This window comes from Lynx rufus, unplaced genomic scaffold, assembly GCF_022079265.1.
Source record: "Lynx rufus isolate CCGP_SWC_20201006 ecotype Redwood Valley unplaced genomic scaffold, mLynRuf1.p SCAF_8, whole genome shotgun sequence".
Taxonomy (NCBI): Eukaryota; Metazoa; Chordata; class Mammalia; order Carnivora; family Felidae; genus Lynx; species Lynx rufus.
The window spans coordinates 16,821,028-16,963,949 of NW_025814896.1; the positions used below are offsets into that span (position 1 = coordinate 16,821,028).

General features: G+C 46.1%; 4 protein-coding genes and 1 long non-coding RNA gene across 5 annotated transcripts; all 5 read right to left on the bottom strand.

Annotated features, from left to right (window-relative positions):
* Positions 1–498: 498 nt before the first annotated feature.
* Positions 499–34,528, bottom strand: IFT52 (intraflagellar transport 52). The gene is made up of 14 exons (XM_047069494.1): positions 34,439–34,528; positions 32,552–32,676; positions 31,609–31,696; positions 27,807–27,936; positions 27,447–27,522; positions 26,044–26,115; positions 20,182–20,308; positions 17,126–17,212; positions 14,721–14,789; positions 10,583–10,737; positions 5,915–6,002; positions 4,945–5,053; positions 2,350–2,495; positions 499–778 (listed from the first exon to the last, which is right to left on the bottom strand). The coding sequence occupies exons 1-14, from the start codon at positions 34,457–34,459 to the stop codon at positions 731–733; spliced, it is 1,341 nt and encodes a 446-aa protein (XP_046925450.1). The 5' UTR covers positions 34,460–34,528; the 3' UTR covers positions 499–730.
* Positions 34,529–37,992: 3,464 nt separating this feature from the next.
* Positions 37,993–52,816, bottom strand: SGK2 (serum/glucocorticoid regulated kinase 2). The gene is made up of 12 exons (XM_047069291.1): positions 52,766–52,816; positions 52,207–52,256; positions 51,621–51,678; positions 51,335–51,418; positions 50,294–50,425; positions 49,128–49,240; positions 48,792–48,828; positions 47,713–47,799; positions 44,955–45,050; positions 43,900–44,055; positions 41,811–41,900; positions 37,993–38,157 (listed from the first exon to the last, which is right to left on the bottom strand). The coding sequence occupies exons 1-12, from the start codon at positions 52,799–52,801 to the stop codon at positions 37,993–37,995; spliced, it is 1,104 nt and encodes a 367-aa protein (XP_046925247.1). The 5' UTR covers positions 52,802–52,816.
* Positions 52,817–66,951: 14,135 nt separating this feature from the next.
* Positions 66,952–97,307, bottom strand: L3MBTL1 (L3MBTL histone methyl-lysine binding protein 1). Its single transcript, XM_047068246.1, has 22 exons — positions 94,653–97,307; positions 94,274–94,500; positions 93,812–93,953; positions 93,434–93,584; positions 93,145–93,274; positions 92,423–92,507; positions 84,627–84,715; positions 84,002–84,106; positions 82,967–83,102; positions 82,524–82,633; positions 81,201–81,352; positions 80,689–80,765; positions 80,032–80,117; positions 79,722–79,832; positions 79,141–79,255; positions 78,203–78,302; positions 77,822–78,019; positions 77,682–77,731; positions 73,384–73,541; positions 72,891–72,953; positions 69,583–69,677; positions 66,952–68,057 (listed from the first exon to the last, which is right to left on the bottom strand). The coding sequence occupies exons 1-22, from the start codon at positions 94,786–94,788 to the stop codon at positions 67,847–67,849; spliced, it is 2,727 nt and encodes a 908-aa protein (XP_046924202.1). The 5' UTR covers positions 94,789–97,307; the 3' UTR covers positions 66,952–67,846.
* A 4,304-nt stretch (positions 97,308–101,611) lies between these two features.
* On the bottom strand, positions 101,612–105,189 carry LOC124502970 (uncharacterized). The gene is made up of 2 exons (XR_006960092.1): positions 103,525–105,189; positions 101,612–102,521 (listed from the first exon to the last, which is right to left on the bottom strand). It is a non-coding gene; the product is annotated as an uncharacterized LOC124502970 (long non-coding RNA).
* A 6,565-nt stretch (positions 105,190–111,754) lies between these two features.
* SRSF6 (serine and arginine rich splicing factor 6) lies at positions 111,755–115,808 on the bottom strand. Its single transcript, XM_047067659.1, has 6 exons — positions 115,576–115,808; positions 115,204–115,352; positions 113,730–113,854; positions 113,161–113,369; positions 112,810–112,893; positions 111,755–112,713 (listed from the first exon to the last, which is right to left on the bottom strand). The coding sequence occupies exons 1-6, from the start codon at positions 115,680–115,682 to the stop codon at positions 112,353–112,355; spliced, it is 1,035 nt and encodes a 344-aa protein (XP_046923615.1). The 5' UTR covers positions 115,683–115,808; the 3' UTR covers positions 111,755–112,352.
* Positions 115,809–142,922: the final 27,114 nt, after the last annotated feature.

The following is a 142,922-nucleotide window of genomic DNA, read 5'->3' on the forward strand; positions in this document are numbered from 1 at the left end:
AAACTGTTCCCATTGCAACACATTCCTTACACACTGGTAGTGGCTCTGCAATCTTCTATCTGGCTTTGAGGGTCCACCAATGCAGGTCCCCAGTGTATCCAGTACCCAGCTGTCCCATTCAAGCACATACAGTCTTTCCCATTGTCCTTGGGACAGATGATCACATCATCATAACCGAAAATGACAATTCAGTGCTTCAGGAGCTCAGAGGAGGGTGGTAAAGTGTGAATGGAGACAACAGCCTCCAAATGGTTGTGTCCTGGGGCAGCTGAGAAAGGAAGGGGTGAGTGATCTATGTAAGGAAGGTATCTATCTACTATTTCATCTTTTTCATTAAGCACATTTGGCGAACAGGTCATGTGGGTTAAGTTTGTTTTATATCCTTGAGGTAGTCCAAAAGCTGAATAATATTCATAATATTGACATTTATGCCTTTGATAAAGGAGACTCAAATTCAGAACTACAGTTGGAAGAAAAGACTTCAATGAAAGACTTTCATAAATTATAAAAGTACAGATTCAGTAGGTTTAATCTTAAAAATGGAATGTATCTTACATAAGGATCTTGTTAGAAACGCTATACCTATCTGGGCACTACAGAAGACGCACAGACCTTCCACAACTCATGGAAGAAAGAGTGTATAGACAATGTTGATAAGGAATTGAGAAACAATTAAAAAATAGTTTACAAAGGAATCAGGAGGCAGAAGATGCTTCAAGAGGCATGGTCCTCAGAAATTGTTCTGGAAGGCTGGTTCACTTGTATCAATGTCATGTTCCTGAATGAAGAAATAAGACACAGAATTTTAGTATTTCAGTACAAAGCATGAAATGGGAAGTCTGGTGTTTTATACTTTGATTAAGATTCTGAACCATCATTAATTGGGACATATAGTAATCTCTGGCTTTAAGGCTGAATCCAGCTGGAGGATCAAGTTTTCACTATCAGGACAGGGCTTCTGACTACTGCCCACCACCCACCGCAATGAGGGGGAGCAAATACAGTTGAAGGCACCAAGGCAAATACCACACCAGACTTCTTATCTTGGCCTTAGGGGCCTGTCTCTGCCTTGTCAGCAGGGTGAGTACTGCTGAGAACCTACCTGAGCAAAATTCCACATTTCAGTGCTCCGCAGTTGTATCAACTCACTTCTGTGCTCCTCACGGCATTACATCAGAGCGCTGTTAATTGCCCCTATATATTCCAGTCTCCCCCAGTGCATGTGGCTCAGGAAGAGATAGCAAAGGCCACTTTCATCTTGTTTATTACCACAGCCCCAACATCTAGCATCATGAGTACCCAGGAGAGTCAGTCCCTGCCAGTAGATTCCAACCATTCCACTCAGCACATACAATCCTAAGTATGTATATATTTATAGCCCTTCCCCCCAACCCCATTTACCATATCCTGAATGTCTTCCCAAGTCCTTAAACATTCTTCTAAACATTTTTAATCTTAGGGATGCACCCTTGGTACTTAATTAGCTCCATACTGATGAAGATTTTTCTTCTGTTAAAACAGTGCTACACGGAGCATCCTGGTTGGCAAATCTACACACATTCAGGATTATATTACTAAGACAAATTCTGAGGATTAGAATTGCTGTGTCAAAGGTACATACATTTTGAGGACTTTTAAGCAATATAAAAAAGCTCTCCAGAAAAGTGGGACAAATTTATTCTCCCATCGGTAGAATAGGTAGTATATAAATGCCCATTTCCAACAGTGGTTGAACATTTAATTTTAGAAATCTCATCAAGGGATAGACAAAATGAAGGCCAGGCATACTTTTAAAGCCCTTGATCCTCAGTCCAGAGAAAGATGATTTCCGTCATGAGATGCTGACCTCATGGCCTGCTTCTGTATCCTGTGCTCAGGTCTCTCTAGCAACATTGACATCACTGCTATGCCTCAAAAAAGCCAGGCCAAGCCCAGCCTTCAGGACTTTGTACAGGTCTCCCTCTGCCAGGGACACTCATCTCCCAGCTGTCTGCATGGCAAAATCCTCAACACTTTCAGGCCTTTGCTCCAATATCACCTTTGTAGTGAGACCTACCCTAACCAGCCTATTTAATACTGCCACATTCAGCACGCTTGATCCCTGCTCTACTTTTTCTATGCCATCACCTTCTAGCATACCACGTGATTTACTTATCTATTATGTTTATTGTCTTCTGTCAAGCTTCAGCTAGAACATAAGTGCAGGGATCATTGTCTGTTTTGTTTACCTAGTAGATACTGAATAAATACTTGCAGAATGAATGAATGGCATAAAATACGAGAAGTCCAGTTTATGGAAGATACCACCACTCAAAGAGCTTCCACTTCAGTGGGCTTTCTAGGCTCTACCTGATTCAACTTCTTGAACTCCACTACTTGGAAGAAGATGTGCTCAAGGATATGTTTGGCATCTTGTTGGTCCTTTGGTAGTTTACTGGTTACTCCAAGAATATCACCACACTTCCTGACGTAGAATTCCAGGTCTTCTTCAGTACCTAAGCACAGTTGGAACAGTCAGATTAACCCTTATTTCCTGTCCTTTCCAAAGTACAGACTTACTGTGGTATAGGTGTCCCCTTGTCAGGTTCCTATACCTCTCAAGATCACTCACTTTTCCTAGGGTAATGTGACCACAGGACCTACACAGTAACAAACTAAAGAGATCTCTGATGTGCTGCTTTTATAAATCAGGACAAAAGTGTGACACTCCTAATTAGAATAAAGCTGGGGGCGCCTGGGTGGCTCAGTCAGTTAAGCATCATCCGACTCTTGATTTCAGCTCAGGTCATGGTCTTGCAGTTAGTGAGTTCGAGCATCGGGCTCCATGCTGACAATGTGGAGCCTGCTTGGTATTCTCTCTCCCTCTCCCTCTCTCTTTCTCTCAAAATTAAATAAATACACTTTAGAATAAAACTGGAATGGCTCTGGCTCTCCTATTCCCAGATCCAGCATTCCTATATTACAAAGAATAGGAGGAACTAGAAGGAAATCAAATTACCATTCTCTGAATGTAGCAAGGACCATTATGAGAAGGGCATATGGGTATTTTAAATAGCATTTATTATAGCAATATTATAGAAAAGGAAATGAAAGAAGAAAAAAATCACTCATAATTCCACCAATAACATATCTCTGTGCAGCCATCCCCAGCAGCCCTATATCAAGGATGGACAGCCATTACAGCCCTTCTTACACTATACTGTAATTCCTTTCTGTTTTCCCCTTCTGATGTGCATTTTTTAAAGCTATGATAGAAATGTAAGTTTTTTATTAAAATATTCAAACCATAGGGGCGCCTCGGTGGCTCAGTCAGTTAAGCATCTGACTCTTGATTTCAGCCCAGGTCATGATCTCATGGTCAGTCGTGAGATCAAGCCCCACGTCAGGCTCCACACTGGGCATGGAGTCTGCTTGAGATTCTCTCTCTCCCTTTCCCTCTGCCCCTCCCCTACTCGTGCATGCACACACACTCTCTCTCTCTCTCAAAAAAAAAAAAAAAAAAAATCAAACCATACAGCTGCAAAAATCTCTTGCCCCAACTCTATCTCCACTGATACCACCTAAGGTAATTATTGCCATGTATGCCTACATATTTACATATGAGTAAAAAATAGGATCAAACTATAATAGTTCTGTAAGTTGCTTTCATTATTTAACGATGTCTCATGGACATCTTATGTCAAAGCTTATGCTCTGTATCTTTCCTTTAACAGATGTATAATATTTCGTTATTTTTTAAACTGAACCCTCTACTGATGGGCCATTAGACTGTTGTCAATTTTTTAATGCTACAATTAGTATCTCTACAGCTATAATTTTTTGTTTCACATTTCTACAAGAATTTCTTTGGATAAACTGGATAAATTAGAAACAGAAATGCTGGGTCAAACCATCTGACCCTTCACAGGTGTGTTATTCCTACTGCACCAATCACTACATCTTGCTAATTTTTGATTGTTCAGCACTTACCACAAGGCTTGACAAAGAAGAGAGATGAAGTTAAGGTGTTCTACCCTGAACTGTTTTTATTTTTGCAGTCTCCTTCCTGGTCCTTGGGTACATATAGATGTTGTTCATAGTTAGGATCCTAGTGAACATGGACTTTTATATCCTGCCCTTCCTCATTTAGGATTCTCACTTAAGTTCTATCAGTGTCACTCCCTGGCCCCTGGAAACCTCTTTTATAATGACATGTCATCCCATCAAATAAATGTGACACAATTTACTACCATTCCCCTGCTAGTGTACCCTAAGCCTATTCCCAATGGGTAAATAATTTTTATTCCTAATTTAAAAAATAAATAACATAGTAATCATCTATATGCCTTCACATATCTCCTTAGATTAGATTCTCAGGAGGGGGGTCACTGCCTCAAAATTGATGGTTAACTTTATGCCTCTGAGCACCTGTGTGCAGGCCCATTTGCTATGCATGTCAGGGGAGCACTGGGCCAAGAGTCAGGAGAACCACTCACCTCGTAGGCATGAGGCTTGGGGCCTCACCTCCTCATCCACATGTCAAGGTGGGTACACATAACTCTCCCAGGATCCCTTCCGATCTGAAGTCTCTATGATTCTTCTGGCCTTGACTGAATTTTCTTATTTAATGGCTCGTATGACCAATGACCTAGACTTGCTAAGTGGCAGCCAGGGTCAGAATGCATCCTATGGTTACTCAATAAGTCAGAACTAAAGACCTATAGGGGTTAAAGCTGAGACCTTGGCTTCTGCTTTGCATCATGTTCTAACTCACTGAGCAAACTGGCCTGAGAGAAACAACCAACATCATTTACATGAAATAAACAGAAACTCTCATTTTACACTGCCATTCATATTTTGTTCTCCCTGAACAAACTCTAGCTTTCTCTCATGGCAAATCTCAGAAGTTCACAACTACATAAAACTTACAAAAGAAAACAAAAAAAAAAACCTGGCCAAACTTACACTTGTTGGTAATCTGAGCGAGGCGGGCCTTCTCCGAAGAGAATGTCTCATCCAAGTCAAACAGCTCCAGTGGGGGAGGTGGTAACTCCCTGAAGCTGGGAGGGAAAACCTGAAAGGAAATCAGGTCTTTCATGAAAGAAGGCATGCAAAGCCACAACTGACAGTGATAAGGATGGAAGGAAATGAGAAGCCAATTCAGCCCTTCCCTGGGATGAACCACCCAAATGCCTGTCACCTCCTCCTGCCCTAACCCGTTAGACCATATCAAGCAAGAGGACTAGTGCACTGTAAGCAATCAAACAGAACCAGCTCTAAAACAGCACTAAACTGATCAAACTGACACACCAGTGCCCACTAACTTGTGCAAGGACAAAAGCTTGGGGATAATTATGCTTATTTGTGTTGAACATCTGATTGGACAACTTGTTTCTCATTTAACTATGAGTTCATTAGGGGCAGAAATTGGGGAAGCAGATGTAGATCCATGTAGAAAGTGTATTCCAGAATGTGGTGGGATAAGAGAGTTTTGAAGGTAAGTTGACTTAATGCTGCACTGGAATGTTGAAAGTGACCTGTGCACACGTGACTACCCCCTGGGCTACAGACTGTGCTATGAATCTGAGGGCCTGTTGCCTAGAAAGCTGCAGTACAAAGCATTTCCTCCTTTCCACCCAGGATTTCTCCTATATGCCCTCCAAGTACACAAGATGGGAAATGCTTAACGACCAGAAAAGTCCACGCCCTTGATTTCTCAGTTGGGAGCTACACCCAGTGGAAGTCCCTAAGGAGTACTAATAGGTTTGGTCTCTGCATGTTTAGAGCCAGAGAAACACAACTTCCTGAGAAGTACCACATGCATTGGGTGTACAACTACACATGGTTGGGAGAAGGACCCATGTGATGGCCCAGCTGGAAAGTAAGGACAAACAGTGGGGTTCTGTAGCAGGATCCCCCATGCACACCTACTCACCGCTGGCTGAAGGGCTGGCAGTGGGGTCTCAAACTGAGGTTGGATGAGCTGGAGAGGTTCATGTTTCACATTTAGCTGTTCATGGGCCCTGTGTTAGCAAGAAGACAAAAAAAGCAGGAATCAGGATGAGACACTGTGGCAAAGCACATCTAACTGACCACACTGTGCTGTTCTCCATCAAATCACGTGGTTCAACACTTTCACAGAAAAGCACAGAAAATGTGTTGGTATATGTAATGTAACGATCTTTCACGAATATTCCCTACTGTATCACACGGCACAACTATACTGTGAACTGAAGGGGAAAGTTTTTTCAAGTTTCATATCAGGCTTCTCCTAGACAGGCTTTTTATTTTTACCCAGTGGACACTATAAATGTGGTAACTCACTCTGTTTCCTTATTTTTTTTCACCACCAAGAGACAGGAGTCAAATCTGAAGTCTGCTTCTTGCAACTGAACAGATCTGTACAATATATACTTCTGTGTGCTCACTCAGCAAGTATTTACTGAATATGTACTCTGCACCAGGCGGTTTTATACACCAGGAGAACAGCAACGGTGAAGACAAGAGACCAAGGCAGCCCTCGTGAACTTACATTCTACTAGAGGAGAGACACACAATAAACAAGACCCTAGATGACAGGTACCAATACGTAGTAAGAAGAAAAGCAAACCAGGACAGAGGGATAAAGACACGGAAGAGGCAGGGGGTACAGCCCTGAGTGAAGAAGTGAGAGAAGTGAGAGAAGCCCTGAGTGAAGTGAGGGAGGAAGTCATGCACTTACTTTCAAAAGTATCCCAGGCAGAGGCAAGAGCAAGGAGAACAGGAATAAGGGTGCTAGATATTTTCACAGAACCTCAGGGCAGCCAGAGTGGCTACAGCAGAGGGAGAACGCCAGTGATGAGTTTACAGAGTCAAGTGCTGACCTGACCCCTGTGTTTCTTTTTGATTATGGCTTCCCCTCTGCCTCCATTCTCTCAAACATTCCTTTCATCCTTCTGCACCGTAATAATTTTGTAAGCTGGCTGAACTCCTCTGGAAAGGAGGCAAATTAAAATATACTCACCTAATTTAAACTATGAACACATTTGTGACCTTTTAAAATTAAGCTAAACAAGCAAATGTCAATGGGTGTGAACAAAGTTCAAGCCTGCTTCTATGGACAAGTGATTTTAGAAAGGAAAGAGGTCTGTGACTTCAGAAAGGCACTTAGCTGAGCTGACTGCTATCACTGCCTCCACTATTCCCAGGTACCTGGGGAGAAGAAGCTTTCCTGGCAATGCAGAAGATCCCTCGGGAGGGAACAGGAATAACTTTCACTGAGTACCGACTGCAAAACAACCCTGGTCAGGGGCGCCTGGGTGGCGCAGTCGGTTAAGCGTCCGACTTCAGCCAGGTCATGATCTCGCGGTCCGGGAGTTCGAGCCCCGCGTCAGGCTCTGGGCTGACAGCTCAGAGCCTGGAGTCTGTTTCGGATTCTGTGTCTCCCTCTCTCTCTGCCCCTCCCCCGTTCATGCTCTGTCTCTCTCTGTCCCAAAAATAAATAAAAACGTTGAAAAAAAAAATTAAAAAAAAAAAAACAACCCTGGTCAGTGGGTATAATCTCTTATAGAAAAAAAAGCAGAAGTATAGAGATAAAGAAGCTTCCCAAGGTCACATGGGTAAGGAGTGACAAAGGCAAGATCAGAACTCAGAGCTGGCCAATCCCTGCCAACCCAAAGCCCCATGACTCGGTCTATACTGAAGGCAGAATGTCATTAGGGGCAATGTTTAAGCTAAAGGTCCCACCACTGGCACACGAAGAACCCTGCTGCCATGATTTTCTGGCCTTGGCCATCCCAGCCATGATTTTTTGCTCTCTGTCTGCAAATAGAGCTGGCTACACTGAAGCCCTGTGTGAATAATAAAACAAATGCCAGTGCATCTTCTCTTTCTTGCTCAGCTCGCAACTCGCCCAAATCTTCCTCCACCTACGAGTCACCGTGCGCTTGATGGGAGTGGGGGATGCATGGAGAAACTAATCGTAAAACCAAGAAAACCTAATTCAGAAAGCTGACTGTGGGGTGGGGGTGCTGGGCAGGGGGGATAAGGGGAGAAACAAATGCCAATGCTAAATAGAAACCTATGAAATGGGCTGAGTTATCTATTTCCAGAACACCCTGGCCTGACCTCTGGCACTGTGTTTTCACCACTCTATGTCTCAGTCCCCAACCCATCAGTCCATGAACTCATAAGGCAGGGACTCCAAGCTCTTTGTCTCTACCTCACCCCCACAGGCATCAGTAAATACCAGATGGACAAATGAAGTTACTTCAGAGCAACATCATTCAGATGTTTAAATATTTAAAGGCTAATCAAATTTTTACTTAGAAAAGAGGAATTGTATTCAAAAGATGTTACTAGCAAATATAAATTCCTAAGAGCACCATATAGAAACTGGCCCGTAACTACTGTCCTTTGCTTTGGTATAAAAGACAAATTCAATTAAAAGAGCTATCTAAGCTCCAAAATATCTACTACTTGACTCTGATGGCACTAAAATAATGGTTCCAATCAATCCCACATTCAGCACAGTCACAACACCCTGATGTAAACCACATCAGAAGATGACAGAAAGCAAAGGCAGAAACTGGGTGGACTGTAACTCACAAGTGGGGCAGCCTGCTGTGCCTTTAGTTATTCTGAGAAAAGTTCCAACCACAGAGGAGGAGGAGCCCTGGGCCCATCTCCAGGCCATCTGGTTTCCCAGTTTCCCAGTTCTTTCCTACTCCCTGCCCCACACCCTTCCAGGGACTCTCCTGCTGCCCGCACTCCCCTGCCCCTCCAGCTCCTTCTCCCCAGCTTGCCAAAGGCCCTCCTCTTCTCCTCCTCAAAAGCAAGGGTAGCTGTGAGGCCCTGTCTCCAGCCCAATTCCCACTCCAGTGCTGTCCTTGAGAGTACCTAGCCCTTCCCCCACTTTTCTAATCACCTTCTCTAGGCCTCTTCAACATCTACACTGGTGGTTCCACCTGCATTCTTCACAGGGCAACCTCTCAGCCACATCAGATGGAGGCACCTGGAGCAGAACTCCTCTCTCTCTCCTCTCCCCGCATCCTGAGAGCCAGTCCACAGCACTGCCAGGTGCCCAGATCCCTGAGGGAGAAACCACTATCTCTGACCTTGCCATCACAGCCTTCCATGGCCTGTGGCTTAGGATTCTTTCTTCCCAAACATCTCTTGAAACCACAGCTACTGCTCCCACCAGTGTTGCCCCTCAACCCTCCAATCTACTGTCAACAGTCGCCTAGCTGGTTTCTTCTACTTTTTTTTCCCCTGATTAATTGTATAAACTGCCGCAAGGCATTGTTTTATCTGGTTTTAGAAAACAGATTCAATCCTGTCCCTCCTCTAGAGGTCTTTACTAGCATCCCATTCACAAATTAGGCCCTTGCCCTGAGCCTCAGGCTGTCTGCCTTGGCTTCTTATTTCTGTGATGCTCAGGCAGGTCTCCTCAAGTGCCCGTGCTGGAGAACACAGAACAGATTGTTGCAGGGGACTTCAGAGGACCAAGCTTTCAACTATTACTAAGTTGGCCTCATTTGAAGTCAAGGCTAAATGCAGTTCAAAGAGCAGTTAGAAATAAACTTCCTTGCCTGGACACACCTACACACGTGAACATGTGGGCTTTGCACAGAAGCTACATCATTGCCCACCTCTCTCTCTGAACATACCTGCCATCTCCTGAAGCCTCTTCACCCCTTACGGGGGAGCACCCAGTACAGTGCCAAGCAGACACAAGGCCCCCTAAATTGTTTGTTGAAAGAATCAATGCCTGGCTAAGAGGGCCCCTCTTTCATAAAGGCTTCCCGGCTCACCCACTTAAGAGTCAAATTCTCACTCTTCATTATGCCCATGTTTAGCATTAATACAATGACCTTGCACCACAGCCTCTGTCTGTCTCCTCCATTAAACCATGAACTGTGGACACAGTGCCTGGCACAGGAGGTGGTCAGTAAGTATCTGGGGAACGGAACATAAATACAGCAGAAGGAAGTTAGACACTCATTGGTAGTTTACACCCTCAGCCTTTGGTTTATCCAGATGTAAACCCCATGCCTGGCCAAAGAGGCTGAAAAATGTTGCCCTCAGTCCCTGTCCCTGTCATTAGGAATGGACAATAACAACAAGCAGGCAACAGAGCAGGCAATGAAACAAGGGAAAGCCCCAGTCTGAAAGCCATTCAGGCTCCCACCTTGGGAGAAGACCTTACCCTCCCTAAACCTGTTTCCTCAGCTGGAAATGCAGCAGGTAATTCAGAGGCAATTCAAAGTATGAAGTGAAGTAATAACATGCAGTGCCTGCAGGGCACCTTGCCTAACCAACTCACTTTACTTGGGGTTCCTGGGGGCATGAGACCCTCTTTGCGGAAACCAAGAAAGTCCCAAGCAAACCAGGACAAGCTGGTTGCCCCAAATGCCTGATACAGAGCCTGGGACACAACAGGAGACTAATAACTGCAACCCCCACCCCAATTTTCTCAGCTATCTTTTTCGATCTCATCAGAGATGTGAGAACATGTTTTGCATACCACATATGCCATGACCCTATCTCCCGTCCCCAGGCTCATGTTTTCAAACCAAACACTCAAGAATGAAGTGCAGTGCAGCTGAGAGCTACAGGTACTGACTTGATGACCTTGGGGAGGGAGGTGGTATCCAGCTGGTAAATGGACAGATCGAAGAGGGTGGTAAAGTCTCTTGGGTTCTCATCACCCTCCTGGAGACACACTCGAAGCCGCTCTGACAGGGTGGCTGTGTCGGGCAGCATCATGTAGTCAGAAATCTGAAAGCCACAAGAGGGTTCATCACACAGCACGGCAGGAGTAAGAATTTCATCTGTCTAACTCTGCAATAGTTCTGCTCTTGCCAAGAGATTTCACTGTCTCTGGTCACTAACAACTAAACCTTAAATAAGCCATTTCATGTGGAAAGAGGAATAAAAGTCACTTGGCTAAACCCCAACGCTGGTTAAATCCAACTCTGTAATTCCTCATGCAGTACTGAACACAGCTGGATAAACAACCATGCCGACTGGCCTCCTTTTGATTTCATGACCACTGACCTCAAGTGCTCAGCAATCAGCTGTATTTGCCTAGTTCATTCACTTCCCATTGTCCTAGGCAATACCTTCCTTTTGTCACTTCATCCATCTCAAACAATTTTACCTTTCTTAATTTTAGCTGAAGACCTTATTTTCTATTTCAGTTGAGAAAACAGAAGCAATCATAAAAGACAGTCCACAAGCTCCCACTACAGCTATCCACCCACCAGCATCTAGGCCTTATACTCGGCTTCCTCTCCTGTTATATGTATGAACCGCCTGTGACCCTGGCACAGATGACCCTCCCACTTGGACACTAGATCCCAGCCCTTCTCACCTAACCAAGGACATGCCTCCAGCACTGCTGAGAGCCCTAAATGATGACACATGCTGTGTGCTGGTAACTGTAAAAGACCAGGAAAACCTAAATGTCCATCAATAGGAGACTGGTTAAACATACTACAGTACAAACATTAGAAAATAGTCTTAAAGAAACAAAATGAACAAAAATAGAAAGAAAGCTCTTTATATGTAAATAAGGAAACATCTCTAAGACATATTGCCAATTTTAAAAACTAAGGTGGTGAATACACACAGTGTATATAGTACCATTTGTGTAAAACAAAAAGGAAGGCGATACACACACATACTTGTTTGCTTATAGATATATAAAACATCTCTGGAAGAATATACAAGAAACAGTTGAGATTGTTGTCACTGGGGAGGGGGACAAAGTGGTTCAGCAAAAACAGGAGGGAAACTGTTCATTGCGTATACTTTTGAATTCCCAACTGTGAATGCATTACCTACCTAAAAAGTACATTTAACTTTAAATAAAGGCATGCTGACAAGAAGTTGACTCCTAATTGCCCTCTGAAGTCCGCTGCAACAATGTGTTCCACATTTTCCAGTGCCAGAACTTGAGGAAACACACTTAGGCATTACAGAAATAAGCCTATACAAACAGGCTCGTTTTTCTCTATATCCCAAGAGATGTATGTCCCAAGAGATATGTCTGTGTTAGAGGTTTCAACCCGGTAACAGAATGGGGGTTGAAGGTGAGAGCAATAACAAAGGCCCTGACTGTGTCAGGACACGCACAGCAGGAACATCAGTAAGGGCCAAGCATCCCAAAGGTCCTGAGGATGGTTCGCATCTTTGCACAGAGACTTGCTACCAAATCCTAGCTCAGAAAACCATCAAGACCTTAGATGTCCAGACAGAAACATAAGAGTGTTCCCAAGACCACTGGTTTTCATGACTTCCTAGCAGATTTAGAGATTAAAACTTGTCATGTAAATCCTCTTAGCTCTTTACTCAGCTACCATTTCATTAAGTAACATTTGAAACTGAGCTGGGTTTGCAACCTATTCCAACATAAGATTTTATCTGAAATCATATGAAGTTTGGATTTTCAGAATTTCTTACTTTGCAGCATTACTGGGCCCAGCATTTTACTTGCCAAAGCCTTACAATGCAAAGGACATTTGCACCAGGTCTCATATGCAGAACATACAGGAGACTGCATGATTTTAGAGAAAGGCCTCAACGACCCCATCTTCCTCTGGCTCCCTATTGACACTTCCCTTCTGAACCAGTCCAGTGTCGCGTGCGGTAGACAGTCAACAACAGAGCAGCAGAAAAGCACAGGCTCCAGAATCAGCCTGACATGCACATTAGTTATGGCTGGCCAGGTATCAATCTCAGCAGGGACCTTGAAGAATGTACTTACTTCCATTTCCTCAGCCAGAAAACAGGAATGGCAGAAACTTAGTAAGAGCAGGTGGCCACAAAGACCAGGAGCAGACACAGCATCTCGTAGTGCTGCTTCCCTCGGCCCCCAATGCCCTAACTAGGACATGCAGCTGCCAAAGATGCCATCCACTCAAGAGCTGGGTCCTGTGAGATCTGAAAAGTGAGTTCCTGACTGTACCCCAATTGTTTTATTTGGGAGGCTTATATCACTTTTCGGGAGGAATTTAAGCAAAACATCCATATACTTCATGTTTCCGTATGAGGGAATGTTTTAGACACGGCGCTCTTCTGTTTCCTAACCCAAGTCGGTTTTGGGGAGGCCACACCCTCAGCTGAGGGAGGAAGCAGGCAGCAGTCCACCATTTCTGACCATATTCTTACCCACTCCCTGCTATCCGCAGCCAGGAAATCACTTTCCTGACACTTCAGAGTTGAAGAAACAGAGACACAATTGTAGAGCAAGTAGACTTTGGGTTTTTGTTTTTTGTTTTAATTTTTTTATTTTTTAAAATAAACATTTTTGGGGTTTTTATTTATTTTGAGAGAGAAAGAAAACACACACTCACGCACGCGTGGGAGTGAGGGGCAGAGAGAGGGAGAAAGAGAATCCCAAGCAGGCTCCACACTGTCAGCACAGAGCCCAACACAGGGCTCGATCTCACAAACTATGAGATCATGACCTAAACCAAAATCTAGAGTCGGATGCTTAACCGACTAAGTCATCCAGGCGCTCCAGAACAAGCAGACTTTGAATCGAGACCTGGGTTTCGGTTCTGGCTCTGCAAGTGTTTGCTCTTGGGGCATACTGCAATCTTGCATAATTTCCATTTCCTCATCTCTAAGATGAGAATAAGACCATCTCCTTCCCAGGGCTATTGTAAGGATTATATAAGATGATTTATGTGGAAGTATATGATACACAGTGCTTGTATATAATAAATACAAGGGTTTAAGAAAGTCTGACAGCTGTATAGCACTTCCTACACCTTTTAATTTAATAAGTAAGTACACATCTATTAATTGAGGTCTCACAATTATCCTGTGAGACAGAGAGTACAGATATTGGTGTGTCTGTGAGAGATGAGAAAACCAGGACAAGAAAGGGTTAGAAATAGCCTGCTTAATGGGGCGCCTGGGTGGCTCAGTCAGTTGAGCGTCCAACTTTGGCTCAGGTCATGGTCTCGCAGTCTGTGAGTTTCAGCCCTGCGTCGGGCTCTGTGCTGACAGCCTGGAGCCTGGAGCCTGCTTCGGATTCTGTGTCTCTCCATCTCTCGGCCCCTCCCCTACTCATGCTCTGTGTCTCTCTGTCTCTTAATAATAAATAAATGTTAAAAAAATAAATAAAATAAATAAAAAAAGAAAGAAATAGCCTGCTTAAGGTCTGATGGCCAGAATGGAGCAGGACAGAAAAGCAGGTTTCTGGCCCCTATTTCCATGCTGGTCTCACTCTCCATCATCTGATAAATAGTATCCTAAGGGCTTTAGGACTGTTTTTCCTAAAGGCACCAAAATTACAGTTTAAAATTTAAATTCAGATGATGTTTATTCATAAAAAGTTATTTTTATATCCTTTGTATTTCTGAAAGAAGTATTTCTCTACAAATAATGATCTTGAAAGCTTGGCATATACATATAAAGAGGTTCCCATCTCAATTAATTCTATAATTCACTGATCATTTTTTTATAATGTGGTTTTCATCACCCCAGAAAGCATCACTTCTTTCCATCTGTCTTACAGATAAAGTAAGAGATACATAATCCTTTGGGGCTGGTGCTGGCAGGCTGGACCCATTTGTTCACTTAGAAGGGTTTTTTTTTTTGTTTTTGTTTTTGTTTTTTCTTTAAGTAAGTTCCACGCCAAATGTGAGGCTCGGACTCATGACCTGGAGATCAATAGTCGGATGCTCTTCTGACCGAGCCAGTCAGGTGCCACTCACTTTGAAGTTTTTTAATGATTCACAGACCCCTACCTCTGGGTCCTCAGCATCAATCTGGTTTAAGTGGATGTCTCCTGTCGTGAGCCACTGGAAAACAACATCCTGGATTTAAAAAACAAACACAGAGTTACACTTGGTTATTTGAGAAAACCAAAGTGGGACTAGATAACTACATCAATTAAGAAAAAATGATAAAGGGAAATAGACTATACAGCAGTGATTCAAAAAAAAAAGAGTAACCACCATTCCCTTGGTGAAATCATATGAATTCAAAGTTTTCCTCAACCTAATGTCACTTTTACTACTGGGAAGTGATTATTTGTGTTAGGGCATTTTCACCTCTAACCACAGGCCAAAATTTATTAAAACTTGCTCATGATCAATCCCAAAACAACTCCTGTTTAAATATGCCCATGACAGGGGCACCTGGCCGGCTCAGTCAGAAGAGCATGCAACTCTAGATCTTGGGGTCATGAGTTCGAGTCCCACGTTGGGTATAAAGATTACTTAAAAAAATAAATTAAAAAACTGGGACGCCCAATCAATTGAGCATCCAACTTCAGCTCAGGTCATGATCTCACAGTTTGTGGGTTCGAACCCCATGTTGGGCTCTCTGCTATCAGTGCAGAACCTGTTTTGGATCCTCTGTTCCTCTCTCTCTCTGCCCTTCCCACAATCATACACTCTCTCTCAAAAATAAATAAACATTTAAAAACAAATAAATAAGGGGCACCTGGGTGGTTCAGTCGGTTGAGCGTCTGACTTTGGCTCAGGTCATGATCTCACGGTTTGTGAGTTTGAGCCCCATATCGGGCTCACTGCTGTCAGCCTGTCAGCACAGAGCCCTCTTTGGATCCTCTGTCCCCTTCTCTCTGCCCCTCCCTCGCTTGTGCTCTCCCCCCCACCAAATTATTTAAATAAATAAATAAATAAATCACTTTAGAAAATAATTTTAAAATTATTTAAAAAAATAAATGTGCTATAAAGTAGACTGTATCGGGGTGCCTGGGTGGCTCAGTGCACTGGGCATCTGACTCTTGATTTCAGCTCAAGTCATGGTCTCACAGGGGATCTCATGGGGTCTCAGCTGGGATTGCGCTCCACGTTGGGCTCCATGCTGATGGTGCAGAGCCTGCTTGGCATTCTCTCTCTCCGCCCCTTTCCCACTCATTTTCTCTCTCTCTCACTCTCTCAAAATAAACAAACTTAAAAAAAAAAAAAAGAAAGTGGACTATATCTAGATACCCCTGAAATGTGTCTAGAGACACTAGAATTTCATGTAGATTCCACAGAAACAAGATCTTAATCTCTCAATCCAGTAACAGTCCTTAAGGCTGAAGGAATTTGTTCCATTAATGAAAAAGTTCCGGGGACCTCCTTCCTCTAGCAAGTGAGTCACCAGAATCACACCAATGTCCAGCTCTGGCACCCACCGTCTGTCATTCTTCACAGGACATGTTTCCACCACACAAAGCTGACAAACAACTGCAATGCCTTTACCTCATTCCCCACATCAACCAGTGACCAGTCCTGTCATAACCCCTCCTGACACCGCTCCTGCCAGCCGGCCCTTCCCCTCATTCTCGCCTTCCCTACCTTCACTCATGTCAGCGTCCCTTGCTGCCTGGCTGACTCTACCAACCTCATAACTGACTCCACCTCCTCTCTCTCACCTGCCACATGCCTGACAGAAGAGTTTTTCTGAAACACAGATCTGACCGTGCTCAAGGCTGCTGGACACTCTACATGGGCTCCCCACAGCTTTCTGCAGAAAGTTCAAGTTCCTGGGCCTTACGTGTGAGGCCCTGGTTGAGCTTACTCCTCACCTCCAGGGTTGACTCTCACCCCAATTTGGCATGCTTGAAAACATTCACCATATCCTTCCCTTCTCTTTTCTTTTTTTAAAGAGGGAGACAGAGAACACCTGTGAGGGAGGGAGAAGGGCGAGAGAGAAAGAATCCTAAGCCCCATGCTCAGAGGGGAGCCCAATGTGGGGCTTGATCCCATGACCCTGGGATCATGACCCAAGCCGAAATCACTCAACTGACTGAGCTACCCAGATGCTCTTTACCTCTTCCTTCTAAACATGTCTCTGTCTCTCATGCTCTCTCTCAATGTACTATAAACTTTTTCAAAGCAGTGACTATGCCTGACTCAACTTTGTATCCTTAGTGTGAGGAACTGAGCTGAAGAGCTGTTCTCTATTTTGTTACTTTTTTTTTTTTAAGTTTATTTATTTCTTTTTAGTAATCTCTGCACCCAGCGTGGGGCTCGAACTCATGACCCCAAGATCAGGAGTTCCATGTTCTTCTGACGGAACCAGCCAGGCACCCCTGAAGAGCTGGTTTTAAATGAATAGATGAACTTAGCAGTATTTTTTTTAATGACATGAAAATCATACACATTATACATTAATGTGATGAGAGAGAAGAGCTTACCATGATTTTGCTGTTTTCTTCTTTATCCAAATATTGGTCACTGAACATGTGACAGGAGCCAAGAACTGCCAGCTTCCCCCCCTGGTTCTGTTGATGACAAAGTAGTGTCACATAGATCGTGAAATGCACCCCAAGCATCCTGGTCTCCAACAACTCATCATCAGAATCATGTGAGCAACTGTCTTATATACTAAGTACCAATTCATATCAGGATTTTAATGGTCTAAAAATATCAACTATGACCACAACTACATTCCCACATGCTTCTCATTTTAGACACTTCCATATCCTTCTATTTGACTTTAACAAAAAAGCAATGTGAACTGGTTCTACAGTATTTTCCCAGTTAACTTGTAAACGAAGATTAGAATTTTAAAGGAAAAAAATATCCAAAAGCAACCTGTAAAGATTTAAAGATATTTTAGAGTACCAAAAGACAGTGTTTAAGATCCAAACAGAACACTAATCCACGAGCAAGAAATATTCATAAAAGAAAGAATCGGTTAATAAGAAAACACTTTAATTAGTGATTTAAAAAAAATCAAAACATTTTTGCCGATCAGATTAATAAATATGAAAAAGAGGGCTATCAACAGCGTTGGTCAAGTCTCAGTGAAATAAGTTCTTTCACACATTACTGCTGAAACTGTCAACATATGCAACACAGCAGGTAAGACTCTCTGGACAATTTTACAGTCATAATCACAAAAAGTGAGAAATCCAAATGTTCACCACAGAAGAAGTGGTTAAGAATAACAGAACTCCTCCAGTGGTGAAGTTATAGTGACACAGGGTTTTCAGTGACATGGAAGAATGCTTTTGTCATAACATTAGGTTAAAAAAAAACAGTATACCAGACGCTGTACAGTCACCCTAGCGTAAAGCCCATGAAGCAAACCAGCAAACATAAGCCAAAGCAAAATGATCAAGACATCAGTTTTGCAGTGAGAGGCATTCTTTTTTTTTCTATCATGACTGTATTTTCAATTTGTCTACAATGAGCATAAATTACTTTTGTAATGGGAAAAACAGCGCAATGTTCAAACTGCAAAACGAATGCGGTTTTTCTAGCAGCATCAGGGAATTGGCACAGCTGTAAGGTACTATGAAAGAAGGACTCTCAAGAGATACAAATAGACAAATTCTATAAATAAAACAAAATTTGCAAAACGAACTGTGACTTGCACCACATTAAAAGCAAATGTCTCATAGGAAAAATAACACTATTGCTATAATACAACCATTGAAAACACATCAGTTACTGAGAACAGGAAGTGAATCTGGTGGAAACGCACAGAAAGAATGCGGGAGCGCCGAGTGAACTCTGCTGCGATTTGAACTGACATATGTAACTAAATACAGGAAAAGGAAAGGACTTTCCTTCTTACTACTACCCACAGTTAGGCCTAGAATTTTTCTTTAATATTATTTTTTTCCCTACCTCATTTATTTCAAATAGATTACACATCTTCCTTTAATCCTTTTATTCTGTCCGATGGAGATCCTATGGAGATCCTACCGTTGTCTTCAGCTTCCTTTTCCAGCTTTTGTCTATAATTTGTTCCAATTAAATAAGAGTATATCTACTCAAGGACTGATTTGCTCTTTCGATATTATTGAGTCTATCCTAGTAAAACACCTAGAAAAGATCATGACAAGCTCAAGAAGGCAATGGCCCTGGGCAAGGAGACAGCACTGCTCCCCCCCTTCCACTGGTTTATCTCACAAACTTAAAAGTGACAGGCAACATCCTCTCTGAAAGATTGTATTTATAAGGCAGGACTAAACACCTGTTAGGAAAACAGGCTTTAAATAGTTAGGCAATGGGCAGATGATAATCTCATGAGTTCAAGAAGAATCACCACAGTTAGCATAGAACTCTGTATCTAATAGATGCTTCATAAAAATCCACTAATTAAGCCAGGTAGAATCTCTGTGTTAAAAAATAAAAAAATAATTATAGTTCTGGTATTACACTACCAGAGGCCCCTTAAGACAGTGTCTCATTACTTTTGTGCCTACTAAGTGACAGTTTATGTAGACCAATTATTTCCACATCTTAAATCATTTAATACTTTAATTTTAAAGAAATATTTCTAGTTTTTTGGGAGAGAATAACAACCATAATAACTATTTTGAATTTTGTCTAAATATCACTTTCAAACACAGCATAGATATTTATTTACTTTCTAATAAAATGAGGTCAGAGCTTTTAAATATGGAAGGGAAAAATACCTAAATCCCACAAAGAAAAATAGGATATGAGGAACTAAAGAAAAACTGGGAGGTCAGCTGGTGATTGGTAGACAAATAAAGGTGAATTCAGCAAAACATGAATTAAAAGGCAGTGATGGGGCAGCTGGGTGGCTCGGTTGAATGTCTGACTTCGGCTCAGGTCATGATCTCATGGCTTGTGGGTTCAAGCCCCCCATCGGGCTCTGTGCTGACAGCTCGGAGCCTGGAGCCTGCTTCAGATTCTGTGTCTCCATCTCTCTCTGCCCCTCCCCCACTCATGTTCTGTCTCTCTGTTTCTCAAAAATAAATATTTAAAAAAATTTTTTTAAGGCAGTGGATAAGTGGGGTCGCAATGAGAGGGGCTATGTCCTCTGGGACTACATGCTCCCACATTTTGTGGGGTCTCCAGGATGACAACTGAGCAACTAGTCTTCTGACATGTTGCTCTGGGACAAACTAAAATAAAGGCAGCACAATTCTGTGTGTTTTGGTATAGTTTGTTAACTCAACCTTTCCCTGAATGGGTCCTCTTACACTCAGAATGACAGCCTGTAGTTACAGACGGTTATAATATAGACAGCCTCATGCTACAGTGGAATAGCTGTGGATTTAGAATGATAAGAGCTGGGTTTAAGTCTTGACTCCATCGATTATTGGACGATCTGCTACTTCCCCATAAGTAAAGTATAGTTAATTGAAGTACTACCTCACAGGGCTGTTGTAAAGACCAATGAGAAAATACATGAAACCCCTCTGGAAATAGTTTTTATTATTTCAATAATAAAAATAACATATCCACCCATATCTAAGAAAGGCTGTACCTTCGAGTGATAGAAAGCCAGAATGGGTCTGTTCAGCGGGAAACAGACAGAGCCTGTGGACAGAACAGCCACTGCTGGTTTCATGACACTCAACGTGGCACCAAAAGGATAGACAAAGGTGAGAGCCCTGTAAGAAATGAAAGAAATCATCAAAATTTTTTAAAAAATGAATAAAAATTTTTTGAAGATAATCTCAGTGCTTCTTGAACAATTCAAAATCAAACACAAAATTAAAAAAAAACACGCAAAAAAAATTTTCTCTAAGCTTTAGTTTGTTAACTCAAAAACTGGTATAACTCTAGCTACTGGTTTAATAAAGCATTTAAAAATATATCAATGTAAATTAACAACTTCTAATTGTATGTGTAAATGACTGTAACTAGAAGAACTAAAGAAATCCCTATGGAGGAGGAGGAGGAAGAGGAGTCTCATCTAAGAGCTGAACTAGACCTATAAATGAGCTTGCTCTGTGTGACAATGTCTTCCAGGTAAACATTTTCCTCTTCCTTAGAGATCTGACTGGTGTTATCTCCAGGAATGAGTGGCTGTCATTAGAAGGCTGTGTTACCAGTGAGTACTTATGTGAATAAAGACCTGCTACACAGACCTGCCTTGGAGTCGTTCCCCTACTGTGTCCTAACAAGACTTAAGAGTATCTAGAGTGAATCAGTCCGACTTGAGGCAATGTACTCCTGGAAAGTGTATAGGATGCTGGAGGAGCGGGGGAGGGGTGGGTAAGGGTGGGATGCAGACCCTGCAGTATGGACAACCCCTGCAGGAGGGGTTAAGGTTTTACTGAAAGTAAGATGGAGCTCTGCAAATGTAGTTATTTGAAGGAAGTGCTCTCAGAATGGAGAGCAGCAGGAATCTTATAACAAAGCATAAAGTTAGAAATCGGCAGGGGGTGGGGGGGAAGCACCCATGAAGAGCTCCCTATAAAGATAATGTTAATTTTCCTTTCTCTTAGACCAAGCTAAAAGAATTTTCTTTTTAGCTTAAGTTCACAATGATTTCCTGCTAGTGTTAAGTCTTCCCCTCCCTTCAGTCAAGTCTCACCTATCCCTCTGACTTCTGTGTCATATTGTGGGTGAGAAGTGGCACCTGCCCCACATTCTCCATTCTCCCCTTTTCATCCCTACCCAAGCAGTAGCCCAGGGAAGGGGACCATAGGCCATGAATCCTAGGCCAGAAGCAGAAATAAATGAACAGTTTCCGGGGCACCTGGGTGGCTCAGTCGGTTAAGCGTCCGACTTCAGCTCAGGTCACGATCTCGTAGTCTGTGAGTTCGAGCCCCGCGTCGGGCTCTGGGCTGACGGCTCAGAGCCTGGAGCCTGCTTCCGATTCTGTGTCTCCCTCTCTCTCTGTCCCTCCTCCACTCAAGCTCTGTCTCTCTATGTCTCAAAAATAAATAAACGTTAAAAAATTTTTTTTAAAAAAATGAATAGTTGCCATGCAGGAAGAAAAGGGATGTGGGGAAAATGGTTACATGGATGTCGGTGCATATCCTTGCCCCACACTTTCCCCAAACGCACTCTAAGGAGATGATTCTCAAGGAGGAAGGGAGAACGGACACTTGAGTCATATGATGAAAACTGTCAGCTATTATTTATACTCCTCTATTTCTTTTATTATTACTAAGAAATCAATCAGACTGACATTTTGATAAGACTTTGAGCATAAGGCTATACACCCATGCAAAAAACAAAAACAGGACTTTTCCAAACCACGCACGAATGAGTAAGATTAGCAGACTGAATAACTGGGAAAGTGTATTCCCAACTTTAAATGTAAGGCCTTAGGGCCTTATATGTAGAGGTCCTAAGGTGGGAATGAACGTAGTGTATTTAAGGAACTGAAACAAAACCGGTGAGGCTACGGCTGAGAGAAGGGAAAAGGGACATGATAGAATATGGGCAAAATGAGAACCTGAGACTCCAATAGGTCAAGATATCTCCAAATATAAAGCACAACTAGTTCTCCACATTTCAAAGCCTGCCCAGAAAGTGCTGCTTCCAGGATGACCCAGAAAATAACCAACCAGCCCTCTGCCCCTCACAACTACTGAAGACATAATAATGCAACAGCAGGTAAGATACTATGTCATGTGCCTTACCAAGCACTTCTACAAGTATGGCCTCACTGGATTTTCCCAACAACTTTGTAAGATTCATGTTGTCTCCATTACACAGACATGGGAACAGAAGCTAAGAGTAACTTGCCTGGGTCACCTTGCAAGTAAGACACAAAAATAAAAATTTCTACCTCCAAGTCCAAGTGCTTTTACCCACACCAACTGGATAAGCTGACACAAAGCTTAAGAATTAGATTATGATAGGGACACCTGGGTGGCTCAGTCAGTTGAGCATCTGACTTTGGCTTAGGTCATGATCTCACAGTTTGTGAGTTTGAGCCCCGCATCGGGGCTAGCTGTTGTCAGTCTGTCAATGCAGAGCCCACTTCAGATCTTCTGTCTCCCCCTCTCTCTCTACCCCTCCCCTGCACAGTGAAGGAAACAATCAGCAAAACTAAAAGCCAATGGAATGGGAGAAGATATTTGCAAACGACATGTCAGATAAAAGGTTACTATCCAAAATCTATAAACTCAACACCCAAAAAACAAATAATCCAGTAGAGAAATGGGCAAAAGACATGAATAGACACTTTTCCAATGAAGACATCCAGATGGCTAACAGACACATGAAAAGATGCTCAACATCGCTCATCATCAGGGAAATACAAATCAAAACCACAATGAGAGACCACCTCACACCCGTCAGAATGGCTAACATTAACAAGTCAGGCAACAACAGATGTTGGCGAGGATGTGGAGAAAGAGGATCTCTTTTGCATTGTTGGTGGGAATGCAAACTGGTGCAGCCACTCTGGAAAACAGTATGCAGGTTCCTCAAAAAATTAAAAATAGAACTACCCTAAAACCCAGCAATTGCACTACTAGGTATTTATCCAAAGTATACAGGCGTGCTGTTTCGAAGGGACACATGCACCACAATGTTTATAGTAGCACTACTGACAATAGCCAAAGTACAGAAAGAGCCCAAATGTCTGTTGGCTGATGAATGCATAAAGATATGGTAAGTATATACAATGGAATATTACTCGACAATATAAAAGAATGAGATCTTGCCATTTGCAACAACATGGATGGAACCAGAGTGTATTACGCTAAGTGAAATTGGTCAGAGAAAGACAAATATCATATGACTTAACTCATATGTGGAATTTAAGACACAAAACAGATGAACATAGGGGCGCCTGGGTGGCTCAGTCGGTTAAGTGTCTGACTTCAGCTCAGGTCATGATCTCACGGTTCGTGAGTTTGAGCCCCGTGTTGGGCTCTGTGCTGACAGCTCAGAGCCTGGAGCCTGCTTCAGATTCTGTATCTCCCTCTCTGTCTGCCCCTCTCCCACTCATGCTCTGTCTCTCTCACTCTCAAAAATAAATAAACATTTAAAAAAAAATTAAAAAAAGAAAAAAAACACATGAGCATAAAGGAAGGGAAGCAAAAATAATATAAAAACAGGGAGGGGGACAAAACATAAGAGACTCTTAAATACAGAGAACAAACTGAGGGTTGCTAGAGGGATTTTGGGTGGGGGGACAGGCTAAATGGGCAAGGGGCATTAAGGAGGATACTTGTTAGGATGAGCACTGGGTGTTATATGTAGGTGATGAATTACTGGATTCTACTCCTGAATTTATTGTACTATATGTTAACTAACTTGGACATAAATTAAAAAAAATTAGGGGCGCCTGGGTGGCGCAGTCGGTTAAGCGTCCGACTTCAGCCAGGTCACGATCTCGCGGTCCGTGAGTTCGAGCCCCGCGTCGGGCTCTGGGCTGATGGCTCAGAGCCTGGAGCCTGTTTCTGATACTGTGTCTCCCTCTCTCTCTGCCCCTCCCCTGTTCATGCTCTGTCTCTCTCTGTCCCAAAAATAAATACACGTTGAAAAAAAAAAAATTAAAAAAAAAATTAGATTATGGTTCTCGAATATCAATAATATTAACTCTATGATATATATTTCCATACGTTTTTCCCCTTTACGACTTTACCTTGGTTTTATCCTAAGAAAGATCTTCCCTACTCTAAGATTATAAAATATTCGCCCATACTTTTTTTTTAGTACTTTTATGGTTTTATATTTTTAACATTTAAAATTTTAATCCATCTGAAATATATGAGTGTGTTGTGAAAATGGAAATATTTTGTCAAATGGTTACCCACAATTGTGCTATCCATTCTCCAATAGTTTGTAACATCACTTTTACTATAAACTAATAATTCCCACCTCTCATATATATTGAGTCTGATTCTAATTTATTTATTTTTCACTATTTCTGTGTTAGTACCACATTATTTTAATCACTAGAGTTTTATAATATGCTTTAACTCCATAAAATGTTCAAGTCCTATGGGGTGAAATACCTCAAAATAGAAAGGTAAACTGGAAAAAATATCTGCAACACAGGGAAGTCTTATAAATGCATAAGAAAAGACAAACCATCACAATAAAAATGGGCATAAAGTAGTGAAGAGGAACTTCACAGAAGAAATGCAATCAGCCAAAAGATTTTAAAGGTCATCCTACTCAGTAATAATCAAAGAAATGCAAATTAAAAGAAAGAGATATCGCCTTCACTAGAATACTGCAATCTGGCAAGAGAGGAAAAAGCAGCACGTTCATTGGGACAATAAGTGCTATAAACTACCTGGAGGGCAATTTACCGAAGTATCACATTTGGCAATGCATCAATTGGAAAACCCTTGACCCAGAGATTCTAATGCTATGAATCTAGCCTTACTAAAATATCTGTATAAGTGCACAAAAATTGTACATACAAAGACATTCACCAAGTGCTTCATTTATAGTAACAAGTATAAAATTCTGTTTGTAATATCAACATGGAGCAGAAGTTCAGAGTACAGGCCATGGAGCAGAAGTTTAAAACTAAGTTCTGACACTTATTAGTCAAGTGAGCTTGGGCAATTAACCTCTCTGGTATCTCGTCTATAATCTTAGTGTGTTGTTGTGATGATTAGAAAGAGGTAAAAATTCCTGTCACAGAGTAAGTGTTCAATAAACGTTAGGTTTAACTATTAAAACAAAATATCACCAGGGCTCCTGACTGGCTCAGTCAAAAGAAGATGCAACTCTTGATCTTAGGGTCATGAGTTCAAGCCCCACGTTGGGGGTAGAGATTAAGTAAAAACTTTAAAATAAATAAATGAATACATAAATACATAAAGCAAAATGTCATAAATGACCTAAATGTTCAATAATAGGAGATTGGTTAGATAACTTAGATAACTTAGAATAACTCAAATTTAATCTAGTCATTAAAAGGATATGGTACCTATCTGTATTTTTATATATGAAAAAAATCTAGAAATCTAAATACCATAGTATTAAGAATAATTGTCTTGGGGCGCCTGGGTGGCTCAGTCGGTTGAGCGTCCGACTTCAGCTCAGGTCACGATCTCGCAGTTTGTTGAGTTCGAGCCCCGCATCGGGCTCTGTGCTGACAGCTCGGAGCCTGGTGCCTGCTTCGGATTCTGTGTCTCCCTCTCTCTCTGCCCCTCCCCCACCCACACTCTGTCTCTCTCTCCTTCAAAAATAAATAAACATTAAAAAAAAATTTTAAAAAAAGAATAATTATCTTTGGGGAAAGGAGCATACACTTACAGTGGAGGGCTTCTATTTTCTTCCTTTGAACTATTCACATTGTTTTTTTTTTGTAAGAATGACTTTTGTAATCAGAAATGAAAACTCTTCACTTTGAAAAAGAAAACTCTTTAAAATGATAAATACATCCTCTTTAGGTAGCCTCAGAAAACACACTCACTGGGCATTGTTTCCACTGCTCTCCTCATCAATGATTCCAGGCACAGCCTTCCCTGCAGCTCGGCTGATTTCCCTTGAAGAAAAAAAAATCTAGTAAACAAAAAATTTTTAGAATTTCACACCCCATTCATTAATAGTAAGTATGAATGAACTGCAAGCATTTTTCAGACTTGTTCAAAATGTAATTCTTGAAACTTAAATAAAGGTACATTTATACACCTACACCACTTTGTGTAGTTTGCAAAAGTTAACATTAAAATATGAGGATCAGGGGCGCCTGGGTGGCGCAGTCGGTTAAGCGTCCGACTTCAGCCAGGTCACGATCTCGCGGTCCGTGAGTTCGAGCCCCGCGTCAGGCTCTGGGCTGATGGCTCAGAGCCTGGAGCCTGTTTCTGATTCTGTGTCTCCCTCTCTCTCTGCCCCTCCCCCGTTCATGCTCTGTCTCTCTCTGTCCCAAAAATAAATAAACGTTGAAAAAAAAAAAAATTAAAAAAAAAAATAAAATATGAGGATCAGTTCTTTCTTGACTCCTGAGGGAAGGATCAATATACTAGACCACATTCTAGACTAGACCCACATTCTAGTCCTATATTCTAGACTCCATATCATCAGACTCAGCAGAGTGCCTGGCATGTAGCGAATTCAAGCGTGGAATGAAAATTTTTGAATATAGGGAAAAGCTCACAGAGGCCACCTGATGGTGTTCCTCTCATGCATTCATTTCCCACTTCGCCAAAGCCCCTAATTTATCCTCTAAGATCCAGTAAATCAGAAAAAAAATTAACTTCATCCCAAGCTCCAGGGGTAGAGAATATGACCTCGCCATACCATCAGGGTATTCTATGTCTCCTGACACAGTGACCAGTTCAGGATGGGCATGTGGCCTAGGCCAGCTCCACCAGAGCAAATTGCAGGACTACTCTTGCTGGGAACGCTGTGACCAAGACAGGCTCTCATGATGTGGCGTGCGGATATAAATTTGGTAACTGCTAAAACTATTGAGCCCACACACAAAGGAGAGCAACGCCAAGAGAACTGGAGAACAATGGAACTGGAGCCCGACATCATGAATTTTCAATCCACACCCTAACCCTGCCCTATTTCTGGGCTTTTCAATGCCATGAATCAGTAAAGTCTCTTTATTGTTTAATCCCATTTGAATAGGGTTTTCTGTGCTTATAGCTGAATGCATTCTAACTGACAAAAAGGTGAATGTGGAATAAGGTTTCAAAAGATGGGAGGAATATAACTTGAGGAATGAGAAGTAATATAATAAAATAAATTACAATATAGTGAAATAAAACAAAAAGGCAAGAAAGAAGGGCCAGCGAAAAGAATGTGTGAGAAGAGAGGAGAGAAGATAGGAATTATTTGTAAAAACATTTCTACTTTCAACATGCTTACCTATTCAAGACTCCATTGGAAACCAGAGCTTCTTTAGGATGGAAATACTTATAATATACATTTCTAACCACAGCATCTTTAAAGGGCAAAGAGAGGAAGTTGCACCTTAATTAGAAATAGGTTTGATATTAGATGAATACAAACTTGACTTGTAAGAAACCCTGGAACTCTGTTGCAATTCCTTCCACTTTATAAATGGAAAAAGCCTAGCCCCAGAAGGCTCAGACCGCCACTGAGATCAGAATGCCGGACCATGCACCCTCAGCCCAGGGCTCTTCCCATTGTACTATTAGGTCCAGAGGACTACAGTATGTATAATAAATAGGAAACGGCTACCTCTACTAAAATGATAATAATTACCATTATTAATCATGATTCCATATTCTTCCAGGAGAAAGTTAATATTGGTGTCGTATCTGGATTCCCCACCCTCTCCTAGCATCACAAGGATATCACCACCACCATCAAGGTATTTCTTCAGGACTTCAAACTACATAAAAGAAAAAAAAAATCTATGAATATACCCCAAAGACTTCTGTCCAAAGTACTATGAAGAAAAATAAATAAATCTATGAGGCACTTAAATACAAACATCTGTAAGATATATAAAATTTACTCTCTATGTAGGATTTCAAGCTTGTTTTTAAGTACAAAGTCCCAAAATACTCAAACTGAATTGACATTTTCCACACTGACTATCTGGAAAGCAAACTCAAAGTGGAAAGTATTAGCTAAAAGAAGCTCACAGGTCATTGATCAGCATCCCCGGTCTCAATCTACCAGATGCCAATTGCACCTACCCTCTCCTGCCAACAACCAACCATGTCTTCAGACATGGCCAAATGTCCCCTGGGGCCAGGGGAGAGTGTGTAGAAAAAAATCACCCCTGGTTGAACACTATCGCTCCAGAACATACCTTCCCCTGCCAGCCAAGGACTCAGGATGAGAGTATTGTACACCACCCCCAGGGAGCAATTCTGGTCAAGTCACTGACTGATCAAGCCCTAGTGAGAAATGCATGGCATCTGCTTATCTTCTAGGAAGCTCTCTCTTGTTTTCACAAAGCTAGAGAAGGGAGAAAAATCTAGGGCTGACCTTGCTGACCCAGCCTGAGAAAACCTGGGGTGAGTGGTCTAGACCAATAGTCCCTCAACTTTCCTCAAGCACCCCAACAGCAAATAATGTGAAAGTAAAGTATGTATATTTATATAATTATAGAACATACTCCCAAAAAGGAAAAATGTGAAGGATAATAAAGATATGACAAATATCATTTCCCCCTGGCACCTCAGTGATTGATCACACACATCCCACTTTGGAAACCACTGGCCCAGCCCAGCTTTGCTACAGACAAACCTTTGTGCTCTTGCACACTCCCTGGATTTCCTTCTCTCTCCCAGCCCCCCAAATATAGAAGACATAGCGCAACAGTTAACATCACCAAGGGGGCTTGCTCCCAAATGAGACATAATTTCACAGATCCTGAACTCTGCACAAGACTGTGCCCTTCATGGGGATCCTACATACCTATTTAGCCTTTGTTTCAAAATGTGGAATATCAAGAGGTGCTCTAGTGTATGTATGCTCAAGCAGTAACAAACTGATATTCTTCTAGTGTTTATACACACCAAAACATTGACAATTTGAAGTACACATGTTCTTTTATAACTCATTTTTTTTTTAACTACATTACAGTGGAGACACTTTTTTCAATGGTGGTGGGTTATATTACCTGGGCTTTTCAATTCAGAATAATAAAGGTGTATGTAAGTGATGAATCACTGAATTCTACTCCCGAAACCAATGTTGCATTGCATGTTAACTAAAATTTAAATTAAAAATAAAATAAAATAAAAAAGTTAAAAGTGCTTCTGCCTTTCCTTCCTACCTCGCTCCACCTCTAAAGTGAAGGCAAGGTGCCAGGAACTGGTCTGGTGTGAGAACATTTTATTAGGCTAAATATGCTTCTCAAGGGATTCTATCATTTGGAAGCCAGCCTTCCATCTCTAAGAGCTCGAAGTAAGGTTTGACCTAGTGCCTGTTCCCTCTTGGGGAAAGGACCAGGCACCTATCTCTGACCCTCTTTCCAGATGCCCTGGCTTTCCTGACACTGCCTGCTCCTCAGCAAAACCTCCTCACGTCTCTTTGTCTTCACTAGTTGGAGAAGGGAAGTTGGGGCGGGGGGAGGGGAGTAGAGGAGGAGGAGAAGGGAAGTAGCGTGTAGCGTGAGGCCACTCCAAATCAACAGGGAATATGGAATATAGTATTCCTTTGCAGGCCACTGCACACTGTGTGTACATTTCCCTCAGGCTCTCACTGGGTGGGGGCAGCTGGCCACCTCCATGTTCCTAACAGGAATTCCTGTTCCTTCTCTCAATGAACCTGATCAGTTATGTCTCTTCTCAGGTGACAAGGTGGCCTTGCAGTTGGGTCAACAAACAAAAGAACAGAAATGCTTCCCTGTAGACCTCCTCCCTATGTCCCCATCCAAAGTCAGAGCAGAAGACTGGACCACACCGGTGCCACCCTGCCACCACCTCCCTACTCCCCACAACCTTCCCTGAGCACCAAAGCATTTTCACATCTCTGTGAGAAAGGCTCTTGCTGTGTTCTGGGGTTTCTGTTTAGTTGTGGTAAAATACACATAACATAAAATTTACCATCTTAATTATTAAGTAGTGTTAAGTAGTGTTAAGCACATTCACATTATTTGCAACCATCACCACAATCCATCCCTAAAACTCTTCATCTTGCAAAACCAAAGCTCAATACCCGTTAAACAACTCCCCATTTCCCCCTCCTCGAACACTGGCTACCTCGATTTTTTTTTCTTTTAGTTTATTTATTTAAATTCAAGTTAGTTAACATACACTGTAGTACTGGTTTCAGAAGTAGAACCCAGTGATTCATCATTTACATATAACACCCAGTGCTCATCCCAGCAAGTGGCCTCCTTAAAGCCCATCACCCATTTAGCTCACCTCCCCACCCACCTCCCTCCAACAACCCTCACAGTTTGTTCTCTATCCTTAAGAGTCTCTTATGGTTTGTTTCTCTCTCTGTTTTTATCTTATTTTTCCTTCCCTTCCCCTATGTTCATCTGTTTTGTTTCTTAAATTCCACATTATGGAAACCAATTTGTCAATAAATTTCATATATATATATAAAAAAAAAAATTCCACATTATGAGTGAAATCATAGGATATTTGTCTTTCTCTGACTTATTTCCCTTAGCATAATACACTCTAGTTCTATGGAGACTGAAGATGACAGAAAGAAATGGAAAAAACTTTCCATGTACATGGATTGGAAGAACAAATACTGTTAAGATGTCTATACTACCCAAAGCAATGTACACATTCAGTGCAATCTCTATCAAAATACCACGATTCTAACTTTATATGAATTTGACTACTCTAGGTATGTCGTATAAATGGCATCATACAGTACTGGTCTTTTTGTAACTGGCTTATTTCATTTAGCCTAACATCCTCAATATTCACCCATGGTGTAGCATGTATCAGAATTTCCTCTCTTTTTAAGGCTGAATAGTAATTTATCACATGTATGCCACATTTTGTTTATCCATTCATCTGTTGATAGACTTAGGTTGCTTCTGCCTGTTGGCTATTGTGAACAATGCTGCTTTAGACATGAATGTACAAATAGCTCTTTGAGATTCTGCTTTCAATTTTTTTGGATATATATCTAGAAGTAGGATTGCTGGATCATATGATAATTCTATTTTTAATTGTTGAGGCACTGCCATGCTGTTTTCCATAATGGCTGTGCCATTTTACCTTTTATCAACAGTGCACATGGGTTCCAATTTCTCTACATTTTTACCAATACTTGTGTTCTGGGTTTTACGTTTGTCTACTCTATGAAATAGAATTAAAAACAGCTTAAATTTAAAAGGAATTTTCCTATTTTCAAATGTGGCAAACAAGTATGGCTAGTATTTAATTAGCCTCAACTATGTGTCTGGCACTTTATATGCATTATCTCAGTTAATGATCACAACAACTCCACGATGAAAAAAGAGATGAAAGTGATTACCTTAAGGTGATACAGTGTATGGTGAAGTGGGATTCATATCCGGAATTTCAGAGCTCATCTGCCAACCATCTCATTGTATTTCTTCTTTTTGGATATTACTTACCTCAGCTGCAGTAAATTTTTCCCTTGGCCCAGCTGTAATCCACAGTTTCACCCCAATTAGCTTCTCAGATGTGATTTCATCTTTTAAACTAGAAATAGAATTTTTAAAGTATTAGATCCATAATTTAAAGCAATTTATGAATTACTCTAGCCTCTAGACTGTATGGAACCAGAGGCCACAGAGGCCCAGAGATGAAGGGATTTAGAGGTATCAGGTACAGCCTCTCTCCCAAAGTGAGAATCCCCTCTACAGGCTTGTCTGAGATCAGCCTCTGCTCAAATACTTCCCCTAGGCCAAGATACCCAAATTAAACATACAAGAGTATAAAGAGTCCTCCAACTACTAATTCAATCAACTCTACATTAGTTTGTATAATTACATAGCCTTACCCATTAAGAAAAACCATTTACACACACAACAAAGGCAGAGAGGAATTCTCATCTTTCCTTTCCCTAAACTGAAGTATTGCCCGAAGTTAAAATATGGAGAAAACCTCTAACCTCTTAAAAAGTTGTGTATGTATAATTAGAATAATTATTTGATTTGTGATTTGGGGGACAACTCAATATACTAATTGCCAACTTTAAAAAAATATGTTTTTATAATAATTTATTTACTTTTTTTTTTGAGAGGCAGCGAGCAAGCAGAGGAGAGGGGCAGAGGGAGAGAGAGAATCTCAAGTAGATTCCACGCTCAGTGAGGGGTCCAACGTAGGGCTCAATCCCATGACCCTGGGGTCATGACTGGAGTCGAAATCAGGAGTCGGATGCTCAACCAACTGAGCCACCCAGGCGCCTCTATAATCAATTTATTTACTTCTGAATGTTCTTCCTATTGAATTTCTCCTGCCTAAACAACCTCTTACATAAGAAAGTAAAGACTTTCCAATATTACCAGCAGGCTATTGTCATCACTTAGAAAGGAAAACAATATATATGGTCACCTCTGAATCTTCCAATTACTCCGAAGCCTTTTCTGCATGGATTTATAGCCATTGTTGGTGGTAAATACTTCTTTTTTGTACGCATTGAAAAGAATGGTGCTCCGAAGCTCTTTCTCCATGGTTACCTTATGGAAAAAAGAAGAGATCAGAAAAAATGAAACAATAAACAATATTCCAAAAGACCATAAATGGAAAAAATAGTCTTCTTCTAATTTATCAAGAGAGGAAATACAGCTGCAACCTAGTTATCAAATCCCTACAATTCTCAAAGATTGAGAGTGAAATGCATACTCACAGCCGCAGAAACCTGAGGCTATCTCTGGCTTTTGCTTCCTGTCTCTGGCTCTGGCCTTCCCACCAGCCTATTCTCAGGACCCTGCCCTGCCATCACCCTACCTTTATGCCCTGAGACCATGATGCCCACCTGATTTCTGACTGCTAACTACTGCTAAGTGTGGGGTATAGCCCTTCAGATTCTTTATTTTTTTAATGTTTATTTATTTATTTTGAGAGAAAAAGAGAGCATGAGGGAGGGAGGGGCAGAGAGAAAGGGAGAGAGAATCCCAAACAGGCTTCAAACTGCAGGGCCCCATGTGGGGCTTGAATTCACTAACCATGAGATCATGATCTGTGCCGAAATCAAGAGCTGGACGCTTAACTGACTGAGCCACCCACGTGCCCCTGGTTTAATATTTTTCTAACTGACATTAATTACTTTCATAGATTTACCTGTCTTTAGACTTAGCTTCTAGTAGCTTTTTTGGTTTGGCTTGGCGGAATTTTGGAAGCCAAACAGAGGTTTTAAATTTTTTGGAGTCAATAGCATTTATCTTTTCCTTTCTTGCTTTTGGATTACATGACATATTTAGAAAAAAAATTTTTTTTTTTTTTTTTTTGCTGTGCTAAGTTTACAAATACAATGCTTTCTTCCAGTACTTTGTTATGTGGTTAAGTTAAATTTGGTCTGTTTGGAATTTATTTGGGTGATCAAAATAAGCTTCATTACTGTTTTTTTTTTTTTAATTACAATAAAGCTGCCTGACATCAAACCATCTTCTTAATGCTGATTTGAAATACCCCTTGACTACATAATAAATCTCTAGAAGTATTTGTATTTGGATCTATTCTGAATTCCATTATTTTCTATCTGCATGTAAGTTCCTGCTCATTTCTATACTATTTTAATTATTATAACTTTATAATATGTTATAATATCTGGTGGTGCTGGAGAACTAATCCTCACTAACTTTTTAGAATTTTCCTGGCTAGTCTCATATTTTTTCTTCCAATTGAACTTTAAAATCATTTTGTAAGCTCAACAAAAACAAACCTCATGATTACAGCACCACTATCTTTTCATGTTCCAACCATCCTTGTACACTATTGTTTTCCCAATGTGTACATACAATACCCTATCCAGCCTTTCTCAGTTAACTAAAAGTCTCCATGGTTAGGATAGTGGCTGCATGATCTAGTGCATGATTATGCCCTAATGAACTCCACCACTGCTTTCATGAACATCTTTTCAATTATTTCGCCTTCACAAACCCTATTGGAATTTATACACGTCTGTCTTTGCCGTTATTTTTGCTGTAGGACAAATTCCCAACAATTTCCTAGGATTCCTAGGAAAACGGGATGAGACAATGCTCTCTGATACTCAGCAAGAGAACTAAACAGCGCAGCCACAGGCAACGGAGATTCGAATGCAGTCCGAAGTTCGGGATCCGGGCCTACATCTGCGGCCTCAGTTTACTTTATCTCATAAGACCTCGATTTTCCACAAGACTGGTCCAGAGGCCCAAGGAACAGGCCGGCGAGGCCCCCGCCAGCTCCCAGGACGCTACAACGGCCATGCCGGCCCATCACAGTCGGAGCCCTTCTTACCTGAGGCCCAGTGACCACCATCTTCACCTGACACCGCCCAGCATCCTGCGGCCAGGTATCCAAGGCCGCTTAGCAACGGCGTAGGCGAGGCAGCGCGCTGGGGAGGCGTGCACTGCGGCGTGGACCTACCTCCGAAGCAACGTAATGACGACAGAACGGAAGACGCCATTTCTCCTTGAGCGTCCGGGGCTGGAGGTCAGGGGGCGGAGCTAATGTCGGACTGTACCATTACATTGGTTGAGGGGTAAACCCAAACAGAACGTGAATTAACTTTAGGCCAAAAATAAACCCATCTCGTTTCGTACTTTAACATAAAGTATTATTGGAGACTGATATAAGTAGTAGGACCCTGGGGCCCAAACTTCGCTCCACCCTGAGGGAGGAAAGTGAAGGCTTCCGGCGGTGGCGGGTGGGAAATGCCCCATCCTCAACTCCCAAGAGCGCAGGCGCACAGCTCCGGGGCGAATCCGGGCGGAGAGTGGAGGACAGAGTCTAGCTATCGGAAACGCAAGATGAGAGGTTCTTATACGTGCTGTGGAAGGGTTTCGGCGACTTGGCACCTCGGGAAGCCTTTGCCGCGAAAGATGGACAAGTTTAGTGGTGCGAATGGTCACTCGAGATAGTTCTTCCTCTTTAGTTAGCCCCGCATCTCTGAGCGCCAAAGTGCTAGGCCCAGGATATGACGGTGAACTCGCCCTCTAGGCCTTCCCAGACGGGGAGTTGGACCTTGGCCAGATCCTACCAAACAGTGAAAATATAAACTGCACTAAGGGAGCTGTGAGGGACCAGAGCTGATCTGAAAGGCGCTCCGGATGAGCGGAGTAATATTGATAAGGCATGGGCTGGAGAAGGAACTGCTACACCAAAGAGCCATCGCCATCAAAATGAAAAACCAGGCTCTAGTAACCACCAACAGGCCACAATTTGTTCCAGGGGAGCCCTTGCCTGCCCTGAGAGTGCGTGGACTGTGTGCAGTGCCACCGCCTCACCGGCGCAAATGAGCAGAGACACACCACGGTTTTGGTTCACATTTACGTTTGTTACAATCTTCAGTTAAGTATAGAGCAGTAGGAGTCTTAGGAGCTTGAAACACACAACTCTTGTTGCCTTTACACAACTACTGCCACTGCAAAGTTAAGTGAAGAGGATGGTTGAGAATTCTCTTCGTGGAGATGCTGTATTTTGGTGCGAAATTAATACAAATGGAAGTGAGGGGAGCCTGGGTGGCTCAGTTGGTTAAGCATCTGACTCTTGATTTTGTCTCAGATCATTATCTCATGCATGGTTCCTAAGTTCAAGCCCCACGTGGAGCTCTGTGCTGGCAGCCTGGAGCCTGCTTGGGATTCTCTCTCACCCTATCTCTCTGCCCCTCCCCTGCTTGTGCGTGCATGCTCTCTCTCAAATAAGTACACATTAAAAAAAAGAAGAAGTGATATATTCTACTAGAAAGGGTACATAGGGCGTGTCACTCGACAGTTTGGACAGGTCTGGAGTTCTTCTGCCTGATGTGCAGTCAGTGTTTCCTATAAAACCAAAGGAGTACCTGCTCAGAGCATTTCTCCCACTGATGGAGGCTGTAGAAGAGCATGGGTTTTAACGTTTATTTATTTTTGAGACAGAGAGAGACAGAGCATGAACGGGGGAGGGGCAGAGAGAGAGGGAGACACAGAATCAGAAGCAGGCTCCAGGCTCTGAGCCATCAGCCCAGAGCCCGACACGGGACTTGAACTCACGGACCGCGAGATCGTGACCTGAGCCGAAGTCGGACACTTAACCGACTGAGCCACCCAGGCGCCCCGAAGAGCATGGGTTTTAAAAGCAGCAGCCACCAAGTTCAGTTCCTGGCTGTACCTTGTACCAGCTGGGTGACCTTGGGCAAGTTGCTTAATCTCTCAGAGTGAATATTTATCTGAAAAGTGAGGTTAATAATTTCTAAATGCTGGTTTCTTGTGAGGATTGTAGATAATGCATGTAAAGATCAGAATGTGCTCAAAAAACATAGGAAAAGGATGATCAATATCATAGTTTTTTACATTTTTATTTTCTGTCTTGGTGAAAATTTTGTGATTTTACAGTCTTAGAACACATGGAACCATTATGTGTTTCACAACCCATAGTGGGTTGTATACTTGTGACAGTACTATCATGTTTCCAACAATTACACTCTGTTGCTTTTTGCTTTGGGAAGTTGGGGAAATTTTGGCCACTCCCACATCTTGTTCCACACACTTGTCAAATAACAGACACTGCTATGATGGAAATCAAATCAGAGTGTTTCAAAGTTCTCAGCACATGCCAAAGGGTAATGGTAACTCTTCCTGACCCAGCTTAGATCTCCAGTAGGTCTGTGTTAGTGTTGTAGGTGTGTTTTCCATGATCTTCCAGCTTCATCCCCCCATTATTCCTGGGGCAGGGAGCTGGGCAAACACAAATGGAAGAGCAAGAGTGAGATTAACAGGAAAAGACAATAAAACTGCCAGCACACACTGATGTTAAAGTTGTCTCCTTGTCCACAAGCCAAAAGCCTAGTAAGCCTACCCTGAAACAGCCGATGAAACACAGGTTTGGGAGCGGGGGCAGGGAAGACTACTTTGCCACTGAAATAAGGCAGCATGATCCATCCTACTCAGTTTTGTGAGTACTGTTGCCGTAGCTACCACATAAAAGCTTCTAGTCCCTCCCTTGAGTCAAACTCTGGCACAGGTGCATCCCTGGGCCACATGCCTGGCCCCAGCAGCAGAGGAGGCTGGGACAGTCAGTATCTAGCATTTTCAGCTACTGTAAGTAGAGGTAATTATCGCCCCTTCATAAAGGCTTATTAGCTAGGACATTCCCTGAATATAGGAAAGGGGTCAGATGCCAGGCAGACAAACCTAATAATAAATGTCCAATACCATCCACAACAAAGAAAGATACCATCAAAAGAGAAAAATAAGAGCATGTTGGGTGATCGCCTATAGGCTTATTACATTTCTGTCACTTTACACATTGAGTTAAAGATCCAAACACCAAGAGGTCCTGTGGTAGAGAGATCCTGGTTGCCTACTGAACATTTCTCCCTTCTCCCTTAGTATCAGAGCCCTATGTTCTTAGGGGTAGTAATGTACCCAGCTAATAAACCACATATCCCAGCCTCCATTACAAGTAGGAGTGGGTGGCTAATGAGCCGAAGCCATTGGTTGGGGCTTCTGGGGAAGCTCCCTAAAGGTGCTGTTTTGCTCTTCTCTCCTTGCCTCCTTTTTCCCTGCCCAGGACACAGAAGCAGTCGCTAGAGCTCCAGTAACCACTTTGTATCAATGCAGCAATCCTGATACTGGAAGCCAATTGCCAAGGATGGCAGAGAAGAGATACAGAAAGCCTCTTAGTATCTGATGACCTGTGAACCAGCAGCCTTGGACTACCTAACAACATTCCTCATTCATATGCTGGAAACATATATGTAACCTTATTTAAGCCATTGTTACTTTGAGTCTCTGTTACTAGCAGCTGAAGGTAAGGAAGGCAAGTCCTTAGGGATACCAGCTGTCTTCAGTGGTTACACGAGTGCTTCTCTTCTAGTAGTCCAAGATGGCATCATCCTCTGGTGCATAGGAAAATCCCAGGAATGCACTTGAGGCCCCAGAGCTGCTGGCCACAGTGTCGGGAGTGCAGCCAATGGACTTTGACACAACTTCCTGGGTGAACTCTGGGTCAAAGTGTTTCAAGTCAGCAGGTCCTGCCTGTGAATATAAACCAATGGTGAGATGGGAACACTAGGGTCAGAGCCGCCAAAGGAACCCATGAGCCCTGAGAGCGATGTTAGGCCTCCCCTCTGAATGCCTTGCGGACACCCATCTTTAGCTATCACTTACCCATGTGTTTACATTAATCATTTTATTCCACATGGTCCACTAACCACATATCAATTCCTCTAACCTCCTGGCACCCTGCCTGCTTCACATCAACCCTCAGACAAGTCTAGTCAACATACACTTACTGACTGTCTATCAGCCACTATTCATGGCACTGGGGCCACAGAGGAACAAAATAGAGTGGGCCCCGGCTCTCATGGAGCCTATATTATGCAGAGGGTAGGAGGATTGATAATAAGCATGTACACAAATAGACAAATAGACAACCTGGGTTGTTGACAGGCCTTATGAAGAAGATAGAATAGGGTAATATGGTAGAGAGTGACTGGCTGCTTTCACCGTTTTGGAGGAAGACCTGTGTATGAGATTGTAGAAATGGTCACAAATCCTGCATTTGCCATCCAGAGGTAGAGTCCATCTCTCCATACTTATAATATGGGTTAGCCATGTGACTTGTTTGGGGCAATCTGTTACCAGATGTGGCTCAAGCAATGGTTTGAAAGATGCACATTGGGAGTTGTTCTCTCTTGCAGCACTTGGAACCCCGGGCCACCTCCTGAACAAGCCCAGGCCAGGCTGCTGGACTACGAGAGGCCTTAGAAGGAGAACCCAGTCTCCCCAGCTGCTGGCCAACTCCCAGGCATTTGAGTGAGGCACCTCTAAACCACTGACATGAGAGAGCGCAGCAGAGACTAGCTGGCCTGGCCCAGGCCAAAAAAACTCACCCAACCAACCCAGAGAATTGGGGCAAAATACAAAATTGTTGTTTTAAGTCACGTAGTTTGGGGGTGACTTGTTATGCAGCATGAGCTAACCAAATTAGTCTCTTTGTGAAGAAGGCAAGTCTGTGGAGAATGCTAGGCCACCTGGGTTTTCCGAAGTAAGCAGGTGAACAGGTGGAAGGGTGTACGTATGTGCTTGAGTGTGCAAGCCTTAGGTTGCAGAACCAAAGAGACCATGATTTCCAGCTTCTTTAAAAGGCGACCAGGCACAGCGGTCTCAGTTCAGGGCTGAGAGTTCCGAGACCAGAGTGTAGATCCTGGCCCTGGCTCTTGTTAGCTGTGTGGTCCTAGACAAGACAGACATTATCTGTTTTCGACAAATGATATCGATGCTAAAGATACTTATCCAAGTCCTCACAGAGGTGGGTAGGTGGCAGAACCAGGAATCCACACCCAGCGTGTCTTACTTTAAAGTCTATTCACTGCATTCTGTTACCTCCCTGTCTAGTATTTTTTATATTGGTCTCTCTCCAGGGTGTATTTTCAATATTATCCTCTGGGTCTTTTTTACATTCCCAGATAAAGAAATTTTTCCGGTACCTGGACTGAGCGTAACCTATCTGACAACCACTGTCAAGAATCTGGAGCTCAAAGATACATTCGTGAGCGGGTAATTGACGAAAGGCCAGGTGTAAATAGTGAGTTCACACTGCAGTGTTGACATATGCGAACTACATGGATGGAAAGGGCTTGACCCTATTGGACACCGCAGGTGGCTGAGAGACCCTCCAATGTCCGCTTCGAATGAGGCTCCTTTCATGCATATTACCACTGCTAATTAACATTCAAACACTAACTGCATTCACTATAAATCAAAGAAATATAAGTTAAAACAATATGAGATACCATTTTTTACTTAACAAATTTGCGAAGTTAAAAACAATGAACTGCACATGTTGCAGAGAGACAAGAATTCTCCAGCAGACGCTGCTGGCAGGAAGCTGATTCTCCTCCCCACCACACAGTTAAAGCAGTAGGAATCAAGAGCCTAAACAGTTATGAATCAAGAACCAAAGGGCTCCTGGCTGGCTCAGTCTGTGGAGTGCTGACTCTTGATCTTGGGGTTGTAAGTTCAAGCCCCATGTTGGGTGTAGAGATTACTTTAAAAAAAAAAAAAAAAAAAGGAGCCTAAAAGTGTTCACATACTTTGACCTGGCAATTCCCCATCTGAAATCCATCTTAAGGGAATAATCAGAACTCTGAGCAAAGATACATGCTTAAAGAGGCACCTGCATGGCTCAGTGAGTTAAGCATCTGACTTTGGCTCAGGTCATGATCTCATGGTTCGTGGGTTTGAGCCCTGCATTGGGCTCTGTGCTGACAGCTCAGAGCCTGGAGCCTGCTTTGGATTCTTTCCCAATGCAATGCTTTGGATTCTCCCTCTCTCTCTGCCCCTCCCCCACTCATGCTCTGTCTCTCTCTCAAAAATAAATATTAAAAAAAAATTTTTAAGATACACATTTAGGGGCGCCTGGGTGGCGCAGTCGGTTAAGCGTCCGACTTCAGCCAGGTCCCGATCTCGCGGTCCGTGAGTTCGAGCCCCGCATCAGGCTCTGGGCTGATGGCTCAGAACCTGGAGCCTGTTTCCGATTCTGTGTCTCCCTCTCTCTCTGTCCCTCCCCCGTTCATGCTCTGTCTCTCTCTGTCCCAAAATAAATTAAAAAAAAAGGTTGAAAAAAAATTAAAAAAAAAAAAGATACACACTTAAAGGTGTTCATCAGTACATTATGATAAAGAAAGAATGGTAGTAACATAAAGTTCACCATTAGGAGCATGGTTGAATAGATTATGTTACTTACCAACATAGGGTTTAAATATTATGTAGCCACTTAAAATGATACTTATAAAAGTTTTACATGATTTGGGGAAATACTGACATAGTTTTTAGCAGAAAAGAAAAAGTAAGGGGAGAAGATACCTCTATGTATAAAGTATGACCTGTGTAAGAAACACAGAAAAAGACCGTAGGGAACACGTCAGCAGTAGTTTCTCTCGGGCAGTGAGATAATAAGCTTTTCCTCCCTGTTGCCTTAAACTCTGCTTTATATATTTGCTACAATAAATACACGTCGTTTTTATTATCAGGAGAAAAAAGGTTAAAGACAGAAAAAGACATTTTTATAGGGCTTGGTTCTGTCTGGGTGTGCTATGTGACAGACCACTTTCTTTCTTTCTTTTTGAGGTTTAAAAAATGTTTTATTTATTTATTTTGAGAGTGGGGGAGGGGCGGGGGGGGGGAGGGAGAAATCCAAGCAGGCTCCATGCTGTCAGCGCAGAGCCCAACACAGGGCTCAATCTCATGACAGTGAGATCATGACCTGAGATATCAAGAGTCAGATGCTTAATGGACTGAGCCACCCAGGTGCCCTGAGATTTTATTTTTAAGTAATCTCTACACCCAGCATGGGGCTTGAACCTACAACCCTGAGATCAAGAGTCACACTCTCTTCTACTGAGCCAGTCAGGTGCCCCCAGAGAGTGCTTTAAACAGCAATGAGGGTTATTGGTGTTGAAAATGAAGGAAGGGCTGCGTGGCTCATCACACAGAGCTGGGCTGGAAGTTGGGACTTCTGAGTTTCGGAACCAGTTCTGCCTCTAATTCACCATGTGGTCTCAGACATATCATTGAGCCTCTTGGGCCCTTGGTTTTACCACCTGTAGAAAGAGGGTTGGTCCAGATACCCTCCAACCTCCCATTAGCCCTGGGAATCCAGAATCTGGAACATGGTGACCTCTTACCACATTTGGGTTGAAGGGTGGAGTCAGCCTCTTGTGGTACAGGTCATCCCAGTTTATGGGGCTGAAGAATACATGGTTCTTTATCTCGAGCTGCAGGAAGAAGGTGCTGATCAGTGTTCCCCATAGCACCCCTCCCCACCCCCCACCCCCATGTCCCAGATCTCCAACTCTACTGGCAGCTGGCTGTCAAGCCATAAAACCTTTATTGGGAAAGTAACCTGCACTTCCGGCTGGTTTCCTGGGACAAAGGGGTGTTTTGTAGCCAGGCCTCTTCTCTCATCTAGAACCCAAACCCTTCTCCCCCAGAGCATTTGTTTATTCACAATTATTTACTGAGCACCTACTCTGTGCCAGCACCATGGTATGCTTTGGAAGTATGTCCATGAATAAGATAGCAGGACCTGCCCTTGGGGTTCCCAGGGGCTCTTGCAACCCCACCCACCTGCCTCAGTGCATCTTGATTCTTCTAGAATACAAACCAAAGGAAAAGATTACATCAAGTCAGTAAGGAAGGTTAAGGAAGTAAAGCCCCAAGAAAAGCTACAGTTTCCCGGAGACCCAGAATTTAAGACTCAGCCTTGGGCATGAATCACTACTTCTTTCCTAATCTAAGCCAATGTCAGCATCAAGTGCCTCCTATCCCAGCAGGACCCTCTCTCGATCTGTGTTTTGCAAGGAATGATTCTCCAGCTCCCTACATCACACCCTCCCCACCCTGTGGACTTGTTAAAAAGTCAGATCCATGATATACTGAGTACCCAAGAAACAGATAACACCGGTTGCCTTTAAACTAAGGAACTGAGTCACTAGAGGGACTTTTTCTGAATATCCTTTGAATTATGATCTATGTGAATATACACCTTATTTGAAAAATCATACATATTTTTTAAGATGCAAATTTCCACCTGGAAGAAGGGGAACAGTGTTCATCAAAGTCTCCCTCTTTAAGCTGGCCAGGGATGGGTAGACAAATGCTCTAAAGATTGTTACGCTTCACAGCATCTGGCATGTGGGGTACAAATGCTTAAAAAGCACTTACTATGTGCCAGGCACTGGCCTAAGTGCTTTGTATATATTAATTCACGTGATCTTTGTAGCAGGTATGAGCTAGTTGCCATTATTGCCAGTGGCGAAACTGAAGCTTAAAAAGAGAAGTTTGCCCAAGGCTCTACAACCAGTAAGGACTAGTAAGGTGGAGGAGGGATCTGAACCCAGGTAGTCTGTCTCATAGTCTGTGCATCGCAACCACTCTGCCAGAAAGAGAAAACAAACTTCAGGGAGAAATGCACTGTGGTCTTCCTCTCATAAATTCAAACGGTCTTTGATTGACTCGAGAATGTAAGATTATTTTTTAAGTGCTACTTTAATGAAAAAAAAATCATGAACTCATTGCAGGAATGGACAAATTATTCATCTCTATATCCTGAGTGCCCAGCCTGGCACTGGCACAAAACAAGTCCAGTCCTCTCTCTGCACAGAAGCCAGAGGAATTTCTTAAAACTGAAATTGGGTCTTACCACACCCCTATTCAAAATCCCCTAAAGTGTACTATGCCTCTTGTTTCTGCCACAGGACCTTTGCACATGCTGTGCCCTGTGTCTGGGATGCCTCCTCTCAGCTCTCTGCATGAGTGGTTCCTCTCATCCTTCAAGTCTCAACTTAATTGTTACCTCCTCAGAGTGGACCTCCCTCACCATGCCAGTGTGAATTCACTCCCTCTCATTATCGTCTATCTTGCTTCATTTACTTCCTGGTACTTGTCATACTCCACAATAATTATACACCATGATGTTTGTTGTCTACCCCCCCCCAACCCCAACTTAATAAAGCCAAGGACCCAGCCCATTGAATCCCTAGCACCTAGCTTGATGTCTGGTGCATAGTAGGTGCTCAGTAAACATTGGCTGAATAAAAGAAACCAAACTGAAGGAAGTAATTAAGCAGCAGCAGCTGTGAATTTCCAGAGGAAGGAGTTAGCAGTGCCTGGTTTTAGAGGGCAGCTGGATGCACACCACTGTGCTTCTCAGCCGCTTCTGCAGGATGCTGAGTGCCCTGTCAGGGGCCAGTGGTCCACTGGCAGTTCACCTACAAAGTCTGATTTGGAGCCCAGCCGCTGCCTCTGGTCCTTGTGGAGAAGGCCTTGCAGGAGGTCACAGGCGGCCACCGTCTGGCCCCCTGGGATCTGTAGCGGCTGGTACAGAATATTCTCATACATCTGGGACACGTCTTGGCTGTAGAAGGGTGGCTGGTGAGAGAGAGAGAGAAGCTGGAGGCTCATCCACGCCAAAGCGGGGGGAAGGTCTCAGGGAGAGTTGGAGCAAAGCCAGAAAATGGAAAGATTTAGCCAGACTGCGTGTTGTGCGATGGCTCACATGGCAGATCGGAGAGAGACAGAGACCTCTGGGCTTCTGGCTGCTGGGAAGGCTGAGAAGGGACCTCCCGGGAGCCTGCCCCATCCCACCTGTCTCACCCCCGCTTGCGCACCAACTCTGCACTTTGCAAAGTTAACACTTCCCCCCTTGTCATTCCGGCCCACCCCTCACAGCCGTCTCTGAAGGCAAGCAGTAATTTGTCGATGAGAACACAAGGCTCAGAGAGATCAAGCCACATGGCCAGGAAAAGAGCCAGCCCCCACATGTGCCCAGAGCCCACTCTTTCCCGGTGCTCTCCACCCCCACCTCCTCCACTGGCTCTTCTTTGTCCTGACTCCACAGAGCCTGCTCTTTCACATCCCCCGAGCTCTGTTGACAAAGCCGCCCCGAGCAATGCCTGCGCTGGGGTGAGTCTACCACCCAAGCCTCCAACTAAGCAGGCAGCTTAGGATGGGGCCCAGGGCTGGCTCCACAAACTACCATCCTTGGGATCTTTCTGGGCCTGTTTCCCTCTCTGTACATAAGAACAGCTCCATCTCCTAGAGCGGCAGCCTCCAAAGGCTGTTTCAAGGTGCCGAAGTATGTGTGTTGTAAAGCGCTGAACTAACATTACTGAAAAATATACATAATCCTCACATCATCTTTTTTAGCTTGGAGTAGAGAGCGAGCGCTCCTTCGGTTCCTTGAGGAGCCTGAATGGCCACACAAGGCAGAGATCCACCCCCAAGGGACCGAGCCACAGGTCCCTTGCAGATGTTTACACCCTACTCACCAGGCCTTGCAGCATCTCGTAGAGAACTGCCCCCAAGCACCACCAGTCCACCGCCCGGTCATAAGGCTCTTTACGGAGCACTTCTGGAGCCAAGTACTATTGAGAAGAAACATACGTTATCTAAAGACACTCGGTCTCAGTCTCCCCATTTGTTTTATTTTTATTTTTAAAAAAATTTTATTTTTTATATGTTTATTTCTTAGAGAGAGAGAGAGAGAGAGAGAGAGAGAGAGAGAGAGAGAGAGAGAGAAATGCAGCACAAGCAGGGGAAGGGCAGAGAGAGGGGGAGACAGAATCCAAAGCAGGCTCCAGGCTCTCAGCAGTCAGCACAGAGCCTGATGTGGGCCTCAAACTCATGAGCCATGAGATCACTACCTGAGCTGAAGTAGGATGCTTAACCCACTGAGCCACTCAGGGGCCCCTCAGACTCCCCATTTGTAAACAAGGCACTGGGAAGAAAAGATCACCAAAGGTTGCTCCTGCCGTGATATTCACCTGGCTGTGTGCATATGTTCATTCAGCATCCATTTGTCAAAGGCTTACTCTGTGTATGACCCTTTGCCAACGTGCTGGGAACATAGGGAAGATCAGGCAGGACTGCCTTGTACAGTTGTATATGTTGTGCACCATACAAAAGTACTAGCCAAAAGGAGACAGGGGGATGCAAGCCTAGCTGTGATCAACTCACCAAGCCATAACCCTAGTATAGGGCTATATCTGGCAACTTTATTAATATTTAATGGGGTGACTTTTTCTAGTGAATCTGCCCAAGGGGGTGCCTTTATCTAATTTGCACAGAGCATCCAGTCGGTGTCCTGGGAATAGGAAAGCCCTGTGAGTACTCACAATGCATTGGGGAGACTAATGGTAAAGTGTTAGTAAACATGGCACGTGCTTGTACTGGAAACCGTAGTAACAGAGAGATGGATAGGAATCGGGAAAGAAAAGGTGACACTTGAGTTCATATTGACAGATGAATGTACGTCACAGAGCTGTGCCTTCCAACGAGAAGAGGACCTGAGGCATGACAGTGTTTTCTGCCAAACCCAAGGGCTTGGCGACCTCTTAGCCTGACATCTCTGCCATGAGGAAAGGGACAGCAACAGACAAAGCCATTTTGAGAGACTGTGTGGGTCTGGGAAGGGCAGGAAGTTACACAGACCTGAGCCCTATATAGGGCTCATTTAACCTACTAGAACCTTGATTTCCTCCTCCATAAAATGGGGTTCCAGGATCTCTCTTTTAAGGTTATGTGCTAATCTGTGTGGAATATGGTACATGTGTAGGCCTTAAACAGTGGTCACAACTATCGTTACTCTTGTCTATGCTTTCTGGCATCACAGCAGGGGCTGAGTTATGGAAGAGATGACATGTTGGGGCCACATGTCTCCTGCACAAGCCAGGGTGTCATATGCCCTGCTCCTCGCCGCTGACAATGTCCAAGGAAGGGATGGCTGGGCTGTCAGGCTTTGGGACACCAGCTCTGTCCAGAAGACATCCTGCCATATACAAACACAGACAATGGCTCCTGCTCAGAGTAGTCACCTGTCCATCAGCTGTCCCAAAACCAAATGGAGGAAGCCCAGCTGAGATCTGAGATCCAGATTTTCAAGCATATGGAGAACAATAGAGCCGCTAAAGTCTTGTCCCATGTCCCATCAGGAGGAGCTTCTGCCCTGCGGCCTCTGCCTTCTAGCCCCCACCCAGATATCTGTCAACTGGGAAGTCCTTTGCATCCCAGGTCCAAGGGTGGGAGTTCAAGGAAAGATTTTAACCCCAAGGCTACAGGGAGGCCTTGGCAGGACAGATACACATGTAGGAGCTACTGCTGAGACCCACAAATTTGAGCCCTCCAGGTTCTTGGTGGCTGGCAGAGGGAGACAGACCAGTGTTTTACATTCCCAAGTCCTGATCTTAACTGTCAGGCCAAGCCCTCCTGCTCCACACAGCCCTCACCCTGTGGGGCAGTGCTGTCCCATACGGCAGCCACTTTTTACATGTGGCTCCCAAACACTTGAAATGAGGCTGATTTTAGCTGAGGTGGACTGAAAGTGTAAAATATGCTCTGGATTTCAAAGACTTAGTTAGAAAAAAGGAATAAATGATCTCAACAATTTTATATTGATTGTATGTTAAAATGACAATATTTTGTATATATTGGTTTAATGAAAACGTACTACTAAAATGCATTCCACCTGTTTTGTTTTACTTTCTATTTTTTTTAAATGTTTATTTTTTTTTTAGAGAGAGAGAGGGTGTGAGAGCATACGCAAGTGGGGAAGGGGCAAAGAGAGAGGGAGGGAGAGAATCCCAAGTAGGCTCCATGCTGTCAGCACAGAGCCCGATGCAGAGCTCAATACCATGAACTGTGAGATCATGACCTGAGCCGCGATCAAGAGTTGGACACTTAACCGACTGAGCCACCCAGGTGCCCTTCTTTTTACTTTTTTAATGTGGCTACTGGAAAACTTTACATTGACTATATGGTTTGCATGGCTATTTCTATTTCTATAGGTCTGCATTGCTACAGAGCTTCACCACCTGCTGGCCGGGGCCCAGCAGCCCCCTGAGCTGGTGCTGCCGTTACACAGATGAGGAAACCAAGGCAGAGTGCACAGCCAGATCAGGGCAAGGGCTTGGGTGAAAGGCGTGAGCATTCTTCCGCCCCTGCCCAGTGTAACCTGTTGGTTCTAAGCAGGAGTTGAGGCTCAACCACTTATGACTTGACCTCTGACCTCCCCTACAAGGTTTGGCTTACCTCGGGGGTGCCACAGAACGTGGATGTGGTCTCCTCGGGCTCTACACCCTCCTTGCAGAGGCCAAAATCCGTCAGTACCACATGTCCCTGCAGGGGAGGGGGGGCAGGGGCAGGAGAGTGGTCTAAGCTCAAGGTATGGTCAGGCCTAACCCCAAAGCCCAGGAAGTATACCCCAGGCCAGCAGCTACGGAGACTTATGCCTCTGGCACTGGCTATATGTTCCACTGGATGCCAGGAGCAATACAAGGGGCAAGGTGGGGAGATAGCATTCCACTGTCTGCTCCCAATTTATCAGACTCAGCCGTGCTCTACAACAATGGCAGCCCCATGAATGTCCTTGCTGGAGGGGTCTGGTGGTGGCAGCTGCCCTAACAGAGGGCTGGAGACTCAGAAAGCAACTGGGCAGCTGGGCAGAAGAGTGGCTGGTGGAGGGTGTGGAGACAGTGGGTAGCGTGGGACTCTGCTCAGATCCCGTCTTTAGGGACTATCATGCCCATCCCCTCCCCCCACCCCCCGACTGGTGGGACACTGCCTTCTTTCAAAGTTATGCCCCTCCCAAGGGGCAATCCACACCCAATGACAGGTCAATGCAGGGACACAAAAGCCCAGCCTCCTCGCCTTAATTTGGAACAGTTCCAAAGAGTTGTCCCAGCTGGGGCCCTCGCCACCCCTGTAAGATCACCTGAGGCCTCCTCATCTGCAACCACAATGCAGGTGGGCTTCCACCTCTATCCAATCTTGCCTCCTCACCCCCTTAAAACCGAATCTCTTAGAGCATTCCCCAGTAACCATCTGCATTCAACACTCCATCTGTTTCCAGGGAACCCAGTCTAGGACATGGAGAGACTACAAAATCCAAGAGCCTCCACTTGGCTCCACCCTTGCTCGTACAGACCTCATATACACACACATGCACATGTGCATGCAATGTGCACTTACATGCGTGTGCACGCACATGGGTACACATGCACACATACTTGAATAAATCCCTACCCATATGCATGCACGTACAATGCATGCATGCACACTTGTAAGCACATAGCACACATGTGCACCTATGCACACACACATACACCAACCTGGCAGTCCAAGAGAATGTTCTCTGGTTTCAGGTCCCTACAGAAAACAAGAGGAAAGAGCACTGTAATGTCTCAACCACTTAGTGAGGAGAGTTGGGACTCTAGAGTCCTGGTGGGAGGACTATTCACGGAGGCTCTCAAACATGTAGAGGGGGAGACCAAGGAGAATGGGCACTTGATCCTAGAAAGGAGGATCCCTACTCCCACTGCTGAACCATCCTCCTTAGACAGAGGACCAAGTTCACTGGCGTTTAATCGGGACCTAGGGGTCCACACACCCCCTGGCATTTGCAGCAGACAGCCCAGGCCTGGCTCTGAGCCACAGGCAGGCCTCACCTGTAAATGATGTTGAGGGAGTGCAGGTAGCCAATGGCGCTGGCCACCTCGGCGGCGTAGAACCGGGCCCGGGGCTCCAGGAACCGGCGCTCCCGCTGCAGGTGGAAGAAGAGCTGGAGGGGGAGGAGGTGCATAAGAAGGCCTCTAGGTGAGGGGCTCCAGCTCCTAGAGTGCAGGGTGGGGGGCAGCTGGCCAAGTCACCCCCTCTGTGAGCTGCAATGTACTCACATGAAAAAGAGCATGCTGGCCCCCACCCCATACTGTAGTTGTGTGTGTCCAAAGGGTCAGCAGGAGAGACTAATTCACATGGATTGACAGGTACTGGGTTCCAGGCTCCAAGCCAGACCCCTTCACAACTCTTATCTCATTTAATCCTCATGACTACCTTCCAGGTATCAAATATGACGCCAGTTTCACCTAAGAGGAAAGTGGGAGGGGCCAGGTGACTTGTCCAAGGTCATGTAGCTCATAACTGACAGAGCTGCCATTTGAACCTGGGTCATTCAAAGATGTGTTTTTCCTCCCACCTGGGCAGTAAGATTATTATAGCTGTCAAACTGAGCCCAGCCTATATCTGTCCATGGGCCAATTGCTTTGGTCTGTTTTGCTGGCCTAGAAAGGCCTTAGCTGCACCAGGGGACTTAGGGATGCAAAGCAAAAACTCTCCTCTTTGGTATCAGGCCAAAAGTCATGAGGTCACACAGACAACATCTGGGGTCACTTGCTCAGAGAGACAGAGTGAAGTCCAGGATGGAGCCCAGTTTATCCCAGCTGTGCTTCTGGGTCACCAGGTGACCTCAGGTCTCAATTTACCACAGGGACCACCCCCACCCAGTGGCCTGTGGTATAAAATGGGGACACTGGAAATCTTGACCACAGAGTTCCACTAACACTGACTTTGCCCAGGTGCCCTGAAGAGTGTCTAGGCAGCTTTGCGTGGGGCAGTCAAGAAATGCTCATGGCTGGGAGCCAGACAGACTTGCATTCAAATCCTGGCTCTGCTAGGTACAGCAGGCTGGGTGGCCTTGAGCAAGTGAGTTACCTCCCAAGCCTCGGTTTCTTCAGCTACAAAATGGGTCTGTTGTAAGGATGAGGTGAGATCATTCCAGAACCTGATACACAATGGGCATGTCAGAGCCAGCCCAGGGCCCTGTGGGCCCACCCACCTCTCCCCCATTGACATAGTCGAGCACAAAGTAGAGCTTCTCGGGCGTCTGGAAGGAGTAGCGTAGGCCCACAAGGAAGGGGTGCTGCACGCTCTTCAGAAGCACGCTGCGCTCCGCCATGATGTGGTTCTGCTGTGGGGTCATAGACAGGGGCCCATGTCACAACCCAGCACAACCCCTTCTACCCTGGCACCGTCCACACAGCCTCACTGGTGGGGGTTGCTGGGCCCAGGGCCTTCTCATGCCCCTGCTCAAATAACGGCTGTGGTTCCTTATTCCCCTCAGAGCCAGGCTCCTTGCCTACTAGCCAGGATTCTAAACAGATCAGCCTCATTCCCAGCCACAGCACGTAGGTACAGCTCTAGCCCCAGGGGTCAGAAACCCCTGCTGCCCTCCTCTGGGTGATAAGGAAAGTGTATATGATTACTACATTCATGCTTTTGTTCATGCTGTTTTCCCTGCCTGGACGTCCTCTTTTCAGACCATCAGAATCCTACGTTCAAGGCCAGCTGCCAGGCCACCTCCTTTGCAAAGACCTCCCCCATCTGCCCTCTTGATGTCCTTGTTATCATTAATTCCCTCACCCAAGTCCTCTGATTGATATTCAAGCCTCTCTCAGGGCCTGTTCTATCCCCCTCATGGGGTTGGCATTAAAGAGACTCAAGTCAGCTGAAGCATCTAGAACTCCGGGATGGCTGTGGCTTTGAGGGGCCTTTGGAGGGTATCAAGTGTGCCCCTGACACTGCACAGATAGGGAGACTGGCACCTAGACAGGGCGGAGGACTGCCACGGAGCCCCGAATTCCCCAGGCAAAGGCAGAGGGCTGGGACCTTCCTTCTGAAGGTCCTATGGGTGAGTCGATTGGCTTGCCCTCCTTGAGAAAGGTTAGTGCCCTCAGCACCACCTGGCTGCCCCCTGCAATGACCACCGCTGCACCCAGCTCCATGGGTCCTTCAGAGTTGGCACCCAAGAGCTTGGGAAACCAGCTTAGCCTGGGAACAAGAAGCAGGAGGGGAAATGCCCGTGTGCAAGCTTGGATACCTCTTTCTTCTGTAAGATGGACTTTTTCTGCAGCACCTTCACTGCGTAGAACATCCCGTCAGACTTGCGCTTGGCCAGTAGCACCTGAGCAGAAGCACAAATGCAAGGCCCCACAGGGGACCTACTCCTCTGAACTTCTTATTTCTCAGGAGCCCCCAGTTCTGGCCCCACGTCCATGATTCTGCAGGCTGTGAGCTCCCTCTTTGCACATGCAAGTGACAGGCAGAGGGTGGAGGAGGCCGGGGAAGGGAAGACCCAGGCCTCCCAGCCTCACTGTGTCACTCACCTTGCCGTAGCTCCCTTTGCCAATGACTTTCAGGAAGTCAAAGTCGGTGGGCCGGGCACTGGGGGAGGGGAAAAGAACATGGGTCAGTGTTTGTGAATTTGGGAAACCTGGCTCCTGAGATCATATCCAGGCTTCTTTTTAACTTTGAAGCTGGGGAACAGAGGGCGCTTTCCAAGAGCCAAGCCTCCTCACCACTGAAGCATGCCATGATCTCCCAGCCAAGAGGGCTTTGAGGACAGGCCCCTGCCCCTGGGGATCCAGTCAAGCAACCAACAGGCAAGTTGGGGAGAAAACCAGACACAACTGTATAGAAGACAAGGGATCTGGCCCCCAAAGCCCGAGAAGGGCCTGAAGGGTGGGGAGCTGCTAACAATGCAGACTTTGGGGTGCATTTCAGGCACAGGGCTCATCATGAGCAAAGGCTAGGGAAGTAGTGGGAGATAAAGCAGGGGGACAGTCCTGGGTCCCAGATGGCAGAGGGTCTTGGCAATAGACCAGAGAACTTGGATTTTATTCTCAAGGAGAAGGGAGCCACGTACGAGGAGAGCCAAGGAGGAAGAAAGTTGCTTGAGAGACCAGAACTTACTTTGGGTTGGCTGAAGGCCCCAGGTTGACGTTCCCATTGGCCCTTGAGGGCTAAAGATATTTACAGAAAAGTTATTAAGATCATCAGGGACTGTGTTAGGATCCTCTGCACCTCCCGTTTCTCTGGCCTAGGCCCTGCTCCCTTCTCTGCAGGCCTGCTTCCTTCCTTCTTTCCACTCGTCTACCAACCCATCCACTGTCTCACCTGCTCCTCCTAACAGCCTTGGGAGGCTGCTGACTATTGTGCCAATTATGAGGGTGAGGAAACAGACCCTGAGAAAAGCCATCCAAGGACTTACAGGCAGCTCCACTGGCATTAGAATCCAGGGGTCCTCAGGGCCAATTGTGTATCCCATCTTCTTCTTGAATCTCTTGCCCAACTCTATGCCCTACTTGCCCTGCAAATTAGCCCATTTCCATGAGCTCACAGTGACCCCTGTCGGCCCCCCAGTCCTGCTCTGTGTTGGCCCACCAGGCTGGCCTGTGCGTCCTTAGGCTTCCTCCAGTGTGGGAAGAAGTGAGCCCCCTGGTGGTGGGTGGGGGAACCAAGACTCACTCACCTGAGGACTGGGGCTGCCCGCCGGGCTAGAGTCCATTCTGTAACCGTGATCAGGTGGGTTCTGGGGGCACAAGGGGGACCAGGCATGAGAGAGCTGTTGTTGGGGAAGGAGCATGACCTGTCTAGAGTTTCAGGCGCCGCTGCACTGTCCACCCCTCCCTGGCCCTGTGCACCTGCCATAGTCTGAGCATCTCCTACCCGAGACCAGTGCCCCCTGCATGGGAAAAGAACTGAGCATCTCTAATCAAACATCTCTAATCAAACATCTGGACCCAGCATCTCTAATCAAACATCTCAAGAGAGAGCCAGGGAGAATGGCCCAGGGTATCCCTCCCAAGCTGAATCTTTTCAAGGGCTGGGGACAGCCAGGACAGTAAGATCCCTGTGAGCCAGAGCAGATCCAGAAGTCTAGGATGGCCAGGGCTGGAAGGACCCTTGCAGAGCATAAAGTCCCAACCCTTGCCCCCCTTTCACAGGTGGGGAACCTGAGGTCTAGAAAGGGGTTCGCTTGGGGCTACACAGTTTGTGAGCGGCAGGCTGGGCTCCCCAGGCTCCCAGACAGGCATGTTGTGACCCCAAATTCCTGTGGACACCCTGGGCTGGGATCTGTGTCATATTGACTATTATCTCCCTGCCACAAGGACTTCTACCTAATGCCCCTGGAATGCCAGCTGCCCTGGGGGCTTTGGGCCCGAGCCATGAAGAGACCCAAGCCTGGCTAGTGTCTGTTTGAAATCAAATAGTGAAGAGTGTGACCACCTGGTCTAGGCAGCTAGGAGCACAGTGTTTTCCTGCCCCCTGGCCTGCAGGGTGAAGGAGGCTGGTGTGCCCAGGCCCTGGCTCAGGATGCCCAGTGCCCCACAGACTCACCCCTGTTTGGAAGGCCAAGGCCAAGAACCCAGATGCTCATGGAGGCTGCCCGCTACTGTATATCCCAAGACCCCAGCCTTGACTCACTGTGGGGCCTGGGCTGCAGCTTAGCCTCTCTGGGTAGAAACCACCCATCTTTACAAGGCAGGATCCTACAGCAACCACCCCATGGCCTTCTTGGGAGCTGATGAAGTGACCACAGGGGAAAGGAGGGAATCGCCCAGCCCAGGCTGCTCCAAGAGGCCCAACCTTGTGGGGCCCTGAGAGAACAAGCTGGAGAACTGCCTGAGAAATGTAGCCTGGCTTCAGCCAGTGCCCCAGGGTTTGGGCTCCCCCAGGGGGCCCACCACACTGCCACACCCTGTCCTGGGCTGACCCTGTAGGCCCCTTTGCCAGGCCCTGGCCTCTCCAGCCCCACGTACCTGCACAGCCTGAGGAGAGGCCCCGGAGGGAACCAGCAGTTGGAGCCGGAGGACAGGCAGTGGACAAGAGAGCCTCTCTCTGTTCTCCCAACAAGGGCCGAAGTGTCTGTGCCTGGCGCCGGCCCTGCCCCAGCGCCCAGCTCAGAACTCCCAGCAGCAGCAGAGGGCTGTTGATGTCACATGGGATCCAGCAGTGCTTAAGATGAGACCAGAGACCTCTGTTCCCTCAGGGACATCGCCTCCCCCTGGAGGGTGGGTGGAAGGGGGTGGGCAACAGCTGTAGGAATGCCCTGCTGACGCTTGGGGCTTTTTAGAATGCGTTTGTGTGGGGGTCAGGCTGTGTGTGTGGTGTGTGTGTGTGTACAGGTGTTTCGTGCATCGATGTGCTTCAGTGTGTCTCGTGTATCTGCGTGTCCCTGCACGTGAAGGCTTTTGTGTTAGTGTGTCTGAGTCTATATGTAGAACCGCATGTGTTCTGCTTATTAGTGTGAATCAATGTGACCGTGTATTTAATCTTGTCAGTGTGTCTGTGCATCTGTAACTGTGTTCTCTGTGTGTGTATCGATGGGCTTCTGTGTAGTGAGTCAACATGTCGGTGTCAGTGTGTATCTTTATATATGTTGATGTGTTGTATGTATGTGTGTGAGTGTGAGTCTGTGTGTGTGTCTGCAGATGAGTATAGGTGTCAATGCATGTGTATGACTGGATGTGTAACCACATGTGTATTTATAGGTTATTGTGTGTCTGTTCATATTGGTGTATATTAGTGAGTGTGTGTGTGTGTGTGTGTGTGTGTGTGTGTTTGTGTAGGGGACTTGTCTGTAAGAAGACATGCTCCCTGGGGCCTACCCAGGCCTGGTGTAGACAGGCCATCATAAGGTTCCAGAGACCTCAATCATGGCAGCTGAGAGCTCTTTGCCTCCTGAGAATCTACAGATGTTTCAGAGCATAGGTATCTGGCTCAATGCAGCTGGCCTTGGTCTTTGACTGCCGAACACTTGGCCATTTGGGCCCTTCCTTGCTGGCTGCTCCAGGACTCTGGCCTACTGTCTCCAGGGCAGGACAGGTCAGCCCAGAGCTCTCCAGCTTTGTGAGCGATAGGAAGCAGGGTCCCAGTCAGCACCCTGGCTCATGAAGGCCTGGCTGCATGGTGCAGTCATTAGGTACTCGTGGGGTCCCTTCCTCTCCCCAGGAGATCCTGAGGGTTGTTCTGAGGAATGAAAGAGTTGACAGGGCCTGACCCAGACCCTGCCTTTCTGGAGCTTTCTGTGTGGCAACCATATGCTACACTTAAGCCTCTGCGATTCACCACAGTAGAGGGATCCATAGGCTGGGGCTAAGAAGGTTGGACAAAAAGGGACCTGAGCCCAATGGCCTCGGTGGTTCTCTCTGGGCTCCGAAGAGCAGGGGACCTGAGGGTGGCAGCAAAGAAAGCCAGAGTGAACAATATCAGAGTCTTCCATCTTTCAACCACACAGAAATGTTGAACCAATACACAGATGGGCAGGATGTCATGTTGACAAAACACATACCCAGAACAAGGACACGTCTTCTCAGTGACAAGACACTGATGAGGCCTTTATTCAGCAGCACTGTTTTAGAACAGGAGAAGAATAGTGACCATAATCATAACTGAAATGCCTGGCTCAGAGCACGTCAGAAGACCCGCTGGCTGTTAAACTCCCTCTCTTGACCTTACGTCCCTCTCCAGACACAGTTCTGCTTCTCTGTTCTCCTTTCCAGTTAAATTCCTCGAAAGAGTTGTCTGGACTCAGTTTACACTCCTTCTTTTCTCTCTTGAATCCATTCCAAAGAGGCTTTAATCCCAGCACTCCACAAAAGCAGCGGGCCCGTGACCCCCGCATTCCAGAGCCAGTGGTGGCACACCGGTCTTCCCACTTGGCTTTGGGATCGCCTGGTTTTCCTTCCACCTCACCTCTTTCTCCATCTCTTCTGCTGGATTTGTCTCCTCTTTTGCCACTGGCCTATCCCCATAGTCCCCAGATCTCTATCTATACTTGTTTCTGAGTCAATCACAACCAGTTTCATGGCTTTAAGTACCAGCTATACACTCCACAATTCCCAAACTTGTCTCCCTAGTTCCGACTCTCTCCTGCACTAAATCTGGGTTTATATATCTAACTGCTCCCTCAGCAGCTCACTAGTTGGGTCCCTGGAGGCACCTCACTCGTAACACATCCAAAACAAGAGTCCTGGCTCACATCCCTTCCACTCGGCCCCACCCTGCCCCTCTGTCAGTCTTCCATCTACCACCTGCTCAAAAGTTCAAGCTGGCAACTTGGAGTTCAATCTAGAAATATGGCACCCTCACCCACCTCCAGTCCACCATGAATCCCCATGAGACTCTACCTTCAAATTAAATCCAGAAAGCACTGCTACTCGCCAGTTCTGCTGCAACCTCTCTGTCTGAGCCACGGTCACCACTTGGCGTGGACTATTGCAATAGCTTCCCTACTGTCTCCTGACGTTTATCTTTACCCTCTACAATCTTTCTCCACCCAACTCCAGAGAGCCACTTAAAAAAAAAAAATCTAAGTGGATCACATGAGCTGGCTGCTCAAAAACTCTGGTTGCTTCTGGTCACACCTAGGATTAAAATCCAAAGTCTACCATGGTCTGCAAGATTCCGTGAGACCTAGCTCCTATCACCCTCTCCTCCTTGGTTCCCACACTCTCCCTGTCACTACACTCCAGCCTCTCTGGCTTTCTTGCTGTCACTCAAACACACAGAGTGCCCTCTGGCCTCCTGCCCCTGGCATTTACTTTCCACTCCATCTAGAATGCTTTTCCCCCAGACTTCTGCATGGCTAGGCTTCCACTAATATCCCAGAGGCCTCTGCTCAAATGTCACCTCTCAGAGAGGCCTTTTCTGAGATTATGAGTGACTGAATACCCTGGTTTGTCTGGGACTAAGGGTTTCCTGGGATATGAGACTCTCAATGCTAAAGTTAGTACAGCTCTGGGGCAAACCAGGATGGCTGGTCACTGTACAACCCTACTCCCACCCACTCTTGATCCACTTTTTCTGCTTTGTCTTTTATTTTATAACACGTACCATGCTGACACCTTATCATCAACTCTTTGTTTTCCGTCTTAAACTAGAACATTGGCTCTATGAGGGCAAAGACCTTTCTTGTTCACTGTTGAATCCCCAGCACCTAGATAAGGACCAGCAATATGATCGGTGCTCAGTACGTGTTTGACTAATGAATCAGGAACAAGCTGATAAGATCGATTATAGTACATGTATAAGGTGGAAATTTACCCAGTTGAAAAATAATAGGTAAGGCTTTGTAAATCAAAACGGGAATATGTGTGTCATACAATGTCAAGCAAAAAAGGACTTTTCAAAATGATAGGTATATCAGGGATACCATCTTTATAAGAATGTGGAGCACCTGGGTGGCTCAGCGGGTTGAGCATCTGATTTTGGCTCAGGTCATGATCTCGTGGTTCATGGGTTTGAGCCTCGTGTTGGGCTTTGTGCTGACAGCTCAGAGCCTGGAGCCTACTTTGGATTCTGTGTCTCCCTCTCTCTCTTTCCCTCCCCTGCTTGTGTTCTGTCTGTCTGTCTGTCTCTCTCTCAAGAATAAATGAACATTAAAAAAATTAAAAAAAAAAAGAAAAGAAAGACATGTATGCACAGATACATTTGTGCGTAGCCATCAAAAAAGGCTAGAGGGTTGTGACCCAAGGGGACAGTGGGTTAGGGTAATTTTTGTATTTGTACCTTTGTGTAAAATGTCTCAAGGTGTTGCTGTTCACTTAATATTGCGGCACTAAAGCCTGGGGAGAACTCTGACATGTGCACTTCCCACCACACTCCCATTGCCTTGACTGGTACTCACACCTGTGCAGCTCTCAGCCTATGGCTGCTATCACTCCTGCAGCATAGTCTTCTGATTGTCTGGCCAGAGGCTGGGCATCAATACCTTCTCCTGACTATTCAGACCTATAGAGACCCCTGGGAACTCCCAGGGTGTGGCCCAAGTCCCTCCCTGAGCCCCACAAGCCCGCCCCTTCCTTCTAAGTGCCCCAGCCTAGACTTGCATGCCTCTGTCCCACCAGCTCATGGACCTGCTCACTCGTCCTTGGGCCTGCTGGACACAGTGAGGGTGGGGGTCACACAGTTCCCTGTCCTTGGTGCACTGCTTTGACCGTTCTGGTCTTCTTGGCTAGCCCTTTGCATTCAGCCTCATATGCTTTCCCCAAAAGTCTTGCCAGATCATCCCCTGGCCCCGATCCCATAAACTCTTGTCCCCTTCTTTGGGTCCACTGCTGTTATTACACTTGTCTTCATTCTGCTGGAATTTATTCATTTACATGCCCGTCTGCCCAGTGCATACCAATGACATACCAGTAACAGTGCAACCAAGTGCCAGCTTGGTCTTATTTTGTTCCCACAGCACCAGGGGTTAGTAAACCATCATTATCCCTGTTTTGAGGAGGAGGAAACTGAGGCATGGAGAGTTGAAGTGGCTTGATCAAGACCCCTAGCTAGTAAAGGATCTAACTGGAATTTGAACCTAAGTAGTCTGACTCCAAAGCCTGTGTCCTGGAATTTAAGGAAGAAGTTAGGAATTTAGAAGAGGAAGGCATGGAGTTAGAGGGAAGGAAGTGAGGGTATAAGGGATTAGTTAGGAAGAAAGGAAATCGGGTGGCCCAGGAGGCAGAGAGGTAGTTGAGAGGGAAGGAAGAAAAGGAGAGAGGGGAGAAGAAGCTAGGAAGGAAGGAAATTAGGAGAGGAGAGAGGAAGGCAGGGACAGTTAGGAAAGAAAAAGGAAGGAAGGGAATTAGGAAAGACGGTGTTAGGAAGGAAAGGGAGGAAACTGGTATCCAGAAAGGAAAGGAGCCAGGTACCTCGTGTGTCAGCTTGGCAGCCCAGCAGGCTGGCAGGCAGGGGTCCTGCTCATGCCTGAGCCTCTCACCTGAAAACTCTGGGTCCAAGCTCAGGTCCTGGGGAGCAGTCCTGGGCACAGCTCTGCCCTCCTGTCTCTCGGCATGGTCCGTCTGACCTGAAACCCAGTCCTGACTTGCCGGACAACCTTCCCAGCCGGGAGCGACCTGTCACCCACTCGCTTGGCTCCCAAACCAGCGGGGAGCTGGCTGCAGGGCCTTTCGTTACTAATTAACTCTGGACCTGAATCAAGATGCCCAGCTGTACCCACTGGCTTCTAGACAGGCCCTGCCCCAGGGACCCTCTGAACTTTTAAGAGCTACTGTACAATTCAAGTTGTGTGACCTTGGGCGAGTGACTCCAGCTCCCTGAGCCTCATGTGGATTGATGAGGATCCTGTGTGTCCTGCCTCACAGGGAGGGTCTCTGAGGTCCCTTGCCACATGGTCACATTTGCGTTCTCTGAAATGGCCCCCAGGTTCAGCCCAAATGCTAGTCTCCCACATAACCTTCCCTGACTCCACCAGCTAAATCACATCCCCTTTCCCTTAGTGCCTGGAGTACTGGCCATTGAAAGGGCTTGTCTCACACAACTGTCCTCTCCACCCCTTCCTGGAAGGGGACCACCAGCCTCTGCAGTTAGCCCGTCCCCAGACACCTCTGGGGATGGACGGCTCATTCCGTCCTGAGCCAGCCTCATTGCCTGAAGACTCTGGCACACCCTCATGCTGAGCCAAAGTCTGCTGCCCAGAGCTCACCTGCTCTGGCACCGCTCGGGGAACCGTCCTGGGAAGAGAACTGCAGCCGAGCTGAGCCCCTGCTCCACTCTGCCCTTTGGAGACCCGAGGCTCAGGAACCAGGGCTCAGCCCTCCCCAGCTTGCATGGAAGGAAGGCTTTGTCCTGGTTCATCTGCAGCTGCCCAGACTGAGGGTTCTAACTCAGGGCAGGGGCAGGGCCTGGCCCACTGCACAGGTGAGAAAAGTTCTGCCCGGTGAGCCCTCCTCAGTTGGCAACTCAGGGTCTGTCACGCAGCTTCCTCCATTGCCTTTTCATTAGCATGTCAGCAACTTCTAACTCACTCTAGCGCCTGAAGGCCCGGCTGCTCTGATGTGCCCTGGGGTGGCCCTGCGTGCCCTCGTCCCCACCGTCCCCACCGTCAGCAGCACACACAGCACCAAGCGTCCAGCCTCCGCCCAAACAGGGGCCGTGGCTTGCCCACGTGCCAGGAGCAAATCAGGGCCCAGCCCTGGGTCCTGCCCCCTTCCTGAGCGGCCCTGCTTCAGCTCCACCAGGCTCCTCCTCCCCCTGCATTCCCAAAGCTGGTTTTTAACAACCCCACAAGATGGTTCTGCATAAACCGTTTTGAAAAATTCCAGCATGTAGAACATGGAATAAAGTGAAATCTTCTCCTCTAACCCATCTTTAATCTCATTTCCAAAGTAACCGCTGTAAACTAAATGGTGACCACCCTTTTGGACCTTTGTCTACAACCTATATATCTTATACTAGTTTTCCCAGAAAAACAGGCCGTACTATACATATGCATAGCAACTCACTTTTTCTCACACACATCTTTCCATGTCAACACATAAGAGATTTGGGGCACCTGGGTGGCTCAATCGGTTGAGTGTCCGACTTCGGCCCAGGTCATGATCTCACGGTCTGTGGGTTCAAGCCCTGCGTCGGGCTCTGTGCTGACAGCTCAGAGCCTGGAGCCTGCTTCCGATTCTGTGTCTCCCTCTCTCTCTGCCTCTCCCCCGCTCATGCTCTGTCTCTCTCTCTCTCTCTCTCTGTCAAAAATAAACATTAAAAAAATTTAAAAATAAAAAGAGATTCAGTTGTTTTTTTTTTAAAAACCCATCTGCCTCACATTGTATAATGTAGGATTAATTTCTGTATCCCTGTTCCCTATTTACCGTTTCTTTGCTGTTGGACATTTAAGCTGCTACCAATTTCACAATAATTCTAACAAGGCCGTGGAGAACACGGATGTGTTAATGTCCTGTGGCCTTGCACTCCTGTTTCTGTCTGATAAACTCCTGTCCGGGGGGAGGGCTGGGTTCATTTTGACCTATCTACCAAATTCGTGTAAAAAGCTGGGCCAACTGACATGGCTATCAGCAGTGCTTCCACTTGCCTTTCCCTCCCCGATGCTGCAGAAAATAGCCAGGCCACTCCTGCAGCAAGGCCACCGCGGGGGTGCATCTCTTCTCTGTCCTCCTCCTCCTCCTTCCCCTGCCACCCTCCCTGTCCCCTCCTCTCCCTCTGGCTGGCCGGACTCTGTCGTTTGGGTATGAAGGCCAAAGATATGTTTTCAGGGATGAGAAGGGGAGCCAGAGACTGAACCAATGGGAACCCACGTCCATGGATATTCCCTCCACTTTGACGTTCCTCAGCCCACTTTTCTGTGCTTCCTCGGCCCCCACCCACACTCCTACCACTTCCTCCACCTGCACACACCCTTTCTCTCACCTGCAGGTTCATCCACAGGCAGAGGGGATAAGGGCCACGGGATTCGTAGGGAAAAACCTGTCACTCACATGAGCTGGGCACAGGACCTTTGTCCTGTTCACACATAGTCCTGAGAGGGGCCCCAGGTTTCTTTCTGAAAAAAAGATTTTTAGAAATGGATGAATGTACAAAAGTTTAAAAAAATCAAATAGGACAGGCGCTTGGGTGGCACAGTCATTAAACATCTGACTTTGGCTCAGGTCATGATCTCACGGTTCTCGAGTTCAAGTCCCACATCAGGTGAGCTCAAGTCCCACATCAGGCGAGCACAAGCCCCGCTTCGGGTGAGCCCCACTTCTCTCTCTCTCTCTCTCACTCACTTTGTCTCTGCCCCTCGCTCTCTTGCACCCTCCCTTCTCCCCCTTTCCCCCCAAATCAAATAGGACTATGAGGTGGATAATGAAAAAGATCAGGTCCTTTCCCACTCCTCAACTTTTTAAAAAGCTGCTTCCTTGGGAATTGATCTCCATGTGTCTAAATAGCATGATTATCCTGATATTCCTCCTCCTTATGATTTTAAAAATTATCAAGTGGACTCCTTTCTACTACGGAACGAGAACCATTAGATCTCACCCATCCAAACTCACGCTTCTGCGTTTCCTAAAGTTAATTAATACTACCTCCTTTGATGGTTTGAAATATCAAATACACACCAAACACACACACACACACACACACACACACACACACACACACACACACACTTCTCTCTTAAACTCTGTCTGATAGAGCTGAAAATGTCCTCTTAATACAATAATACAGCAGTTTTGATTCATTTGTTTTGTTTTCATCCTTTCTGAACATTTTCATTCTTCTCTTCTCACCTGGACACTTGTTCAGTTGTCAACCTGGCCCTTCCTTCCCATCACTCTGGACATTCCCTTCATCTCTCTCCTTGTTGGATGTCCTACTTCGTGGACACCTATGTTTTCTGTCTTCCTTCCTTCTTTCCTTCCTTCCTTCCTTCCTTCCTTCCTTCCTTCTTCTTTGTTTTCTTTCTTTCCTAATTTTGTTTTTTTTTGTTTTTTTTTTTTTATTTATTTTTGGGACAGAGAGAGACAGAGCATGAACGGGGGAGGGGCAGAGAGAGAGGGAAACACAGAATCGGAAACAGGCTCCAGGCTCCGAGCCATCAGCCCAGAGCCTGACGCGGGGCTCGAACTCACGGACCGCGAGATCGTGACCTGGCTGAAGTCGGACGCTTAACCGACTGCGCCACCCAGGCGCCCCACTTTCCTAATTTTGAAATTGTGGGTAAATCTATACAACAAAATTTGCCACCTCAACCATCTTTAAGTGGACAGCTCAGTGACATTAGGTACATTCACACTGTTGTACAACCATAATCATTATCTATTTACAAGACTTTTCCATCACCTCAGAGAGAAACTCTATGGCCAGTAAGCAATAACTGTCCATCCCCCTTTGCCCCAGTCCCTGGTAACCTCCAGTCTACTTTCTGTCTCCATGAATGTGCCTATGCTAGATATTTCTTGTTAAGTGGAATCATGCAGTATTTGTCCTTTTGTGCCTGGCTTATTCCACTTAGCATCATGTTTTCAAGGTTCATCCATGTTGTTTAATCCTTTTTAAAAAATGTTTATTTATTTATTTATTTGAGAAGTGGGGGAGGGCAGAGAGGATGGGAGAGAGAGTTCCAAGCACGCTGCCAGCACGAAGCCCAATATGGGGCTTGATCTCATGAACCATGAGATCATGACCTGAGCCAAGATTAAGAGTCAAGACGCTTAACCGACTGAGCCACCCAGGTGCCGCTGGGTTTAATCCTTCTTTATGGTTGAGTAATACTCTGTAGTATGGATAGACCACATTTTTCTACCCATCAATCTACCGGTGGACACTTGGGTCCTTTCCACCTCTTGGCTATGGTGAATAATGCTGCAGTGAACAGTGGCACACAAGTTCTCTTTTCAGATCTTTCAGGTGCATACCTGTAATTTCTGAGTAATGTGGTAATTCTATGTCTGGCTTTTTGAGGGACCAAACTCCTCCTCAAGCAGCCAACCTGTTTCCCACAGTGGCTGCCCCATTTTACATTCCAGCCAGCAGCTTCTCCACCCTTGCCAACAATGATTCTTTTCCATTTTTATGCTGACAGCCATCCTGGTGGGTGTGAAGTGGCAGCTTGTGTGGCTTTGATTGGCATTTCTCTAATGACAAATGATGTGGAGCATCTTATCATGTGTTTATTGGCCATTATGGTAGTCTTTGGAGAGATGTCTAGGCAAGCCCTCTGCCCATTTTTTATTTGGGTTATTTGTCGTTTTGTTGTTTGGCTTTAGGAGTTCTCTGTACGTTCTGGATATTAAACTCTTGTCAGATAGACAATTTACAAGTATTTCCTGCCATTCTATAGGTTGTCTTTTCACTTTCTTGATGAAGTCCTTTGATGCACCAAAGTCTTTCATTTTGATGAACTTCAACTTGTCTGTTTTCTCTTTTGTTGCTTGTGCATTTGGTGTCACATCTAGAATTCACCTTCAGTTCCAAAGTCATAAATATTTGCCTCCATGTTTTATTTTACCTCTATAGTTTTAGCTCTTATATTTAGGTCATTGACCCATTTGGGGTTCATTTTTTATGTGGTATAAGGTAGGCGTCTAACTGCATTTTTTCACAAGTGGAGATCCAGTTGTCCCAGTACCAGTTGATGAAGAGACTGTTCTTCCCCCACTGAATGGAATTCTAATAAAAAATCAACTAGCCATAGATGTATGGGTTAGTTTTTGAACTTTCAATTCTATTCAATTGGTCTTTACGTATATCCTTATGCCAATATCACAGTTTTGATTATATTGGCAGCAAGTTTTGAATCAGAAGATCTGTGTCCTCCAACTTTTTCCGTTTTCAAGATTGTTTTGGCTTTTGAGATCCTCTTGCTATTCCATATGGATGTGAAGATCAGCTTTTCTATTCCTGAAAAAAGGCCATTGGCATTTCAATAGGTTTTGAGTCTATAGGTTACTTTGGGTAGTGTTGACATGTTAGCAGTATTAAGTCTTCCTACCCATGAACACAGATGTCTTTCCATGAATGTAGGTCTTTTTAAATTTCTTTCAGCAATGGTTTTGTAGCTTCTAGTATATAAGCCTTTCACCTCCTTCTTTAAATTTGTTCCTAGGTATTTCATTTTTTTAGATGCTGTTGTAAGTAGAGTTTCTTTCCTGTTTTCCTTTTTGTATTGTTTGTTGCAGGGGTATAGAAACACAAGCGATTTTTGCATGTGTTAATCTTATACCCTGTGATTTTGCTTAAATTAGCAGCTATGGCAGATCTCTTGTGGATTTTTTTTTATATAAGATCATGTCATCCATGAATAGTTTTACTTATTCCATCCCAATTTGGGTGCCTTTTATTTATTTCTCTTATCTAATTGCTCTGTCTAGAACTTCCAGTATGAAAAGCAGTGGTGAAAAGTGGGCTTCCATGTCTGGTTCCAATCTTAGGGAGAAAGTCTCTTACCACTGAGGATGATATTAGCTGTGGGGTTTTTTGTAGATGTCTTTTATAATGTTGAGAAACTTCCCCCTCTATTCCTAGCTTTCTGTTTTTCTTGTGAAACAGTGTTGGATTTTGGCAAATACCTTTTCTGCATCAATGGAGATGATTGTGTTTCCTCCCCCCTTCACTCTAGTAATGTGATGTATACATAGACTGACTTTATTTTGAACTATCCTTGCATTTAAAAAAAATGTTTATTTGAAAGAGAAAGAGAGAGAGAGAGCGTGTGCACACGAGTGGGGGAGGGGCAGACAGAAAGGGAGAGAGAATCCCAAGCAGGCTCCATGCTGTCAACTCAGGGCCTGACTCAGGGCTTGATCTCACAAAGTGTAAGCTGAAATCAGGAGTCGGATGCCTAACGGACAGGGCTACCCAGATGCCCTGAAATGCCTTTGCATTTTGGGGATCTTCCTCTTTTTTGATTTACTCTCTCATTTTAATGGAGCACATCCTCCAGTGGCTTTCTGAGGAAAGGTTCACAGGAGATAAAAGTTTGAAACGTATGTTTGAAAATGCTTTCTGCCTTCACATTTGATTGACAGCTCAGGTGGGTACAGAATTCTAGGGTGGAAGTAACTTTCCGTTGGAATTGTGAAAACATTGCTACACTCTCTTGCTTCCAGCATTGCTGTTGAGAGGTCAATGCTATTGATTCATGTTCCTTTGGATGAGACCTGTTTATTCCCTCTGGAAGCTTTTAAATCCTTTGTTGTCATTATTCTGATATTTCACAGTAATGTAGCTTAGTGTCATTCCTTTTCACCCACTGTTTCAGGCGTTCAGTATAACCTTTCAACTTGGTAACTATAGTCTTGCAACTCTGTGAAATTTCCTTTTAGTAAAAGTTTTTTTTTTAATATAATTTCTTTGTTCTCTTTTATTGGCATTCCTATAAGTTGTATATTGGACCTCCAGCTAGTCCTTTATTTCCCGTTTTGCATTTCCTTGTCTTCTTATTCCACTTCCTGGGCAACATCAACTTTATCTTTCAACCCATGTGTCGAATTATCTCTGCAACCAATTTTAAATTTCCAAAAGTCCTTTCTTGTCTCTTAATGTTTCTTTTCCTTTTACAGCAGCCATGGCTGGTAGAGGACTAGCTTCTACAAGTGGAAGGATCAACTCTTCTACTATAATAGGGAGGAAAGAAGTAAGAATGGAAATGGATGGGAGGAGATTGGCAGATGAAGTGGCAGGAGGGTGGAGGTATTCCTCCTGATGACTTTCATTTTCTCTGTGATATAGATGATGAACACATGTATTGAGACAACAGGGAAGGTAATGGGGCAAGATGTTTGAAGAGTATGAAAAGGTAAATCAAAGATAACCCCCACAAAAAACCAACTGTTTCCTGGGCAGCCTTGAGGGTCCACACAGAAGCCAGAGACCATCAGTCAACCATGGCACCAATCCCCTTAGTCAGATAAGCTCTCGGGAAAGGTGTGGAGAAGATGGGCTTTGGACAGTTCCACGGTTAGTACTCTAGCTAAGTAGTCTAGAAGAGCAGCAGGGCAAAGAAATTAAGGATAGTGACAAGAAAGGGGTTGACGTGATCGAACAGGGCATTTCTGCCACTTTCCCACCTGCTCAGTCTCTGGGAAACTTAACAGAGTCTAACCATTAGGCTTGACATTTCCCCACCTGAAAGTATGATGTTATTTTAAAAACTGGAGGCTTCATTGAATTTTCTGCCCTTGACCATTTTTAAACTGTCAAGGATCAGGCCCTTTCCACACTATTCTTTGGGGGTTCCCATTGTTTACATTTCTCAGTGTAGACAAGTATATCCATTTATCTTTATCCTTTGTTTCCTATCTTTAAAATAGAATAAGGACTCCTAACAACAAAAAGAATACTTTATTCTCTTCAGTGATGGCACTATTGATATACATTTCATGTTTTCTGGATGTTTTACCAAGAAAATACAAACAGACTCTGACTATGTATCATCCAGATGTTCCAAGTTTATTTATGTTGTTTCAATACACTGACAAAACACCACAGTTTTAATCTCTCAAGAGTCAAGAGTCATTTTATCTTAAACCAGAGGATTCTCTTAAAGAACACACATGCACGCACACGCACACGCACACGCACACGCACACACACGGTAAGTACAAAAACAATTCCACCAAAGTGCATGTGAATGAAAGTGCAAACAGGCTTCATTTTCGAACTCTGGGATCATTCTCTCTGCTTCAGAAATTAAACAGAAAGGTCCTCAGCGCCCTAAGCCAGGGCTGGGCAAGGGCTGGTCGCGGCTGCTGGGGCCAAAGTGTAAGCGGTGTCTGCTGCTGGAGAGCAGGGCAGAGGCACATAGCATGGGCACTGGCACCAACCCTCTCCCTTCACTGGGCACCCAGGTCAAGGTGCGATGATCTTGTCTGGGGACAGGACGGGGGTGAAGGGGCAGTAGGGCAGATTTCTTTCCTTCTTTTTATGTTTTTTTGTTTTTTTTTTTTCCCAAAGAGTCTGACGTTGGTGCAGAAAGTGCCAAGGTCTCAAAGTTCAGAGCCTGGGGGTCCTTTTCTCAAGGCCCTAAGTCCACCTTGCCCTTCCTGTGGGCAAGCACTAGAAGTGTGGTTGGTAGATCCACATGGCAAAGCTGTCCCAGCCCTACTCGCTAGGACAGGTGAGGTCCCGCAGCACAGCTGTGAGCACTTGCTGCCTCCTCTTCACACCACAAAGCCAGTGAGCATCTCTCCTCAGTTTCAAAGAGGAGCAAAGCCAAGGAGCTGGTGAGTTTTGCCACCACCCAAGCAACCAAGTCAGAGAGGCTCAGACTCGCTCCTCCTTACTCTTGGCCAAGGGGGCAATGCAACCTCCGTAAACCCGAGTGTCAGCCAGAGGCAGAGACTGCCCACTTTCCTCTCGGGAAGCCTGTGCTCAGAGCTGCCTCTCGGGGCCGAAGGGAAGGAACGTCCGAAGCCAGGTGGGAGTTCAGCTGGGTGGCTGAATGGCTGTGCTGGCAAAGCTGTGTGACCCCACGTAAGAGAGGGTCTCCTACTGGACTGTGGCAGGAAATCAACAGAGCTTTGAGTGTCCCACTTCTGTGGGGAAGATAAAGCTTCATATTTTAACAATAATAGCCCTTGACGTTTTCCCAGCATCAAGCCTCATAGCTGCACCTGTCAAACACTCCCAAGGGTGCCCTAGGTGCACACACACCATGTGACTGAGGGAAGTGGCCTGGCTCTGCACCCCACGGGCCCATCTCAGCACCTGGGGCCACAGAAGCGTGGTTTGGTTGCTCCTCACCTCTGTGTAGGGCCAGCTCCCGCCGGGCCCTCTGCCTCTGCCCCACCCCGGCTGGCCTGGCAGTGGCTCGGTGGAGGCTAGGCCCCCACTTGGACAGAAAGGTCTAAGTCCCAGAGCCCCAGCAGGCACATGGCTGGCAGTGCAGGACAGACGGAGGGTGGTACGAAAGGTAGGGGCCACAGAGAATTCAAAGCTAGAGGAATTCGCCTTCCCAAGGCCCAAGTACAAGTGGGCTTTGTAAGACTCCGCAAAAGCAAGACATTTCAGGGACAGGTCGAATGTGATGTCATGAGGTATGTGTGCTAGACATAGTGGCATATTCCCACAGCCTGAGAGGCCTGGCAGGTGTGGGGCCCTCACCCCATGGGCAATGTCTTGGCTGAGATGCATGGCTGCAGGGAAGGACGCTATGCCCAGCTTTGGGGACCATCATGCCTGCTGGAGCTTTCCCTCTGGCCAAAGACCCGAGATTGTCTGACATACCCTTGAGCTGCCTCTTCCCCACACCTGATAGAGGAAGGGTATATGGGGAACATCCATGGAGCCTTGACCTTTTCTGCAGAGGTAAAACAGGCTCTAATCACCTATTCTGCTAGAAACAGGACTTGGCATGGGCCACTAAAATGCTAGCCGATCCAGAACTGGGCATGCTTACAAAGGCATCTTGGCTTGGAATCCCCCACTTGTGGGTAAAAGGGAGAAAGGCAGCCAGAAACTCCCAGTGGGCCTATGAAAACATGCTTCTGAGGCTCACCCATCCAAGAGGGAAGAGCCAGTGGTCTGGGTGGGTGATGGCATGGGCCCTGCCCTGGAAAACCAGACAGCAGAGTGAGTAAAGATGTGTGTGGCAGGGTCACTTCTGGGTAGGAGCCAAGGAAAGAAAAGCATGGAGAGATGCCAAAGAGAAATGAGCCTCTGACGGGAGGCCTCCTATTCTACCAGATTGTCCTTAACGGCTAAGAAAAAGACCCTTTGGTGATAAAACAAGTCAGCTGGAGGTGTGGGGCTGCCATAGGCAGGGCACCTCCAATCTGCTCCATTGGTAACGCTCCTCCAGCCCGGTCACACTTTCACTGGTGTGCCTGGTGGCAGATGAGCCCCAGGACGCGGGAGCCAGGACTCCAAATTCCCCAGGGCTCCTCTGCTCCCACGTACCTTGTAGGAAGCAGCCCCGGAGAGGAGGACCCCTGGTAAGATGTAGAGGGTGTTGGGAGTAGAGGGGGGTGGGATATGAGGAACTCAAGTCAGGAAGGAAGCATCAGCTGCAGAGGGAGGCCCAGCTCAGGCTGGAGGAGAGCCCAGCCCTGAGCCACTCACTTTAAGGTGTCATCGGCGTTTTTGAACATGAGAATGGCGTTATAGATCTTCAAGGCTGGGCCCAGCTTGACGCTCATGATCTTCACAATGTCCGCCTGTGTCAGCAAAAGGAAGGCCTCGCCGTCAATCATCTGAGGGGTTGGGGGAGGGAGGTGGAAGGAAAGTGGGGAGAAGGTGGAGAGGGCCGCGGGGAAGGCAAGGCGTGAAGGAGAGGTGGGGTATCCATGGGGAGTGGGGAAGGGAGAAAGAGAATAGGGAGTAAAGGATATATGGGAGGAGGGACGGAGGACAGAGACGGGAAGAGGAAGGAAAAGGAGAAAGGAGAAGGGAAGGAGAAAGGAAAAAAGGAAGACAGCAATGGGGACAGAGAAGGAAAGAGAGATATCCACTGGTTTCCCCATGTTCACACACATACACTTTCTCTTTCTTTCTGTTGACTGGTCTGATTTCAATGTGTGTTTGCATAATATCTTCTCAGTCATCACTGACAGTGGCCTCAAAACACTGGCTGCTTGCGGTCCCCCCATAAACCCACTGATGAGTGTTAGTGCTGCTGACAGTAAACAGGCAGACACTGTGAGCGTGTCTGGGTGATGCAGTTATGAGGTACACAGTATTACCTATGAGCTATTATTCTTAAGAGGGGGGTTAGGAAGGCAGAGAGGAAGGGAGGTGATTTAATCTGAATCTGGGCAGACTTTCCTTAGGGCCGTCAGTGCCAACTGCCAGACTGGACAGGCTGACTACCCATAAGACCATCTGTCTGCTTTGCTCTCTAACTTCTCACTCATGAAATATCCCTCTCATGACCGGTCTGTGTCCCGGCTGGAGAGATTCTTGACCCGTGTGTCTGAATGCATCAGTCCAGCCAGACAAAGGCCATTCCCTGGAGCATGCGCCTCCTTGGGGAAGTTGATGCCGTGGACCAGGTCCTGGAAAAGATCATCCTCAGCCCTCACAAAGGTCCTGCTCCCCACTGAGACTCCATTTGCTGCTGACAGTCCACCCTTTGCCCCCTTTGGCCATTGCTTTTGTATCACAGATCATGCTGAACTGAGAGATGAGGTAGATGCCCTGGGGAGAGAGACGAGGACCAAATTCTTGCGTGGTTCTGTGGCTGGCTGAACACATGCACTCAGAGAGCACTTAAGACTCTTGTCACCAAAGGAAGACCTCTGCAGGGTACCACATGGTTCTATTTCATTAAACACGTGTGGTGAAGGTGTGACTTAAAACACAGAAGGCTTAGTTATCAAACGACAAGTTATATGAGACTGGAAAGGCTCATTAATATCAGAGATGACAGAATCAAGATTTAAAACAATGAGACTATGAAACCAACAAAATAACATTTAATAGGGATAAATGTAAAGTTTTACATTAGGTTAATTAAAAAAAAAAAACCCAGTGGTACAAGTAACAAAGTGGAAGATGTGGTTAGACTACAATGGATAATTGATATAAAAGGCACTTGAGGACTTTCATGACCTCCAAACTGGTCTCATATGGCTGTAACAAAGCTCATGCAAACTTAAATGTTACTAATATATATATATATACACATATATATGTATATATATGTATACATAGTTCATATCTAGGGGAAAAGAAAACCACCCAAATATCCATTAACAGGAGAACTGTGGGCTACTCATAAAATGGAGCACTACTCAGCAATAAAAATGAACAAACCACCAGTATACACAATAACACGGATGGACCTCAAAAACATTACACTGAGTGAAAAGAGACAGACACCAAAGAATAGAAGCTGGACCCATTTATAAGAAGTTCAAGAACAGGTAACACTAACCTATGGTGCTAAAGATTACAACAGTGGTTGCCCATGAGGGCGGAGACTGACAAAGGGGTCATGAAAGAACGTTCTGGTATGATGGAAATGTTTTATATCTTGACTGAAGTACCGGGTTCCGGGTGTACACATTTCACAACACTTGTGGAATTGTACTTTTAAGATGCGTGCATTTTCATTCCATGTACGTTTTTATCTCCGTTAAAAAACAATCTAGGTATCAGTTTGTCAGTTATAACAAGTGCACCACTCTGAGTGGAGGTGATAACTGGGGAGGCTGGGCACATGTCAGGGATGGGGGTATATGGAAAATCTGTACGTTTCTCTCAATTTTGCTGTGAACCTAAAACTGCTCTATAAAATCCTTTTAAATATAAAATCAAAAAACATCTAGGAGGGGGCAGAACACAGCCAGTGTGTTCAGTGCTGGTCACAAGGCATCTGAAACCAGGGTACAGCTGTGGACACATATGTGACAATAAGATCACCAGCCCACGAGGCCACACTCCACATGGGGAGGAGTCTGGGGGCTCCACCACACAAGGACACTATGAAGAAACGGCTTACTGTGTTGGGTCTGGATAAAGAGAAGCTTCTAGGGGAAGAGGAGCAGACTTCTTTCTTCTGGGCACCTGACCTGGAGGGGCTGAGACTACATGCTGCTGGGTGAAGGGGGATGCATGTATTCTTTGGAAAGAAGATCTAAACAAACTCCAAAGTCCCTTCTAGTTTCAAATTGTGTAAACTAGGAGAGTCACAGTAAAGTTCTTTACTTAAGGACAACTATTAAAAGTCAGAACCACCATTGAGCCCCCACTGTATCAGGCACTCTTGTATAGTGATAGGATTTATATACTATTCTACAGCATGGTGGTGATATGTTATATTAGACAGTCTGGTACAACGATCCGTTCACCATTTCCAATGCTCACAATGGCCCTGCAAGGTTGTTGTTATACCCGCTCTACTTCCATCTTATAGATAAGAAGATGCGGACTCAGAGACAATAAAGAGCTCAAACCAGCAGAACTGGGATTCACATCTACACTGTCTGCAAAGCTAGGGTTCTTTTATGTACAACTCATGGCTTCTTATCCTTGGTAAGCTTTTGGGTCTCGGTTTTAAGTATGTGTTAGGATCCTTGAAGTAAAAGGCAATACCTGTGCCATTCAAGACACACTTTAACTTACTGTCCCTGGTGAAGCTTAGGTTTGGAAAACAAGCTGGGCAGAGAGCAGAGAGGAGTGAATGGAGCCCTGTCTCCAGGAGGCATTTTCCTTCCTGAGGACGCTCTGAACACAGCGGGTTCACAAGCTGGGCCACGGCCTATACCCGATTTTTCCCAGAGGCATGGGCCACTGTGACCAGTCTCCCACAGGCCGGACAACAGAGGGCCCTCCCTAGCAGAGGGGGCAGCGCTGGTGAGGCCACCTGCTCCCTGCCGTCTCACTGAGTGACCCTTCTGTCCCCGCTCTGCACTTGTACCTCACCTCACCTCATCTTTGAAGAGTCGTGCCTGGTCCTCACAGCCAGTCAGGGTCTGAACGAAGCTGAAGACCTTGGAAACCAAAGAAGACGTGTTGCCAAGGGGCTGGGGGGAGGGGGGAGGGGAGAGGCGGGCCCAGGTGGACTTGGTGCTCTCTGGGCTTCGACAGTGTTGCTTTTTCTTGTTAGCCCAAGAGGATCCTTGTGTCTCTGGTGCTGGGTGAGCAAGGAGAGGCCCAGGGGAAGCCTGTCTCTCCTGCTGGACTCCATGTGAACCAGCAGCACGTCCCTCTCCCCACCCACCGGGGTAGGCCTGCTGGCCCACGTCTCGGCCCCTGCCGGGCACCAGGAGGGGCTGTGGACGGGAGGGATGAGCGGGAGGTAGTGTCAGGTGCAGTGCCTGCTCTGCCTGACAAGGGCCTTTCCTGAACCCTTCTTCCAGGGTGTGGTGTGGTGACAGCACCAAGTGGGGAAGAGGAGTGGGGAGGGGTCCTCGCTCTCACCTCGTCAATGGTCCACTTGGCAACTGCTGAGGCCGAGATGCCTGCCACTCCCGGCAGGAGCTTGCAGTGCTGCTCCCAGCACACCGACAGCGAGCGGTCAGGGCGGGCCGACAGGGCTGACGTGAAGAGGGACTGGTGCACGGCGTCGGGAGCTAATGCTGAAGGCAGAGGCAGAGGCTGGCAGGCTGGCGCTGAGGACTAAGCTGGTCCCTGAGGCCCACTCCTACCCATGCCCCTAGGGAGGACCAGGGCCTCCTGAGAGACCTGCACAGCCAACAGGGAGATCTGACTCCTCAGCCACTGCCCACTCCTCCTGGTGAAGTGAGCGCCTCGCGTTACAGACTCTCAGGAGTCAGCTGTTAGGACCCGCCCAGCCCTCTCTCTCTGAGGCTGCATCACCCGGGGCCCGGCAAGGGGGTGCTGTAGCACCCCTGACTGTTCTCTAGATACCTTGTAGCAGGATGGCCTCCAACATCTGAGAAGCTCAGCCCTGACAGCAGAAGCCTGTTCTGTTCACCCTCTTTTCCTGCCTGACTCTGGCGGAGTCAGGGTGCTTCTGTGTGAGAACCCACCCCGCAAGCGTCTGCCTCTGCCTCCAGCTCCATTCTTCCCCCCACCTACTCCCCAGCCTGTTCCGGCACCTAGAAGGTGATCCCTGACCCGCTCACCAACTCCACCCTGCCTGTCACCCTGCTTTCTGACCTGCTCCTGTAGTCCTGGCTCTTGGCCTCCAGCCTCAGCTGCTGTATGATCTCATGACTGACGCTGTTTGGCCTCCTCCTTGACCAGGCCTGGAGCTCACCTGCCTGGACTTCGTCTACTCTTGGAGGCTCGGACACACCTGGCCCCCGCCTACCTTACCAGCCTCGACTGGCCTTGGGCCATGTGGCCACTGTCCCATGGGGCTTGCCCTGCCTCTCTCTGCCCACAGTCCAAGAGAGCTGCCTCCCTCCTGTTCACTGAGCTTTTAGTTCTAGACACACGGCTGCAGCTTGCCATTGCCGCCTCCCCAGGGGCCCTCCCCCAGCTCATCACAGACCGGCTTTCCCCGCCCCTTTGGCCCTTAGCTTCAGCCTTTCACCCTGACTCCTCTGCACCTCCAGTCACTCTTGGAGCCTCTGGGATCCTGTCACCAGCCCCACGGGCTGCTCTCTGTAGCTCGGCTTGCCTGCCTGCCGCCATGTCTGCTTATCAGACCCAAGCTCTGGGCCACACTCCACAAACAGCCCAGCCTTCCGCACCGTGAAGGACCTGCTGCTCCCCCGGCTCCACCTGCTCTCAGCACTTGCCTGCAGCACAGCCGGGATCTCTCCTGACAGTTACCACCACAAACACTTCATCTGCCCGGCCACAGCCTTGGCCTCCTGTTTCAAGTCCTCTTTCTGGTTCTCCAGGAACCAGGTGAGGGACAAGGCTGAGAGGCTGTAGGGAGCTTTGCTCCTAATCCTTCTTCCCCGGAGGCCAGGATGGGAACTTTCACAGGCAGTCAGGGTGTCTTATCTAACTGCAAGCCTTCTAGGGGCAGGTTCTTCTGTTTTTTTTTGGCTTATAAACAGCAGAAATTTACTCCTCACAGTTCTGGAGGCTGGTTAGTCCAAGATCAAGGCACCAGCAGATACACTATATGGTGAAGGCCCACTCCCTGGTTAACAGATGGCCGACTTCTCACTGTGTTGTCATATGGTGGAAGGAACAAGGGAAGGCTCTGGGGTCTCTTTTATACGGGCACTAACCGCATTTCTGAGGGCTCCACCCTGTTGACCTGATCATTTCCTAAAGGCCCCACCTCCAAATATCATCACATTGGGGATTAGGTTTCAACATATGACTTTGTTGGGGGGACACAAACATTCATTCTATAGCATGATGATGATGATGATGATGATGATTAGGTAAGCCGTTCCTTGCCCTCTCTGGGCCACAGCCTCAGTCTCTGGAAAGATTTAGCTTCCCAAGTTCTCGGGATACTTTTGGAATGAACGCACAGGCACACGCCCTCTGGTGGCCAGAGCCAGACCCTGGAGGGGAAGCTGGCCAGATGTCCCCTGGGTGGGTAGAAGAGGTGCCCACTGCAGTCCCATCCTCAGAAGTCCTAACTCCGAGGGCCTGAAGGCTGGCCAAGCCCCTTCTCACTCAAGCCTGAAGCTGCAGGAAGTGCTGTCTGTTTCCACCAGGAGGAGACAGCATGGAATGGCAGCAAGAAGAGGTGAGCCAATAGACAAGGCTAATAATACCAGTACATAATTGTGCTAAGCCCTTTACCTGACCTTCTCTAAATGAGAAGCCTCCTACCAGCTTGTGAGGTGGGCATATTTTCAGCATTGCACAGATAAGCAAGCTGAGGCTCAGACAGGGGGTCCCTCCCCAAGGTCTCACAGCCCATAAATGGCTGCCCAAGTCCAGGGCTGTGCTCTTAACCACTATGCTACAGATCATCTGGGTTGCAGAGACTGTTCCTGAAGAACCAGAACACCTTAAGTCCTGCCCAGAAACTGCAATGAGCCAGGCTATCTCTCATGGTCTCTTCTAGCCTTAACACGGTGTGCATTCAACTCAAATAAGGCATGATCCCTAGAGCTCCTGCCGTGTATCAGGCTCTGTGCTGAATTAAAACAAAAAAATTTTTTTAATGTTTGTTTATTTTTGAGAGACAGAGTGTGAGCGGGGGAGGGGCAGAGAGAGAGGGAGACACAGAATCTGAAGCAGGCTCCAGGTTGTCAGCACAGAGCCTGACATGGGGCTCGAACCCACAAACTGCAAGATCATGACCTGAGTCGAAGTTGGACGCTTAAGTGACTGAACCACTAGGCACCCCAGGCCCTGTCCTGAAGATGTAAGATGAATCTGTCACCCAACGGAAGGCTCAGTCACCTTGTCCCTCCCTTTGGAGCGTGTTATGGGCTTAACCGTATTCCCCCAAATGCATATGTTGAAGCCCAACCCCCAGTACCTCTGAATGGGGCTGTGCAGTTAACCCTGAATAATGTGGGGGTTAGGGGCACCAACACCGCACGCCGTCAAAAATCCATGTGCAAATCTGACTCCCCCAAAACTTTACTACTAATAGCCTACAGCTGACTAGAAGCCTTACCAATGACATAAATGGTCAATTAACATATATTTTGTATGTCATATGTATTATATACTATATTCTTACAACAAAGGTAGCTAGAGAAAAGAAAACATTATTTAGAAAATCATGAAAAACTACTTTTACAGGACTGTGTGCAGTTCAGGTCGCTGTTGTTCAAGGGCCAACTGTATTTGGAGATGGGTCTTTAAACAGGTGATTAAGTTAAAACAAGGCTGTTAGGGTGGGCTCTTCTCCAATCGGGGGTCCTTGAACACATGTAGAGAGACACTGGGAGGACACACGCATACAGGGCAGACCACGTGAGGACACACTCAGCAAGAGAGCGGCCACCTGCAAGCCAAGGAGCGAGGTCTCAGGAGAAACTAGCAGATACCTGATCTTGACCTTTAGCCTCTGTAAGTGTGAGAAAATACATTTCTGTTGTGTAAGCTACCGAGTCTGTGACACTTGGTTGTGGCGCCCAAGCTAAGGCGAAGGAGACCGAGAGGTGGACGGACATCTGGGTTAGGTGCTTCTGGCCTGTTACGCCAGCAGCACAGAGCAAGAGTCAGCTCTGAGTTTGAATGCCAGCTCTGCCCCTTATGAGCCGAATGACCTTGGGCAAGCGGCTTCAGCCTCTGAGCCTCCTCCTGTTCCTCTTCTCTCAGAAGAAGAGAATGCCGTCCACATTACAGGATGCCTGAGAGGGTCAGCGACAGTATACGTATGGCACCTGCAACAGTTCGTGGCCCGTAGTAGGTGCTCAGTAAACAGTACTGGTAACTACTATTATTTCAGGTACTTGACACTTGAAAGTATTACTCATGTCTTCAAATGAGACTGAGACTCAGAGATATGAAGCGATTTGCTTAAGGTCACACAGCTAGAAAGTGAAAACCATGGCCTCCCTCCCAGGAGGCCTAGAATCAAGGGGAACGGGGCTGGGGGGCATCCTCCTGCTGCACAGTGGAGAACCAGAGGCCCAAAGAGGCTCAGAGTTCCTTCTGCAGACCCACAGCAAGGCCATGGGAGAAGCGGGACTGGAACCCATGGTCACCCCTGTGTTCTTGCCGCTGCTCTATGCTCTGCAAGTGCCCGAGAGGAAGAGGAGGCCTCCCTTCCAGTTGCCCCCTCAAGGTCCCCCTAGTGACTCCTCCCACCAATTACTAAGCACTCACTGTGAACATCTTGTGGAGGGCATGGGAGTAGATGACCCAGGACTTACTTGGGAAATCTTCTTGCGGGATCTTCCGATACTTTGGAGGGCGTCCAATCCTGGAGAGAGAGGGACCGGGTCCGTGGCAGGGAATCAGTGCCTGGCCTGGCCCAAGAGGACACGAGGCCCTGCACCCTTGCCCTCCGCACCGGCCATGATGGCGAGGCTTCTTCCTTAGGGAGAAGCCTGAGAGGTTCCTCTTACGGGCCGAGGCCTCCGTGTCGGACAGCTCCGCCTTCAGCCGATTCTGGTTCCTCTCAGCCAGTGGGCAGCCTGAGAGGCAATGGTGAGCTGTGAACTTGCCTGTGACGTGACCAGAACCATCACAACCAGGAGTGGGGCACTTCCTGGGGAAGCGAAGAAGAAGGTAGCATAAGCTGGGTTGAATATGCTTGTTCCCACTGAGCCCTTCCCAACTCTGGCCCCACTGGGAGAGTGTCCTGGTGAATCCCGATTGGCTGTGCACAGCAGGTTAAAAGAGCCCCTCTCTGAACAAGGCCTGGGGGTCTCAGCAGGGGCCCTTCACTCACCGGTGGTGAAAGTTGTACTTGGAGGTCCTGGTGTGTGGCAGGCTCCGATAGCTGAGAGGGGGACAGCCCCCAGGGGAGGCAGAGCTGGGCTCTCTGGGTCCTGGGGCAGCAGGAAGAAAAGAGTCAGCACAACGTCCTTGGCGGGGGTGGTGGTGTGAGATGAGGGGATGGAGGGCAGGGAAGGAACAGTTTCTAGGGGGAAGGTTAGAACTAGGAGCGAGTTCCTCAGCTACAGGGGCCCTAACCTAGACTGTGACATCATTTCCTGCTACTGGGTATCTGCCCCTCTTTGGAGAATGAGGGCTTGGCTCTCATACACTCTGTTCAAACCTCAGGCCATGATCTCTGCCCCTGAGAGAAGGAAAACCCTCTGGGAGATCAACTCAGAGCTGGTGTAGGCACAGCTGTACCTGAGAAGCTGCATCAGATAGGTTCATGTTATTCTGTTTCCCTGTTTCATTCTCAAGGCGTTAGTAACTTTCTTTAGGCCCTACTCAGATTTGGAGAATAACTGAGAAGGATCAATACCCGACATAACTTGGAACTGAGTGGTGCAGTGACCTGACCTCCAACCCTACCTGCAGAGACCAGGATTTTATTTAAAGAAACCTGGTTTCCTCAGCAAACATAACATCTGCTCTGTGTGGCTCTGGTGGATGCTGAGAGAACTCCCTGGGTGCATAACTCCCTCCTAGGTACATGCTCCCAAGCGAGCTCGCCCTGCACATCTCAGTACCCTAAACCCAACAACGGCTCAGTGTGGCAGAGACCGCTGAGGCAGGGGAAATGCGGGATTCCAGAGCTCACTGTAGGCACTAGGGTTCACGTGTGCACAGTCAGAATCCCCTGGGCAAGCTGCAGGAAGGGGACTGTCAGAGCTTGTGGGGTTGAGGTGGACATCAGTAGGAGAAGGGTCAGAAGGTCCGAAAGGTACACACGGAGAGGAGGCTGCAGAGGATGCCCTGTCTTGGAGCACCAGCCTGCAGGGTGGATGTCAGGATGGTCGGCGTCAATCCAGAAGTCATAGGCGTGACTCCAGCCATCAAAGTGGAGCTGGGGAGGAAAGGCCCTTGGAGGTCAGGTATTCCTCATGGAGCCCAGGTCAGCCAGGAGGACCTCCAGGCTCCAGGAGGCTCTCCACGTCCTTGGGGCCTGTCAGAAGGAAGATCCTGGATTGGAAGAACCAAGGCACCAACCTCACCAGAATCCACCTCCACCACCACTTTTTCCAAGGGCTTCACTCATTAAGTTACTGGCATCTCCCATCAATCCACACACAGGAAAAGGATCATTAGGCCCACTTTATAGGCTCAGAGAGGGGAAATGACTTGCCCAAGCTCACTCTGGATGGGGCTAAAGTTTGACCCCAGATCTTCGACCTCGAATGTAGAGCTCCCTTCCCACAACCTGTAGCCTCCCTTATGTCTGACTCATGCCACGCCCTTGACCTCTAACCAGTCCACAGAATTCCTGCCCAAACAGCCTGTCCACTCCCCTGGCCTGAGGGGCCCGGAGCCACCTTTATCCGATGGTCCTCCACATCCTCCACGCTGGCCACACGAATCAGGGCTGGGTTCCTGCGGTCCACGGCCTCCAGCTTCATGTTGACCAGGAAGCTGTGTGGGGGTCGCTGCAGGGGGACAGCAGCCTTCAGGCCAAGGCCTAGCTCAGTAGAGCTGAGGCCCCAAGAAAGGAGCCCAACTGCTGTGACTTGGAAATTGTGGCCTGCCAAAGGGGGAGCACTCCACTTGGCCTCCATTCCATGTGGCTGGCCAAGTGCTCCATGCCTTCCCAGAGGTCAGCTCTGGGGGCAGAGAAAGCTGACTCACCACCTTGAAGGCCCAGGTAGGCACAGCAGAGGCCCCGGTTTCTTCCAGATATTTCTCCCAACAGAAGCTGTCAGGGTCTGGGTAGTCTGGAGGAGAGGATGAGAGCAATGTCTAGGCACTGTGGCACACTAGGGAAGTTCTCTCTCCCCAAACAGGACCTGGAGAACAGACAGGGTACAATCCCCCCAAACACCACCAGAGCCAGCTGCTGGCAGGGGCTCCTGAGGCAGAAGGGTGCTAGCCGGAACCAAGCATATCACCAAGCAGTTCACAGGGCTGTCTGGGAACGCTGGCCCCCCCTTCCCCCTTCTTGGTCCTGCTGCTCCAGCTCAAGCCCAGCCCCGTCTGAACCTCTCCTGTGTGTGGATCAGAGTAATACTCTGAAAGGAAAGGACACACTTTCTCTGCTCTGGATTCCTGCTCCCTTGCTGAGGGGGGTCGTCTAACTTTCTTCCTTTAAACCTCAACAGAGTCAGGGGTTGACAGGTCTCTCCTTAAATCAAAGGTTTCTCAACACCCAGGCAAAGATGATGAGGCTCCAGGATACGTCTGTCCCCTCACCTAGACCCTAAAGACCCAGCTACTGAGGTAAGGGATCAGGAGGAGGGCTGTGGGGCCAGGCCTGGAAAGGGGCATTTGCTCAGGCTGCAGGGTCACCTTGTGGAGGGGTGAGGGGCTTTCCTTGCTTCTGGCACCAGCCCACCGGGTGGATGTAGGGGCTGCTGGGATCACACCTGAAATCAAGAATACTTCACTGTCCCAAGTGACACTTTGAGGCCTATGACAGCACAGCTCCATCGCCCACCCTCATTCTACTGCTTAGTGAGAGCTACACAGACGGCTGATGAAGTCAGAAAACTGTAGCATTAACTACAAACTCTAAGACTACCATAACGTATAAGGGAAAATCATGAATCACAGGTTTGCTCATCCTAACCTTGGTATTTTTAGGATGAAACATTTAATTTTGCATTGTATTTCTTATGATATAGATCAAAGCCACAGGACAGTCCGTGATGCCCCTGAGCAAATATCAATGTCAGGACCAGGTTGGGGTTACATGGTGCCTGAGGTCTGAAAGTATTGCCTCCTGCCCCCACCATCCCCTCACCACCACCGCCCCCCGCCCCCCTCCACCGACCCCAGCCAAGTCTGGGCCCTCCCACTACCAGTAGTCGTAAGTATCATCCCAGTTGTCAAAGTGCACCAAGAAGCGGCTGTCCACCACATCGGTCACACTGGCCACACAGACAAGGGACGGGTTCATGCGGTCAACAGCTTCCAGCTTCATGCCCACCTGGAAGCCCAGGGGTGGGGGACTCTGTGGGCAAGAAGAGAGGCTGCCATAACAGGCTGGCTAGCACTAACCCAGAACCCACTGGCAAAGGAAGGAGTAGGTTCTCCAGGAGTTATGCCTGGGGTGGGGTAGGGTAGGGGGCACGGGAGAAACAGGCTGAGAAAGAGGGTCCTTCCAGGGCAGAATCATAACCCCAACCCCGAGCCACTTGGGAACTTGTGGCCTCCAAGGAAGGAAGCCTCACTGTGGTGGAAGATGAGAGACAGGCAGAGAGCCACGCATTCACCCAGAGAGTCTGTCTGGTTGAGTCTAAGCCTCTCCTACACAGACCAGCCTGGCCTAGCTTGCATTGAGGTGGCTGGGTCACTAGTGGGTGCTGGGAGGGAGAAGCTGTCGTGAGGCAGGGAGAGGGGAGGAAGAGCATCCATTGGGCGTAAGCTTCAAAAGCCATCACCTCCCTTGACCTTTGCAACAACCCTGTGGAGGTAAGTATTATCATCTCCATTTTATAGATTACATAATTTGCGCAGGACCACAGTGCTAGTCAAAGGTGGGACTGGGATTTAAACAGTTTGACTTAAAAGTCTGCATTCCCTTTCACAATAGCAGGTAGAACCCCACCAGTCACCTGGGAACCTGTAGGTATGGTCTGTGGGGCCAGACCCGGGCGGGAGAGTAACTGCCTGAATGGCATGGTGGATGCCCTGACCCCTGGGGACCCTGCACTCTTGACCTGGTAACAATTTTAATGGGGGTTCCCTAAATCTTGTGGACTTCTGGCTGGAGATTAGGAGCTACTTCGACTGCTGGCTATAGTTGCCAGCTGCCTTGAACAGAGAAAAAGACAAGGAGTGAACATTGGGACTAAATGGGAGAGTCGCGGTGTTGGTCAAAAGGAAGGAAAAAGCAAGCTCCCAGAACAGAGGCTTGGACCTTACCCCCAGGTCTGCAGAGCAAACCGATGCAAGAAATAAGGACAGTGGCATCCCAGTGCCCAGGCTGAGATGGTGGGTGCCCGGAGGACAGGGTTTCTGCGGTAGGGAGGAGGGGAAACTGGGCAGACCCCATAACCAGGTCTCCCTCTGGCCCTTGGCCTGCCCAGAGCGCCCCTCCCATTTGGTGTGAGCTGAGAGCACTGGTAGATGAGCTCTCTTCTGCTGGGATTCTGTCCCAGAGGGTGGGAATACGCTCTCACTTGCTCGGGGCCACTCACGTGGCTCTGGTTCACAAACAGGTGCTTGGGGGCGGCCTGAGCTCTTGTGCTGCGCAGGTACTGGCTCCAGCTGAACTCCTCCTCCTTGTAACCTAGGCCCCTCAGGCGGGGAAGAACAGAGTGCCGTGCAGACAGAGGCTGGGCCATCACGAGGACACCCCGCGCTGAAGCAGCAGAATCAGGAAAGCCCAAGGACCTCCCAACCCTCAAGAACCTGCCCAGGGAGACCCTGCTGAGGTGGGACATGACCCGGGTCGTCACTCTAAGGGCAAGGGCAAAACAGAAGCCCTGGGGCCTAGTCACAGCAGGATGAGATTAAAAGAGGCTAGTGGTGGAACGGGGAACAGGGGAGAAGGTCCCACAGGGAAGAACCAATGGGTCTGAGGGCTCACTGCCTCACTGTGACCAACCTGGCTAGGCCTTACCTTTGGGGGGCTGCAGTTTGTGCCCAGTCTTTTCAAACCAGCCAGCGGGGTGAATGTCAGGGGAGTTGGCATTGATCCAGAAGTCATGGCACTCGGAATACCCATCGAAGTGTAGACGTAGGCGGTAGCCACACACCTAGCCCCATGAGGGGGAATCACAGGGACTCTGATGCCAGCAGACTCCCACTCCCTCTCCCTCACCTCTCCTGGCCCAGCCTGGTGGTCTCAAGGGTCTCGAATGCTAGCAAGGTCCCCAGCCCACCACTCTTCCCCCATCCTGAACCTTGCCCCACACTCTCCCATCCTGCATTGAGGACAGATCATGTACTCATGAGCCGAGTCTGCATGTGAGACAGGCAGAGTCTAGGACATCCTCCTGCCCTTTTGAGCCCTGGACAGAACCGCAAGGGCACCTACCGAGGCTCAGGCCTGTTCAGAGGGCCCCTGATGACCCTTCCTTCTGCTACCGTCTCTCACTGCTCCCCCCTCACACTGCTGTGACCTCACTGAGCTGATGGCAGCTCCTTGAACTTGGCTCCCTGTTCTATGCCCATGACTTTTGCTTCTTCTGCCTGGAACACCTACTCACTCACAATTTATCCCTCAATGCTTGGCAGGAGGCCTTTCCTCTATGAAGCTCCTCTTGCCCCCTTGGGGCTGCCCTGCTCACATCTGCTGCCCCGTGTGGTAAGCTGCTGATGTGTTTATCTGACTGATTCCCACACAAGTGTGAGCTCCCAGAGGACGAGATCATGATTGGACCCATGCCAACATCTCTGCCCTCGGGATCCCTCCTCCTCAGGCTCCCCCAGCACTGCAGGATGCACCATTCAGTAACGTCTCCACGCCCAATATTTAGGTTTTGTTCCTATTTTAGCTTTCGGTGGGTTCCACCATAACCCCCTAAAGACTGGGTGCTTTCTGAGGGCAGGGCAGTGTCTCCGTCATCTGAGTCAGGACCTCCATGTCCCTAGCAGTCCCCATCAGGCTACCCAGAGAGACATCACCAGAATATGGGAGCAAGTCTCAGCTCACCTCAGCCACTGTGAGGATGAAGTACATGGACGGGTGTTGAGGGTCGATGCCTTCCAACTTCATGCCCAGTCTGAAGCCATTCTTATTATGAGTGACCGCCTGGTACTGTCAACGCACAGATTGGAGAGGACCCAGCCTCCATCCAGCCTTAGCCTTGCCTAGTGGGCTTGGGGTGAAGGAGCTGCCTTTAGACCCCACCCGCCTGGTATTACCAAAGTGGTAGCTTATTTGGGAATCTTTAGTGCAGGGATCCACAGCAGGACACACTAGCTCCCAGGTCCTCTGAAAAATGTGGGCTAAGTCAGGGCTGGATTTAAGGGCTTGCTCTTACCCAAGTCATAGAGAGATCCGCATACAAGAACTGAGCAGAAGGTACCAGGATTCAAAAGTCCACAGGTCCAGTGATGGGTGAGCCAGGGTCCCACCTCTCTACTTCCTCCTATCCTGGGCGCCTCTCAAGAGTGAGCCCTTCTCTACTCTGGGACCCTAACCAGCCTCTCCCCCTTCCATTCTACCAGTCTTTTGAGGGATATCAGACACACAGAACACCAGAAGGTCTGAGGTTGGTGGTGAGTTCCTGGACTGGGTATGCAAGCTCTTCCTAGGTAGAAATTGCCTGACTCACGTCCTGGAAGAGGCTGACAGGGGCGGTGACAGCCTTCTGCTCCTCCAGGTAGGGCTCCCACGACCAGCCTTCCTTCTTCTCCCCTGATGCTGTGGACAGGAGACAGACAGACTAACCTCTGGACTGCTCCCGATAGATTCTTCTCCTGAGTTTCCCCTGACTCATCTCTACCTTACCTCCAAAACAAACCTTTGTCTATGATCACATGCTGCCCTCTGGGCCCTCCCAGCCATGCCAGCACCGGACAGCAGGGGTTCAGACTTCAGGGGAGACTCAGTCTCAGGCGGGGCTGCACCAGATTCTGTCTGCCCCACCCTCATCCCCAGACCACCGTCAGCAAAAGTACTTTGTATTATTTAGCAATTAAATTGAGGTCCCACAGAGGGACTCAGTTTTCTGACAAAGCCCAGTGACAAGTCCTGAGCCAGAGGAATTCATCACAGTGCCACCTAAGCTCACAGGGATAGAAGAGGAAAAAGAGAAATGAGACAGAAACCATGGAAGGAGGAAGAAACGGAGGAGCCAGGTCACACAGAAATGAGAAACTCTCTTTTTTCGAATCTTCTTCCTCTAAACACACACAGGTACACACAGATACACAAGTATGTTATATGTGTGCTTAGTATGCCCACAGAGTACAGACTGATTCCATGGCCCTCCTTGACATACACATGCCCCCCCCCCCCCACACACACACACTGTGGTTAGGAATATCCAGAGGAGATCCCTCCTGGGGAGAGGGAGAGAAATTTCCCTACGGGACCTTCAGGTTAGTGTAAGATGGAGACCAGGCCTCCAGAACAGAGAGAAACATCCTTTAAAGACTAGAATAGGTGGCAATGTGTAAGGTAGGCTCACAAGGTCAGCCTGAGCTACCTTTAGCTGAAGGCTACAGATAATGAAAGAGGCAAAAACCTGCAAAAATCAATTCATATCCCTTGGGTAAATAGCTCCAGCTTCTTCTAGAAACTTCACTGACTCAATTTTGTCATCTAAGATATGCAGACAACTTCATCTACCACAGGGAGTCGTTTGCAGAAGTAAATGAAATGCTGTGAGTAAAAGATCTTCTTGAAATGCAAAGTGCTGGTCTTGTGTTACTGGTCTTCCTAGGGTTCCATGAAGTCTGTCTGATCTGGATTCTAGCTCTGCCATGCTCTGGCTCTCTTGGCTACTGCCCTGGATCATTCAGATGTGGAATGATTTGTTACTCAGGAAGAAGCTTTTCTTCTTTAGCTGGAAGCGCAGTGGCTAGAAGCATCTCCCTAGGAGCTGCCTAAGTTCCCTGGCCACTGTACTGAGCCTTGAGATCCCCACCATCTGACCCAGCTGGGCCAAAGCAAGTCTTTTCTTCATCAACTGATCAACCAAGCCATCAGACTGTCTCAGAGATCTACACCTACACACCAAGCCAGAGTACATCTCTTCCCACTACCCTCTGTCCTGAGTGAAACCTGGATTGTCCTTTGAACACATCACTTGTGTTCCCTCAAGAAATCCTCAGTTCTCCCACTTGGCCTTTATCCAGACTTACAGAGCATGCCAAGGGAGGAGAGAGTAGGCTTTGGGACGCCAGGCCTGGCATCGTCTCCCCGCGTCTTGCCACTGCCATTCTACGTTATCCTGCATAATACCTCTTCACTTTTTCCAAATCACCACTATTATCACCAGCCCTTCACAACCCCTGAGCCTTTCTCCCCAGACGTTCTCACTTCTCACTCTTCCTAAACCGTACATGAGCCACTTGTTGGACTTCTCACCTCAGGAAGCTCTGCCCCTCCTGGGCTCCTAACTCTAAGTTCTTCTCCCCTCAGCCACACTCCAATGTGGCCAAGCTCTAAGACACCCCCCCTCTGCTGCCCAGGCCACAGTAGAGACCTCTGGCCTCCCCATCTTCTGTGTCTTACCCTTCCAACACCCAACCATGCCACTTGCCTCCCTAACCCTTTATTATCTGCATTCTCTCACTAGTCACAATGCATAACAGGTATATAGACTTTACAGTTTACCATCACCACCATTTCCATTTCCCTTAACCATTCCTTCACCACTGAGTGAAGGCTTCACCATTGAGTGGGGCTTCCTGTGTGCCAAGGCTGGTGCCAGAAACTGGGGGTACAGGGATGCCTCAGAGACCTCACATATGTGGTCCCCTTTAATCTTCACACAATGTCTCAAGGAGATAGGTAGGACTCATGGTAATCCTTTTCACAGATGAGAAAAGAGATGAGAAATGGAATCCAGTGGAGAGAGGTCCGACTACTAAACCCTTCAGTAATGACTAGACGTCTCCTCCCTGACCAAGCCCCAGCCTCCTCTGGTTTCCTGCATCCTTTTCCCATGGTGAACAACAGGCTGAGCTGTCAGCTACATCCTCAAGACTAGATGAGTCCCAACGCTTCTGCGTACAGTTGTACAGTATGCACACTGTACACAGGTGCCCAGCCAAGAGGGTGAATGGGCTGAAATCCAGCCTAGGCTCCTTGCCGAGCCATGTGGCTAAGTCTACTGTGAAAAAAGGTTGCCTTTTTCTAATTGGGTCTGCTCAGAAAGGGCACCTGTTTACAATGTGTGTCAAGGTACCGCATAGGCCAGCTGTGGTACTCATCCTCTTTTGACTTCCAGAAATGCTCCCTTGCTTATTCCTGCTTCCTTAGACTAGATGCTCTTGACTAGCAGTTTCTTCAGCTAGCTCAAGCTGTCCAAAACCAAATTCATAACTTCTCTGCCAAAGCTGTGGTCTTCTCAGTCTAGTCCATCCTGGTCGATGGCACGAGTATCCATTCAGTCACATAAGCCAGGAACATGAGAGGGATCCTTTATGTCTCTTTTTTCACGCCCAGCCTCCTTCAGTCCCTGAGTTCTGCTGACTCCAACTTCTACCTGTCTCTCGAACCTATCCCCACCTCTCTCTATGCTCACTGTTGGTCTCACTTTGAGCCTGGTTCAAGAGCCCCTGGTCTGATCTCTCTGCCTCAGATTCAGTCTATTGCCAGAATAGCTCTAAAATAAAAATCATTTCTTTCTTTGCTTTATGTCTACAATGGCTTCTGATTTACAACCAAAAGTCCAAACACCTTTCTGCAGCACACAAAGCTGTCAGTGACTAGCTTACCATGCATTTCCACGTCTCTGTGTGCTTCTGTGCCTTTGCACATCCTCATCCCTCTGCCTCATAGATGCTATCCCCACTGTGTCCCATCCTCTTATATTCTTCTCACCCACAGCTCCAGCACTAGCACAGGGTTTTACACAGAAAGATAATCACCAATTGTTTGTTAAGTGAATGACTAGGAGGATGTATGTGTGCATGCACGGATATGTGGACGACTGGACGTATGGATGCAGGGATGTATGGATGTATAGATGCACAGAGGGAAGTAACATCATCCCACCTACCCTGTGCAGCCTTCCTTGGCTCTATGAGGCAGCACTTATTCCGTGACAGTCCTTTGTACCTACATACCTCAACCACAACAGTTATTATACTATTCCATAACTACCTGTTTAAAAATTTTTTTTTCATTCATTATTTTTTTTTTTTAATTTTTTTTTTCAACGTTTATTTTTATTTTTGGGACAGAGCGAGACAGAGCATGAACGGGGGAGGGGCAGAGAGAGAGGGAGACACAGAATCGGAAACAGGCTCCAGGCTCTGAGCCATCAGCCCAGAGCCCGACGCGGGGCTTGAACTCCCGGACCGTGAGATCGTGACCTGGCTGAAGTCGGACGCTTAACCGACTGCGCCACCCAGGCGCCCCTTCATTCATTATTTTTGATAGAGACAGAGACAGAGAGCAGGGGAGGAGCAGAAAGAGAGGGGGACAGAGGCTCTGAAGAGGGCTCTGTGCTGACAGCAGAGAGCCTGATGTGGGACTTGAACTCACAAACTGTGAGATCATGACCTGAGCCAAAGTCAAACGCTTAACTGACTGAATCACCCAGGTGCCTTCTCTCTTTAAAGTTTATTTATGTATTTTTGAGAGAGAGAGACAGAGAGGGAGAGACAGAGAGAGAGGAAGGGAGAGAATCCTAAGCAGGCTCTGCACTGTCAGCACAGAGCCCAACACAGGGCTCGAACTCATGAACCGTCAGATCATGATCTGAGGCTTAACCAACTGAGCCATGCAGGCACCCCTCATTCCTCAAATGTCTTGATGTCCCTGTGCTACCAAGCCCCCTTCCATCTGACCACTTCCTTCTTGCTGCACTCTCTTAGCTGTATCTTCTTCCTCTTTTCTTGCCATCGGTGGTTCTTTCTCCCACCCCAACCCTGCTCCTCAATGATGGGAACCCTAGAAATACACCAATTGCTTCCCATTTCCTCTCTTTGTGCTGACTCTCTTGGGACGCTTCTTGAGCGCTGCTTCTGTAGTTTAGGTGGAGATAATTCGCAGATTAATGGTTCTAGCCAGACTTTCCACTCTCAGGTCTACAGGAGAGAAGGAAAACCTAAAGAACAGAATGCTATGGCTCAAAAACAACCAATCACAAGTAGTCACCAGGGTGCCAACCATGTGCTGGATCTTTTCGTTTTAAATTTGCCACAGAAACATGTATTTGCCTATCTCTTCTGCGGTATGGTTAGCCAGTATTTGCCTATCTCTTCTGCAGCATGGTTAGCCAGTTCAGCATCAGTTCATTTCAAGACAGAAAACTTAATCAAGAGCCTGCCACTTGAGGTCAACATGTACCCGGCAAGGATCTATGCCTGGGAACACCAAGCCAAAGAGGCTGGGCTCCATAATGCTATGGTCTATTCTTCACTTGGCCTTCAGTTTCTAGTAAGTACAAATGGACCTTTCTGAAAATCTCATGAAAGTCATGGACCATCTACCCAGAAAAATAAGCAATTCACAGAATTTTGCACGTAAATTTAGATTAGGGACCTCAGTTAGGAAGGCACTGTTGTAAGAGTCCTACTGATAAATGACTTGTACCAAAGCACACACTCATATTCTCAACTTGCTCCCCAACTTTACGGCACACTCTTTGTATTTCAATATAAAATGTGTTTCCTATACCAAATTAAAAAATGGCATGGATCTGAATAAATATTTATCTAAAGAAAATATATAAATGGCCAATAAGCACATGAAAAGATGCTCAACACCATTAGCCATCAGTAAAATGCAAATCAAAACCACAATGAGATATTACTTCACACCCACGAGGATGGCTATAATAAAAAAGAGACAATAACAAGCATTGATGAGGGTGTGAATAAACTGGAACTCTCAAACTGGTGGGAATGTAAAATGGCACAGCCACTTAGGAAAACAGTCTAGCAGTTCCTTAAAAGGCTAAACATAGAGTTACCATATAACCCAGCAATCCACTCCTGGGTACACAATCAAGAAGAATGAAAACATATCCACACAAAAACTTATACATGGATATTCATATCAGCATTACTCATAATAGCCCCAAAGTGGAAGCACCCATATCCATCAATCAATAAATAAACAAAGTGTGATATAACCACACAATGAAATATTACTCAGCAATAGAAAGGAATGGGGTACCAATGGCCGCTACCCCATGGATAAACCTTTAAAACACTGTGCTAAGTGAAAGAAGCCAGTCACAAAGAGCCACCATATTATGTGATCCCATGTATGTGAAATGTCCAGACTAGGCAAATCCACATCCACAGAAAATAAACCTGGGGTTGCCTAGGACTACAGGGGTATTGGTGGTTTGGGGGGAATGATAGCTAAGGGACCCAGGGTTTCTTTTTGGAGTGATGAAAAAAATGTTTTGAAATTGATTGTGGTGGTGGTTACACAACTCTGTGAGTACACGAAAACCCACTGAATTGTACAATTCAAATGGATGGACTGCATGGTTTATGAATTCCATCTCAATAAAGCCGCTAAAAAAACCTGTACCTTGTAAAAATACATATGAAGCACTAACTGCGAAAACTGGATAGAGCGGACACCAATCAGAATGAAAACATTCTGCTCCTCAGAAAACATCATTTAGAAAGGAAAAAGCAAGCCAAAGACTGGGAGAAAATATTTTTTTTAGCATATATGTTTGATAAAGGACTTATATCCAGACTATATAAAGAATCAATAATAAGAAGATAACTTGATTAAGAATGGGCAAAAATGCATGTCTCAGGCAACTATAAGGAAACAGAAGAAGATGCTTGCAGGACTGCTCTGAATGTGAAAAGGCTGTAACAAGTTGACCCCAAAGAATCCCACCTGATCTGGATGTGGGCAGAATGAGAGGGGACACGAGAATATCAGAATAACTGTTAATGACTAAATATACTGTAAAGACTTTTACCGTGGTGTGTTAGAAAACGATTCTTCAAACAAAGTGGCTGTTGCAACGATAAAGCAGATATATGCAAGAGAGAGAGAGAGAGAGAGCGAGCGCCTGAGTACACACATGAGTTACACGGCTCTAAACCGTAAACTATTGGAACATCCTGTGAGGACTAGATAACGTCAGTCTTGTACAACATGAGCCCAGCAGCTGGCCATCTAACTGCCAAACAGTGTAAACAGAACACAGATTCTCCACACACACAGGACACTCAAGCAAACCTGCCACCCCCACCCTGAGCCCTAGATTCTTCTGCCAAAAGACCCCAAAAATGAGTGGGAAAAAATTTAGCCATAAATGCAAACTTCTGTTGACTAACAGAGTATCTTTCCTTGAAAAAAGGAAAAAAGACAGAAAAGGGAAAATATCCAGAAAATGGCGAGCAGTATGGTGAGAAGTATGAATCAAAAGATAACTCTGTACTGGACAAGAGGACCCAGCTAAAAGAATGCTGATTCATGAATCTAGCTCCCTAAGTAAGACAGAGCAGTTGAACCACTGTCTTGAGGAGTTAGACACTGTCTCCTTCCTCTGAATAAGACTTAAGAAGTCATAAATCAATGAGAGCTACGCTTTTGGCTTCTGATGTGAGAGCCTTGGGTGAGAGACAGCAGTGAAAATTTGGTTTGGATGTGATGGGCAAAATTTCCAATAGGCACTACAGAGTTCGGAACCCTGGGCACAGCCTGGGTTCCTCTGGCTGGCACTGATCTGTCAAGGCAGAATGTCTTAAGAACTCACCTCAGCCTCTGGCTCTCTCTGGGACAGGAAAGACAGTAAATCATGCAACTGAACCATGGTCCAAGTGGAACCACCAACATACGACTCATCCATTCATGCACTGAATAAACATTTATTGAGAGTCTACTCAATACCAGTCGCTAAGCTAAGTACCGAGGATACAATGATTAATACAGCTTTGAGGGAGGAAGGTAGACATTAAACAAGAAGTGTGATAAATGTTACTTAGCTTAGCGGACTGTTGTCACATGGGAATGGAGAAGGGCTGAGGGCCAGAGCTGACTATGAATGACTTTTGTTCCACTTTTCTTGGAACCAAAGGGCCAGAATGGAGGCCCAAATAGCAAGGTCAGAGGAATGACTGGTATGAACCTGCTCACACCACCAAAGGGAAGCAATGCCATGTGGTGCCATTAAAAGCTGTTTAAGTCTTTGGATACTGAGCCTGGCAGTGAGGCCTATTCACAACTAGATAATAGAGAATACACAACTACATGATACAGTTCTCCCCATATACGCATACCAGCACGTAAATCAGAATCATTGTCTCTCTCGCTCATTTTTTCTCCCTCTGTCTCACATACACCAGTTCATACTCATCTATATATATACCACCCACCATCACATTCCTAACCCATACTCCCAGCCTCACACCTCCAAAAGCATATACACACATCGCACCAATATATATACACACGCACAGGCCACCATACCAGGCTGGCTGCTGTTCCATTCCTCACTTTCCGGGGTGCTAGCAGCAGGCTGTCCCTCTGGATCCTTTCCTTCTTCTTGCTTCTCCTGTGGAAGGCAAGCCTTATTCCTGTCCTCAAGGGTTGAAGTCCCAGACTCTATTCCCCTGCCTGGCTCCCTGGCCACACGGTGTTCAGTCACAAACAAGTGGAATTTCTGCTAGGCTACCAGCTGGAACACAGCTCCAGCGGACAACCCCTTATGAGGTTGAGGTGCACTCACATGACCATACAGCCCCTAGTGACGCAGTCTGATGACAATCTTCCTCATTCCCCTCAGAACTGCTCTGTGTGGATTTTACCTGCCCACTGGAACTTTCATGCTCTGTCTCTTCCAGCTTCTCTGCAACTAGAGCCCTGTGCTCCCAGGCCTCTGGCCTTGTGACTGGGCTCCGGTGATGGAGCTTTCCATCTGCCTACACACCTACTTGGGTGCTGCTTTATGTGAATGTGACTTAGCCCTGACACGAGACTGAGATGGGAGCTCCAGAAAGCAGGAGGGTGATTTAATCATTTTCCTCTAACCAAGTACAGGACCTGAATCAAAATGGGACCCCAAAAATATGATGAGTGAGCCATCATGTGTCTTCTCTGGCCCAGCCCCACAGCCTGGATTAACAGAGAGGGTCGTGGGAACTGAGGCAGTCTTTAGCCTCCGCTCTCCCTCCCCACTGCCCTCTTCCTACCAAGGCCTCTGGCTCCGACTCCTCCTCTGATGGGCTGTGGTATTCCCTGCGCTTCCTCTTCTTCATGGGTTTGAGGAGTTCAGAAGCGCTGGTGCTGGAGTTCTGGCCGGAGTTCTCCACTATGACTGACCTGAGGGAGGAAGGCCTGAGAGAAGGAAGCACCCACCCTTGCACCACCCAGTCCCCCTCCTAAGCCCTGAACAGGAAGAGGGCTTGCCTCCCCCTTCCCCCCCCCCCCCCAGCTGCCCCACAGCCAGAGCAAGTAGGGTTGCAATCCCCTCCCCCTTACCTCTCTTGGAACAGCGGTGGGCAGTCATCATTGGAAGAACCGGGATCCGGACCTGCGCTTTGCTGAGGTCCACACTCCTGGCACTGACAGTTCCCATCATCTTCTGGGGGGTCCTGCGGGGGATCTTCTGGAGGGTCCTGGGGGAGGTCCGCTGCGGGGGGGCCAAAGGGGCCTCAGGCCTCCCACCCACCACAGCCGCACCTGTCAGGCCCCGCCCACCTCAGAGCCCACGCCCCCTCAGGACCAATCCCTGGGTGCACTCACAGAACCAGGGCACCCTCACCCCAACCCCTAACCATGGAAACTCCTTGGGGAGCTCGGGCCTCGCCCCACCCGTGCAAGGCCCCAGTCTGGGGACTTGGTGGGTGGGGGTCCTACCGGGCTGTTGGGTGCCCGCATCGCCACCTCCCGCCGGGGCCTCGCCATCTTCATACTCGGCCACACCTTCTGGCCGCAGCTCTGGGCTCGGGGGCTGCTCTGCTCCTACCATGTTCAGCGGTGCGTACTCGCTTATCCGGAACTGGAGCGCACGACGGTCTGAGGACAGGACTCCCGTACCCCCTCGACCCGTCCCCCACTCGGCACAGTCCCCTCAAGCCGCCTTACTCCGCAAGGCTCGGCTCCGGGTGCCAGGCTCCAAGCCACGCCCCCAGCAGCCCTCCAGACTCCGAGCGCCTCCACCCCAGCCATGCCCCTAGAGTCCCGCACTCAAAGCCGCACCCTGGAACCCTTCATCTAGGCCCCTTCCCCCTCCTTCGCCTCGAGCCCCGCCCGTGGCCCGCTGGCCCCGCCCCTCAGGTGCGGCTCGCAGGGGGCCCGCCAATCCCCACAGACACTGACCCGCAGGCCGCTCCCAGGAGGCGGGGCCGCGGCCTCCGTCCACTCCAGGAGCCGCACTGTGGTGGCGCTGGAGCTGGCCACAGGCCCGGCGCTTAACTGCGGCAGAACGGTGGCCGTGACAGGTACACTGCCCGCCACTCGCTCCGGAGCGCCCACATGGATCGGTTCCCGCGGAAAACAGGACACGTCTAGGGCACTGCTGGGCAGGCCAAGGGTGGCCGAGCTGGCTGTGAACAAATACACGGACTGTCATGACACAGGTAAGCCTGGTGGTCGTGCCCCATGCATGTGTGTGGGCAGGTGAAGGTTTGTCTTTCTCAGGATCCATACCTGCCTAAGCAGGTATGCTCCTTCTCCCCAGACCCCTGGCTTGGCCCACCTGGGATGATGAAGGCAGTAGTGGGCAGGTGAGAGCCAGAACCTGAGCTGTCTCTGGCCACCAGGTGCACGTTGACCTCTCCTGTGGAGGGCCCCTTCAGTGTCCTCAGCATCTCCATTTCGGCATTCCCCTCCATCCTGGTAGGCCTACGAGCTGAAGACAACCCCTAGGGCAATCAGGGCGGGAGGGGGCTTCTTTGAGGAGCAGCTGGTCACCCTCAGGCTGGCAACCTGCAGAGAAAATCCTCAACCCTAGGTAGAGCAGACTGTCTTAGGAGACCAACATAAACTCTGGCTCCTGGCTCCAACCAGGTCACCCAGATGAGGGCTCTGGCCAGGCCCTGCATCTCCCTCAGACTCTGGGAGATGGGCATGTGTGAGGGTGCTCTGTAAACTGTGATGTTCTGGACTGACTCTGGGGAGTAGGTCTTGGGCCAAGGTTCTGTCTGGCCAGCTGTCACGGCGTAGCCCAGGCTAAGTCCAAACTCCCCTCTCTCAACCCTGACCTCCAGCCCCACTAGAATCAATCCCTTCTCCCTCTGGAAATTTAGAGCCCTCAAGTACCAGGTTCTCTCTCACTCACAAGGTCCATTTTCCTGGGAGATAATCTTTCCTGATCACAGTCCTTTATAACACCTGCCCACAATCCTTCAACCCCAAGCACAGAGTGCACACCGTAACATCTGTTGAACAAATGCATGCATGTGAAGAGCACAGAGGTATCTGAGAGCCCAGACAGTGCATGAGTTTGCTATAAATAATGCAAGGACGAAAGAGGCATTTAATACAGAGGTGGTTGAACCGGTAAATATATGGGGAAAAAACACCTAATGACGTAACAAATATACTTAATATCTATCATTTACTTAACTCTTAAACTATCTTGGCCACTGTTAGTGCCTTACCAGCACTGTCCAGTAGAATCTTCTGTGATGATAGAAATATCTTAGGCCTATATTGTCCAACACAGTAGTCGCTAGCCACACGTGGTTACGGAGCACTCGAAATGTGGCTAGTGTGAACAAAGAACTGAATTTTTTTTATCTTCATTTAAATTGGAATAGCCACAGTGACCACAGTTACTGTATTATACAGCAAAACTGTACACATATTATAATTGGCCTGTCGGCACTACCTACAAAACACATCTCAAAGTCTGACAACTTCTCTCCATTTCCTTGCTGCCACACTAGTGCCAACTGCTATCAGCTCTCCTTGGACTTGAGAAACTGCCTCCTAACTCATTTCCCTCCTTCCTTGCCTGCCCCCTATAGTCTATTCCCAGGCAAGAGAAAGCTTTAAAAATGTAAACCGAATCACATTATCTCCCTATCTAAAATTCTTCTATGGCTCTCCACTGCCCTTAGAACAAAATCCAAGTGCTTTATCCTATAGAATCTGACCCCTGTCTTCCCCTATGACCTTATCCTCCATCAATCTTCCCCTGTTCTCCACCCTCAACAAACACTGGTTTCCTTCTGTTGACTAACAAACATTCCCACCACAGAGCCCTTGATCCTTGCTGTTCCCTCTGCTTAGAATGCTCTTCCCCATCCTCTTTGCTTGGCTGCCCCCCTCCCATCCTCCAGGCCTTGGCTCAGTGGCCATCTCCTCAGAAGAGGTCTTTCCTGGCCATTGAATTTAAAGCAGCACACCCCTCACCCATTCCACTACTGCCTATCCCATTACTGTGTTTATTTCCTTCACATCCTTCATTACAATCAATAATGATCTTCATTTACTTATTTGTGTTTGATCAGTCAACCCCACTGAGATAGAAGTTCCATGAAGGCAAAGATTTGTTATCTGTCTTGGCCACTGCTCTATGGCCAGTCCTCAGAATAGTGCCTACACACAGTAGGTGCTAAAAAAATGTGTTGTATTTCAGTAATTTCAACTCATTAATAAAAAGCTCTGTATATGTAATTGATACTGGGTTGCTTTAAGGTGTTAGCAGTAATTGACAATGGCTTCTGGCATACACGTTAAAGGAAAACATAGCCTAGGCTTAAGACTGACTTCAGACTATGAATCTCAGCTCCACCACTTACACCTGTGCTTCTAAGTAGCTTACCCTCTTTGAGCCTCAGTTTCTTCATGTGTAAAATGTGGCAACGGTATATGCCTCAAATGGCTGTGGTGAAGACTAAATGGACAAAATACGTAAAGTCTTGGTAGCAGCAGAGCAGACCTTCGACAAATCCAACTCCACTCCCTTTTAACAGAAATCCCAGGAAGCTTGGTAGCTTGTTGGCAAAATCAGCTTACAGTGCTCACTGTCTCTCTCAGCCTCCCTCCTGCTATTCTTGTGCATTCATTTATTTTCCAGATTTTCTTCCTTAAAATAGAGTCCATCCTCTGTATTACAGAGTATGTAATCAGGTAGGCAAAGGCTAGATACATAACCTGATTAATTCAGGCAACGTTCAAACCAAGGTGTGTCCCGTGTTAAAATTATAAAATAGAACTCCCTGAATTTCAATTCTCCTTATTTTGTTTTGCACAGCTGATGTACCATTTCAAGTGCTTTTCAATAGAGTCAATCTTTTTACTCAAAACCTTGGCAGTCATTAAGAGTCAATGTGGTAGGATGCCTGAGTGGTTCAGTCAGTTGAGCATCAGACTTGGTCATGGTCATGGTCTTGTAGTTCGTGAGTTCGAGCCCCACGTCGGGCTCTGTGCTGACAGCTCAGAGCTTGGAGCCTATTTCAGATTCTGTCTGCCTCTCCTCTGCTCTCACTCTGTCTCTCTCTCTCTCTCAAAAATAAACAGAATAAAAAAAAATTAAAAAAAAAAAAAGAGTCAGTATGGTTACTCCTGGAAGAATTTCATTCTGTTTCCAAACTTATCACATGCTTTAGGTGTATCCAGGAAGGGAGGCTAAGGGGACTGCCCTGCTATTCAGTTTGTTGCCCTCGTTTCAGCAAACACTGGAGGGCCAACTAGGTGTCAGCACCGTTCTGTGCCCTGCGAAGACAGTCTCAAAAAAGAGTGCTCTCATGAAGCATATATTGTAGAAATAAGGGATAGGGTTGGGCTGGAGATACAAATTTGAAAGCCATCATGTACAGCTGGCGTTGAAAACCATAAAGCTGAGTACAAAGAACAAGGTAGGAGCTTTGGAGCTCACCAAGATTTATAGGTTGGGAGGAGGAAGAAGATCTAGTAATAGAGCTTCTCATGAGGTCAGGGGGAATCCAGAAGGGTCTGAGCTTCTGGAGGACACATGAGCAAAGTTTTCAGGAAAGGGGGCCAGATCAAGTCAGGTGAGGGAGTGGACCGTTGGGGCAACAAAGAGTCATTAGAAACCTTGACAACAGCCGCTTCCAAGGAGCTGTGGACATAAAAACCTGGCCGGAGTGGGTTCTAGAGAGAGATCATGGATTAGCTCAATACTTATTGAGCACCTACTATGTGCCAGGCCCTGTTCCAGGCAATGCAGAATTATCAATGAACAAAATAGACAACCCCTGTCACAGAATCCACATTCTAGTGGGGGAAACTAACAGTAAGGATTGATCCTCGTGGGAGAATAGGAGAAAAGGAAGTGGAAACAATGGGACTACCAACTCTCTTAAGGAAGTTGTGATGTGAAGGAGAGCATGGAGTTGGGGGATGGTGTTTGGAGAGTGATGTGGTCTCAAGGAAGGGGTGTGGGGTGTTTGCTGGTTTGTTTTTAAATAGGAGATGTCACAGCATGTTTGTACCTGAGGAAAATGAGCCTATGGAGAGGAAAAAACTGACAGGGCAGGGAAGAAAGACTCAGTCTAGAAGACAAATCCTTGAATATGCAGGAGGAAAGGGGACCCAGTGCATCTGTGATGTGGGGACCCAACACACGGTAGCCTTGGGCTCCTGCCAAGAAGCACCTACTGCTTCTGTGTTCTTCCTCCCCAGCTAGACCATGAGTTCTGAGGCCCGAAACTGCTTTCTCTGTGATTTGAATTCGTTCCTCCTCTGCCGCTGCCATCCCTTGTGCTTGCAGCCCATGTGGCATTTTCATAAACACTGTCCCACCTGGTACACACAATAGCACAACCAGTCTAAAATGGCTCCCGGGCCTGAGCCAGGTGCCAGGAACATCCACTCCCACCCCTAGAGCCTCCTTGCAACTTCAGAACCCCACTTCTGTGTCCTGCGCATATATGGTTCCTTCTGCTTGGTACCTTTCTGTATCCCATAGGTCTGGAAAAATCCTACTCACCCTCCAAGATCCAGCTTGAGTGACACCTCTTCCTTGAAGTGTTACCCAAATCCACCCCAAAACAAAGTTAATCATCTCCTTGACTGTGCTCCATTCCACCACAGTCTAATTATGCATTAACTTGTGGGTCTCTGAGATGGCACAAAGTAGCTGATGTGTAAAAAGCCTGACACAGAGGTTGCACTCAACAGTCACTGAATGAATGAATCAGAGAGCTGGGAGTAAAAAGTGGTCAACATATTAGAAACAATGATATTGAAATACATCAATGGTTTAGCCATTCATTCCTTAGGGGCTAGAATACAATTTCCTCCAGCGTTGCTCAGAGGCTAGGGGAGGAGGGGATAAAGAGGCAGTCAGCTACCCTGAAGGCAGCCCTGGGCAGTCAGCTTCTCTGGGAATTGCCCTCAGCCAGGGGAGTTGCCTCGCCCAAGTGCCCTCTCCTGGAAGCAGCCATCCTGTCAGACTAGTTGATAAAGGGTAGAAGGGCCTTGCCCCTTGTCTCAATTTGGGTTATCTCAGCAGGGCCATGTCCCTTCCAGAGCTATCCCTGGGACAGGCTGAGGCCTCTGCAGAGACTACGTTGGCAGTTCAACTTCTGCCCACCACTTTGCTGTCTTCACTGTCCTACAGGTGATACTCCCAAGGGCACTCCAGTAAGTCTGCGCTCACATCTCCCTCCCAGAGTCTGGTTTCAGGGAACCCGACCTAAAACAGTCATTGGGTCCCTGGGACAGAGTGGTCTCTGGCACATAGCATATGCTCGGTAAACATTTATTGAATGAGTATGTCCCTGTTTATTTTCCCTTCCTATCTGCTAAGGTTCTTCCCACTGCTTGCCCTTCAAGGCTTCGTATACAACAGACGCTCAATAAAGGCCCTGGCTCTAGGTGTTGGGAGTGGGGTTAGCGCTCCAGACATCCCCACACGCCTCAACACACACACACTCAGCCCCAGCGAGATCGGGCGCCACAAACTTGGGGCCTGCCCCCAGCAGCTGCGACCGGGACGCGGGAGGGGCGAAAGCCGGCTCCGGGGTCGGAACCGCCGCCCGCCCGCCCTCGGAGGACTGGTACAGACGGCGGCGGGTGGGGCGGCCACCGACCCGTCGGCCACGCGCAACGGTTACTTTTTAAAACGCCAAAATGGCGGAATTCTTTTTATTCTTTCCCTTTATGGCAAAATAATAATCCCATTTCCCGTTATAAAAATCGGAAACCAACGGTAGGAAGAAGAAAGTTTGCCAGATGACCCATTTCCTAAGAAACCCCAAAGCCCGCCCTCTACACCTTCCGTCGTATTAATGAAAAACTCTTAATTGACTGCATTTCGCTGAAGACGGAGCCGCCGCCTCTCCCACGCGCGGTCGCGGCTCCCAGCCCCGCAGCGGCCGGCCCCAGCCCCGGTAGCGCTCCGCCCGGACCCCTTCCGCCCCGCTCCCCCCGCCCTCGTCCCCAGCCCGCGTCCCCCGCCGGAGGCACTCGCCACGAACCGCGCGCCCGGACCGCGCGCTGGGCACCTGCGGCAGGGCGGGCGGCACCCCATACCCTGGGCCAAGCCCCCGCCGCGGGGTCCCTTACCTGCGAGGCCCGCCCGTGGCCGCCCGGTGCCGAGCCGCCGTCCGAGCCCCGCGCGGCGCGCGCCTGCGCGCAGAAGGGGCGGGCCCGCCTCCCTGCAGGACGCGGGGCGAGCGCCGAGTGGGAGCAGGGGGCGCGGGCCCGGCCGCGTGGGCCTAGTGGCCTCTCCCCTCGCCTTCTCGGTGGAGATTCATCCTGCCCCCCACCCTCCGCATCTCGGCCAACTGTGTGCAGGGGGCGCGGGACCCGCCGAGCCGGAGAGCGACCCTGCTGGGCCCTAGCGGAGTGGCCAGTGACAAAAGACGGGGTTGCGCTCCCGCACGCGTCCCGGCTAGGGCGCTGCGGTGCCCAACGCCCTCCTACCGCGCCGCCCCACCCCCAGCTTGGAGAAGGGGAGCCAAGGAGCGTCAGACAACGGCCTCACAATGGGTGAAGGGGCGTGCGACCAGAGGAGAAGGCCTAGGGGGGCCTGGGTTCCGATTCTGACCCTGCCTGGCGTAAAGGGCGGCACTGACCAAACCTGCGTTTGGATGACCCTGTTGCCATGGCTGCTAGTGTGATCTGGAGGACATCATTTAATCCTGGCACTAATTTCTCCATTTGTAAAGACTAACCTACTTCATGGCATATAGTTCCTGTTTTGGTGTTACCTTGAGCAAGTCACTGCTTCCCAGTGCTTCAGTTCCCTTGATCTAACTGGAAAGTGGATGTAGTAACATACTGCATGCAGATGAAAACAGGGCAACTCTTGGTCCAGCCTAGAGCTGGGGGCTCCTCTCCCACACCAAAGGATTTAAGCTAATCCCTCATTTTACAGAAAAAGGACACTGCTGTCCATTTGGCCTGCTAAGATCATGACCACAGTCAGACCTCCAGCCTCCTGACTTGGTTCCAATAAGAAAAAGATTCCTAATTAATTGTAGGTAAATTCCCCAAATTGTGATCAGATTTAAACCTGGTTTAAATAAACCAGACTTTATTCTGGTTGCCACGCCAACGCATTACATGTGTTCTTCCTTGCTGCAATGTCAATTTTTAATCACATCTCATATTATTGGGAACAGAACTGCATCAGTTGAGGATGCTGGTTGCCATAACAATGTAAGTCTCTTTATACACACCAATACACACACAACCATCCACTTTTTTTTCTCTCATCTCTACCCAGACTGCTTGTTCTAGATTTTCCAAAAGGTTTATTTTAGGTATTCAGATTACAAGAAAGTGATGGAACTACACAAACACATGGCTTCTCAATTACAAATGCATCTTTCAGACAGTGATTCAGACAGACAAGTGGAATCTGAGCCAGCAGGATGCAGGAACGAACAGGAGTTGCTAAGACATTATTCTGCCCATTACCAGTATTTGGTTGGTCCAGATACTTTTGGTGGTCTTGCTTGCTTGAACACCTTCGGGGATGCAGAGCTCCTCCCAAGTTGATGTGATTTGGGGAAGGTTCTCTCACAGAGCCAGCGTTTGTTGTGCTGCACCAGAATGCCCTCAAAAGCAAGTGAGCTAGTCCAATCTTTCCCTCATGTGACACCCCCCTTCTATATGTCAATAGCCCCAAGGTCTTCTCCAAGTTAACCTTCCACCCCAGTGGACCCAAATTTGATTGAAATGTTGATAGCAGAAGCACAGAGAAAACTGTTGTGAGCAGCCAACAACTTTCTGTTCCTACAAAATTTAGTTCACTCTTGGTGCAGTCACTGTTTTAGGAAAATCATCAAAACATGCCCTTTATGTAAGTGTGCAAACATCTCTGGTTCTGACAGAAGATTTTACTAACAGGAAGTCCTTTCTAGCATAAACATGCCAAAATCCTAGGTAAAATATTACAAGAAAAAAAGGAAACCAGCAAAGGAGGAAGAAGAGTGAATTCATGGTTGAATTTGCAATAAGGGGAACGAACAGGAGTCAGAAACAAGAGGGAAACAGAGCACTAAGGAAGGGGTGGCCTGGTGTCCTTCTTGTCCTGGAGGCTGTTATTGGATAGACAGGGACCAGCTGCTAAGGACCGGGGTTTCATCACACACTTCATGGCAGGAGATGGGATCTTAAGTCCAGGTGATACCAGGAGCAGGTACTGAAAAACGCATGAAAAGACCACATCCCCAGACAATGTAATTGTGGGCTCCATAGTGGGAAAGGCAGGGGAGACACAAGACACAAGTTTCCAAATATGATTAGCTTCAGGTCCTGCTTCCCCCAGAGCATGGGTTTTTATTACCCAAAACTTCAGACGTTGACAAAGTTTACATTTGGGTTTGGGAACTGAAGCTTCTATTTGTAACCGCTAGGAAAAAACTTGTTTCAGTGAAGCCCAGAGCTTCAGCTATTTCATTTCCTTTACCCTCACTCTGTAAATATCTGAACCTTGTTCTCAACAATTTGTCTTATGATGATCCTGAGGAACCCAACAAAAAAAGAATCAGCTGACCAAGCCATATTCATTTTCTATCAAGGAACAAACTGGTGGCTTAAAACGACACAAATGATCAAAGCCCAAATTGGGTCTTACTGGGTCTCAAGGGGTTTTATTTCCCAGTACCAAGGATTTTCTCCCCAAGGAATTTACCTTGTCAAGGGGACAAACACCACTTAGGAAAGGTGGACCAAGAACCCAAGTCTATACAAGCCATTATTTTGCTTTACTCTGACTCTGTCTGCTCCAGGGCATCTTCTGGTGTCATTTTATCAGATACCTCCATTTAGGCTATGACAGAACACCACAGACTATACTAGGTGACTTACAAAAAAAGCTTATTTCTCACAGTTCTGGAGGCTAGAAAATCCAAGATCAAGGCACTGGCAGATTTCATGTCTAGTGAAGGCCTGCTTCCTGGCTTCACCAACAGTCATCTCCCTGCTCTGTCCTCACACGGCAGGAGGGCAAGGGATCTTTTATACGGGTGCTAATTCTAATCATGAGGGCGCCACCTTCATGACCTAATTACCTCCCAGAATCCGTACCTCCAAATATCATCACATTGGGGATGTTTCTACATGAATTTTGGGGGAGATATAAACATTCAGTCCATAGCACGTCATATCCCACAATCAGCTGTTTGGATGAGGTTGGAACTTACCTTCCAATCTCCCTTCTTCCACTCAAGGAACACACATTGGCTTTCTGGTACAAACCAGCTACTTGGACAGTGTTGGCCAGGTATGGGGGTGGCAGAGTAGGTGGGCATCTCCCTTAGAAAAGCTTATCTACTGAGAGGCAAAAATAAAGTTCCTTGGTGTACTTATTAACTCAAGAACCTCTCCCTGGCTTTGGACAGTAAATGAAAAAAGTCAACCTTTCAACTTTGCTTTATTTAGCAACATCATCAAGTTAGTGTAAGGTTTTATACTTTATTGAAATACGAAATATTTGTTATCTGTTAAGAAACATGGCACACACTCCAACTGAGTAAATCTGAAGAGAATTTAACAAAGGGTCTATTTTTAAAGGGATGGGCAGGTTGTTGGAAAATCACAATTATTAGAGTAAAACCATTGGGGCTAGGAAAGAAAGGGGAGACTGTGGTTACCAGGACTCGGAACAAGAGGGCCATATGTAGCACACTATGCCCTTCAGATGAAGACCATCACCAGCCTGAACCTTACAGAGAGGAGGCTGTGGAAATAGGTGTTTCAATCTCAATCTTTTCGCTCTCCTTTCCTACTGCTTTTCCCTAATGGCTGAACCTAATCAGAAATCAGAGGGCAAAAGAGTATGTGGACGGAGCCAATAGAGATTAACTTCCTGGGGCTCAGAACAGAGAATGGAGGCGTGGTGGTGTGGGAGGGCCAAATGGAAAGTGTCTATTTGTTTAGGCAAAATGAAATTACTAACCCCCTAAATTTTTCTTCTTCGTACACAGGTTGGTGGATTTAGGCTGGGCAGTCTCAAGCTGTAGGCTTGAGGCTAACAGGCACCTTCCCTTACCCCCTGACACCTGTCTCATATCCTACGACCAGCAGGCTGACAGAGGAATATTATTCTCATAGTGATGGTAGAGATGCAAAAGACCAAGTCCATTTGTGTAAGCATTTAAGCCTTTAGTCATGTTGTATGTTTCCTGTAGCTACAGTAACTAATTACCATAAATTTGGTGACTTATTAAAACAAAAATCTATTACCTTGCAGTTGTGGAGTTCTGAAGTCCAAAATGGGTTTCATTAGTCCAAATGGATTGAGGGGATGTTTAGCCTGGAGAGGACCTTCACAAGGTTAAGCTGTGGGCAGGGCTGTGCTCCCTCCAGAGGCTTTAGAGAACTGTTTTCTTGTCTTGAGGTTCCTTCTGTTTTCAAAGCCACAGCGTAGCATCTTCTGGTGTCTGATTTTGCTTGTTTTCGCATCAGCTTTTTCTGGTCCTTTTACCTTCAGGCCTATTGTGATTACACTGAGCCCGCTTGGATAATCCAGGATAAGCTTCCCATTTCCAGACCTTAATTTAGTCACACCTACAAAGTTCCTTTTACCACGTTAGGTAACATATTCACAAGTTACAGGGTTAGAAGACAGGCATCTTTGGGGAAGGGGAGGGCAGTATCTAGTCTACCAAACATGTCATGCCTACCAAAATTCCACTGGTCAAAATCAAAGGACAGGAGGTACTCTGCTCATTAAGGGAGGATGGGGATATATGTGTGTGTATATATATATATATATATTATACACACACACACACACACACACACACACACAATATACACACTCACACACACCTATAAAAGAATCTGGCAAGGCCTTTAAGAAGTATTTACTGACGGGGCGCCTGGGTGGCGCAGTCGGTTAAGCGTCCGACTTCAGCCAGGTCACGATCTCGCGGTCCGTGAGTTCGAGCCCCGCGTCAGGCTCTGGGCTGATGGCTCAGAGCCTGGAGCCTGTTTCCGATTCTGTGTCTCCCTCTCTCTCTGCCCCTCCCCCGTTCATGCTCTGTCTCTCTCTGTCCCAAAAATAAATAAACGTTGAAAAAAAAAAAAAATTTAAAAAAAAAAAGAAGTATTTACTGAATGTGAGTTTAGACTATTATGACTCAGGTATCATACTGATCATCTTACTATAATCACAGCCACAGCTATCCAGGCTTGAGTTCCTGCTGGGTCCGCAAGGGAATGTCATCTATAGCAAAGGTGGATACAAGCTGTAATTTAAGATCTTATTTGTGCATCCCAATTATAATGCTGCTGTGTATGCTACAATCACACTGAAATTTAGGCTCTGAATTTCCTTCTCCCTCTACTCCTATCACCCAGAACAAGAGGACACATTATTTACTTTAAACCCTTCTCTTAAGGTGAAGAGATTCTGCAGGAATACTAAAGTTTCCTCACTCCTTTGCCAGAACTGGCCCAGAATTCAGCTGAACATCTATTAAGGCAGGGAGTCCACATACTACTTGCTTTGCTCTGAGGAGGTTAAAGCAAACCTAGAGTGCTGTTGCTACTAGTGGGCCCCATTCTGTAAGGATACTGACAAACCAAATTCAAAACTGATGAACTGAAAAGGGCTGAGTGGATGTTTAGCCTGCAGAAGACCTTCCCAAGAGCAGACAGTACTATGATCTGTGGGGCCTGAGAAAGATCCAACTAGTAGCAATGAACACCCAAAAGTCCAGACTATACTCACAAAATACCATTTCCAAATAAAGATAACCAGAGCTCACTGGAGAAATGGCTGCCTCCAGATCTGAGATTAGAGAGAGGAGCCTGGAAATCTCATCATATTAGAAAGAAAAGAAACTGATAAAGATTATTAGGGTTGCTTCAAATGAACTCATGAGGCAACCTGAGTTGACTTTCATGAACCAAAGACAGAACAAGGCAACATCAATAAGGAGAACTCCAATGGATTAAAAAAAAAAAAAAGTGTGTAAAATCACGGTTTGTGGGTTTAATAATAGATTCAGGAAAAGATCATCAATGGCTGCCAATGACAAAAAGATACCCAAGTAGTTTTGGGAAGGAAAACAAAACAGAATCTGATAAAACCTCTAAAATAATGGGTCTCAAGTTTGAATAAGCACCAGAATCACTTGGAAGGCTTATTGTAACACCTATGGCTGGACTCCACTTAGTTTCTGATTCTAGGGTGGGGCTTGAGAAACTCTGTTTTTAACAAATTCCCATATGATGCTGATGTTACTGGGCCAGGCACACTTTGAGCACCATCGTATTGTTCTTAGATCTAGTCTAGAACATGCTAAATATCATTAGCATGCAATCAGCAAAATCAAGACTGAAAAACTACTCAATAGTGGCCTTCAAAAAATATACTGCAAGGGACAAGAGAACAAAGAGATTTAGGTCTTTTAGTCGTATATAGTGAACGGTCTTCAGCTGGAGTATCTAGGATTTCCTTCAAAATTATCTGGACAGGAAATGGACAGACATACATTGTTAAAGCTGAATTAAGTATTCAGGAGTTGGTTCACCATACTATTCTCTAACTGGTGCTTGCAAGCTCATAAAATCAAAGTAACAGCAATATATTTAAATAGTATACTCAAGGCTGTTCATGAATAGCTAAAAAGGAGCAGTGGTCACTTAATCAGATACTTGGGCACCATAATCAGCAACTGTGCTTTGCCTACCTTTTCCTCAATTGGCTAGGAAAGAAAGTATTAGGGTTTGACTACAGAGTATTTTAGTCCATGGAGTGACTGTGCCAATGCTTTGATAACAGCATTTACCCCCACAACAATACTAGAGGGCATGGTTTTACACAAGAGAACATGGCTTATTTTCTATGGAATCTATTAATCTCTCCTCTATTTAAAGTAGCCTCCTGCTCCCTTTTTGGCCCTGGGCTAGGAGAACCACACTCCAGCTTTCAGTGGTAATGGTGTACTCTCTGATGCTATCCAAGCTCTCCCTTCAGCAGCTCTTAAACTTGAATATTAGCTCCTTCTCTTCCTAAAAACAAAAACCCCTTTTTTTAACTTTATTTATAAGACAGTCATTCACAGGAAGTACTGCCTTACAGGTTATTATAAGATGACTGGACATGATGAGCTGAAGATAATCTCATTCTTGTGATATTCCTGCTAAAAATGTAATGAGGAGACAGCAGACAAACCCAAATTGAGGGCAATTCTACAAATAACTGTCCTCTACTTTTCAAAAATGACAAGGCCAAGAAAAAGGCTGAGGACGTGGTCCAGATTAAAGGAGACCGAAAAGCCATGACAACAAAATGTGGCAAATGATCCTGAACCAATAGAAAAAAAAGACAAAGAATTATTAGTGGTCAACTGAGACAGATCTATGGAGCATGGATTAGACAACAGTACTTTATTGATGTTATTTTTGGTAGGCACTGTAGTTTAACAGAGAATGTCCCATTCCTAGGAATTAGTTTTTAAGGAAAAAACAGCAAGATGTCTCTAATTTATTTTCATATGATTCAGGAAAAAAATTTTTGTAAATGAAACAAAGTATAATTAGTGATGGGAAAAGGGTATACAGTTTTTTGTACAAGATTTTTCTGTTTATCAAAATTATTACTTAAGTCTATTCATTCTCTACTCTCTGAGCCTTCCTTAATCTGAGTGCTTTTCACTAGGAGGAATTATCTGACATTGTTTTTTTGTTTTTCTTTAACGCTTTAGGGCTGTTAGGAACTGAACCAGGATTTAAAGCCTGCCTCTGCTAATAAATCTTCATGCTAATTCCATGATTTCCTCAGAAATGATATTGAAAATGGGTATAAACGAGTGTAAACAGTAAATAAAAACTTAATTACTAAGTTTCCTAGTGCTTAAGCTGTAATAGTACCACCTGCTTTTGCAAAATTCCAATGAGCTCTGATGAGACTACCCCGGGAAATACCAGTTCTTTTAGATTTACATCTCCAGAAGGATACACAAGAAACTAGTGTTCCTGGCTTCTTCCATGGGGTCAAAGGTGAAATTTGCCACATTAACCTTTTTAGATCTCTCAATTTTTGACTCCTTTCTATTCAAGTATTATAAAAGGTTAATCACTTAAGTACTATACTGAGGGCCCATCTGTAGGGTTGCTGTAACCTAGCCAAGCAAATCTAAACAAGCTATTGAGGACCTAGATCAATTACACAATTGCCAGTAACTCATCCTTTTGGCAAATGGAAACCTGGTGTTAAACATACACAGATCCATCTTATTCAAGATGTGGTCATTGCCTCAAAAAGTTCAAAATTTAATGTGTAAATTGGTAATTAGTAGGTACCAAACCATGTAAAAAAAAACTTTCTTATCGTTTGATATTGAACATTAAAAATAGTATTTTTCATTCCTGCTACACAAGCCAAGGGATTAAATAGAACAATGAGGATACCGAACAAGTATGCTTACTATATATCCACTCAGGAGTATACTAGTCAGCCATTTAAAATAGCAGATCTTAGTAAAAGCAAACTGCAGAACACCACTCATGGTAAGGACTAACAGCTTATTGGGAAGAATAGGTTTTATGATCAAATAATTCTGGGCAGTGACAGATACTGTTAACGGCAGCTACCTTAGCCAGTGAGCTCTAAAGGAAAGATACCTTATATTCCCAAGTATATATTAATTTTGCAATTAAAATTAAGTCAAAACTTAAGAACAAAACATCCAACAGCCTTAGGACTGAAATTGGATAAAGTCAGAAAACTGCCTTCTGAAAACAAGGTAAATAATAAAAATGTGAGGTTTCCTAAATGTAAACTGCCGAAGTTTAGAGTGCTCCAAGTCTAAATTAAGGAAATTAGGTTAAGGACTTTGGAAAAGGTGATTAAAGCTTCCTGGTTTACCTGAAAAATACGTCACAGAAAATGCTCAAACCACTATTAAGGTAACAGGTAAATTTTATGTGAAAACAAAGCAAGACAATACAAAAAAGTTTCATATGGTTAATCCTTCACAATAGCAGATAGTACTTATTATGGCTATTACATGTCATATGACAACATGTTCCTGATATTAACCTCTATTTTTAAAAAAAGATTTTAAGTAATCTCTACACCCAACATGGGGCTCAAGCCATAAACCCCAAGGTCAAGAGTCTATGCTCCACTGATGGGGCCAGCCAGGTTTCCTGATCATCATCTTTAATCTCCACAACTCATGGCTTGTCCTTGCCAATTTCATGGATGACATTAAAGCACAACGACTTGCCCAAGATAAACCATCCACTATGTCGATCCTAAAACAGGTCTCTGAGGAACTGAAAAGCCCTTTTCCTCATACTCAAGTCAGGAATGGCTTGCCAACTGGCAACTCTAGTTGAAAAAACCATTTACCAAATATTTGGTACTAAGCGGGAATACACAATAAATCCAAAACCAGCAACCCTCAGTAAGCATTTTATTGAGGAGATAAAGCATAAAGTAGGTTAACAAAGTGGGGAAAAGAAGATACCAAGATGAAAGGTAGTAACAACACAGGACTGGAACGTAAATCACAGGACCTGGTAGGACTCAAATTGGCCTTAAAGGCACTATGGCGTGTCAGTCAACACTATCAGGTAAAAAGAAAGGGGAATCGAGATGTTGCTCATTTCTATTTTTGCGCTCAGTTTAATACTCTATCTAGCCAAGGATTTGCACATGGCATGTTGCAGACTCTCAGATTCTACTGGTAAGTTAGCAAGGAACTAATAAACATTTCAGCAGTCAACTCTGTTCTCAAGTGGGCCAGTGTTATAGTGGTTTAGGTATATCCAATGACATTGAGGTCCACAGGGATAGAATAGGACTAGATTCTCAATAAGTTGGTCTTTGCTATTACCAGGGAACTTTTATGGGTGTAGGCACTTACCCATATAATTACCCACTTTGGGGGCAAGCAAGCTAACAACGTAGGTAAACCTGCCTATTACCATGTGAGGTTAGACTAACACAAGAAAGCCCAGTTGAAAGATGTTTTACACTTTTACAAAGTCAAATTTCACACTGCAATATTCCCCCCTCCTTCCTTTTTAAAAGGCTGTGGTTTTAAAAGCTTTTGTTCTTTCCCTGAAAACGAGAAAACTTTGGTCAAAGCCAATTCTTAAACCAACTTGTTCTTTAACCAAATTTTGAAAGGCAGCTGGAGATGTGCCTCTTCGTGAATTGTAACTTCTGTTCTTTCAAGTAGGAAAATAACTACAATCACAGACACTAGTGTCTTCTTTCAAATTCTGAAGTTTATACTGGGAAAAAACCCATTTCTTGTGAATATCTAAACTTTAAAACAGTATGAGAGTAAAGAAAAGAAAATAAGGTCATGGAAGAAGCATCAGCCTTTTGGGGCACTATTTTCCTAAGAGTAGGCTCTAAAATTTTCTAACAGGAAGCTCAGAAATTTCTGAATAACAAATCTTTCTATGCACTAGCAAGTACTCCTCCCAGCTACTCTGGGATTTTGACACCTAAATCTTTGACTCAATTTTCTCAAGCAGCCTCATCTCAGGTATGCCTTCTGGATTATTGGAACCTACAAACCAACTCTAGATTATCATGCTTTCTAGTCACATCTGTGGCATGATGAGCACTATGCCACTATGCCCCACTATAGTACAATCCAGTCCTTGACACCTTATGCAGTGACAGTTCCTAGAAGATAATAAAGCGGAGTCAAACAATCTGTATCTTGGTTTCAAACCAAGATTAACGAGTGCTTTTAAATGGAATTAAAGTATCTGAACATAAAAATAGAGGGTAATTCATTTCTCAAATTGCAACTTCAACTAATTAGGTTTATAGATGCATGGACCCATTGGTTATCCAGTAACTCCTACAAATTTGCAGTATAATTTGGCTTCCACAGCATATATTAAAGTACAGAAAATTTAGAGGTTACCCATGTAAATTCTTTTCAAGCCCACCATATGCTGTAAAGTTACAAGGATGATCTAATCAATTATCACATAACCCCATCAACCATTAACGACTGATGGCTGGGTGGAATTTCACTCTAATCAGCAACCAATTTTACCAAGCAACCTGTTAAGTGCCTGTTAAATATAATAATCTTCCAGCTGAAAATGCAGTATTTGCTTTTCTACTTTGAACAAGAATATGCTAAATTTCCAATCAAAGAAAGGCTACTTCCATTTTCATACAACAAACACTAAAGACCATGGAACCATATTCTAACAAAACACTAATTACACTGACCATTTCTCCATAAAGTGGGATTACCAGGCTAAATGGGTTCTCAAGTATTAAGAACTACTTCTTCAAGAGTTCAATTAAAGTTGAAAAGTTTTCATCATTTAAAATCCACTAACTTAGGCAAAATCGTATAATAGACGGACCACGAAATACCTTTTAAACTCAAAGGGGCAGATAGGACTTTGGCAAATTTGATTAACAGCACAAAATGTTATCCAAATCCAATAATTTATTGCTGGTCTGAGGCTTGCCTTCTTTTACACTTTGAATTTACATCGTTTCCACAAAGAGATTACCAATATTTAAAGGAATTTAATAGTGACCTATTCAGTAAGGCAATTATCTTGGTAGCAAATTTTTATTGAAATCTTACATAACTCAAGCTTATAAAAAGCCAACATAATTGAAAATTGGGTTCTCCCTCTAAAGCCTTAGGTATTCAAAGCTTGAAACGGTTAATTTAAAAGTAAGCAAACAAAACAACAAAACCCCTGCAGCAGATCCTGCTGAAATACTTAAAAAAAATCTAAATGAGCTTAATCTTTACAAAAGTTATTTTAGCTCAAAAGCTATAAAATCAAAGTTATCTTAATTCTACAAAGAAGGGAGAGGATCTTTGACTTCATGCCACCATTTCTTTAGAACCTCATCTTTTTCATCAAATTTGGCCACAAATCAAATTTCTGTGTGCCCCTGTTTTCAGGAGATTCCTCTTGCAAAGAGGCCAAGTACAAACATGGAAGAGTAACTGCTTAAGCAAGTAGGAAAGTGTTCCATAATAGTGTGCAAAGAATGTAGAGTTCTAAGTTAATCTCTGGAACTCGATCTGGACCGTGACCTCGACTTTGAACGAGATCTAGAACGGGATCTTGAAGCTCTTTTTGGTGGAGGGGACACAGAACGTGCCTTTGAGGGTGGAGCAGGTAGGGGTGAATTTGAACGAGACTGGCTCCTTGATCTAGATTTTGACTTTATATCACCTTTTCCATTTTCTTTGGGGGAACGAGATCGAGAACGAGACCTGCTTCGAGATTTCTCATACTCCTTAGATCTGCTTCGAGAGCGTGAACGGGAGCCCCGATCAGACTTGGGCTTAGATTTGCTTTTTGATCTGGATTTCCTGCCTTTTGATCGAGAACGTGATCGACCTTTGCTCCGAGACCTGGATCTGGACAAGAAGAGCCAGATTTTTTTCTCAATACCTTGCCAGAACATACAAATAGAGTAACATTCAGAAAAAAAGATCTAACAGCTCATTATTTACCTGGAGCGACTTTTTGAGATACTTCGAGATCTACTGCGGCTGCTCCTGCGACTCCTACTTCGTGACCTTCTTCTAGACCGTGACCTAAACAAAAGATGCAATAAAAAACATTAATCTCATATCTCAACACAAACTTTTGTGTCATTTACAAAAAACAGTAAACAAAATATAATTTCTTACCATAAATTAAGTCCACCTTAAAACATTGAAAAGAACCTCAATGATGCACAACACAAAAGAGACTACATACTGAATTTCAACTAAGCATCAATTGAAATACTGCTGCTTGAATTTTTCTTTGCTCTTAGCAAATATGGTTTCTTCTCCTTTCCCTGTATTTCAACAAATTACCTTGATCTGCTTCCAGAGTAAGACCGCCTGTGGCTCGTTCGTGGTTTATCCTCAATGAGCCTGATATTTCTGCCATTTATTTCTGTACCATCCAGTTTATCCAAAGCACGCTTCATGTCAGAGTAGGAACGAAACTCAATCACGCCTTCATTTGTGCGTTCTTTGTGAGCATCCGCATAGGTTACTTCACCTGCTTGTCTCATGAAATCCTAAAGAAGCAACAAGATTAAACTCAGAAATGTAATGAAAAAAATCTACGTACTGTACTGGATTCTCAGAAATTTAAGAAAAAAGTGAAGCAAAAGCCTACCTTTTAAACATTAGCCATATCTTTTTTTTTTTTTAATTTATTTTGAAAGAGAGCACACACACGGGTAGGTGGAGCAGCAGAGAGAGAGCGAGAGAGGATCCCAAGCAGGCGCCGAGCTATCAGCGCAGAGCCCGGATGTGGGGCTCAAACCCACCCAACTGTGAGATCATGACCTGAGCTGAAATCAAGAGTCAGATGTTTAACTGAGCCACCCAGGTGCCCCAGCCGTATCATTTTTATCTCAAATTATAGCACATACCTTTAAATCTTGCCAACTGCAACGACTAGAAAGATTTTCTACAATAAGCCTGAATTCTGTACGAACAGGTGGTCCATATTTGTCTCTGCCAGAGGTTCTCCGACTGCTGTATCCACCTCCACCACCTTTATCACATGAAGAGAATAATTAGATGCTTTGTAATGACAGGGATGCATGTTTTTTGAAAGTTAGTACAAACATATCAACTTTTATTTACTGGAGTAGGACTTTGCTATTATACTGCTAAACCTTCGATACAGTTGTGATTTGCCATAAATTAAATTAAGGGCAAGTCAAATAGACTAAATCCAACTAAACTTCTCCTACAATCTGTTAGAGAGTGACTGCTCCTTTATTCAATTTACCTCGCTAAGTTTTATTTTACAGAACATTGTAAAATATAAAACTTAACTGATTACATGCATTTCTACATTTTACAAAAATGTTTACTAGTTACACTAAGTACTTACATCACAGTGTGAGGTTTTTGGTGGTGGTTTGGCCACAAAACACGCAAGGTAACAGTCACCTAGTTCAGATTAACCAGTTTTGTCTAACCCTTGGAATCCTCACCATCACCCTGCGTCTAATGGCAAAAGGCTGCTGTCGTCATGGCTTCCGGTAAGGTCAGCCAAAGGGTCATAGGGCAAGGGTCACACAATGTATGGAAAAGCCAAGGCCAATCAGGAAAGGCAGTCATCTTAGCCTCAGTGGACACAGCCTCAGCCCCATTGGTCACTTTCAAATTGAAACATCAAGGACTTGTTAAAAAGTTTGAATTCAACATGCAACAATTTCAACATCAAACATTTAACATAACCAAACCCCTCCCACCTCCTCCCAGTAACATGCCCCAAATAATTCAAATGCAGCATAAAGCTTATTTAAATCTGTGTGGTACTATACCACATTAGTTAAAAATAGTATTTTCTTTGGCCCCCGCCAATTTTAATAACTCTAAGACCTAAACTTAAAACTCCTCCCCTTACCCCGTCCCCACCCCACCCCACCTCCACCCCAGCCTGCCCTCAAACTTCTACTCTAAAACATTCACATTTCTAGCTAAAGCACTGTCAGGTAAGCAAGGGGATACAACAAATACTGCCATCCCTCACTTCCTCCGTGGGCAGAGCCCACGACAGTGCTGACAGGGGCCCAAGCCACCCCCCGCCCCCAACTTAGCAAAAAAACAAAAAACAAAAAACAACAAAAAACCCCACAACAACAAAATTAAATATATAAGCCCCAAAACAGCCCAACCCTGGCTAGGCAAAACCCACAACCCAATCCCCGCGCTCCGGCGTCCCGTAGCTGTCCCGGGCAGGCGTGAAGGCAGCGGCGCCCGGGGACACTGGAGCCAGTGGACCCCTGCCACCGCGCCTGCCCGGGCTGGGAGGCCCCACCCCGCCCACCCTAAGCCTGCGCCCGCCCCCCAGGATCCCAAGGACGCGGAGCGCGCGGGGGTGGGACTCACTGCGGCTTCCGTAGCTGTAGCCGTCGCGATCGCGGCGCGGGCCCCGGGCGTGCTCCACGATCACGCGCTCGCCGCAGAGCTCTTTGCCGTTCAGTTCGTAAACGGCGTCGTCGGCGTCGCGGGAGTCCTCGAACTCCACGAAGCCGTACCTGGGGGCGGTGCGAGAGCCGGGAACCGGCAGGCGACGTTAGGCCGGGGGCGCGCACGCCCGCGCGCCCACCCTCCGCGCGCGCTCCCGCGACCCCGCGCCGCCGCCATTTTGGAGGCCCTGCCACGCGGCGCCGCGGCCTGGGCCATCTTCTGTCCAGCGGACCCCGCCGCCGCCAGACCCAGGACACTGCGGACGGACGCGGGCTCCCAGGCCGGACTCACCCATTTTTGAGGTCTATTTCGAGGAGACGGCCATAGCCGCTAAAAAAGCGCTGGATGTCCTTTTCCCGGACGTTGTAGCTAAGGCGTCCTATGTAGACGCGCGGCATGTCTGTGGCGGGCGAGGGGCCCGAAGGCTGGCGTCGAACGGCTGACCGCAAAGCAGGAGCCGCGGTGCGGGTGCGGGGACGGCGAGAGCCCGAACACGCGCCTCACACCGCAGCGGCGGCCGAGTCCAGCCACACAATGGTGCGCGCGCGCCAGAGCTGCACTATAAGGGAGGGCGAGCTGGGGGCGGGGCCAGCGCGTGGCGTCAGCGCGCAGCACGTACCCTCCCGCTCTGGAGCCCAGGGCTCGGGGGTGACTTGCAGGTCCACTTCCGCGAGGTTTTGGGGAAGTGCAGTTCTGCTCGCTTACACAATTTTCCCCACCCATTATTGTAAACGTAGTTTCCCGTCGTCGAGCCACAGACTTGTCTTCAAATTTGTACTTTTTAAAAAACCTCCTTGGTGTGATCTCTCCGGGACAGGAGCTTGGGAGGCAGTCCCGGAGGACTCCCGGTTTTCATTGGTTCCTGATGTTGTCGTTAATAGGACTCTGTGGTCTCTGATTGGCTCCTTAAAGCGAGGCTGCAAATTTCCTCCACTGATCGGCTCACGCTCCGCTCGGCGGGCAACGCGCGCTCCGACCCATGATTATCCCGTTTCACCTAATCCGAGGTTTACCCTCCGGAGTAGTGGTGACCCGCACGGTTTCGCGTTACGAGCATACAGCCTTGCTGGCCTCTATCCCTGGTGGTCTCACAGCTATCATCAGCCTTGACCGCCTCGCTGCCCGTCCCCCTCCATGGGTCTTTTCTTGAAACACTGGCAAGTCACCTGTAGATTGCTGTGTACGTGGTAATTCCACTCTCGCTGTGGGTGCTCCCAAAGGGAGTACGACCGAGGTCTCTGGCCCAAGAAAGTTAATCAAGACCTGGCAGCCCTCCTACACTGGTGCTCTCTTTTTCTCCTCCTCATGGAGAGTCCCGTGAACCAACAGGTTGGAAGCCCCCGTGTGTATAGAAATACACATTTTTTTTTTTTTAGTGTTTCATTGGACATGCCTTTTAAAGCTGGAGAACTACATGAAAACCCCGAAGGAGTAAGTTTAAGTGGAGAGCAGAAAGCCCTAGTGTACTCTGAAATTTGACTACAGGAAAGGAGACTGGGAACGAGGGAGTAGAGAGGTGGGGAAAGACGGGATAGCACGGTGTTACAGAAGCCAAGAGAAGAAACAGTATCGGTGAGATAACACTGGCTGTTCAGGCATTTCCGAATATTCCATTTCTTTTTGAGCGGTTCAACCTTGATATTCTTTAGCTGGTTGAGAGAGGGCGATTTGGCCTTCCAGGGAACTTTTAGCAAAGTCTAGAAGCAAACCGATTATCACGACAGGGGGAGAAGTGTTAATGCTGGCATCTAGCGGTAAAGGCTAGATAGTGCTTAAAAGTTAAATACAACACAAGAATATAGATCTATAAAAATTCGTGGGATATAGTAATTAGGGAAAAGAAAATTCAACAGTGCGACATTTTTTCACTCATCAAATTGTCACTATTTTAAAAAATGTTAAAATTCATTATGGGAAGAGGTGCATCAGGAAATGGCGCTGATACAGTGTCGGTTGGACTGAACATTCTATTTGGGAAGGTAATGGGGTAGTACTTACTAAAAGATGAATATAGGCAATGGGGTGTCACCTTCTGTCTTTGCAGTTAATGTGCCCAAAGAGAAAGATGCAGGTAACATCATCCTTTGCTTCCTCTAACCTCTCCCCAAAGGCCAATGGCTACTTTTGTTTGTTTTCTTGTTTGTTTGGGTTTTTGTTTAAGTTATCTCTGTGTCCTATGTGCAGCTGGAACTCACTACTCCCAGATCAAGAGTCACACGCTCCATGGACTGAGCCAGCCAGGCGCCCCCCCCAGTGGCTACTCTTAACAAAAAACCATTAACCCACCAACTACAGAAGACAGTCTCAAATGATCATCATTGAAGGTACTGTTGGGCCATCAGCATTCTGTAGAGTCTTGTTGATGATCTAACTCACCTCTGTTGATATTTTGGAAGAAAGACTCAAGGGAGAAATGATGGATGTATAGCACAGGAGGCCACTTCTTTTAGATACCTACAGTTGTGGCAGATAACGATCACTATTGCTGATTCTAAAATTGTGGAGGTAACTGCAGAAGTCCGTCAGCAAGAGAGAGTGGCCTCAGTCTGATCCAAAAGAGAGTTAATAACTTTGAATCCATCCATAAATACCCAGATTGTAAAGGATAGTTTAGAGCACACATTGTTGTGGTTTTCAATCCCAAGTACCATGTGATTTGAAGTGGGTATAAACTGAATTGTGATCGGTTTTGCTATATTATGTCTGGAAAACTTAGCATTCCAGAAGCTGTCATCTTGAATGGACTTGGGTTGAACTTGGCAACTCAAGTGTGTTTACATGGAGTGGAGTGAATGTATGCAGGTGTTGCTGTAGAAATGGAATTCAGAAATGGAAATTGTCAGGGACAGAGTTTGAAAGAAATGTGAATCAGATGATTGAAAGAGCTCGGAAGTGATGAGATTAAAGGTACATTTCAATTGCGGTATTGGATTAAATGTTGCCAAGCTAATCCAAACCCTTTTTGAAAAACATCTGTACAGGGTTCATCTAGACAGGGTTTTTCAACCTAAGCACTACTGACATTTGGGGCCAGGTAATTTTCTGTTGTGGGGGCTGTCCTGTGCACTGCAGGATGTTTAGCAGTGTTCCTGGCTGGCGTCTACCTGTTAGACACCAGTAGCTCTTTCCCTCCCCCCAGCTGTGACAACTAAAAATAGATTGAGTGAAGAGGATTAAGAGGTACAAACTTTCAGTTATAAGTCATGGAGATGAAAAGTATAGCACAGGGAATATGGTCAATAGTATTGTAATGATATGGTGTGGTGACAGATGGTGACCACACTTAAGGTGGTGAACATTGAGTGATGTATAGTTTTTGGATCAATCTGTTGCACACCTGAAGCTAATATAACATTGTATGTCAATTATAATTCAGTAAAAAAAATTGGGGGGTTAACAAAATGTTTTGAAATGTTGACAAATGTCTGCTAAAGCATAGAATTGACACCTAAGGTGTTGCTTGTGACAGTGAGGGGATGTGTGTCACTGAGAATGGGCTTCCCTTGTGTTCTGAGTATTCAAGGAGTAACCAAAATTTTCAGCAAAAGTGGAAGGATAATGAGGTTTCACCACCCAAGAAGACTGGGGAGGATACCTTGGTGGCTCAGTCTGTTGATATCGGACTCTTGGTTTTGGCTCAGGTCATGATCTCACAGTTCGTGTGTTTGAGCCCTGTGTTGAGCTCTGGCAGTGTGGAACCTGCTTTGGATTCTCTCTCTCCCTCTCTCTGCCCCTCCTGCTCTCTCTCTCTCTATCTCTCTCTCTCTCAGAATAAATAAATAAACATTAAAAAAAGAAGACTGGGGATATACTGAAATATTTACATATCTGGTGTTATCTGAGCAATATGACAAGAAAATGTAAGGCTCTGAGTATAATTAACTGTGAACATATAATTTTTTTTTCTTTCTCAATACATGAATTTGAGCCCACAGCATCCAAGCACATGCCTGGTATAATGCTTACATTAAGAACCTACAAATAAATAAACTCTATTAATGTCAAGTGGAAAAAATGCACAGAGGGGACCCGAGATATAAATCTGTGAGTTTGTCACATACTAGATGAAACCCCCCAAAAAAGTAGACGGAGAGCAGAAGAAAATTCAGAACTATGCCCTGGGGACTGTATTAACTCCTATGTGTAAGCTGTATGGCTGCTGTAACAAATTACCATCAACTCAAGGGTTGAAAGCAACACAAATTTATTAGCTTGCAGTTCCAGAGGGCAGGAGTCAAGTGGTTCACTGGGTTAAAATTGGTGTCAGCCCGGCTGCACTCCTTCTGAAGGCTCTAGGGGAGCATCTGTCTCCTTGCCTTTTCCAACTTCTAGAGACTGTCTGCATTCTTTGGCTTGTGGTTCCTTCCTCCATCGTTGAAACCATGAATTTTGGTTGAGACCTTCTTGCATACAGTTACTCTGACCCTGACCTCTGCTTCCATTGCCAGGTCTCCTCCTCTGATGCTGAGTTTCTTGCTTTCCTCTTATAAGTCCCTCACCCCCACCCCCACCCCCAGCCGTGATTACATTGGGCCCACTTGGATACTCCAGGATACACTCTCCATCCGAAGATCCTTGACCTAATCACTTCTGCAAAGTCTCTTTTGCCATGTAAGTAAGGTAACATCTTAAATTCTAGGGATTAGGACATGCACATCTTTGGTGGGGGCACTATTCTGCCTGCCAGAGGGACTCTGAAACTTAAATACAGGAAAGGAGACTGGGAAGGGAGATAGGGAAAGAAACCAAAGAATACAGTGTCACAGAAGAAGCCAAGAGAGGAAAGGGTCTCAAGGAGATGGTGACCTTCGACAAACAGAAAGTTCACGAGGCTTTGACCCAGCCACCGTACTCCTAGAAATCTTTTTGACAAGAGGATTGATTTGTAAAACCTTAGGCCCTAAGATGATATTCTAGCAGTGGAATACTCTAATCACTAAAAAGAATGTTAGATTTATCGATTTGACAAATACTTATTGTGTGCCTTCTGTGTGCCAGCCACTGCTCTTGGCATTGGGAATACAACAGGGGAGCTATGCATCAGGGTTTGTAAACACACCTTAGGCCAAATCTGGCCTGCCACCTGTTGTGTAAGTAAAGTTCTGGTGGAACACAGCCATTCACTCACGTATACCGTGTCTGCTCTTCAACCACAACAGCAGTATTGAGTAGTTGCAATAGAGACTGTCTCCCACAGAGTCTCAAATATTTAATAGCTGGGTCTTCACAGAAAATGTTTGCCTACCCCAACCCCTGATATAGACTTATAGAGATGCTCATGGTATGTTGTTAAGTGAGAAAAGCCAGGGTTAATATATGCATGATTTCATTTTTTTAAACAACAATAACCTTCTCAACCTCCCAAGCCCCAGCACGTTATATGAGTATGCATGTGTATGTGGGGTTGGACTTGTGGTTGTCTCTCAGCATCAGTGAGGTTAGGTCCTACATAATCATGTCCCCACTAACTTGCTCTCAGTGTTCCTTACTCCTCCTTCTATCTGCTCCTTACTGTGCCTTGAATATGTCAAGCACACACCCACCACAGGGCCTTTGCATTGAATGCCTCTCTGTGTCTGGAGCTCTCTTTTCCTGTGACTTGTCTCCTCATCTCTGGTTTCTGTTCAAAGTCACCTTCTCACCCCTGTAACTACTTATTTTATTCTTTGATATGTTATTTTCCCCCCAGCTTTATAGAGATATCATTGACATACGTTTAAGGTGTAATATGTGATGATTCAATACACATGTATGTTGCAAAATGATGATCACAATCAGGTTAATTAACCCCTCCGTCCCCTTAACATAATTACCATTTTTATATGTGGGTGATAACATTTACGATCTGCTCTCAGCATTTTTCCAGTTGTTAATACAGTGTTGTCTATTGTGAATTGTAGTCGCCATGCTGTACATTAGATCCCCAGAACTTACTCATCTTATAACTGAGAGTCTGTACCCTTTCACCGACATCTCATTCCCCCCCACCCTGGCCCCTGGCAACTGTTTCTACAAGTTCAGCTTTTTTAGATTCCATATATAAATGAGAACATGTGGTATTTGTCTTTCTCTGTCTGACTTATTTCACTTAGCACAGTGCCCTCAAGACCCAACCATGTTGTCACAAAAGGCAGGGTTTTCTTTTTTTTAATGCCTGAATAATATTCCATATACATATGCCACATTCTTTATCTGTTCTTCTGTCGGTGGACACCTATGTTATTTCCACGTCTTGGCTATTGTGAATAATGCTGAAATGAACATATTCAAAAAGTGGTATCTTTTTGAAATAGTGCTTTCATTTCCTTTGAATATATACCCAGAAGTGAGATTGCTGGATCATATGGTATTTATATTTTTAATTTTTTGAGGAACCCTCCCCGTTGTTTTCCTAGTGGCTGCACCAATTTGTATTCCCGACAACAATGCACAAGCTTCCCTTTTGTCCACATCCTCACCAACACATGTTGAAAGCAGCTGTTCTGACAGGTGTGAGGTGACATCTCATTGTAACCCCCATTTTATTTTGTTTTGTTTTGTTTTATTTTATTGTACTTTATTTATGTTTTATTTTATTTTTGAGAGTGAGAGCGGGGGAGGGGCAGAGAGTGAGGGGGACAGAGGATCTGAAGCCGGCCGGCTCTGTGCTGACAGCAGCTGATGGGATTCAAACTCGCAAACTGTGAGATCATGACTTGAGCCAAAGTCGATTGCTTAACCGATTGAGCCACCCAGGAGCCCCAATAACCGCCATTTTAAACTAGCATCCCTCTCTGAACTCTAGATCTTTTTTTTTTAAATGTTTTATTTGTTTTTGAGAGAGAGAGAGAGTGAGCAGGGGAGGGGGAGAGAGAGAGAGAGAGGGAGAGAGAGGATCCTAAGCAGGTTCCAAGCTGATATCAGAGAGCCTGACGCAGGGCCTGACCCTACCAACCATGAGGTCATGACCTGAGCCAATGCGCAACCGACTGAATCACCCAGGCGCCCCTGCACTCTGTATCTTCTTATGCTGTTTTATTTTTCTATATAGAACTCTCATCACTTGACATATTATTTACTGTCTGTGCCCACCCCCGCTAGAACGTGAGCTTCATTAGTGCAGGAACGTTGTCTGTTTCCTCTGTGTGCCGTCTCCAGCCCTGAGAAGTGCCAGGCATGCAGTGAGTGCTCAGTGAGAGTAGCGCCGCTCAGGCAGTTGTTGCGAACTCCCGAAGCGAGTATGTCCATTTAGCAGGTATTATTGCTGCAGGGGTCATCAGGGCCTGCTGATGGAATGGACTCTTCTTCCTTCTGATTCAAGCCCCACTCACTCATGCTGCCCGGACACTCCGACCCTCTGCAGGGATGCTCACTCCAGATCCCACATCTCTTCCACTGGAACTTACCTAGACAGGATCCTGGTGTGGCTAGATAGCCACAGGAAGTCTCGTACATGGTCAGTGGGAATGGCAATTGGTGCACTTTGGGAACTGTGTGATAGTGGCAACTAAAGCTGAAAGCTGCTAGCCCACCGCCCACCGCTGTGACCTGGCAATTCTGTTAAAGAAACATGTACATATGCTCTTCCAAAGGAATGTACTAGAAATCCGTAGTGGCATTATACGTGGGAGTCCCCAAACTGAAACCACTCAGATGCGCATCAAAAAGAGCGTGGTCCAATCATTTGTGGTTTATTCATACCACACACTACTACCCAGCAATGAGATTGAACTACAGTACACAGCCCAATCAGTGGATTTCACGACATAAGAATCTAAGCAAGACACGAAGGAACCCATACCATATGGTTCCATGTATGTAAAGCTGAAGAAGAAGCCAAACCGATCTATGGTATCAGAAGTCACAGTGGGGGTGGTGACCAGGAAGGAGGCTTCTGGACTTCGGGTCCTAGCTTGTATCTTGAGGTGGGTGCTTGTTACACAGGTGTGCCCTGTTTGAGAGAATTCATTGAGCTGTGCACTTCTGATTTGTGTACCTTGCTGTATGTATGTTGTACTTCGATGGAAGATTTTTTTAAAAAAAGGAATATCTCTGTAAAACAAAAAATTATAATTTACTTGACTTGGAGCACTCTGGGTTGTGCTGGACTAATTAGCTCCTGAGGATTTGATTCATAGTCTTTGCCCATGAATGTCACTTTGTCTGAATCAGTTAACTATTTTGGTTTTGTCTTCCAGTTAGGTTTCTGTAGACACACAGCTCCTTGACTGGGAAGGTGGGGGTCTGTCGCCATCTGGTGGCCATTTGTATGATTACAGCGGTAGGTGAATTCCACTGGCTGCCTGGTCCAGGGGTCAATGAAGCTCAGAGAGAGGAGGTCTTTGAAGGTCCCTCAATCTAAATCTTCTGATTGTCAACACCTTATTCACTCCCAGGTTTTCTGGCCCTTACTTGAACATCTCCCAAGTTGAGAGTTTACTGCCTAACCAGACAGCTAAGTCCATTTTTGGACATCTCTCATTTTGAGTAAATTCTTTATAAAAGTGAAAAATTGCTTCCTTGACTTATCTAGCCACTGGTCCTGATTGTGTCCCTGAGGCTGTTCAAATAACCACATCTGTTTCCCACACCTAGGTCGTCCAGATGTTTGGGGGCAGCCCTCAGACCTTCTGTTCAAGTAAGTCCTCTCTTCTGGCTAGATGTCCACAGTCCCTGAAACATCTCTTCTGGGGCTTGCTTTTCAGTCTGTTTGTCACCGTGGCTGCTAAGCATTCTGTACTCAGACTCATTGGTGACCTTCTTCAGGGTGGCCCTCAGGCTGACCTTGCCCCCCTGGACTTCTCTGCACCTGCCCGTTGCTGCTGCTGTGGCCATATTGTTCTCCAGGCCAGTTATGAGCTGCCTGGTGTCCAATTCCTCACTCAGCCCTACCTCTCTTACAAGGAACCTAACTGGAATTCTGGAATAGCCCAGTTGCGGCAAACAATGTTTGTCTTGAGAATGGGAGCAGGTGAGGCAGCAGAATGGAAATCCGGTGCTTATTGGCAGGTAGGCTCAGTCCTGGGGCAGCCGGGAGAAACAGTGCTGATGAGGAAAGTCCTAGTTGGCCTCATGTCCGGTGAAGAGCACGAGGCCATGGGGAAACTCCGAAGACAAATACAAGAACCCATGGCGTACTTCATGGATACTGTGGTCTCCATGCTTGTCAGAGTCCCATGGGAGGCAATGCTGGGCTCTCTTCCCAGGTCTTCCCCTGAGCTGGTGCATGTAGGTTTCTGTTTTTCCGCCAGACACTAGGCTGTGGCTTGCAGACATTTTACCCATCATTAGTTCTACATGCTGTTATTTGGATACGTTCAGGCTGAAACATATTCCCAAATGTCTTGTGCGTGCCCTTGCTTATCACCACAGCCCTTATTCTGGCAGCAAAAGCTGCATCAAATGGTGGTTTCTAATGTCCTAGAACAGAGGAGTCAAGCGAACTGCACCATGCCAGAGAGCATCCAGGGTGTGTGCCCAGGGTGTAGAACCCAGTTCCTAGCAGAGTGAGGGAAAATAAGTCTTTTTAAAAGGTACCTTGCATGGCCCGGGCTCTGTGCTAGGCTCAGGGGGATAACAGGGAACGAGACAGACCCAGTCAGCTCTTCCAAAAATTGTAGGCCCAAAGCAGTGGTCCTCAGATATTGGTGAGCACCATTTAAATATAAAGGTCTACGGGCTCCATCCCTCGTAGGTGGAGTCACTGGGTGCAGGGCAGGGCCTCAGAATATGCATGTTCAGCATCTTCCAGTGTGACTGTGAAGCAGATGGTCAGGTGATCATGCTTTGAGAAATACTGGCCGGGGCTCTTGGGTCTTTGGAGCCTCTGTTCCTGGCAGCATTCCCTGGGAGCTTGTTAGACACGCGGGATCTCAGGTTCCACCCAGACCTACTGGACTAAAACAAGCATTTAAACAAGCTTCCCAGGAGGATTTGTGTTAAAGTTTGAAAAGCATTGCCAGTGCAGTGTGTGAGGATTTTCACCTTACTTCGGTATTGTTTTGATAAGAGAAAGAATGCATTCATGTATTATTTGGCAATTAAAAATCAATTAATGAAAAACTTTGTATAAACCAGGAAGATCTTGTACAGGAATGTTCACAGCAGCTCTATCCATAACAGTCTCAAACTGGAAACAGCCCAAATGTCTATGTCAATAGGTGAATGGATAAACTGAAGGGGGCGTATTTGTAAAATGGAATACTACTCAGAAATACACAGGAACAATACAACAGTGTGGATGAATCTCAAATGCATTATACCAAGTGGGATGAGCCTGACGCAAAAAACCGCATGATGTTTGAGTCCATTTATATCATGTTCTAGAAAAGGCAGGACTAAAAGAACAGGAAGCCAATTCCTGGTGGCAGGGGCTGGTGTTTGGAGGAGAGAGCTGACTGCAGAGAAGCGGGAAGGAACTTCTTTGAGTGAAGGGAATGACCCATACCATGATTGTGGTGGTATTCACACACAATTATGCATTTACCCAAACTCATTGAACAGGATGCTTTAATTTATTTATTTATTTATTACTGTTTTCATTTATTTTTGGGAGAGAGACAGAGTGTAAGCGGGGGAAGGGCCAAGAAAGAGGGAGACACAGAATTTGTAGCAGGCTCCAGGCTCTGAGCTGTCAGCACAGAACCTGACCTGGGGCTCAAACTCACAAACCGTGAGATCATGACCTGAGCTGAAGTCAGACCCTTAACCCACTGAGCCACCCAGGTGCCACTTACGTATATTTTTTTTAATGTTTTAATTTATTTTTCTGAGACAGAGACAGAGACAGACAGAGCATGAGTGGGGGAGGGGCAGAGAGAGAGGGAGACATAGAATGTGAAGCAGGCTCCAGGCTCTGAGCTGTCAGTGCAGAGCCCGATGTGGGGCTTGAACTCACGAACTGTGAGATCATGACCTGAGTGGAAGTGTGATGCTTAACTGATTGAGTCACCCTGGCACCCCAAACTGGATACTTTAAACGGGTGAATTTTACTGTATATAAATTATACACCAATAAAAATGATAAAAGCAAGAAAAGCAAAACCAAGAGCATCAAGTACTTTGAGCCATCTTTGTTGTTCCCAGAGAGCCTCAGTTAAGTCTCCCCTCCTCCATCCCGGTGCCTCCACGCAACCCCCACCTGAGCCTTCTACTCATCTCACCAAAAACTAAAACTGGGCCCTCCTGGCCTTAAAGGGGTGCTGTCTCCTGCAGTGTCTCTGGTGGCCTTGCTTTCTGCTACAGGCACAGCGTGGTGAACACAGTGTTAAATAGATTCAACAGGAACATGTTAATATTTCGGTGGCCTGTGTAAGTAAACAAAACCCCAGCTCTGTAAATGCATGAAGGGTAAGAAATCGAAGCCCATCATAGTCAACTAGGCTTTTCCAAATCAGGCAAATACTAAGGACAACCAGTCACAAAGAGCCCACCAGTCTTTAAGCTACAGCCCACCGAGTAATTTCCTTTCATTTCCCCGCCTTCTCTTTTTGTCTTTCCTCCTAACCCTGTGGGAGGAGTGGTTCAATGCTGCCAGATTCAAATAGGTTTTTACTCCAATAAACTCTTACAATTTTTAATATGCTTTTGCTCATTTTCTAAACTTAAAGAAAAAAAAAGATATAGGTGGCTCATTTTTGAGCATCTGGCTCTTGCTTTCGATTCAGGTCATGATCTCATGGTTTGTGAATTCAAGACCCACGTTGGGTTCTGTGCTGACAGTGAGGAGCCTGCTTGGAATTCTCTCTCTCCCTCTTTCTCTACCCCTCCCATGCTTGTTCTCTCTCTCTCTCCAAATAAATAAATACACTTTAAAAAAAAGGAAATATAATTAACATACAATATTAGTTTCTGTGTTCGTTTATCTTATTAACAAGGATTAAAAGCATATTTCTGGAGCCAAATCGCTTCGGTTCTGTTTCCAGCTCTTTCAGTTGCTAGCTGTGTGACCTTGGACACATTTCTTAACCTCTTTGTGCCTCAAAGTAATAGTACCTGTCTCAAAGAGTGAGAATTTTAAAAAGTCAGTTTATTGTAAGGTTTTAGAGTAGTGCCTAGCTCATAGTAGATGTAGAGGTCACTTTTAGGCAACAGGCTTGAGCACTGCAAGGCAAAAGGGTCCAGAGTGACCAATGAGCTGATGCAAACAGGCCCATCAGGTGACCCACCTCAAAACATCCATAAGCCTTAACTAACCAAAGAGCTACTTACAACCAGGCACAGGTACCAAAAAAGGAAAATTCCGTGCATTCTCCTACTTCCTCACCTTCCCCCTTTAAACACCCCCCCCTCTCGTTGCCCTGTGGCAGACAGTCTCTGCTTTGCTGTCTGGCCGGTGCATTCAACAAACTTCTATCCTTTATTCCACCTTGCCTGAATTATTTCACTGCCCGTGCCTCTGGCTTCCACCCAATCTAGTTGCCCTACATTTGGGGACCCCCATCCAATTGGGAGAGACACCACAGTAGGCACTAAATAAGTGTTGGCTATTATTGTTGAATAAATGCAAATTTTATCCACACTTCCTTTCCCCCACCCCTGCTTAACATAGCCATGGAGATCATTTTTATGGACTGGTTACGAGCTAAGAACTCTTAGTTCTCTATCTTTTATGATAGGTTGATTCTAGAAGCAACCTCTGATCCAGTTCCATCTATCGTCACTGATGGAGGACTCTGGGGGAATGGCCTTGGGGGAGACACGAGCAGGAACTGGAACAGAATGAGCTCTAAGTTTGGGGCTCAGCCTGGGTCTGGGACAGTTTTGCTCTGTGGTCAAGAAGACAGGCTCAAATATGTCCCCCCAGCCCCCCAGAAACCTTTCTTGAGCCTCTGGCTCTTACTAATCCCTTGGGGTTCTGACTGCCTAAACTCTATGAGTGCCTCAGTCTCCACCTCTGAAAAACGGGGACGATCCCGGCTCCCAGGGCTGAGGTAGAGATCAGGTGAGAAGGCGTGGGGCTTGCCTTGTTTTGGGTTCCTCTGGAAGCCGACCCTGAGACAAGATGAAAGGGCAAGTGGTTTATTTGGGAGGTGATGCCAGGAAATGTCACTGGGAGGGGAAGACACGACAGGGAAGGGAAGAAAGCCAGGGAAGGGCTCATTATTGGGCTGATGACAATGGTGGCCAGGGCAGCTTTGTTCCGCTGGGGACTCTGGGAGCCGGTGAACACACCTCAGAGCTGGGCGCGAGGAAACCACATTACCTGTACATCAGCTGGCCAGCTGTGTTGGTTGCAGGCTGCTTCCAAGAGTGTTCACTCTGGCACTTCCAGCTTGCCTGAGTGGCCAAGAGAGATCAAGCCCTGGGTGGAGAGACGTAGGTGTTCCCAGCAAGGTGTTCAACTTTGGCTTGTGGAGAAGCATGCCGAGGTAACCGAGCAGCCGGCTCAGCTCCGCTCGCCTTCCCTGGCGGTTCTGTTTGCACACCATCTAGCCCTGGTCAGAACTTACTGATGTATGGCTTCTAGTTGGCCCCTTGTGGTTGCCACTCTGTCCTTCCCACAAGGTTCAATAATAAAACCAACAGAAATAATTACCCCGCCTGAGATTGCAGATTAGCACATGAAAGGCCTCTTGTTCCAGCTGGAGACAAACCTCCACGGGAGACCAGACTGGCTTCAGCTCTAAGACCAGCCTGGCAGAGTCCAGTGGCCTAGTGGCCCACTCCTGGTGGGGGTTGTGGGCTGTTTCAAGTGTCAATGTCAGTGTTTCAAAACTTTGGCCACCAACATTTTAGATGTGATTTAGAGCAGAGAAGGGGCATCTGGAGGGGGGTGAGGGGGGAGGGCTTTGGGATCATCCAACTCTATACCTTTCCACTTCACATCCTGGAGCCTCATTCCTCATCTGTAAAATGGGTGTAATCAATCGAAGGATGAGCCTCATAGAGTTGACTTGAGGAGTAACTAAGACAGTGTACCTTCAATGCCTTGTGTGGTGTAGACCAGCGGTGACCAACTTTTTCTGTAAAGGGTCAGGCAGTCAATAGTTTGGCTTTGTGGCTACCTAGTCAAATCTGCCCTAGTAGCTCAAGCCCCTGTGGCTGAAGTACTATAAAAACAGGTGCTGACCCCTGGGGTAGAGAACAGGCAGAATGAGGAAGATTTTATTTCTCCCTCTTAGAGGAAAGAAATATTTCTTATTCATCTTTGTGTCCTCCTCTGGGCTCAGCATAGGGCCTGGCACATAGTAGGTGCTCAGGAAATGTTTACTGAAGGAAGAGAAACAACACATGACATAGGGAAGAGAAAGGCCTTTGGAGTCAAACAGACCTGGATCTAAATCGATGTCTTCTCTATGTGACCTGTTTAAGGAGAAAATTGTTCATGACACTTGTTAAGAACCGGCAAGCAGACTTAATTCAGCAGGTGCCCGGGGATAGGTGTAGGGGTGATTGTAATGGGGTTTGCAGCAGGGGAGAGAAATCGAGCTCACCTCTGAACACAACAAGGACAAGTAATTTATAGCTGAAAAGCAGGGAGTGGTCAGTGGACGGGAAATTACTAAGAGGAAACATAAGGAGTAAGGGAGATTTTTTTTTTAAGTTTATTTTGAGAGAGACAGAGCGCAAGATGGGGGGAGGAGCAGAGAGAGAGGGAGAGAGGGAGGGAGGGAGAGAGAGAGAGAGAGACAGAGAGAGAGAGAGAGAGAGAGAGAGAATCCCCAGCGGGCTCCACACTGTCAGTGCAGAGCCTGATGTGGGGCTCAAACTCATGAAACTGAGATCATGACCTGAGCTGAAATCAAGGGTCAGACTGAAACACTGAGGCACCCCGGGTGTATGGGGAATTCTACTTAAACTGATCTAACCGGACTCTGACCTAACCTGCTAAAGGCAGACCAGGGTGGTTAGGGGGGTGGTGGGGGACGAGGGACGTGGTTGAACATAGAGGAGGATCAGATATTAAGGCGGGAGGGATTCCAGCTTAACCAACCTAGCATGATTCTTGCTAAAGTTGTGTATAACAGCAGAGGCGAACACAGAATCCCCAAAGTCAGGGCCTCATTGGGAAGAAGGTTCAAAGGAGTCTGATTGCATTTTGGTCAAGGGGAGGCTCTTTGTCACTTAAACTAAGACACTTGCCCTCTCTGAGCCTCTGAGCCTGTAAAGTGGGCACAGAAATAATATTTACTGCACAAGATTGTTGCAAGCGTTATGGTGATTGTGGGAAAACGTGTAGGTGGTGAACAAATATTCTCTAAAAAGAAAGCATGAATGATGTCTCCACGCTTCACGATTTTACCCAAGGCTTTCAAGCCTGAGTCCTTCTAGATTAAGGGCTAATTCTTGTCTCTTCCAGCCTACACAAACAGCCTTTTCTGGCCATTCTTGGGCCAGGGGGTGGGTGGAAGAAGGAGAAGGAAGGAGAAGGCGGCTGATGGTCTGTAGAGAGGGTGAGGGGAAAGTCATGCTCCTTGTTCTGCATTCAGGGCCAGCCTGGCAGTAACTGCACACAACCAGTTTTTGCCCCAAGGGCTCAGTGTCTGCTGTAAAGAATTAATGGCCAGGAAAGGTGTCTGCCAATTATTTTTCAACTCTAGGTGCAGAGATTACAGAAACACAGCCAGCCCATTTTAGATCCAGGCTTCCCAGCACTGGCTGACAATTACCCCTACCGACTTCCCTGCCAGGAGAGTGCTGGAGTCAGGGGTCTCTCCTTCAAGGACACGCTCAGACTTCCAAGTTTGTGCAGAACATTCTGTGTTTCCACAGAGAAGAGGGCAAGTGAAGGAAAGACATCCATTTATCTTGGTTGCCCTAGAAGCAGGCCTTGAGAAAAAGATTGGACTACATGAAGTTTACTCGGGAGGTGATCCCAGGAGACATCAGTAGGTGGGTGGGGAGGTGGGGAGGGGACAGAGCTTAGAGGTATGTTATCAAGCCAGTAGCACTGTGGGTGATGGAGCTTAATCTCACCTGGGGACTCTGGAAATGGTGTTACACATATACCTCACAGTGACCCCATACGAGAGGCCAGGGAGCTGGGATATTTACACACTGGTTCCTGGGGATGGTTGGTTGAAGGCTGCCGCAGGGATGTTCATTCCCCAGTGCTTCTAACCTATCTCACTTGGTGGCCAGGATAATCCTCAGGAAGGAAATGCAGGTTTTGGTAGCTGGCGTGTCTTGAAATGGTAAGGCCTGGAGGATTCAAGCCAGAGGTGCCCACTGAGTCCATTACAGCATGTATTGAAGACCTACCTTGGTCTGGGGACTTAACATCTGCCATCCCATTTCATTCCGGCATATTTCCAAGACTGTATCTTAGTTAGCCTTCTCTTCTCAGACCTACTCGGAGCTGGGACTAGAGTGAGTGAAGCCCTTATACCCAGCACAGCACTTAAGAGGGCACTGAAACCCACAACCATCAAATGATATTTTAACGCAATACTTAAAACACAGAAGTGAATGCAAAAAAAAAAAAAAAAAAAAATCCATGATGAACAAAGTATCAGAATTTTAAATCAAGACAGGATCAGTAATAGTGCCAGGCTGAGCCATATTGAAGCCCAAAGCAAAAGGAAAAATCAGTAATACTGATCGTGTTCATCATGGATTTTTTTTGTATTAATTTTGATTTAAAAAATTGCATTAAATCATTATTTTTCTTGATTACTGAGGTTTTGTGGCACACCCTCGTATTTGGTGCCTAAGGCAGGCACTTCACCCATCTCACTGTGGTCCTGGCCTTGCATGCACCCTCCCCTGTCTTCCCGATCTTGGCAGATTGCACTTAGGCCACTCAGCTGCTCAAACCAGGCATCTGGGGTCCACTGTGGCTCCTCTCCTTCTGGCACCCTCCCCAACTGTACCGTTATGATCTTTCTGACCCACCTCCAAGCATCTTTCAAATCTGCTCTCTTTTCTCCATCTCCATTGCCATGACTCCTCCACAAAGGAGGTCTGCATTCTCCCTTTGCAGACAGGAACAGCTTCTTGGATTTCCCTGCAAGCTCTTATGTGTCCACTCAGGTTAGCGCTCTGGCAGACAAGATGGCGACTGTTTCTCTGACTAAATCCTGACAAATGCCTGAAGCCTACTGATGTTTCTTCACTGTCTTGGCTGCTTCAAGTGGGTGTGGGGGAACCACAGGCACAGTTTCCTCATAGAGCTTCAGTGAAGCAATGCACCCTCTGATCTTTCCTTTTTCCCCCACTTACTGGGGATGCAGTTTTCTTACCTTCCCACTTTTGGGGCCAAGGCCAAGGGAGGTAGGGGTACTAGTCCCTGAGAGCAGTGACTTTCTCCCATTCACATTCTCTCCGAATCTCTTTTTCCCTGGTTTCACCCCCAGGACTAGAAGAGACCACCATCTTCTCATGGAATGGGCACTTTCCTGATCTCATTTCCTGAGTCCCATCTCATGACTGCTTTTCATAAACTTCAGGCTCAGACCTCCAAACGTTACCCTTGATTTGTAGAGTAGGTTCTGGGATTAAGAAACTCTCTCTCTCTTTTCTCTGGCCAGGTTTTAAGACTACTGTCTCTGTATAGACTCAAAGCTAAACTATGATCTTATGATTTCTGTGGTATCTACACTCCTTCTAAAGTAATGTCCTTGATCCAACTGGCCGAGGAGTGGTGGGGTGAAGAAGGGACAGAACATCATGATTCGTGAGGATGCAAAATATATGGATGTTTTTGATAGTTTCTCTTTTTTTAAAGTTTTATTTATTTAAGTAATCTCTACACCCCATGTGGGGCTTGAACTCATGACCCCAAGATCAAGAGTCACATGCTCCTCTGACTGGGCCAGCCAGGTGCCCCAATTTGATAGTTTCAAAAACATTATTCCCTTTATGAAGTCAAACAGATCCCCCAGGTCCCAGTAGCTTTGCTCACCTCCTGAGAATTCACTATTTCTGGAGAGTTCTGGCAAGTTCTTCTGTTTTGCATGACCTCCCTGTATCAGGGCCATATTTGTCTCAGACGCACAGAACTCCTCTACTCATTTACTTAAGTTCTGAGTGGATAAAGAAGCTCCTTGAATTACTGGCAGTGAAATCCCAACTTTGGGTGGGAACTTTAGTGAAGAAAAGGGGGCCCTGGGTCCCACTCCTGGACCTGAGTCTGAAGTCCCTGTGTGGAAAATGGGGGAAACAGTACCCCCACAAGAGTTGTTGTGGGGATTCAACAAGATCATAGGTGTGCAGTGAAGCTTTGCAGAGCAGCCGACATAGACTATGTGCTCACTCTGTGCCTGTTTCCTCTCCTCCTCCACTGTCCTCCCTCCTCAGCCTCCTGCCATCCCCTGTCCTCTGAGCTGAGCCTCCCTGTTGCAGAATTCTGGGATTCTGTTTAAAAAGCTTAGTACTGGATTTGTTAACCTACTCAGTAAGGTTCATTCCAACTCTGGAGCACCAGCCCATCCCTCTGCTGTTGAACAGCTCAGTGATTAGGCATAAGTGGACTGTGGCTACGCATATGAATAATTATCAATGCAACTTTCTCAGCAGAGAGCCAGGCATGTTGTTTTCTACTGCTGTGATTCACCTTGGAGCTGAAGATTTCCCCAATACTGTTTGACTATTTGGTCATCATCATTATTACACACATACACACACACACACACACACACACACACACACACACACACACACTCTGATGTGTTTCGGGTCCTAGCATCTGGGAGTCTTGGGTCAGCAGATGTATTGGGTTAAGAAAGTTGGGTGGGGGGGATGGGATGCCCGGGTGGCTCAGTCGGTTATTCGGCTCAGGTCATGATCTCCTGGTTTGTGAGTTTGAGCCCCGCGTTGGGCTCTGTGTTGACAGCTCAGAGCCTGGAGCCTGCTTCATATTCTGTGTTTTCCTTTCTCTCTGCCCCTCTCCCACTCACACTCTCGCTCTGTCTCTGTCTCTTTCTCTCAAAAATAAACATTTAAAAAAGAAAAGAAAGTTGGGTGGGGGAGTTCTTAGAAGAGGCCAGAACTGGTCTAGGTACCCATAGTCCCCCGCCCCCCCCATCCCCCACTTGCCTAGCTCTCAGAGCCTGGGACTTACTTTGTCACACCTGTTTGGAGTCCTCTGCACACAGGGTGGGTGGACCCTGCTGATCTCTTACTCTTAGGTCCTGAATTTCCCCTGCCCTTGGTCCTCTGTGCTCTAGTCATAGTGACCTCCTTTTGATGACTAGAACATGTTAACCTATTTCCCTCCTCACTCCCATTACCTGCTAATCCCTCTGGATTGTTGCTTCTTCTCTCCTCTCTTCCCATGGCTGGCTTCTCATTCTTCAGGTCTTAGCTCACATGTCACCTCTTCAGAGAAGACTTCCTTGACCACCCTATCTAAAGCAAGTCCATCTAAAATTGTTTATCGTAGTACCTTACTTGCTTCCTTCATAGCATCTATCATGAACTGTAATTATTTTAACCCATTTAAAATTTACTTTTCTGTACCCTCTACCAGATTGCACACTCCATGAGAGCAAGAGCCACTTTTGTCTTGTTCCCTATTCTCAGCATCTAGAATAGTGCTGGCACATAGTAGGTGCTTAATAAATATTTGCGGGAGAGCAATCCTCACCTCCCCTTTCCATTTTATTGTCTTAAAGGACAGCCCAATGGGCCATCTGGTTGACCCACCTTGGGAATCATTTCTGGGGTCAAGTCTCCTTCAAACTTTTTAGAAGCAGCTGGGGTTAGATCCTCCAACATGTAATGCCTGAGCCTCCTTGAGACCCCCGTTGCCAAGACTAACCCCAGCAGGCTGCTTTCTTTCCAGGAAACTCCTCTCTACATCTAGTGAGGGAGTCAGGGAGTAGGAACTAGTCTTCCCAGAGAACTCATTATATGTTAGCTCTGTGAACTTGGGTACATTAATCTCTGGGCTGCAGTTTTCCCAGCTATAAAATGGGACCAACAGTAATACAGGATTTCTTAACTCTGGCACTATTGACATTTTGAGCTAGATAATTCTTTCTCCAGTGGTGTGTGTGTTCTATACATTAGAGGGTGTTTAGCAGCATCTACCCACTAGATGCCAGTAGCAAACCCAGTTATGACAATCAAGAATGTCTCCCAATATTGCCAAATGTCCCCAAGAGGTAAAATCACATCTCCCTGCCTCCAGTAAGAACCACTTCAATAATACCTGCCCTAAAGGGTCGTTGGCAGACTAAATGATATTGTTCATGTTAAGTGCATAGAGTAAGGATTTAATATATGTATTTCAAATCTATTATTGTTATTATTAACATCATTTTACTGAAGGCCACAAAGAGTTTCAGGAAAGACAGGTGCTGATAGGGAGGGGGGCAAACCCAGGTTAATCCATTCCATCGCCAATGGTGTGCTAAAGCCATCTTGTCCCTGCTTCTAAGCATTGATCGTTAAATCTTCAGGAAATTTGCAAACCAGTTGTTAAACATAGTCATCCTTGAAATTGGCAATGGTAGGAATATTTACACCAAGGGAATTAGCAAATGCTCCACAACAGAGCTTTATTTTCTGGGAACCACCTGTCTACCACAGTGCTTCTCTGTTAACACATTAAATGACAAGATCTTGCAGTGGGTCTAATAACTACTGACATTTTCAAAGAGTGATAAACATAAATGACATTTTGAGATATCAGCAACATAGGAAATATGTGCAAATATCTGTGCCTCACTATTGGTGACAAAGTCACAGGTACTGATTTATTGCCCACATTCAGATTTAGAGGAAATGCTGAGTTTCAGTTAGAAATAGGAGGAAATAAAGATGTAAGATTTTTTTTTCATCCATGGAGCCCCTGCATTGTATCCACAGATCTCAGTTAAGAACCTCTGTTCCAGTGGACACATTCAGTGGTGAAATGTAAATGAACTTGGGACTTAGAATCAGACAGGCCTGGGTGTGAATTCCAGGACTGCCAGGTGCTTAGCTGGGGATGGATCCTCAGTCTCTAAATGGGAATCTGGACTTCATGGATTGTAGAAATTCAATAGAAATGGCTTTAAGAGGGGCTGGGCACCTGGTAGTGTGTGTGTGTGTGTGTGTGTGTGTGTGTGTGTGTGTGCGCGCGCGCATGCAGGTGTGTTGGGAGGAAGGGACTTTGTAACATCTCTTCCACATCCCCAGGGATCAGCAGAGATCTCTGACTTTGAGCAGCAGAGATAGTGACAGACCTCACCCCAGGTGGCGCTCCCAGTCCATCTTTATTTTCAATTTCTGTCTGGATGAAAAATTTGTGATGTGCAGACCGGGCAGAACAAATAGAATTATGACTCACTTTTCACAAACTGTGTTGTGGATTTCACATATTTTCACGCTTGATTTTCTACCATGTTTCAAACTGATACAAAAATGCTTTTTTCCCTTTTCTGGGACATTGGGACATATGTCCCAGTGGGGAAAGGGCATCGTGTTCCCCCTTCCTTCACTCCTTGCCTTCCCCACTGCACAGTAAGGGAGGAACCACTGTTTTCCTTCCTTATTCCTCACACAGGACCATTTTTCCGGCTCATTAGAACGTGGAGCTAAGATAAAGGAGGGCAGAGCCATTAGGTAGCAATTTATATGTAAATGTGGAAGTTACCAAAGAAAGAGGATGGCCTAGTGTTCTTTAGGAAGCATTCAAGTTGGGACCCTTCTGGAAAGCTAGCATCACACGTGAGCCATGAACCCTGTAAGTCCCACTGCTCCTTTGCCAGGGTGGGGGGGTGGGGGAAGGAGGGTGGACGGGAGACAGGGATGTCTCCTGGTCTTCGCCCAGGAGGAGACTGAGGCCAAGGTCACGCAGTGAGTGACGTGCAGGGCCAGTACCTAAAGCCACAGGTGGACCCCAAAGGTAGTGTATGGTCACTTTGTGAGGTACCTCTAAGGAGGTGAGGCCCCTCTGCCCAGCCTCACACTCTCCCTTTACTTTATTTCATTTTTTGTAGCCTATTCAGGCTCATCTGCTGGCTTGTGAGGTCGGATCTAAGGGGAAATGTGTATTGTACAGTCCATTAATAAGGTTTAGTTAGACGCTTATTGTGCCCAGCGCTGTGAGGTATATGTGCAGAGGACAGTCCTTAGCAAAGGAACACTTTGGGCTTGGTCGCAAGCTCTGATGTTGAGGTGTCAGGAATTAAAATGGAGGTTGCTAATAACAAGGCCAGGGACAAACTTCTCCTGAAAGGTAAAGAAAAGCTGGCTTTCCCCCCACTCCAGGCTTTTCTTCACTGTGATAGCCCAACCCCTGCCCATCCCTGCCCTCTTGGGAGTGACAGGTCAGAGGGATGTGTGAGAGAGGGCAGGCTGTCACCCTAGAAGAAGTAGCCTCTGCTCTCTGACTTCCTGAGACACCTCACAGATAGTTTTCTGAGGAGGGAAAGACATTCTCACCTCTGTGAAGTGTTCCAGGTCTTCAACCTGTACCATATACTAGTTTAGTGCCCTAGACCTCGAGCTTGACCCACAGCAATACTCTCTCTCCTTGGTTAAGGGGTGAAGACAGAAGCAAGGGGCTGGAAGTGATGTATGTTGGTGGAGGCTGAACATATCGTTAAGCCAGTATGTCATGACTCAGAGTTTGATCTTGGTCTTGAGAGCAATGGGAAACCCTCAAAGATTCGTAAGTGGAAAGTGGGATAGAGGTGATAGGATCAGATTTGTGGTTTGGAAAGATCTCTTTGGCTTCTCTGGGGGATGAATGGGAGACAGTGGACAGAAAGATGAGTTAACAGCTGCTTCAGCCATTTAGAAGAGAGATAAAAGGTACCTGGGCCAAGTGGAGGGGCAGACAAGAGAATGGATAGAGACCCAAGAGATAGATTTGATAGCACTTGGTAATTGATCTGCTGTGGGGGTGAGAGAGAGAGAGTGAGTAATACCCAAGCTATGGCTTGAGCAACTGTGCGGGCAGCCATGTCTGCCATTCCCTGACATCTGCCTGCAGGACGAGCAGCAGTAGGTTTTGGGGGAAAGACAATAAGGTTAGTTTGGGCCATGCTGAGTCTGATGGGACATCCAAATAGAGATGTCTGGACAGAGCTCAAGAAGGACACTTGGGAGACACCATCACATAGGTGGCAAATAAATTGAGGAAAGGAAAAGTTTTTCATGCTGTATTAGTTTTGTCTGTTCTAGAATTTCATGTAGATAAAATCGTATGATTTTAAGCATATCAATGCTTCTTTTTCTTTTCAGATTTTTATTCCAATTCTAGTTAGTTACCAGATGGTGCAATATTGGTTTCAGGAGTTGAATTTAGTGATTCATCACTTACCTATAACACCCAGTGCTCATCATAACAAGTACCCTCCTTAACACCCATCACTCATCTGGCCCATCCCCCCACCCACCTGCCTCCATCAACCCTCGGTTTGTTTCACACCTTTAAGAGTCTCTTGTGGTTTGTTTCCCTCTCCCTTTTTCCCCCGCCCCTCCCCATATGTTCATCTGTTTTGTTTGTTAAATTCCACATGTGAATGAAATCATACGATATTTATCTTTCTCTGACTTATTTCACTTAGTGTAATGCACTCTAGCTCCATCCACGCTGTTGCAAATGGCAAGATTTCATTCTTTTTATTGGCTGAGTAATATTCCATTAGAAATAAACGTACAGCATCTTCTTTATCCATTTGTTAGTTGGGCTCTCTTCATAGTTTAGCTATTGTTGATAATGATGCTATAAACATCAAGGTGCATATAACCCTTTGAATTTGTACTTTTGTATCCTTTCAGTAAATATCTAGTAGTGCAATTGCTGGGTTGTAGTAGGGTAGTAGGGTAGTAGGGTAGTTCTATTTTAACTTTTTGAGGAACCTCCATACTGTTCTTCAGAGTGGCTGCACCACTTTGCATTCCCACCAACAGTGCAGGAGGGTTTCTCTTTCTCCACATCCTTGCCAACACTGGTTGTTTCTTGTGTTGTTAATTTTAGCCATTCTGACAGGTGTGGGCTGGTATCTCATTGTGGTTTTGATTTGTATTTTCCTGATGATGTGTGATGTTGAGCATCTTTTTATGTGTCTGTTAGCCATCTGGATGTCTTCTTTGGAAAAGTATCTGTTCATATCTTTCTTTCTTTCTCTCTTTCTTTCTTTCTCTCATTTTCTTTTTTCTTTCTTTCTTTCTTTCTTTCTTTCTTTCTTTCTTTCTTTCTTTCTTTCAGAGTGAGTGCATGAGTGGGAGCAGGGGATAGAGGCAGAGGGAGAGAAAGAGAGAATCTTAAGCAGGCTCCATGCTCAGCACAGAGCCCAACTCGGGGCTTGATCCCACAACTCTTGGATCATGACCTGAGCCAAAATCAAGAGTCTGACACACAGCCAAATGAGCCATTCCAGGTGCCCCTTCTGCCCATTTCTTAACTGGATCATTTGTTTTTTGGGTGTTGAGTTTAAGAAGTTCTTTATAGATTTTGGATACTAACCTTTTATCAGATAGGTCATTTGCAAGTATCTTCTCCCATTCTGTAGGCTGCTTCTTAGTTTTGTTGATTGTTTCCTTCACTGTGCAGAAGCTTTTTATCTTGATGAAGTCCCAATAGTTTATGCTTGCTTTTGTTTTCCTTGTCTTTGGCGACATGTCCAGTGAAGTTGCACTGGCTGAGGTCAAAGAGGTTGCTGCCTGTGTTCTCTAGGATTTTGATCATTTCCTGTCTCACATTTAGGTCTTTCATCCATTTTGAATTTACTTTTGTGTATTGTGTAAGAAAGTGGTCCAGTTTCATTCTTCTGTGTGTTGCTGTCCAGTTTTCCCAAAACCATTTGTTGAAAAGACTGTCTTTCTTTCCATTGGATATTCTTTCCTGCTCTGCTGAAGATCAATTGACCATATAGTTGTGGGTCCATTTCTGGATTTTTTATTCTGTTCCATCGATATGTGTCTGTTTTTGTGTCAATACCATACTGTCTTCATGACTACAGCTTTGTAATACAGCTTGGAAAGCTGGAATCATGATGCCTCCAGTTTTCTTTTTCTTTTTCAGGATTGTTTTGGCTGTTCAGGGCCTTTTGTGGTTCCACACAAATTTTAATATTGTTTGTTCTAGCTCTGTGGTATTTGGATGGGGATTATATTAAATGTATAGATTGCTTTGGGTAGTATAGACTACCCATTTAATAATGTTTGTTTCTCCAATCCATGAGCATGGAATGCTTTTCCATTTTTTGTGTGTCCTCTTCAATTTCCTTAATAAGTGTTCTATAGTTTTCAGAGTACAGATCATTTACCTCTTTGGTTAGGTCTATTCCTAGATATCCAATTGTTTTTGGTGCAATTGCAAATGAGATTGATTTGTTGATTCCTTTTTATGCTGCTTCATTATTGGTGTGTAGAAATGCAACAGATTTCTCTATGTTGGTTTTATATCCTGTGACTGCTGCATTTTGGGTGGTGTCATTTGGGTTTTCTACATGGAGTATCATGTCGTCTGTAAATAGTGAAAGCTTGACTTCTTCCTTGCCGATTTGGATGCTTTTAATTTTGTTTGTTTGTTTGTTTGTTTGATTGCTGAGGCTAAGACTTCCAGTACTGTGTTAAATAGTAGTGGGGAGAGTGGTCATCCCTGTCTTGTTTCTGACCATAGGGGAAAGGCTCTCAGTTTTTCCCCATTGAGGATGATATTAGCTGTGGATCTTTCATATATGGCCTTTTGATGTTGAGGTATGTTCCATCTATCTTTATTTTGTTGAGGGGTTTTATCAAGAATGGATGCTGCATTTTGTCAAATGCTTTCCCTGCATTGATTGAGAGGATCGTGTGGTTCTTATCCTTTCTTATATTAATGTGGTGTATCACGTTCATTGATTTGTGAATATTGAACCAGCCCTACAGCCGAGGAATACATCCCACTTGATCATGGTGAATAATTCTTTTAATGTACTGTTGGATTCGATTTGCTAGTATCTTGTTGAGAATTTTTGCATCCAGGTTCATCAGGGATACTGGCCTGTAATTCTCTTTTTAGTGGGGTCTTTGTCTGGTTTTGGAATCAAGGTAATGCTGGCCTAGTAGAAGAAGTTTGGAAGTTTTCCTTCCATTTCTGTTTTTTGGAACAGTTTGAATAGAATAGGTATAACTCTTCTTTAAATGTCTGTCTGGTAGAATTCCCCTGGGAAGCCATCTGCCCTGTCTTTGGTTTGTTGGGAGATTTTTGATTACTGATTCAATTTCTTTGCTGCTTATGGGTCTGTTCAAATTTTCTATTTCTTCCTGTTTCAGTTTTGATAGTTGTATGTTTCCAGGAATTTGTCCATTTCTTCCAGATTGCCCAGTTTGTTAACATGTAAGTTTTCATAATATTCTCTTATAATTGTTTGTATTTCTGTGGTGTTGATTGTGATTGCTCCTCTTTCACTCACTGTTTTATTTATTTAGGTCCTTTCTCTTTTCTTTTTGATAGGATGGCTAGGGGGTTATCAATTTTATTAACTCTTTTGAAGAATCAGCTCTTGTGGCACCTGGGTGGCTCAGTCGGTTAAGTGGCCGACTGCAGGTCGAGTCATGATCTCACAGTTCATGACTTTGAGCCCCACGTCAGACTCTGTGCTGACAGCCCAGAACCTGGAGCCTGCTTCGGATTCTGTGTCTCCCTCTCTCTGACCCTCTCACGTTCATGCTCTGACTTTCTTTGTCTCAAAAATAAATAAACATTAAAAAAAATTAAAAAAAAGAATCAGCTCTTAGTTTTGTTGATCTGTTCTGTTTGGTTTTTTATTCTATATCATTTATTTCTGCTCTAGTCATTTTTTCCCTTCCTCTGATGGCTTTAGGCTCTATTTGCTGTTCCTTTTCTAGTTCATTTAGGAGAAAGGTTAGATTGTCTATTTGAGACTTTTTTTTGCTTCTTTAGGTAGGCCTGTATTGCAATATATTTCCCTCTTAGAACTGCCTTTGCTGGGACGCCCGGTGGCTCAGTTGGTTGAACATCTGACTTCAGCTCAGGTCATGATCTCATGATTGGTGAGTTCAAGCCCCACATTGGGCTCTATGCTGATAGCTCAGAGCCTGGAGCCTGCTTCGGGTTCTGTGTCTCCCTCTCTCTATACCCCTCCCCTGTTCGTGCTCTGTCTCTCTCTTATAAATAAATAAACATTTAAAAAAATTTAAAAAATATAAAGAAGAACTGTCTTTGCTGCATCCCAACAGTTTTAGACTGTTGTGTTTTTATTTTCATTCCATGTACTTTTTTATTTGTCATTTAATTTCCTGGTTAACACATTCATTCTTTAGTAGGATGTTCTTTAACCTCCATGTATTTGTTGGTCTCTCCAAAAATTTCCTATGGTTGACTGCAAGTTTCATAGCATTGTGATCTGAAAATATGCATGGTATGATCTCAATCTTTTTGTACTTGTTGAGGGCTAATTTGTGACCCAGTATATGATCTATTCTGGAGAATGTTCCACATGCACTCGAAAAGAATGTGTATTCTGCTACTTTAGAATGGAACGTTCTGAATATATTTGTTAAAGTCCATCTGGTCCAGTGTGTCATTCAAAGCCATTGTTTCCTTGTTGATTTTCTGCTTAGATGATCTGCCCATTGCTGTGAGTGGGCTGTTAAAATCCCTATTATTGTATTATTATCAGTGAGTTTCTTCATGTTTGTTATTAATTGACTTATACATTTGGGTGTTTCAAATTGGGGGCATAAGTATTTTCAACTGTTAGATCTTCTTGATGGATAGACCCCTTAAGTATGATATAATGCCCTTCATCTCTTCTTATAGTCTTTGGTTT

Bases quoted from the DNA above. Each gene is read 5' to 3' on its own strand.
- IFT52 (XM_047069494.1), bottom strand. From the start codon at position 34,459: ATGGTGGTCACTGGGCCTCAG. The intron at 27,937-31,608 runs GTAAGTAATATC...TCTTTTATGTAG, and splicing joins AAAAATTTACTGCAGCTGAG to TTTGAAGTCCTGAAGAAATA. The intron at 14,790-17,125 runs GTAAGCTCTTCT...TTTTAAATCCAG, and splicing joins AAGAAAACAGCAAAATCATG to GATGTTGTTTTCCAGTGGCT.
- SGK2 (XM_047069291.1), bottom strand. From the start codon at position 52,801: ATGGACTCTAGCCCGGCGGGCAGCCCCAGTCCTCAG. The intron at 48,829-49,127 runs GTGAGGCCTGCC...TGTTTTCTGTAG, and splicing joins TCCCTCAACATCATTTACAG to GGACCTGAAACCAGAGAACA. The intron at 45,051-47,712 runs GTAAGCCAAACC...TCTTCTCAATAG, and splicing joins CGTTCTGTGGCACCCCCGAG to TACTTGGCTCCAGAAGTGCT.
- L3MBTL1 (XM_047068246.1), bottom strand. From the start codon at position 94,788: ATGGAGGGGAATGCCGAAATGGAGATGCTGAGGACACTGAAGGGGCCC. The intron at 84,716-92,422 runs GTATGGTGGCCT...TCCTGTCCACAG, and splicing joins ATGGAACAGCAGCCAGCCTG to CATCAGGGGAGAAGAAGGAA. The intron at 79,833-80,031 runs GTGAGTCAGCTT...GTCCCCCTGCAG, and splicing joins CTACCTGGGCCTTCAAGGTG to CGACCCCCACACAGCTTCCT.
- SRSF6 (XM_047067659.1), bottom strand. From the start codon at position 115,682: ATGCCGCGCGTCTACATAGGACGCCTTAGCTACAACGTCCGGGAAAAG. The intron at 113,370-113,729 runs GTATGTGCTATA...TTGCTTCTTTAG, and splicing joins GCAGTTGGCAAGATTTAAAG to GATTTCATGAGACAAGCAGG. The intron at 112,714-112,809 runs GTAAATAATGAG...CTTCTTGTCCAG, and splicing joins ATCTCAAAAAGTCGCTCCAG to ATCCAGGTCTCGGAGCAAAG.